This window comes from Lepeophtheirus salmonis, chromosome 8, assembly GCF_016086655.4.
Source record: "Lepeophtheirus salmonis chromosome 8, UVic_Lsal_1.4, whole genome shotgun sequence".
In the NCBI taxonomy this organism is placed as follows: domain Eukaryota; kingdom Metazoa; phylum Arthropoda; class Copepoda; order Siphonostomatoida; family Caligidae; genus Lepeophtheirus; species Lepeophtheirus salmonis.
In genome coordinates, this window is record NC_052138.2 from 4,615,874 (window position 1) to 4,737,769 (window position 121,896).

The 121,896-nt window shown below is 32.9% G+C and overlaps 6 protein-coding genes and 2 non-coding genes across 16 annotated transcripts; 3 read left to right on the plus strand and 5 right to left on the minus strand.

The window, feature by feature from the left end:
* Nucleotides 1-57,599: 57,599 nt before the first annotated feature.
* On the plus strand, nt 57,600-61,692 carry LOC121123481 (hemicentin-1-like). Of its 2 annotated transcripts, XM_071890714.1 has the most exons (3): nt 57,600-57,659; nt 57,765-58,195; nt 58,265-61,692. In XM_071890714.1, exons 2-3 carry the CDS (start codon nt 58,192-58,194, stop codon nt 60,748-60,750), a joined length of 2,490 nt encoding a protein of 829 aa, XP_071746815.1. In that variant the 5' UTR covers nt 57,600-57,659; nt 57,765-58,191; the 3' UTR covers nt 60,751-61,692. The 2 variants fall into 2 exon arrangements, with proteins under 2 accessions (XP_071746815.1, XP_040574536.1); XM_040718602.2 differs by having other exon boundaries at nt 57,602-58,195.
* On the plus strand, nt 58,265-63,560 carry LOC121123482 (matrix-remodeling-associated protein 5). Its single transcript, XM_040718603.2, has 2 exons — nt 58,265-62,238; nt 62,298-63,560. The coding sequence occupies exons 1-2, from the start codon at nt 61,032-61,034 to the stop codon at nt 63,311-63,313; spliced, it is 2,223 nt and encodes a 740-aa protein (XP_040574537.1). The 5' UTR covers nt 58,265-61,031; the 3' UTR covers nt 63,314-63,560.
* Nucleotides 63,561-70,512: 6,952 nt separating this feature from the next.
* DhpD (guanine deaminase) lies at nt 70,513-75,941 on the minus strand. Of its 2 annotated transcripts, none has more exons than XM_040718882.2 (5): nt 73,829-74,203; nt 73,540-73,769; nt 72,956-73,482; nt 72,545-72,890; nt 70,513-70,983 (listed from the first exon to the last, which is right to left on the minus strand). In XM_040718882.2, the coding sequence occupies exons 1-4, from the start codon at nt 74,094-74,096 to the stop codon at nt 72,560-72,562; spliced, it is 1,356 nt and encodes a 451-aa protein (XP_040574816.1). In that variant the 5' UTR covers nt 74,097-74,203; the 3' UTR covers nt 70,513-70,983; nt 72,545-72,559. The 2 variants fall into 2 exon arrangements, with proteins under 2 accessions (XP_040574816.1, XP_040574817.1); XM_040718883.2 differs by lacking the exon at nt 70,513-70,983 and adding an exon at nt 75,804-75,941 and having other exon boundaries at nt 72,456-72,890; nt 73,829-74,102.
* Nucleotides 72,244-72,330, minus strand: TRNASTOP-UCA (transfer RNA opal suppressor (anticodon UCA)). The gene has a single exon. It is a non-coding gene; the product is annotated as a tRNA-Sec (tRNA).
* Nucleotides 75,942-78,589: 2,648 nt separating the features above from the next.
* Nucleotides 78,590-83,026, minus strand: LOC121123750 (TBC1 domain family member 17). The gene is made up of 5 exons (XM_040718881.2): nt 82,667-83,026; nt 81,431-81,729; nt 81,138-81,347; nt 80,717-81,077; nt 78,590-80,654 (listed from the first exon to the last, which is right to left on the minus strand). Exons 1-5 carry the CDS (start codon nt 82,784-82,786, stop codon nt 79,560-79,562), a joined length of 2,085 nt encoding a protein of 694 aa, XP_040574815.1. The 5' UTR covers nt 82,787-83,026; the 3' UTR covers nt 78,590-79,559.
* Nucleotides 83,027-93,402: 10,376 nt separating this feature from the next.
* Nucleotides 93,403-95,966, minus strand: LOC121123155 (PHD finger protein 7). Of its 4 annotated transcripts, none has more exons than XM_040718274.2 (3): nt 95,601-95,966; nt 94,358-95,538; nt 93,403-93,725 (listed from the first exon to the last, which is right to left on the minus strand). In XM_040718274.2, exons 1-3 carry the CDS (start codon nt 95,908-95,910, stop codon nt 93,711-93,713), a joined length of 1,506 nt encoding a protein of 501 aa, XP_040574208.1. In that variant the 5' UTR covers nt 95,911-95,966; the 3' UTR covers nt 93,403-93,710. The 4 variants fall into 4 exon arrangements, with proteins under 4 accessions (XP_040574208.1, XP_040574207.1, XP_071746553.1 ...); XM_040718273.2 differs by having other exon boundaries at nt 93,403-93,984; nt 95,601-95,958; XM_071890452.1 differs by having other exon boundaries at nt 93,403-94,075; nt 95,601-95,958.
* Nucleotides 95,967-100,839: 4,873 nt separating this feature from the next.
* Nucleotides 100,840-104,872, plus strand: LOC121122752 (uncharacterized). 3 transcript variants are annotated; one of them, XR_011781601.1, is made up of 3 exons: nt 100,840-101,486; nt 102,298-103,055; nt 104,100-104,872. It is a non-coding gene; the product is annotated as an uncharacterized protein (transcript). The 3 variants fall into 3 exon arrangements; XR_011781602.1 differs by having other exon boundaries at nt 102,298-103,038; XR_011781603.1 differs by having other exon boundaries at nt 101,229-101,486; nt 102,298-102,971.
* Nucleotides 104,873-109,056: 4,184 nt separating this feature from the next.
* On the minus strand, nt 109,057-118,940 carry LOC121122678 (transcriptional activator protein Pur-alpha). Of its 2 annotated transcripts, XM_040717707.2 has the most exons (6): nt 118,733-118,893; nt 118,582-118,638; nt 115,190-115,438; nt 114,168-114,286; nt 113,882-114,091; nt 109,057-110,728 (listed from the first exon to the last, which is right to left on the minus strand). In XM_040717707.2, exons 1-6 carry the CDS (start codon nt 118,770-118,772, stop codon nt 110,543-110,545), a joined length of 861 nt encoding a protein of 286 aa, XP_040573641.1. In that variant the 5' UTR covers nt 118,773-118,893; the 3' UTR covers nt 109,057-110,542. The 2 variants fall into 2 exon arrangements, with proteins under 2 accessions (XP_040573641.1, XP_040573642.1); XM_040717708.2 differs by lacking the exon at nt 118,582-118,638 and having other exon boundaries at nt 118,733-118,940.
* Between the last annotated feature and the right edge of the window lie 2,956 nt (nt 118,941-121,896).

The following is a 121,896-nucleotide window of genomic DNA, read 5'->3' on the forward strand; positions in this document are numbered from 1 at the left end:
CATTCCAGAGCTGCAACATGAGGATCAAATAGCTGTATACGGCTCTGGAGCTGCGGTTTGCCAATCCCTAAACTAGAAGACACTGCAGCAAAAAATATTATCTTTTCCTGAGAGATGAACTATTTATTATCTTGTCACTGTAAATTTAAGTCTACAAAACAAATGAATATGCTTTAAAAGTGCATACAACGGCTCATATTAATATGTACATATGTAGATGATTAATAATATTCATAGATTGATTAAAAATACAGACATTTATATATAATTAACAAACGAGTTTAATTAAATCAATCTGAATTATTGTACCGGGCGTTCGGAAAGTCTTTGACCAACTACATATATGAAGACAATTTAATAGGTTTTGTAAAGTTCAAATCAATTTTCGTAGCTAACGAAAAAGTGATTTAAAATTGCTATATGTTAATTATAATTAACAAAATGGAAGCAAAAAGATTAGAGATTGCCACTTTGGTCTGCGCTGTCCATAGAAACTCGGACATTATTAAGAAGCTGAAAGTTAACCGGCACAGAGTGAACAAGGTCAGAAAGCTTGTGGATGATGAACCGTTAGGGATCGGCCTAGAAGTAGTATACCAATAAAAGTAACCTCAGAAGCTGCTAAGCATGTAATAGAGGTCAATCCAACAATGAGCATGTCAGAGTTTGCCAAGAAAATGAAGGTGAGCAAGTCTAGAGTCTCCAAAGCTGTCCAATGAGCTGGAGGGAGATCTCTGTAGTATGTTAAAAGGCCTCTGATAACTTCATAAAAATGGATGTCAGAGATAAAACGCAAAAAGAGGGGGAAAATGACCTTAAACACAATGGTGATAGGACTGATCATCATTTACAGTAATGAAAAGATCTCGTGGACCTCGATCATCAATAAAAAAAATATGATAGGGTTGTTTGGATTGACAATATCCCTACCAGCCTTTGGAATTATCCAAGAAGAAACTTCCGCCTCAGTAATTATGCTTAGCCTCAACAGATGACATAATGTTGCCTATTTGGTTTTCAAGAGGCTACCGGCTAACAGAAACTGACTACTTTAAGATCTTGAAGAGCCAAGTCTTGCCATAGATCCACATGACCTTTAAGAAGTCTGGGAAGAAGTCATGGGTATTCCAACAAGATGTAAAGACTTATGGCTTCCCCAGTTCCCTTATCTAGATCCTTTGGACTTTTCAATATTCTAACATATTAAGTCCAACGCCTGAGGAGTCCCCCACAGTAATATCACCAATCTCAAAGCCTCTGTGAAGTCTCATTGGAGTAGGATGTCCAGGACTTACTTTGCTAAAGTATGTACTGTCTTCCAACCTCGTCTGTAGGTTACAATTGAAGATGGTGGAAGTCAAATTCATAAGTAATAATTTTCAACATGTGTAAATAAAAAAGTATTTTTTGAATTTCGCTAATCAACCTCTTTCTGATCTGTGGTGCATGGTTGTTTGTAGCACATTCAAAGTAGGCTAAAGCTTTTTCGAACACCTGGTACATACATAAACTCTTCTAATTTAATTAAGCAACGTTTGTCTTCTATTTGCACGGACGTATTACACTCCTGGGTATTTACTAATGTTGAGATTCGGTCCAGGACCGAATCTTTTTTTCGGTTCGGTCTTAAGGTACAGACTGTGTACCAATTTTTTTTTTGTCCCACTTTATATACCAATTTTGATTTGGTCTCACTTAATGGACCGATTTTTTTCCAGTTTCAATTTATGTACCGATATTTTTGGTCTCATATATTATAAAATACCTTCTTTTTTTTCTAGATCAACTGTGATTACACGACAAGTTCTAGAACAAATACTGTATACAATGATAGATAGTAGGATCATAATAAATCCAAGCTATCTCTGTTTAAACTTCGTATGATGTCATTGTACTTAAAAAAACATATGATGTCATGTTATAAACAATTTATCTGTAAAATCGGTAAAGACTTAATAAAATCTCGAAGTCCGAGCGTGGATATCATATTAAAAAAGGAAATGAAATGCGGTACGTTTTGCAAAAAATCTTGCTATTCTTCGTCAAAAAAGTCTATAAACATTAACAGGAATTTAACTTAAGAAGCATCCAGGGAGTAAAAAAACTATAGGTATGTAATCCGAACAGTCATTTTTGCTCATAAAAAGTAGGATCTTACTCTACCAAAAACTTAGCAAGGTAGCGCACTAGAGACAAAAATACTCCTTGGCTCATTACCCCATTTTATTATTTTTTACTTGAGAAGAGAACATCTAAGTATTGAGTAACTACCTGTTAGTGTCCTGAGGAAAAGCGGAGAGTCAACTCTGAGGATTGATTGCGCTTTTATCTTCTATATTTTTATATCAAAGTTTGCATGTTCGTCGACGTCTAATAACTCCAGGCAATATGTCAGTACTTATATTAGTTTAGTCAAATATTGAAAACATCATTCTCAAGTACCTTTTCATTGCTATTGTTAATGTTTTTTATCACGGATTGAGTCCTTAAATCAGCAATGAATTAATCAATAAGATATTTTTTTTGTTTTGTTTTATAGTATGACGATATGGAACGTATGTACGCAGCCTTTCGGTTTCTGAAAACACATCACTAATATGCTTTTATTATGTATAATTTTATTTATTTTCTCCCATTAAATGATTGATTGAATTATGATCAATGATCCATAAAATATGTCCTTCCCGTTTGTACAAATAAAATAAACCGAAAATGAACATGGTAATCCTGACAATTAGAAGAAAGTTTGGGAGAAGAGAAGCTTAGTTGTATTGACGTCTCATTAGAACAGCTGCAAGCAGCCGTGAGAGGATGGGCATGAACACAAATCCCACTCCTTATATAAAAAGGACAATTACTTCGATGTTGATTCCCAATTCTACTCCGAGCCAACAAGGACTTACATAAGGTTACATAAGGAGATACATAAGGTTGTAAATTAAAAGCCTATGCAAAGAATTGGATTCCTGACAATACGTCATGAATGCTACGGAGAAAAGACGCTTAGTCGTCATGACGTTATAATTAGATCAGCTGGAGAGGAAGGAAATAAAAACACAAATCCCTGTCGGTCTATAACATTGATATATAGCATGGAATTACTCCGATGTCCATCTTCAATTTTATTCTGATTCCAACAAGGGCATTTTAATCCGTAGCATTTTGGGCAAGTTTGAAAAAAGAAAAACATGCAAATTAAAATGGTAACTCTGAAAAATTTGAAGAATGTTTTAAAAGAGAGTAGGCATATAACGTTTTATTAGATACAGTAAGCCCTAAGAGGAAGGAAATAAAAACAAAAATCCCAGACCGTATGTAGCAATGATATATAGGCTTGAATTACTCAAATTTGGATTTTCAATTCTACTCCGAGTCCAGAAAGAACTTACTCTTATCACCTGTGATTTTAAACGGCAGCATTTGTTTTTGCAGTTTTGGACGAGAGCAGCTTAGCTGTCATGACGTTTTAGTATATCAGCTACAAGCAGCTGCAACAAGGAGGAGAAGGATATAAGAAAGGACAGTTCTATTCTGAGTCTAATTATAATTCTGCAAAAATGTTCAGAGTTACTCAATCTTTCAATCATGTTTTGAATATAATTGAATGATGTAGAAAAGGAAGTTCACTCCTCAGGAATGAAATAAATAATAACAGCAGCATAGGAAATGAAAAATCACTCTTTTTATATTGCCAACTAAAAGAAATAGTGAGGTCTCAAATCCAACCCATTTGTATCACTCCTTGCTACTCTGGAGCGAACCATTATTGTTACTCAACGCTTTTCATGAGCTCCTGCGCGAGTTATGACTAATATGTTATGTACTCAATAATCAAATAATATTAATAATTGGACACATGGGTGCTCAGATTTCCTACTAAAAAAAGCCACTACTACATTCTGTTGCAAATGAATTCTCTCTTCAAGAATGAAATAGTGATAAAACGGGGGCATCCGTAGAATTATATATATGTATATATTTTTTGGGAGGGGAGACTTGGTTTTTGGAATTTTTTTAAAAGAAAATTTGAATAATTCAATTTTTTGGAAAAAAAATTATATTTCTGATATTAAATTTTTGAAATAAAAATTTAAATATTAAACTATTAGAAAAATTTCCAAAAAATATTAATTTTTTGGAAAAAAATTTAAGTAATCCACAGACATTCTCAAAGAATTAAATTTAAAATATTAATTTTTTTAGAAAAAAAATTAAAAAATATGCATCTATTTTTAAAAAAAAATCACAAAAATCTACGGGTATTTTTGGAAAAAAATTAAAAAATATGCATTTATTCTATAAAAAAAAACCACACAAAAACCTACAGGTTTTTTTTTGAAAATTCATTTGAAAAATTATATTTCGAATATAAATTTTAAAAAAAAAAGCGTTATTTTTTTTGGGAAAAAATTTCAAAAATCCATATCTTTTCTCAGAAAAAATTCAAAAATTTACAGCTTTTCAAAAACAATTAAATTTTTTGGAAAAAAGTTTCATTTTTTGGAATTTTTTTTTCTAAAACCACAATTGTTCATAGAAAATTTAATTTTTCGGGAAAAAGTTTCAAAAATCCATATCCCTTCTAAAAAAAATTATGTTTTTGAAAAAAAAATGATAAGTTTAACAAAATTTCAAATATTAAATTTTTTGAAAAAATTTAGTAAAAAACAAAATTCCTTCATTTGAGAGGGGCTACAACCCCTCCAGCCCACCCTTTGTGGACGCCCTGTAATCACAACATAATAATATGCGTGTTTTCAAACAACAACAACCAAAATCGCACGCTTGAAATTGCTTAGGAGTTACAATCCTAGACACACTTATGTATGTACATTTATCATGCACACATTCGAATGCATCTAATTGAAAAGAGGAAAAGGGAAGCAATTATATTATAGAAAGTATGAATATGAATTGCAACGGCTTGTCATATGATATCATCAACAAATGGACTCTTTCCAAAATACACAGTCCATACTAACTACTTAAATATTGTAATGTATATATATATATATATGTATAGTTTATGTACTTTCGCTTCCAGTTAGAGAAGGGAAACGAGTTTCATTTGGGTGTTTGACCCCTAACTTAATGACCTTGTTAATAGGATATATTATATACTTACAAATCCTCGTTATGAACTTCTTCATTATTTTTATTTTTTTTGCATCTGAAAAAAAGAAGAAAAGCTCGTGAATTTAACTTGCTTGTTAAGACTAGAGATAGGACGGGTCTTGAACCGGGATCCGAAGTACCCGGGAACTCAATATTTAAACCTGTATTAACCGAAAAGATCCCAACGAGCTAAGTTTATACAATCTTTTACTGATCATAAAGACGATCCGAGGGATTTGCCCGATTATAAAAAGCTGATAGTTTGATTAATGTCCCTAGGTACTTTCGGCTGAGGAGATTTAGATTTGAAGATTAATTATCGGTATACCAGATGGTCCATTGAAATCTGAATACTTACTCATTCATATTTCGATATATTAAAGCATAAATAATTAGTTACAAAGTAAAAACAACAAACTGAGATCTCTTGCTTAGGTACAAGTAGAGAAAATGACACTTGAACGTGATCGACGAATTTGTATTAGGCCACTTTTGACACCGGCAATGAATAAAACAAACATTCTCCTCCATTGCAAGACTCTTTTGAATGAGTCTTTTGAGTTCTATTGAACTCTTTTTGGAAACTTTTATCCCCCCTCCCCTCCCTACCGTCTGATTCCAACCCCCTCGACTACACCTTTTGTGTGTATGTCGAGAGGAAGGTCTGCAATGCCCATCATCTAAGCACCAAGGACCTCAAAGCCACTGTCACCCAACACTGGGACGTCATGACAGAGCACTATATTCACAGCGGATCCCAAGCCTTCCGCAGGGGCTGCGCGAAAGCCACCATTGCTCCTAAAGGTGGCTACATTAATGTTAGATAGAGCTCAGTCACACATCTATTTATGGTATTAATTTTGTTCAAATTCAATTTGTTAGTCAATATCTTGTTGAATTTTAAAATTCAAAGTGTTCAGATTTCAATGGAACACTCGGTACAACCTGCAAAAAATTGTTTGTAATTTATTATAGTTCTGTTAGTTTCCACGACTCAAATAGCCTCCGAACTCTTTAGTAGTATTCAAGGAGTACTATAAGTCCCATATTAAGAATAAAATAAAACCCAACTTAATATACTTTTTGCATAATTATACCGGAGTTTGCGTAATAAAATACCCACCCGGGACAACGTAACTTCTTCATTTTCAATTTATCAGATAATATTGCTCAATGATCATAATGTTTGCAATATTTTTATTGCAAATAACTTTACTTTCTATAAATGATAAAAGGTAGCAAATAGATTTATGTACTGGGCATTTTTCCTATGATTCACTGGGCCCTTACCCGGTACATACCGGATATGGACCATATGTTTGAAAGCAAATTTCTTAATTTAATCAATTATATCTAATTTATTGATGATTTTCTAATTTAAAAAAAATTGTGGAAATCATGCATAAAGTCATATGGAATGATTTGAACACTTTCTAAAAAAAGAAGTATTTGATATCACTTTTTATTTCTTGAACCTTGAATAAATAAAAAGTTTTATAGGCTTTACAAAAAAGGATCGTCACAAATCATTTCCCCTCTAATAAATAAATAGATATCTGTATCTATCCTTACTTGACCAGCATTTATGACTAAGGGACTTTTAGTTCAACAAGATTAATAGTAGAAGGAAATTGAATACTCAAAAATTACGTCATAAGCTTAACACAATAACTCATTCAAAATACATTGACCTTCAGGATATTATTTTTATAATTAGATGAATCTATTAGGGAGAAGCCTTTGAATTATTCAACTATATTTATTTTTTTAGTTGGAGAAAAAAAGAGTAATGACTTGGGTAAATATGGGTACTCAAATTACTCATCAATAATGTGAAACTTCAGCCACACACACACACAAAGGATTATGAATATTAAATACGGAGTAGGGATTTTAAATCCTGAACAAGTGTAGACCTCAATATCTTAACAACCCTAAAATCTTTGTTTTATGAAAGTATTGTTATCAAATGTAACAGAAAAAATACATATTTAATGAATTTAATATAAATACGCCGAGGAGGTTGGAACAACATAACTCAATGAATAACTCGCTCGAGAAAGATTATTCTCTTGAACTCAATGTTTGTGTTATATGATTTAGGGGGGGGGGATGAATTATTGCTATAAAGAGGTAGATTTATAAATAACATTAGTGTATTTAATATAAAAAAAACACATAATTACTGTTTTTCCTTTTCTAATAACTAAACTGTGTTTTTTCTTCACAAAGATCCCTTCTTTAGTTATTACTTTCTACTAGTAATGGGACAATTTCAAAAAAAATCCCAATGCCGATTCCAATGCGATTCTAGTAAAAATTACCGATACTGTTTCCAATTTGGTAATGTTTTAAATAATTATTAAAAAATAACATTTTGCTATAAATTTCAAAGAATTTCAATTGATAAAATAAATTGCCTTCCTTTGTTTAGTATAAATATTATTTACATTAAATAAAGGAAGGTTTTTCCTCTGCGCGGTAAGCCTTTTCTAAGGCGAATTTTCCCAGAGTAAGTAATCCCATGGCTAACTTTCCAAAGGCAAATTTTGCAAAGGTGAGGTTTCTGAGATCCCTTTAGAAAACTTATTCCCCTAAAATAACAATATCGGTACAAATTGAACACAAACTATACGTGTTTAGAACACTTTTGTTCACGTTTAGTTTGTGTTCAATTTGCTTCTTCTCAGTTTTGGAGCATTTTTTATGATAAATTATTTTATTACAATATTTAGATAATTATAAGACTCAAATAACAAATTAACATGGTCGTTTTTTGTATCTTGACAGCTATATTAAATGATTTTTTTTAATGGCTTAGAAAAGTAATAAATAATAACACATACGAATTGTAATCGCAAATTAAACAATTTTTTCCACAATGTCGATTCCAGAAACAACACCCGATTCTCCCATTCCGATTAATCGTCCCATCACTATTAAGGATTAAGATTAAAAGTGGATTATCAATTTATTGTACGCCAAAGGAATTTATTTAAAGCATGAATAATTAGGATAAATTTAAGTTATTAAAATCCCGTTATAATGAAATATCTTCTTTTAAATGAAACAAAATTTACCTCTATCGATATCTGAATTTCTGAAAAAGGTCACTGGAAGCACTGTACATAGTGCTCCCTGATATATATCCTGTAATGAATATCGTGCGTATAATGAACATGTTAAAAAGAAAGAAAACAAAAATCATCACGGTAATCCTAACAATTTGAAGAATGTTTGGATGAGATCATCTACATTCATTTGTGGGAAGAGAGGAGGTGCCAATGCCGATGCCAGAAAACAACAAATGATTCTCCCATTCCCGATTCCGATTAATCGTCCAAGCACTACTTTCCACTTAGATATTCTCTCTTCAAGAGTTAAATGATAACAACTTAATATTTTTTTTTAAATCATAACCCAGTTACAACTGCAAAAAATACCGCACGTGTTCTTATTCATATTTTATACAACTCTAAGGATGACTAGTAAAAAAAATGTATGTATCCAATTAACTGATCATTTGCATTTTGTAAATGAATATTATTCCCAAATGTGTTTTTTTTATTGCTCTATAAAAATATATAATAATCAGCGTCTTATAATAAAAAATAGAGGAGGGACAACTTATGCTCCTGTGAACGAGGGGTTATCCATATGATTGAGATTTCTTTGTTGAATATTGGCCATAATGTTTATGGGTTAACGAATAATCAGTATTATAATTTGAAGGTATTTCTTTTTTTTATGTCTTTAAAATAATAAACCTTTTTTTGAACATGTAGTATTTCACTCAAAATTTTACTTTCGAGCACGTCGTTACTTTATTGTATCACGCAACCCTTCTTCCGAAAATAAATAGGAAAAACAAAGGATTTAAATTTGTTGGTAATCGATCCTTCCAACTATGGAATTATTGTTTAGTTATATTTGGGAATCGTACAGAGCTTAATTCTCATTCAATCAATCAATTTTCAGGGGCGTCCGTAGGGCAGGAAGGTATCTTTATCCCCCAATTAAGGAATTTTTGTTTTTTTATAGAATTTTTTTTGAATAAACTGTGGATTTTTATAATTTCTTAAGAAAAAATTTATATTTGAAATTTCATTTTGCAAATTTTTTTCGAAAAATATTAATATTTGAAATTTTTTTCTGAAAAAATTAAAAAAAAAAAATAAAAAATATACTTTTATTGTATCACACAATATCTCATGTGAAAAGAAAAAGGAAGCGTTGAGAAGTGTTCAATGCTAATAGAGCCAATTTTACATTCTACCAATTAGAGTACAGCACGTTGTTACCTATATTATATCATGCAATCGGTCATAGGAAATGAAACACGAAAAAGGTCTAAAATCAGTTATTAGTTAGTCCATTCTTACCAACTATAGAATTAATATTTAATAACTGTTAGGAAATGTTCACAGCTTAACAAAGGCTAATTATTGTTCCACCAATCAACGTTGTTCAAAATACTTACTAGGAGAAAAGAAACAGAAAAATGAACAGCTTACAACCAAATACAGTGCACGTTTTTTTGTTAAAGTGGTAACGCTGGTCGCGGTAAAAATTTAATTTTCTGTAAATAACTATATATTTTTGAATTTTTCGGATTGATAATTGTAGGGAATTTCAAAAAAATTTTAAAAAGTCCCTAAAGATTTTTTTTAATTTAGTGTGAATAGTTAAGTGTTAGCTAAAAATTTCCAGAAAATTAAATTTTTCATGAATAGTGTTGAATTTTTGAAAAAATTTTAAATTTAACTTTTGAAATTTTGCTTGTGAATAGTTATGGATTTTGGAAATATTTTCCAAAAAATTTAATTTTTTGTCAATATTGTGGATTTTTTATTTTTTGGGGATTCAATTTGATAAATTAAATATCAAATTGTATATTTAAAGTCTAATTTTTTTTTGACTTTTTTTTCAAACACCCACCCTAAAATAAAATCCTTTGAACGCCCCTGATAACAAAATGGTATTTTTAATTATTATTTAAAATATTAAGGAATCCACATCCATAACTTTTACTTGAATCGAATCATAATTAATGGACTACTATTACAATATACTCGACGCCCCGTAGTGGACAAATGACGTGTTGCCTCGACCATTAACTTGTACAAATAGTATTCAAGTTGCCATCGTCTAACTACATACTTTGTATCAAAGCTATAGTTCACATAAGTTCACATTTAGTGACATAAGACACAAATAACGTTATTTTAGCTTGTGTTCGCAATTTCAAATTTATAATTATAGTAACTTTGTTTGTTATTAGTGTCTCAACATTTATCACATCTGTTTCATCTGAAGCGAGCACAAGAGAAAATTATATACATTACATAATATTTACATAGTCATTCATTCATATGACATCATTTTTCATACATACAAGGATCAATCATAATGAAAATATCTTTATGGTGACTTTTTATGTACAAAAATGGCCCCTAGGCCTTCCACTATTCAATCAAAATTGCAATCAATGAGAGGAAGTGGAATATCTGTGAAGAATTCAAATGATTTTCTTATCATACTGGCATGAACACACCATCTTAAACATAGCCAATTAAAAAGATTTTATTTATATGTTAGGATTCCAAATTAAAATGATTTACTATAAACTTAATCATATTATAGGTAAATTTCTATTGTAGAATCTTCTTGTATCCCAATTTTATTGTTGATTTATGTCCATTTGATGTAAAATTAATCAAAGCTCCAACCCCTTACTACACTCAAAGATTTTAAATGGTCACGGTAAGAGGTCTTATTTCTTAATTATGGATCTCTTTTTGTACGCACGTATTTTACATATTCTCTTAATCTTTTTAGAACTGCAAAAATTGTTGTGGCAGAAAAGAAAGCAAAAAATTGAGATAGAAAGGATCTGCGTGCAGAAGGCTCAAGAAATATTTTAAGACAGACAGATTTTCTGCTCTGGCTTTAAAAAAATTATTCATGAAGGAAATTTTATAATTAAACCGGTAGATGTATTAGACTACTTTTATTCCCAATTACAAAACATTGTTGACACAAAAAGAGGCCACTTTCAGAAAAAAAAAGAGGCAACTTCCACTGATCTATGGAATTACATCTTCTTCAAAGATATTTTTTCTAACTTTATAGGAAATTATTATAAGGATGATTAAGGCTATGGTCCGGATGGAGTCTCTGGAAAAGTCTTGTCGAATTTCAGCGAATGCTTTGAAAATTGGGCATTCTAATGGTAACTTTGGACGACTACCCAAATCACCGAAGAATTACATTGATTTTGAAAAAATGATATGGGTCAAACTATAGCCATTGGAGACCAAATACCGTTCTCAGTTAATCCTATGGGATTCTCTCTGGAGTATTAGCTAAAGAAATTGAACCAATTCTCAACCAAAAAGTTGGGATTGAACAAAAAGGATTTTTAAAGCATAGAAAGGTTTCCAATGTTTTGCATCATATTCAAGCTGTAATTGACACAGTGGAAAGAAGGAAGAAGCAAGAACAAGTGTATACATCTGCAAAACTTTTGACACTATTTCACATAGGCAAATTCATAGATGTGTCAAAAGTTTTTTCCAAAACGTGTTTTTACACCTTACGTGCCTTGTTATACAACGGCACTTCAACAATCTCATTGGATGGACTATAAAGTCAGCTAATCATCTTAGAAAAGAGATATCGTGAGGGTTACTCCGGGGTTCCACTGTTTTTTATAGCTGCAATCGGAATATTCGTTTTAAGTATTACAAAGAGGTAGAGAGCCTTTGGGATATTCTTTGAGGGATCTCAACATATTTGTATGCCGTGATATAACTTTAACCGAAGAGGCAAATTCTGAGTCCCACCTAATTGCAAGAGTACAAGTCCGACTGAATTATTTTTGGAAGTTTCAAGGAAAAGCAGGATTGGCTGTGAATAAAAGTAAGACCTCATTTTACCTTTGGGCTCCTGGAAGCCTGAAGAGGATCTTAAAGTTAGAAACTGTTGAGTTCAAGAAATGGTGGAAATCTCGGATATAAAATAGAATATTCATGAGGTATTCAAGGGTATTCATGAAGATAATTGGAATGAAATTCTGACCTCCGTCCACAAAAGAACTTATTTTTGGAAAAGATTCAACCTTCAAAACAGAGTTGACTTTTACAAGACTTTGGTAATACATTAAATTTTATATGAGACTACAGCAAATCCACAACTTGACGAAAAAGCTATTTTATAAGAAGACAAATGGTTTAAAGGTTTGTTTTTATAAGAATTATATTAAAGCCATGAAAAGGCCTAAATTATGGTGGTGGAGTAGCCAAGTATCTCGTATTGTCTCAAAAATTTTGTGGATCTTTCAAGAAATTCAGAAGTAGAATAGAGAAGAACTATAACGAAACGAGAACTGTGCATTTGGCATATGATGGGCACCAATCTGACAAACAAAATTACTTCTTTAATCTCTCCAGTTTGGGGCTCATCTATGATAATATTGTGGATACTCACTCTCAAACCTTTAAGGATTTAAAGGACCCCTCAATTTTAGAAGAACATGCAATCAGACGAGATATTAAAACAGTTCATAATTTAAATTCAGAAGAATTGCTTAATGATGGTAGAATAAGATTTCTACTTATTAATTCTTTGAAGTATGATTTAATGTCGTACCCGTGACACGTTAAGATGGTTCCCCTAATCTTTGATGCAGCCTTGAATGGACTCTGGGAGCTGCATAGTAAGCGTTTGGGTCTTCCTATGAGTTGGAAAAGAAAAATAGTGTCTTCTCTGAAGAGGATAAATGATGTTAAAAAGTTTATCGTACAGTTATAAATCTCCACAGATTTGATTGATTAAATCTAGGCCCAGCAAGGACTATGGAAAACTATATAATAACACACTTCATGCGTTTGTGGACTACCCTACCATCTATATCCTTAAATATTTTGTATCCATAAATCTATAAGGGTTAACGAATCGGGAAGAAAAATAAGTAAAAGGTCTTGCTCCTTTTTTGAATTTCAAAGAAGAAAAATGAAACTTTTGCCCTAACAAGTCCCTGGACTTTGCAGTTCTTAATTGTAAAACCCTCATCGCAAGGCGACTAACTACCTATCAGCCTATTCGGGAAAATGAGGAGAGAAGTATTCTCTGGGCAGCTTCCACCCGTTATGTCTCTATAGGAAAGAAAAATCCTAAATCAGTATGTGAGTCCCGGAATTTTGTAAGAGAAGAAATTCGGTATATCATCTTCACAGAATTATAAAAATATTTTAAAAAGGGTGTTAAGAAATTTTAACAAATATTTATCATGATTGTATATTTACTGGGTTTTTGTTTTGTTTTTGTAAATTGATTTCTAGAATATTAGTTGAAATTAAGTATAAACTATAATGTTTATTTATTCCACTGTTTATTCCAATGTGTTACGCAATTGCTCCGGTAAATTTATATATATATATAATATATAAACCAAATAAAGAATGTTGAAAAATAGCTATTATTTCACTGGCTAAAAATTGAAAAATTCAATAATTCAATTTGAACCCACGCCCCTCCCCCCTTTTGTCGTTGATCATTTGAGATTTAAAGTTACAATGGAATGAGCTTTTATTTTTATTGATTGTAAATTGGATTCGAGGCTTAAGAACTTATAACTCGAATTGTACATGGGATTGATTGTTTTTCAGTCTTTATATATTTTAGTGGCATCATCTAGGACCGAGCTTGATAAGTTTTTAAAACTGACGTGCAGCACTGAACTGAAATAACCGAGGAAGCACCAAGAAAGAAATGGATGGAACTGAGGTATTCTGTCTTAAATAAGTACCGACACATCACTACACCTACATAGATGAAATTGAAACTGTCCCTAACTTGAGCCTCACAAATTAGTGAATTTGTGTCAGTTCTTGGCTTTGCTTCCTTTTTTGGTTAAATTCTTCACTCTATGAGCTTAATGAATTCAATAGAAAAAATGTATTTTACACTGGTGAGAAACGAATGATTATAATCTTGCATTTTTTGAAAACGTTGACTCAGCACAATATTCAACCTCCTTCAAAATAAATTTATAAAATGAGGTGCTCTGTAAAATAAATATCGCAGTAGTTTTTAAATAAATATTTATTGAATGCAAAGAATTCAAAAGAGATCTTTAAGAAGGAACTGATATATTGATAGAAGTCCATAAAATATTTCCTGATAGATCCCAAAAAGTTTAATAAAATAAAAGGACAACACTCGTCTAAATACTTTCATTCAATTCGTGTTTATAACATTGCACAAATCTTTTGCAAAGGTCATTCCAAATCAATGTCATATTTTTACAACTTGTTAACTAAATTGAATGGAAACACATATAAATAACGTAATTTATAGGCTCGTAAAATTCATATAAAACATCTCAAAACTGGCAAAAGTTTTATTGTTTTTTCTCAGAAATCATTTTTGTCGTATTTTTGAATACAACTTGAGGAAGAACCATACTAATATCATATATCTACATAATATGTGCAATTTGCTTAGACATAATAAATTATGCAGTAAATCCAAAAGTATGTTCTCTTATGATGAATTAACCCTTTCATTTCAAATATGTTTCATACGTCAATTCTAATGTATATTCACTTCATAATAATCTCTTACAAATTATCATGCACCAATGAAAACTTAATGAGCAAACCATCCATAAATTTGAATATTAATATGTCTATGTTCGTGCCTATAACATTTTTCATAAGGCAATATGAATTAACCTTACAGGCCACTCCGTCTGAAATGCTACACTTTTTTAAATGGTGCGCCTTTGCCCTATTTGTTATATTTCGATGTTTAACCATAATAACTTATTGTCAGAAATTGTCTAAAAAAACTACAAACAAAAATAAGTAAAGTCAACCGAGAAATAATAGCTTCATAATCAAAAATATGAAGCAAGGCAGAGGTGCAATTCTGGAGCTATCTGCGCGTGGAAAATAACCATCTACTGTTTACCGGGTTAAAGCTAACGGCAGACCAAAAGCTTCCACAAAGTTGATTGAGGTAGTTAAAGGCAACATTGTAAGCAGAGGAGACCGTCAAATGCCTTACTCGTGAATTTGACCGCATCCAGACCACCATGTGCCACTTGTTGAAACAATATTTAAACCTTAATGCCTACAAAAGAACTTTTCGTTGGAATTTGAAGCCTTTGGATTGAGTAAAGCATCTGATCCGGTACAAAATCATCCTCCATATGCTTGAAAAGCTTGACTCCGTGCCTCCCCACAGCCCTACTGTTCCAAACTGGACTTTAGTATTTTAGGGTACTTCAAGAGGAAGGTATCAGTAGTCTGATACACAATAAAGGACCAACTGAAGGCCACAATCATCACTACTTGAGCCAACTTAGAGACGACCTTTGTAAAAAAACTATTGTGCAAAGTTCTGCACCAGGCCGGAACCGGTCATTAAATTCATAATCAATAATTGCAAAGTCTATGTGGACATTAGAAATGATAAGGTCTCAAAGATGCCAAGGAACGATAGGAGAATGGTGACAGGGTTGAAGTCCCCTCCTGCACTTCCATAACGACTGTGGTTTGGCTCCAGGAGTACTGCTGTGACAGGGTGTCCAAATGATATGTGACCTCCTAGCTCCCCAACGTGAATCTGAGGGATTATTTTGTCTGGAGTTACCTTCATTCAAAGGTCAACAGAGATAATTTATCTCCCTCCCCCAAAGAAGTCCCTGATCGACTTCCTCGTCTTGGAATGCAATAAATTAGATCGGGCTTTAGTTTCCAGGGCCTTCACGCAGTTCATTACCCAAATAGAGGGCGTTACTGAGGCTAACGGAGGCTATATTGACTGTGATATATTCTCAATAGTTTCACAGTTTCTGTTTTTTGAATATATTTTAAAAGATGAGCATTTTATGTTGATTTAAAGTAGATTGAACAAAATCGCGGGATTTGGTTGTTATACCCTGTATATTAATAAAACAAATTGTACATGTCATTTTTCATCTAAGAAATAACAATGTAGTTATATTAATAAGAGCTTGCAGGAGTGTAGGTTAATTCATATTTTACACAATCAAAAGGTGAGTTGAGGCCTCCTTTTTTAACAAAGCTCATATTAAAAAGAAAACCAAAGGAAAGTGCATATGAATGTAAAAAAAAAGTGTATGTGACTTGAGATGAGTCTTAGCAACGAGTGGGTGTAGCTGAAGCTCAGCTTAGCAACGCTATAATCCGTAGGTATTTATTTAGTTACTTTATATATACCGGATCTTGTATGGAAATAAGGACACTTTTCGATTAAAATTTCAATAACAAATAGGTAAAAATACAGCTTTAGTACCTTTAATTTTCTTTTCACACTCCTTGAGAACAAGTAATTATCAATGATGTCGCCCTCGATGTGGCGTCTAAAGGTCAGATATTCGATATTGAAAAACCCCAGTATATTTTTGAGCGTGATCACCCTGACAATTTGAAGAATATTTTGGTTGAGAGCAGCTTAGCTGTCATGACGTTTAATTAAATCAACTGCTAGTAGGTATTAAAGGAAGGAAATACTCACAAATCCCACACCGTATATAACAATGACATAGGCAGGAATTACAGTAATGTCGATCTTCAATTCTGCTCTGATTCAACTAGGATTTACCCTTATAACTCCAGAACAAATCCTCAGAGTTACTTTTCGTTTTTCAAACACTAATAATGATCATTTTCAAAGTTATTGTTCAAGAATAATGATAACAGATTTGATAAATGAAAAAATCATGTAAGGTAGTGAGTACAAAAAGAAACGGATCTTCAAATTTCATATTTATTTAACCCTTACTCAGGGTTGACACCCGTTGCAAATATTTCCTTACTCATGCCCTCCCAGTGCTCATTTATGAGACCTTCATAGTGCTGATGTTCGAGTAGTTAATGATGCAGGTACTCAACGTGCGGCCTGAACTTAAAGTAAAATTGGTTCAAGTCAGTACTATAGGGGATCACATCGACTTGGTCCAAAAGTACTTTCTCCATAACCTCCAATGATGGCTTGGCGTCTGAGAGTTTCTTCTTCCTTCCCACTACTAGCAAGCCGCTGCTTCACGAGGTAGACTGTGTTCCCAGACACCTTAATCTTGTAAGAAATCTATGTGGAAGTCTTTCCCGCCCAGAGAAGTGCAGACATCCAAACATATCTTTATGATATCATTTTTTCCGGGAGAGTGTCGTGTGATACAATAAAACAAACATATCATTTGCAGGTTTAGGTGCAATTGGTTCACACAGCCTCGAGTTTTAAGAGTTAAGAGTCCAGAGTACTAATTTCTATGCAACATCCGATATATACAGCTAAATATTTCATAGCTAACTTGAGGCTAGGCCTTGTTTTCAAATTATTGGATGAATTAATATTCTCTAGAATTTAATCCGTAGTTTAGAACCTTTATTTAATTGGCATTGACCCCAATATGGCTCCTTTCAAATAAAGCCTGTCAATTTCTTATTCTTTCATTGTTCGATCAATTTTTGCTACTTAAAGCGCAATTAGTGTTAATGCGAATAATTTGCTCAGAAAAATTGAGAATAATTCCCCACGAAATACTTATGTGAGCCACATTCAACTTAGCTTGCTTTTGTGTTGACATGTACTACAGTGTTTTCCAATCAGAGGTGTTATTTTGAATGCCCACTATTTCGGTAGATGTGATTTTTGAAGCTCTAATTTGTTTACATTTTACAGGTAAAAACTACGCCATTAATAAACACTGAACGATACACACTTCAACAACAAATTAAAGTTATTAAAATGCACTATAAAAATGGAGAAAACCTGTTTGAGACAGTTCATAAAAGTAAAGCATTTTTGGATTATCGTACAGTGCCTTGTCGGACTGCAATATAAGATCTAGTGTGGAAAAGCCTCTCCAACCTCAATGTGAAACTGTTTGTTGTGGTTTATGGTCCGGTGGGATCATTGGACCTTACTTTTTCGAAAATGAGGCTGGAGCAACAGTTACGGTGAATGGATTGCGCTATCGAGAGAGGATTAATGGTGTTTTATGGCCAGAATGGGATGGTATTGATCTCTACAACGTTTACTTTCAAAAAAGATGGCGCTATGTGGCACACAAGCAACGAAACCATCGTTCTTTTACAGAAAGAGTTTCCAGACCGTGTTATCTCTCGAAGAGGTGATCGCAATTGTCCACTGAGATCTTGTGATTTAAGACCTTGCAACTTCTTCCTGTGGGGCCACGTGAAAGATAAGGTCTACGGCAAGAGCCAAGCGCAATCTAAGACCTCAAAGATGTAATTGGTGAAGCTATTGAGGGCATACAACAGCCACTTTGCGATTTGGTGATGGAAAATATCATAAAAAGGATACGGTCCTGTAAGAATAGCTGTGGCGGCCATTTGGCTGATATTGTTTCCCCTTATTTATGGCATACCTTTATCTTTACATTGAAATAAACATTCGATCATTTATCTCAAAAGAACACTTCTTATTGGAAAACCCTTTACACTAGGAATTTGTAAATGGCAACGATTTTTTTATTGGTCGAATACTTTTTGTACAAGTTCTTTAGTAAAAGAAGAAAAAACCTTGTTTGTGGTTCACTCTGTCATAATTCATAATATCAAACCCATAAACAAATCCTTCTAGAACTCCATAATGCAACGGTGATTCATCAAAACATTTTTAAGTAATAACAATAACAGTTTTTTTGAACTCACTTCAAAATATTAAATTGCAAAACATATCCTGTATTGTGTTATTTTTTGCAAATATGCATAAAGTGATTTTAACTCAAAAGAGACAAACATTTTACAAATCATATATTCATTTAATACCAACACCTCGATCGTAAATCTTTTTTAGATAACATTTTTTTCTTGGAATTTAGTAACCTGAAACAGTGGCGTCACTAGTCTCTTTTAGAAGGGTGGGGGAGGGGGTTGAGCCCTCTAAAATTCTCTGAAGACCTGCAAAAAACATGTATTTTAAACTTTGACAGTTTTTGACAGACTGTCATACAAATAAATAGATGATGATCTTTTGTAATGTGCAAAGGGCATTAAAAACTAAAACGACTGCCTAAATGATGTAGTTACTAATTACGTCATTTATGCTGTTAATAGCTGCTCAGACCGTCAACTATAAGAAGAACATATTTCTAGAACATATTTAATACAACTCTGACAATTTACATACATAAAAGTGTATCATCGTGGAAGGACTTCCGCATATTTTCTTGAGTCACGACGTATGTACATTCAAGGCTGTCTTTCTTGAGCACAGGAACAAGTTATTTTTAAGGATGGGATTACAGGAAAGTACGAGGAGAAGGCGGGAATAAATTAAGATACTTTTTAATAACAGCTGCCTGTTATATGATTTTGGAGGGAGAAAATGAATTACTGCCTTAAGGAGGAGAACCTTGTACATTTAAAATAACTTTACAGCAGGGAAAATATCTTAATTATATGCAAATTCATATATGTTTATTTTAAGAGGCATTATTTAAAGAATTTAGAACAAGGATAGCCCAGAATGCTTACTTTTGAGGGTGAGTTAACACCCTGACGATCTATTAATAGTGATGTAATTTGTCTTTAGTTTTTAAGTGACCCATTATTTGGGAATTGCTAATCTGCAAAAATGTATTTTCTATTCATTCAACTATTGTCATTATTATTTAACACTTGAGTAGTAAAATACCTTAGTCTTTATATTCAAAACCTGATTGAATATTCGTGTGTGCACATAAAAGACGGAAAGTAACCTTGACGATTTGTTGCGGAGTTAGAATTATAAGTCCTTGTTGGACATCCTCTTACCAATGACATCGTATATTTCCTTCTCTCCCTCCTCCCTTGTCACAGCTGATTGTAGCTGATCTAATGAAACGTCATGACAGCTAAACTTCTCTCCTCCAAACATTGTTCCAATTTTCAGGCCGCCCATGTTGATTTTCCCTTTCTTTTTTCTTTAACTTGCCCAAATGTACACCATTTCATCACTACCTATTAAATAATTAACAAAAAAGAAGAAAAAGAACTCGCAACAACCGTTTTTCCTTTTCTTATTCGTAAGGTAGTTTTTTGTTACAAACATGACAACTCTACTAATTAGGAATGCAGTCCTAGAGTTGTAAATATACAATGCATCATGTATGTAACATCAGTTCAAAAATCAATAATTTATATTATTGTTGCATCATGGAAGTATTTTACGACTTTCCATATGATATAAATTTTACATTTTTCTGAGTAACGTCATTTTGACCTTCAAATTGTGGGTGGGTGTTTTTTTATCGATTGAGATATGTGACGAAATCAAGAGTATATATTTGATATACGAACAGTAGTACCCAACATTATTCGAAGTTATTAGGCGTCGACAAACGGACAAACTTTGATTTATTAAGTTATGAGATGACTCCTCAAGAAATCCTCAGTCTTACTTTCCATTTTCTACTTAGATGTTCTCTCTTCAAGAATGAATAATAAAACCTTGAGAATTTTTGTTTAATATGATTTAATGAGCCACAGAGTACTTTAGTCTCTAGAGTGCTCAGAGCTGAGAGTAGCTATGAGATTATGGAAATAAACACTACCCCACTACATATCTAGCAATAATACAGGTAAAAATTACTCTCATTTTGATCCTCAATTCTGATTCTGATCGTCAGGAAACATTTACATCTACTCCAGGATTTTCAAACAATAGTGAATACTTTACTCAAGGATGTTCTCTCTACCACAATAACGACAACAGCTTTGGAAAGTTAAATAATGTTGTTGACATTCTAACTACAAAAAGTATCATTCTCATCAAATGTTCAATTTTTATAATCCTGGTATTCTCGGGTGTTCCGTAATCAAGGTTTTATTGTTAAGGGGCCTAATTGAAGTCATTAGGGATAATATAGGCCCAATAGTAAGAACAAATGATAAATGATTTGGGGATGAGGAACACTCTATCCTGTAGGGATGTTAGCCCATCCGGCTCCAGTTTGGACTTTTTTATAGAACCTTTCTTCTTCTCCAACGTTTTGGATATGCTGACGGCGTCGATCATGTTCAAGTGCCCTTTTCTCGACTTGTACTTAAGCGAGAAAGTTCAGGTTTGTCAAGGTTAATAGAAATACAAGATTAGACCATCATGTAATCGGGCTTGATAAAATTTTCAATCTGAGGTATTGTACGGAGTGCTGGGCAACACAGGCAGATTTTGACAAAACATCTAACCATTTATAGTCTATGACGTCAATATTACTAAAATTTTCAATTTAATGTATCGTACCTACTGCAGGGCAAGAAAAACAGATTTTGAAAAAACACGCAAATACTCATCTACTATGACGTCAATATTAAAAGCGTGGTGAAAATCAAACATTAGTTGTACACGCGTTACCTTGTATTTCTATTAACCTTGAGGTTTGTTTTGTTTTGTAACTATTTACTTATGTTTTAATATATCAAAATATGAATTTATTTCAATCGCTCAACATTCATTAATTATTGAATTAATAAGTGTTCATATTTCAATGGACTACCCGGTAGCTAGTCTCTTCTCAAGAACGAAAGTATAATGATAACAGATTGAATAAGTAAAACATTGTTCAATTTGCCTACAACAAAACTTTACGCAAAAAAATGCTTAGGATTTACAAATATATACTCCCCTTTTCTTTTCTTTTTTAATATGACACGCTGAGTTATAGCTACACAGGCTTATTGTTAAAAATGAGTTCTTCTCATAGAATAAATCAAACAGGCAGACAAACTTTTAAGATTACTCCCCCAACAATTTATTTACTAATGATAGTCCCTAGGGTTGCCCTGAGTAATTAGACCCGGACTAACATTCATTCTTTAAGATATTATTATAGAAAATAACACCACAAGAAATCCTAGGTTTTATTCTTCATTTTTCATGATCACACTCATGCCTACTCACTCAATACTTACATGTTCTTTCCTCAAGAATTAAAGAATAATAATAACAGCCTCAGATGTTTTTTAATATGATGTGATGAGCCAGGACCTACTTTAGTATCTAAAGTGCTCTCTGGCTGTTTGTTAACTACACACCCTCGTTGGTAAATCTACCCCAGAGTTATATAAAATATATCCATAAAGGAACTACACCATTTGATATCTAACTTAAGACTGAATATATTTCCTATCTCAAAGTAAATAGTATACGAGTAATAAACCCTGTCCATTTGCGTGAAGATTTGGGGTTGCTATGTATATTTTTCATGAGCATAAACACTCGTGGTTGCACTTTACACTTAGATGTAATCTCCTAAAGAATGAAAGTATAATGATAGCAGAAAGTAAGAATAAAATTGTTGAACTTGCCAACTACAACAACAAAACACTCAGGATAAACAATGTTTAAAATATACAAGCATAAATATATGCACTCCCCTTTTCTTTTCCTTGTTAATATAACACAGTGAGCTTTAGCTATACACGCTCCTTACTAAAGCTTATCTAAAGACTCCTTTATTATTTAATAAATGTGACTTATTTTCTTTTTTAGTATGACGCACTGAGCTTTAATTAACTACACACGCTCGTTCTTAAAAATGAGCCCTTCACAGACAATTAATCAAACAGACCATTCAACTTTTGTTTTATAAATATGATATGTATGCTTACATATTATTAAACATTTGTTTCTCAGAATCATGGACCAACCCATTATTATTATTAATAATGATGATGAGGCTCTTTTGCGTATACACTCGTTATACTTCCTTCAAAATACATTCCTATATGTTATGTGATTATATATATTTAACGAATAGTCTAATTGGACAATTAGCTTTGAAGGGATTTTTTCTGTGTCTAAAGACGTACATAAATAATACATATAAATATGTCAACCCACGGCTGTTAAGTGAGGTATTTAACAGAGCTGTAGTATTTGAGTCCGGAAATGGACTTGACTTGGTGCTTGGAATAATATGTACTCAGAATTGCAGTCATTTTGCCTTAGAAAAAGTAATTAACTGTCCTCTTTTCCACAGAAATGTCCTCTTTTTGAAACTTGTATATATACAGTGTCGTACCTATAAATCCGTCAGATATTTAGTGACCTTAAAAGACTACAAAGTCGAGTTGTATCATATTGTTTGACAAAAAGTATACAGCGTGCGAGGTAAAATTGTGTACTTGACTTTAAATCAATCTAGATAACTTTAGGGTGAATATTAAAAAAAAAAATAGGGTGCATTATTGAACATTTCGGCTAACACACAATGCTAAAAAACTTTCAAAAATCAACAATCGATATGTTCTGCGTCCGAGTAAGTGTCGAGGAGAGCATGATGGTCCTAGAGTACTCCTGGAGTCTTGTTTACCAGATTAAAAGTATAGTAGCTTCAGGTCAGAGCCCTGAGAGGTCACCTAGCAGCGGTAAAAGACGAAAAATGTGGGGCATTGAGGATGTGTACTAGACGTGACTAGAAGTCCGGACAAGTAGATGAAGCAGCATGCCAAGGCTCTCAATGTCAGTGACTGGACTATGAGGATCCATATGAAGGATTTGCAAAAGGCCTATAATGTACGACGACATCTTACCGAAATTGGGATGACCTCAAAGCCTCCTTCGAGCATCAGGCCAGCCATGTCTGAGGGCTTAATCAAGAAATGCTGAGGCGCCTTTAGGCCCATGTTGGAGGCAATGGAAGAAGCTCAACAAAAACAGAAAGATATATACATAAAGAATTATGTGATAAAGTCTAAATGTTGTACTCCTTTCCATTCTTGCAAAAGTTTAGATTATTTTTTCGTCACCTAAAAGTTAGGCTGTCCATACATAATATGTCGTTAATGTATTTATTTAATATGGGCACCCTCTGCTGTGATTACGGGCTAAAGGTAGTAGCAAAATGCTTTGAAGGTCTTTTCCATCTCAGCCGGGTTCACCTTAGACTATTCATTCTTTATTTTCTCATGTTTCCGGCTGGCTACAGTAATGTGAAGAACTTTAGAAACCTCCCTCTCCAACTTTCCCTATGAGTAAAAGTCCAAAAGATTACAATCAGGAGAGTTGGGGCCAGCTCTTAGGGTCATAAATTGCTAGAACATTGGCCGTCAGAAATTATTATGTTGACTTGACTTTATCGGCCCGTAAAACCACGGCTGTTAAGTTAGGTATTTAAAAAGAGCTTTACTGCTTGAGTACGGCCATGGATTAGACTTCGTCTCAGAACTATGTACATTAACTCATAATTCCAGTCATTTAGCCTAAGATAGGGTGATTAACAGTCAATTTTTACACGAACATCACCTCTTTTTGCAAACAATTTGGGGACTTTTTTATATATTCATGAAATGCTATGTTTTATGAAAGACAAACGGCGCATTTTAAGAATCATTTTAACTAGAAACTCTAATTTAAATTAAAGTTGTAAAAAAAATAAAAACTCTTCTCAAACTTGTACATAAATATCAATTTACTCAAAAATGTACAATTTTTGTTTTTTTTTGTTTTTATCTTTAAAATCGAACAATCTAGACATTAAACAGCTTTTAAAAGATGTGGGAACGATTTTAACCGAAAAAAGTTACGTTTTCACGAGCGTGCTCCTATATAAAGTAAACAAATACATTGGGATTTTCTTCTATTCTTGATTTTTGTTCCAGATTGTTTTTGTGATGACACATGACATACATTGCTTGTGAATCCAGGTTATAATAAAGACGTGTTGAAGAGGATACTTTACACACTTGTTAGCTCTTTTAATCCTCATAAAAGAAAGTGAGATATTATGTTATAGTTATTATGAATAACACAAAGAGAAGAATCGATCCTCTTCTTGAATTACGCCTAAGGTTCAATATAGTCTGAAAGAAGAGAAGAAGGGATTGTTGCAATTCTCTTCTTCTTCTCCTTCTTGGCTTCTCTCTTCTCTGTACATGGGGATGATAATATATTATTAACCTTTGTTGTTCCCCTGGAATTCAATCCTTTTTGCATAAATTCATGACGGTAAAATTTATTATTAGATAATCATAAATACGGGGTTGTGGAAAAGTTTTGAGACAATTTTTAAAACTTAATAACTCAGCATACTAGGTGGTGCATTGAAATCTGAACACTTACTCATTCAATAGTTAATGAGGGTTGAGTTATATAAATTAATTCATATTCTGATGTATTAAAGCATAAACAATTAGTTAACAAACAAAAACAGTCCCTGAGCTCTTTAGCTTTCGTACAAGTCGAGACAATGGCAATTGAACGTGATCGATGAATCTCCATTCGCGCACTTCAAGCCATTGTGTGTCTCCAGGAAGACCACCTACGCCGTCAGCAAGTCGGAAACGTTGAAGAGGAAGAAGGGCTCGGTTAAAAAGGCCAAACTGAACCTGGATGAGTTAAAGAAAACAACAGACAATCCCCTGAACTCCCTGGTGGACCATGCAATAGAACTCGAGGTTTCACACCAGAATGTCCAGAGAGCTATCAAAAATGTGGGTGGAATGATCCATGTGAGGGCGAGGGACACCAGCAATGAGAGAAACATAACCCCTCCGTTGCAAGACTCTTTTAAGTTATTTTTAACTCCTTTGTGGTACCCTCAGTCCTAGAGACCTACTGCCAAAATTATCCGTAGGTATGTTAAATTTTATGTTAATTCTAATCCGAGTGCAACATGGACTTACACTTACGACTACCCAACAAATCCTCAGAGTTACTCTTTGTCCTTCAAACAACATCTTAAAAAAGTATATTTTTAACCCTAGGCCATGGACTTTAGTCACTTAAGGTCCCCCGTATCAAGGCACATCAAAAAAGTTTGTGGTATCTCTCTACGATCCCAAAAAGTACAACTACTGACAGTAGATATGGGGAAAAAATGAACCATCAGTTCAGTTCTAGTTCACTTTCGTGAACTCCCCAAACACTAGATCTGAATCTCTTGGAAAATAATACCATGTGGCGAGTAGAGTCCTAGGCCTGCAGAATCAGACACCCAAATGTTGAGTTCATAAAGAACTCTGTTAATGAGAAATAGTGTTGTATCGGTCCGTATTTAGGCCTGAAGACAGGGACTTTCGCGGTGGGGGGCTGGAGAGGCGGTAGCCAAAATTCATTAATTGGGGGGGGCATAAAAGGGATTTTGGGTTTTTACTAGAAAAAATTTCAAAAATTAATATTTAAAATTTAATTTAATTTTTCAAACTTTTTTCGAAAAAATATAATTTTTGTTGAATCCCTATGACTTAAACTTGTAAAGTTCGTTCTTTGATGACGTAACTCAACTTTATTGTTGTTGTTGTTTTTTTTTATCAGTTCTAGTACTGACAGTCTGAAGGACTGATGGTTTTAAAGAGGGGGCCTAAGACTGGAATGACACAACACTAATGAGGAGGGGTCTGCCATTCGAGAAACCTACGTCAAAGGTACCTGCACCGAACTCCGGCCGGCCTGGACGCCGTTATTGCTTCCTACGGTGGTCCATTTCAAGATGAATTATCCAGACTATCATTCTTATAAATAATCTTAATAAAATTATTTTGGATATTAAATGTCTTCAAAATTATACATTAAAAATCAATTAATTAATTATACATTTGTTTAATTTGTTGTATAATCGTCTTTAAACTTCTGCACGATAATGCATATTACACTTTTTTTCTCAATAGTAAAGTCTATCCCTCAAATCAAATACCTCCAGATTTAACTACAGCCTTCAACCAGGCTCTGAACCCGAAAACTGCCGTGAGAATGGAAGCCTGCAAAGAGTCAACAGTGTTATGTGCACGTTTATTGGACTCTTTCTCGACGACGCTCCACACAGTGTAGTCGGAGAGGTTCAGATCTGGGAAACTAGGTTCAGATCTGGGAAACTAGGAGGCCACATTTCCTTTGCCAAAAACATAAAGGTAATTAAATGTTTTGTTTTTTTTGTTATGTTTTTCATAATAAATCTGGTTCCAAGTACCCGATTTGGACAACCTAAACTCATTTAAAATTTTAGCATGACACCGAATCTGCTAACATCAATTTAAGCTCTATAGCATAATTACTAGGGTTGGGTTTGGGTCTGAAAATCCTAGACCGGTTTAAGACCTTTATGATTTTTAGTGAAGCGAATTAATTTGGTACATTAAAGAAATTCGATCTGGACCAGTTACTGAGAAAAATTCACTCTGAACCAGTATACAATTCGGTTTAGACCGATTCCATAGATGAATTATAATTGATGATGTCAGTTGGCTTTCAAAATGATGTACATGGACGTACAATCACGGTGTATGAAATTAAATGAATTGCATAAATCATATTTATACAACTCATCACTCTTGACGGGGGAGGCAATCAGTCCATAGATTGAGGCCCAAAAGAAACGGTTCACAATTTGAAAACGATTAAATTTTAATATACTGTCTGATATTGTAGTATATCTCGAAAAAAATCACTTAAGAGTTAAGACCAAACCGAAAAAATTTGAGTCCTGGACAGAGTTTCAATACTAATAATTAGCTTGTGCGTACACCTTGCACGGAGGTATTCAATAATGGTTCAGTTTCGTTCGTATTCGTAGGACATCTTGCCAAGATATTAAGGTCTAAACTTGTTCCTGACTTATAATTTTTAATCCTCAACCTGTATATTTGAGTAGGTATTTGTTGATGATGAATCATCAAATGCAATTTCTCTCTTTCTTTCTTTTCTATTCACATGAACGATTATAGTTTAAGGACATGCTCAATAACTTCTTGCCAAGTTTTCATTTTGTTTGTTAGTGTTTTTTTTTGTATGTTCTTTCATTGCATTCAAATGAAAGGTAGAACTGACGTACGTGACTCATGATGACAAAAGGTAGGGAGGAAAACGCTCCATTTACTCTCTGGTATACCAGGGAATGTTTATAAATTAAGGTTAACAACTAATAATAAATATTAATAACAAAACAAAGACATAAGGACTTTCTTGGCTCCGGATAGGATAAGCTAAGGATTTATAACATTCTAAGTAACATTTCTTCACGTCTAAAAAAATTGAAATCCAAGTATCTATTCCCTTTGTCACAAACCTAGTTTATATACGAGTTTATTTCGACTGGACAGAGCTTGTAAATCAAAGCAATTGATCACATAATCAGGGGCGTCCGCAGATTTATATTAGAAGGGGGGAGGAGATTTTGTTTCCGGGATTTTTTTGGGAAAAATGTAAATAATTATATATAAAAGAAACATTTAAAATATTTTTTTTTTCAAAAATCCATAGCTATTCTCAAAAAGTTAAATTTTTTGGAAAAAAATTTATTCAAATTAAATTTCACATATATAAATCTCTAACTTTTCCCGTATTCCGTGTGACAAACAAACGTACAGTTGCAAAAACATAAATTCCATTGCGGCTTGTAGCGGCTCTAGCGTCCCGTTGCCAACTCTCGACCAGATTGTATATAAAAAAAAACGCATGTCGGGGGACTTTTATCTCAAAGTATTACTATATCTAGTCCTACATAAATTTGTAGTGATCAAGGTTAATAGAAATACAAGGTTAGACCATCATGTAATCGGGCTTGCTAGAATTTTCAATCTGACTGCTGGGCAAGACAGGCAGATTTTGACAAAACAAGTAACCATTTATAGTATATGACGTCACTATAAATAAAATTTTCAATTTAATCTACCGCACCGACTGTTGGGCAAGAAAAACAGATTTTGGCAAAACACGCAACCCCTCTTCTACTATGACGTCAATATTAAATGCGTGGTGGAAGTCAAACATCAGTCGTAAACGTGTCATGACGTTTTATTAAATCAGTTGCAACTTGCCGTGAGAGAAAGGAAAAAAACGCAAATCCCACTCCGTATACAAACAGAACATATAGACTCGAATTACCTGGAGTCCATCAAGGAGTTATACTAATAACTAGTGATTCAAATTATGTGTATTTTGGAATTAGTAATTTGAATGTTGATTTTTTTTTCTTTTCCTCAACTGTTGTCATTAATATTCAACTCCCAATCCTACTACATTCAGTTATATTGAGAACCTGATTGTACATTCCTTCTCCCCCTCCACCCTTGTCACAGTTGATTTTAGCTGATGTAATGAAACTCAATGACTGCTAAGCTTCTCTCCTCTAAAAGATTCTTCAAATTGTCATGGTTATGATTTAAAAAAAAATTTTAAATGCCCAAAGTACACCCGATTTTTATCACTACTCAAGAGTGATGGAAAGTAATGCCGAGGAGTTAAAATTATAAGTTCTGTTTGGATTTATAGTAGAATACATGGATCGACATTGGAGTAACCCTTTCCATTATTTAATTCCTTCTCCTACTCCTCCCTTCTCACAGCTGATTGTAGCTGATCTAATGTAACGTCATAACAGCTAAGCTAATCTCCTCCAAAACAATTCTCAATTTGATAAGGTTGTCATGTTGATTTTTTTTAAATGCATAAATACACACGATTTTAATCCCTACTTATATCAGGTGGTACACTCAAATCTGAACATTTACTAATTCAATAATTAATGAAGGTTTGAGTGATTTAAATTAATTCAAGTTTTGTTATAATAACGCATAACCAAATAGTTACAAAACAAAAAAAATCTGAGCTCTCTAGCTTACGTACAAATCGAGAAAATGACACTTGAACGTGATCGATGAATTTCCATTCGTGCACTTCAAGCAGTTGGGTGTCTCCAGGAAGACCGCCTACGCCGTCAGCAAGTCTGAAACGTTGAAGAGGAAGAAGGACTCTGTTAAACAGGCTAAACTGGACTCGGAGGAGTTAAAGAAAACAGCCAAGGCTAATCTCCACAAGTCTATAAAAGCCCAAGCAAGATATCTCAGGGTTTCACAGCAGACTGACCAGAGAGGAAAGAGTTGGAAAGAGCCTTGTGAAGGTGGAAAGGCCACTTTGACAGCAGCAATGAAAGAATTTGAATTTGAGTATTTCCAACCCTTCCTTCAGCCCTGTTGCTAACCCCGTTGACTAATCCTTTTGGGTGCTTATCGAGAGGAATGCTAGCAAGTCCATCATCCAACCACCGAGGCCCTGAAATGAAATCTATTCTCAGCTAACACTAGGACACTATGACAGATAACTATATCCGCAACGGGTGCCATGCCTTCTCCTGTCACCTGGAAGCCATCATTGCCGCTAAGGGGGGTTACATTAATGATTAAAAGAGTTCAGACATATATAGCATTAGTTTTGTTGAAATTTTATTTTTAATTAATAAATTAAATCTTGTTGAAGTTTAAAATTCAAAGTGTTCAGACTTTAATAGACCATTCGGTATAGGAAGGATGTAAATGCAAAACTTATGAATGACGTCAAAAAATATTCGAGGTGGTAGTGTCCATAGAATAATATATTATATATATGTACTTGAAGGATTTATGAATGACAACATTGAATAGGGGCCCACTTAATTATTATGGCCGCCTTTTTACCACCCACGTTATTATTTTTTCAAGCAACGCTATGAATACGAGCCTACTCATTTAAAAACACGATGCTTAAGAGGAGTCCTTTTTGATTTATTCCCTGTCATATTGTGTCCTCCTAGTTCACACAGAAAGGCACTCAAATTCCATTATTCTTTTTGGATACCTGTATAACTACTGCAAAACATTTGATTTTCGTGACAAGAGATCAAAATAATATTAATTTATTTTATGCATTCCTTCTTCCATTTTGCAGGCTCCATATCAGTGTAGATAAACTTTATATCTTCAAATAAATTCATAGATTAAACGAAATATTCCTACCTTCCTACAAGTGTAACCCTGACAATTTGAATGAAGCTTTGAAGGAGAGCAGCTTCAACGGAATTACGTTGCATTAGATGAACTACAGGCATCTATGACGAAGGTAAAAAAGGAAATAAACAAGGAACTAGGCCATAATTACTCCAATGTCGATCCTCAATTCTACTCTGAGTCCAAGAGAAACTTACAATCATAACTTTCGCAACAAATCCTCAGGTTTACTTTGGGTATTTTATGTGCCCACAAAAATATTCAATCAGGTTTTGTTTATATTAATTATAACTTGTATGGTGTAGAAACAGAATTTTACTCCTCACAAATGAAATATATAAAGGATAACAGCTTCGGAAGAGAAAAAATACACTTCAAATTTTGCCATAAAAAAACGGGCGAGCTAAAAAATGCTACCGATGATTGTCATTGGTCATGAATATATACAGGGTTGATCTTATCTAGTGATACACTTAATTCAAATTTCAATAAATCGGAAATTTATTTGACGATTTTTATTAAAGATTGGATTAAAGTAAGGTTTTGTGACTCAAGATTCCTTACGTCAAGCTTCGACTCAATTATAAATAAAACAGACGAGAACGAGTAAAAGAGAGCAACAAAGAAATGAAATTTTGAAGCTTCTCTCACGCGGCATGTCCCTCATGGACATTTCCAAGGAGTTCGGATGCACCTGTACCACTGTTTATCGTGCCAGGGACTTATTTCCCGCCACCGTGGTCTTGGGTGTTGTGGCCAGCATGGGCCAAGTCTGACCTTCCCACTCAATGCAGATGATTAAATCGAACTTCTGGAAAAGAAAGTCTTACCTCGGGCCAAAAAAAACTAGAGACAAAACTACTTTTTTTCACTCAAGACGAACACCTTGGACTACTCTATATGGACAAGTCTGGAGGAGGAAAGGGTGTGTACTACTCCTCACATAAGTGTATAGTCTCTTTAGCCTTCCAACAAGGAGTGAACCAAGCTGGAGTTTGACTACATAGTCAAACCCTACAAGTGATTTAGGCCTCGTATTGAGACAATTATATGCATAAAAGTTGTGCCAAGTACTATTTTCAGATGATGTTGGTAAAAAAATGTCCTCACAGAACCTCTTGTTTAAATTTTACTCTTGAAAAATTGAAAATAATATAATGTGTAACACTAGATAAGATCAACCCTCTACATAAATATATGACACAGGGATATTTGGATTCACAGGAACGGGGTTTAGGGTGTGTAATCCCTAAATATATAGGGGTAATTGTTGCAAAAACGTTATGACGAACTAAGCTTCTCCCCCTCAATACATTCTTCAAATTTTCAAGGTAACCATGTTCATTTTCGGTTTCTTTTTTTAACTTACCTAAAAAAACTAAAGATTAGCATCTTTGCTCACCTGCTTTAAATCATACAAGGGTCAACTGATGAAAATAAATTGAAACCCCGGGGATAGGACAATATACAGCATCTTTGTTTGTTTCGACTAGTTGTGGATCTTACTTGTATTTTTCATAGGCTATAACTCTTTCAAAAACTATGGCATGTAAAATAAAATAATTCTTTGTATACTCAGATCTATTTAAAGGGGAAATTGATTAATTATATCAATTTAGGAGTGTCTTTGTATGCTGTAAATCAACGCTGAAAGGAGAAGCTATGTACAATGTATATGATGTTTGAAATGGAATGGATTTCCTAATAAATGACTTGATTGATCGATTGGTTCATATCCTGATCAATGCATTTTCTAAATTCCGTAGAAGGGCTCTCTGTCTATGAATGTTATTTCCTGATTTATTGAAAGGGAAATTATGAAATAGTAGTTTATTGAAATATTGACTTTTAATGTTTGTACAAAAAAAAAGGATTATCATGTGACCAAATCATTCATCGATACACATTTCAACAAAGCTGGGAAGAGTAACATTTTTATTTATTCTGTTCCTCTATTAAGGAATTCCGGCAAATAGTGTTAACTTCAGCTCAGCATCCGGTACGGTATGGGATTTTATCAATTGTGCCGGTACACTGTTTCAATTAGCAGCCAGCGAGTTGTATACATCATAGTCAACTCTAGCTTTTTGTTTTCATGGTTGCAAACATAAAGAAGAAAAAAAAGGAGAGATTAAGAAATGAAATAAAATTGGAGGGAAAATTCGTACTTTGTAAGGGGACTTGCTCTTTATAATCATTAAGCAGTTCAGGGGTGTCAGTAGGATTTTTTTTTCTTTAGGGGAGGCTTGATTTTGGAATTTTTTTGGAAAAAAATTCCAAAAATCCAGTTGTTTACTAAAAGTTAAATTTTTTGCTTTGGTGCATAATTTGCCTAAATGACCTATTTTTAAGGAAATAAATATTTCCAAAAAAAAAAATTACCCCTTTTTTGTGTAAATTTTTTTTATGCTGAACAACAAAATTTCTAGAAAAAAGCAAAAATTCCTCCATTTGGAAGAGGCTACAGTCATTCCAGCACACACCCTGTGGACCCCCCTGCAATTGTTCAATAACAGAGTTGTCAGATACCTTGAAACAAGGACAGGTGTTCATTTATCATTCTCTCTATCTTGTCACCATTATGGACGAACCCATTTTATCTACTGTGGTCCTCTTTCGATTGTTGATTGTGTCGTCCAGTGTGCCGGTCAAAAAGCAAGTCGCTCTCACTCTGCCCTTCTTTTCCTTTCTTTTTTTTTTTTTTCTTTCTTCTTAGAATGACGACCAGTGTGCTTGGAAAAAAGCAAATGCCGCCAAGGCGGCTTATAGTATTCTGTTGGAACCACGGCAAAGCCCCAATCTTGGAAGACAATGCTCCGCCATAAGAGTTTGTGGTTTTGGTTCTGGACCTCCGTATCATTTTTCAGATAGTGATGCCGTATGGCGTATATCTCCCCTTCCGTAGTATTTTTCTCTAATCCGATGTAAAAGTATTAGAAGTGTTAGTTTGTACTAATATCGGACACTTTTCTTCCAAGTTTGTAAAAAAAAACCTTCCTTTCGTTCTCTTTAAAGAAGGTAAAAGAGACCATTCTTTAACCTCATTCCATGAAGGAGCTCTCAACACTACAAGAATCCAAAGTCTTATTCTGAAACTTTGAGATATGAAACTAATAAAGATCTAAAGAGCACAATTTAATAGATAAAATACAATATTTATAGATTTGATATGGACTTAAGTTCACTTTAGTCCATACTCTACCATTATTTTCAGATGGATCCGTATCATATTTAGGTTCTGTATCGAATCGGTGGTGCGCTTTTGATACGGAACCACCCGGATCTTCATTTCAACAAACATAATATATTGAGTATATTTTGGATTTGAATGTATCGGAGAGAGACTCTCCTATGTATTTGGGATTTTAATGTAAATTGAGAACGGGGATTATTTACAATGCCTAAGGACTATAGGCCTTGAATTTTCTTATTTAAATAGGTAATACATATATATTTTGTGACTCAAAAATATATGAGGAAGTTAAGTTCTTCAATGACGATACGATTTTATGTATGTACATTGTCAAAGGTGTATAAAATATGTCCTATAATATGGGAGCGGTATTTTCTAGTTGGGAATCTGAACAGGGTTTCGTACGTCTTGAGTCCCAGTCTCCACCTCTGAATATTGCTAACAGACTTACCAGACAAACAAACAGTGTTCTAAATTTTGATTGATTGAATTTGAGTTAGCTTTTCTCAACCTGTGAACAATATCAACCAATTATTATCGAATATGTATTCGATTGTTAGGAAGAATTTGATTCTTGAAGAGAGTACATCAGAGTATAAAGTAATAACTAGTGCGATTGCATATGAATAATGATGAAAATCTAGCGTAGAATGGGAATGTTAAAAAAAAAAATCCACATGGTAACCATGACAATTTAAAGAATGTTTTGGAGGAGCGAAAGAATAATGTTCATCAAGTTTCATTAGATCAGCTGAAATTAGCTGGGACAAGGGGGGAAGGAGAAAATGATATAAACAGGGACATTTGCTAGATGTTGATCCCCAATTCCGAAAAAACAGGCCAGCTACAAAAATGCACAGGATTTTCATCACTGCCCATGAAAAACAGAGAGTAATAATGAGGATTTAATTGAGAGTTATAAGCAGTGATGCTTATTGGTAGCATTTTGGGCATGTTTAAAAAAGAAACCGAAAAGGAATGTTTTTATCCTGACCAAGGAATACTAGAGATGTTGTCGTCATCAATGAGTTTCTTAATTTGAGTCAAATCCAGTTTCAATATCAATATTAGTAATAAGACCCGTATTCTTTTTCGGGTCAATGATTTGTAGCACACTTATGAAATAATTGGATTTGATTGAAACATTGCTTTTAGAAAATATTCCAATTCCCCCGTTTCCAGGAAGTATTCTGACAGATGTAAATATCAATATTAATATCACATATTAACTGCTTGTAATGCGTGATTTGTTGCAACGAATGTTTCTTCTGTTAGACCTCTTGATCCACCACTTTTTCCCATTCTTCTAAAAATACTGTAAATTATCTTAGGAATCCCATGGCTTTTATATTTAACTTTGAAATAGGATTACTAAGTGTATCCTTCCTGTTCTGTTCAAAGTGTGTCGTCTGTATACTAAGGATATTCCAATGATTTATCACAAATTCAATTAACATTGAGCTCAGGTTTAGCATCAGAATAAAATTTTAGTGCACCAATGGTGTGACTTTGATTTTCTCAATCGTTGAATCTTGAAAGGTATATGTTGGGACAAACAAGATAATCCTTTCTCTGGAAATAATATTACATATTTTTAAAGTTGTGCACTGCATCGATCACGAGGAAAACACTTTTTCATTAGTCGTATTGATGAGTAATTGTCAAGTGAGTTCTGGAGCTTCTGTCCACATAGATATTGCCATTTGCCTATAATTTTAGAATCCTTCAGTGGAAATGGATAAAAACTCACATTAGAGTCCTTTTACTGTTACTGTAGCCTTGTTTGGAGACCGTGGCATAGCACTTGAGTTCCATAATTAAATATAAGTTAATCCAAATCTCTTGAGCACAACCATCAAGACCACGTTTTAAAAATATACTAGGACATCTTTTGCTCAAAAAAGAGCGCTGTCTATTCTTACTTTAATTTCCAGATAACTCTACTATTCTTTCTGTTGACCATTTGAAGAATGCTTTGGAGGAGAGTAGCTTAGCTGTCATGACGTCATGACGAATGTAAAAGTAAAAATTCAAAGGGGCTTTATTTGAACTTTTCCAATCTGAACCTAAATAATCAATCATTCCAAGTGGCATTCGATTTTTTTGGTTAAGATAGTACATGGGGAGGGGGTCACCCCCCCCTGTCGCTATGTCTCTGACTGTAGCAACTCCCCTGGATCTCCCTGACCTATTTAAGAATAGAGATAGGATTTGTCTTGGATCGATCCTTATAGAAAGTACAAGAGTATGGTGAAGATAAACTTTAATTATCCAAGATACAGGATCCAAAGAGGCTTTGGGTACTCAAACTTTTACGGATCCTAAATAAGATCCAAGGAATTTTTCGGATATAAAGGTTTATAGTATTGCTTAATATTTAATCCTTGTTTTAATTATATAATTGTTTTTATTTCGAATGTAGTATCTCTATTTATCTTGATTGGTGATTGGAGCAACATTTATGATAGCATTTATGTAGTAGAAAAGGAAGTGTACTCCTCGGAAATTAAATAATAATGATAACAGCTGAAGAAAAGAAAAGACACTATTCAGTTTGCGTACTCCAAAAGAACGGGAGAGCCAAAAAAAATTCAACCGATTAACATCACTCATTAATACTCCCAAGCAAAGACTCTTTGTTACTTTCCATCTTTCATGAGCAGCCGCACTAGTTACTACTTTATATTTAGATGTTCTGTCTACAAGAATTAAATAATAATGACAAAGGGTTTGGAAAAAATTCACTGGTACAAAAAATGAGTAATTCATTGTTTCAAGGCCTGTAATCAGCTAAAAAGTAGCTTTAATCCGAATCCTATTTTATTTAGGTCCAAACTTGGGTAACATGCCAATAAAATTCAAAACAAGTAATTGTCTTATTGGTTTCAGATTTGACCCGAAATTTACTAAAATACTTGTGTCTAAATATTCTAACCTTCCCAAATTCGGGATAATGAGAATTTGTCCTATTTTCTATTACAAGGAGTAGGCCTAAGTACAAAGTGACTCACTTTTTTTCAGTTTATAAAATCGTTTGAATTTTTTTCACAGTCTCTTTAGTTTTTTTTTTTTTTTTATTACACTAAATTGAAAGGGATAAACTATATTACCCTTTCAAATTAAGTTATATAAACTATATAGTTGTTGCGTCCATACTATTATGAAATAATAAAGCGTTTTTGTCCATCGAATTAGATCTCTCATTTAAAAAACGTAGCACGTTCATAATTTTCCATATTATACTTACTTCTTAATTACGGTATTTTGTGTTCATTATATATATATTGTTATATGTATTTATGAAGGTATATGGTCACAAAGCGTATCTGTTAATGTTTTCTTGTTTTTGTTTTTTTTAACTTTTTTAATCTACGTAGGACTATTTAATAGATGGAAGAGATAATTTGAGTCCCTTTGTTTTTTCAAGAAATAGATCGATGTATATATGTACAACTACTTGTATGCGCCAGCCCGTTCCACGGACGCATTTGGACAGAAAATGGTGGTGGTCAAATAATTTAAACATTCAAATAAATAATGGCATTCATAAATTATGTTTGTATATTTTAATCAAATGTTAAAGTACCTAATTTATTCCAGAACAATAATTAAAAAACCCAAGAACGGAAAAAAAAAAAATTGGGTAGCCTCCTGGGTTTGATTAAAAAAATGGTTATATTCGTCAGAATCACTCCTAAACAGGTATTGTGTACGGCAACACTCCATCAGTTACGCATGCTTGGAAGACAACTCAACAAATTGCAAAGATGTCAAATAATCAGTAACAATAAACAATCAACAGATAGCTACGTAACCATCCTTTCAGTATGTAGCTAAACCAAATTTATGATTCATAATTTTTTGTTGATGCATTTTTTTTTTATAACAAAAAAAAGTTTATTATAAAAACCTTTGTAAATCAAACCCTGTTCAACCCCATCTCAATAAACTAACCTACTCCTAACATGCTTAAAGTGAAGATCGGTTAATACATGCAAAACAACTTTAACATTACTTTACCTCCAAATGAATTAGTATCCTGCGTAATATCCAATCCTTCAATAGAATGATTATGGCCCCTAGGTACTTCAAAATATTACTTATACAATGTCACTATTTGTCTTTATTGAACAGATTAATTGAACATATTAAATTATCATAAGTGTCACTTCTTATTTTTAATAGTAGATAGAGCTTAAAGAAAACAAAAACTATTGCTAGGCAGCAAAAACGGAGGAGGAAGATAAATATGTTTCTTTCGCAAGGAGGATATTTGCTATGAATTCTCTTTTTCGCCTTGTTGAATTTCAAATTCCTTAACTATTATAACAAAAGTTAATTTTCTTGAAAAAAAATTCAATATTCCACAGCTCTTCAAAGTTATAATTTTGGAAAAAAAATCAATATTCCACAGCTCTTCAAACTTATAATTTTGGAAAAAAATTCAAAAGTTAAATTTCTAACATTTAATTTATTGAAATTTAATTTTAAATATTGAATTTCTTAAAAAAAATAAAAATACACATTTATACACAAACAATTAAATTTTTTGTAAAAAATTTCTAAAATTAATTTTGAAACATTAAACTTTTTCGAAAAAAACAAGCAAATATTATACTTAATATTAAAAAAATCAAAAATTCACAGTATTAACAAAAAATAAAAATAAATTGGAACAAAATTACAAAAATCCACAGCTATTCAGAAAAAAAAAAACTCTGGAAAAATTTCATAAATTCACAGGAATTCACGAAAAGTTACAATTTTTGAAAAAAAATTCAAAATGTTTCATTTTGAAAATTAAATTTCCAACATAAAATTTTTGAAAAAAAATTCAAATATTATATTAAAAATCCAAAAATTCCTTCATTTGGAGAAGGCAAACCCTGAAAAATTGGGCCCCAAAATTGTTTTTATCAATAATGCAGACGTCATGTGAAAAAGCTCAATCTAAACAAAGGTATTTTCTTTCTTTGTAGAGAGATTTGACCTACATTATGTATATATTTCTTGGAAGGTTTTGTGCTTGATTAAATATAATACATCTTGGATCAAAATCATTTCACATTGAGCAATCGATTTTTGCTTGTAGAGTTGCCAGGCGGATTTTAACAACATAGGTAGGTAACAAAATATTAAATATATGGATTTGGAATGAAGGAGCCTGCTTTATTTAATACGAACAGTATTTGCAATCATTTTGGCAAGGTGTCTATTTGAAGATTTTTGATATTACTATCAAATTATATTTTATTGAATATTGTCTTTATGGCTCAAGTTATATTCATTTTAATGTTGATGATATAGCATCATTTACCTTCATGGAATAAAAAAGTAGGATTTAAAAAAAAGAAAAAGGAAGAATGAATAAAGGAAATGGGATTTAATTGTGATCGGACAATTCCAAAAAAAAAAATAATAATGCCAATTCCGATGTGATAGTTAAAAATACGATTTTGCAATAAGGATTATATTTTAGGGGGGGGGTGCTTGGTTTTAGATTTTTTTTTAAATTTAAAAATTATATTTTAAATTTCAAATATTACATTTTTTGAAAAAAAATTTCAAATATACAATTTGATGAGTAAATTTTTTTCAAAATCAACAAATATTCACAAAAAATTAAATTTTTTGGAAAAAAAAGTTCAAAAATCTATAGCTATTTACATAAAATTATATTTTCTGTAGAAAAATTTCCTAAATCCAAAGTTTTTTACAAAAAATAAAAAAAATTAAATATTAGTAAAAATTTCAAAATCCACAGCTGTTCTCTAAAAAATAAAATTTTTCGGAGGTAAATTTCAAAAATACATAATTATTCACAGAAAATTTAATTTGTTGGAAAAAAATGTCGAAAAATTATATTTTTTTGGAAAAAAGTTCAAAAATCTATAGCTATTTACATAAAATTATATTTTCTGTAGAAAAATTTCCTAAATCCAAAGTTTTTTACAAAAATAAAAAAATTAAATATTAGTAAAAATTAGTAAAAATTTCAAAATCCACAGCTGTTCTCTAAAAAATAAAATTTTTCGGAGGTAAATTTCAAAAATACATAATTATTCACAGAAAATTTAATTTGTTGGAAAAAAATGTCGAAAAAATTATATTTTTTAGAAAAAAAATTGAGAAATTAAATAAATTTCAAATATTTAAATTTTTGAAAAAAAAATGAGAAATTAAATAAAATTTCAAATATTTAAATTTTTGAAAAAAAATTGAATATTATATTTTCTAGTAAAAAGCAAAAATTCCTTTTCGGGGTGGGGATATTTTTTTTTTTTCATAACTTAGAAAAGTAATAAATAAATAAATAAGAATCGGAATTGCAAATTGAACATTATTTTTCAGATGCTCATCCAAATTCTGATAAGCAATGGCCTCAGTTGCGTAATGGAGGGCCAACAACTACAAGGGATAGTACGGGCTAGATCTATGCTGTTTTTTGAGTAGTTTTGCAGATAAGTGCCCGACCCCTAGATTGAATGAATGACTACCTTATACATGGTTTGACAACATAACTTCCTTTTTTCAAAAGGCCATAAAACAAGTTTTATAAATCAGGATAGTTTCATTTTTCGTGTCACAATGATAGTGGACATTTAAAGTTTTGTTTTATATAGTTTTGAAAATCGTATCAGATAACTGACGTCCCACATTGTCCATAAACTAAACTTTGGTATTTTAATAGACGATGCTTTTTCCCCTATTTTGTTTCTCATAAAATATAATTTCATTGAAAGGTTTTAGATGGATCTTATACAAAAATATGCAAAAACATTAATGGGGAACTTATCTTATTTCATAACTATGGATGATTAGTTTAATTAAGTAATTGGCAATTTTCCATAGATCATAAAAATGTCGGGTCCTAATTAGCCGCTTTATCCAAATTGCACTATAATATACATATCATATATAAGTAACATTATCTTTCAGTGTGTTGTATTATTCTGCCGCAAGATGGCGCCACTCACTGCCACTTTGTAATCAAACTAATATAAGTAAACAACATTAATGGTCTCTGTATCTTTATTTAGAATTGGTTCTCAAACTCTAACGATCAATCCTTTTAGGAATAGGTCAAAGCCGTGAATAATTAAAAGGGACATTTGTGGTTTTCAGAATGTTTTTGTTTTTTTATTAACATCTGCAATAATGGTTTATTTATAGAAAACTCAATTGAACTCTTGATGTGTAGAGTAGTAAATTTTAGGTGAAATATCAGTTTTTAATATTACACAGACTGTTTTTCTGGGAATGTTTGGTATTAGAATATATAGGTGGATTATTTTAAATCCGGAACCAGCTTAGACCTCAATATCTTGGTAATCCTGAGATCTATGTATATGAAAGTATGCTCATCGGATTTAGCCCACAAAACTGTAAAAGATAAAATATAAAATTCTGGAGATGTCCTCTGAATACGAACACTGTATGGCCGTTATTGTGTGCCTCCGTCCCGTGTGCACACCCAGGGAGATAAGTGAGTTTACAGAGCTGCCCAAATGACCTGTTTTCGATGTAATTAAGTCTTTCCAGGAGTTTTTATAGGTCAGAAACACCACAAAGGAGGGATCAGGTAACTTTTATTAGCATTACTCTAAGATAGCTTGTTGCAAAATTAATTTACCCCAAACTAGTCGCATGATGTTTATTTGTTTATTTCATTTACTACAAGGAAGTAAAAGTCCTTCTTTTTAGCGTGGAAATAACATCCACTCCCATTATCCCAATTTTTTCTATAATTCTCAATTTGAGGTAATTTATCTCTGTTTACCGACCACTGCCATAAATGGTAAGCTCATGATCATTTTGAGTTTTAAAAAAAAACATACGCCAGACTTCCTGAAGGAAAAGGAAATGTGCCCTCACAGCTACGGGGATCTGAAACCATTGGACTAAACTGTGTTGGAAAGAGAGTTCAATAACCGTACACATAACATTGTTGACTCCTTGTGACCTTCCATTCTCGAGAGAGTGGCCAGCATGGAGAAGGAGTTCTCATTAAGGCCTGTGTCAGGTTCAGGCCAGGTTAGAGACTGTGGTTGACGCAGGAGATACTTGGTTTAAAATAGATGTTTTTTTATTATTTTAAAGCTATAGTTAATGAAATTAAATTATTCATAATGAAATCCATCTCTCTTGATAACTTCGGACACACGGTACACAAAACTTTGGCAGTCCCTGGCGACCTCATGCAGATCCAGCTTTACCATTGTACTGGTACTTGCTTTGCACTTTTAATTTACATTCCTTGGATAGATGGAGTAGACCCAAGAAGAAATTAAACATTCCAGCACTGGCCCATAAGACCAAAAAAGTGCAGGATGTCATGGTCATAAAATGTTCTCACTTATGGAGCCTGAATTTTTGTCCTGCATCAAGTGCCGAACTGAACCCAATGTGATTTCTATCTCTGGAAAAGGGTCGAGCATGAAGCCTTTCCCAAGTATCATTCATCTGTGGAGGCCCTTAAGAACTCAACTACGCGTACAATGGTAAAGCTTGATCCGCTCGAGGTCGCCCTGGCCTGACAAAACTACCGGTGTTGTGTCACCGAGGTTATCTTTTGAGGTGGATCTCATTATAAAAAATTGAAATTCAGTAAATGTAGCATTGAAATAATAAAACATCATGGTTCTACACCATATATTTTTTTCGTACTAAGCCTTTAAAAACTTTATCATGTAAAAGCAAAAGATTTGTGAATGCCTGAATTAATTTTGGGAACATAATTGTAGTATATATTCTCCTTGAATCTTACGGATTAAAAATCTCCGCCCAGTATGAAAGTTATAATTTTGATGGAGAATACCTTTGGATGTAAAGTCATTAATGATGATTTTTTAATGGCAACAGCAATGGGAAGATCAATACTATTATAGCAAAAGCCCAGTATGTATTATACACGATGAGAATACAAGGACAAATAGACACATTTAAAGAATTTTAAATATAGGTAAAACAATATCTATATTCATGTTTTATTCAGCTTTTAACGTTATTTCTTTGAGATTAGTTTCGAGATTATTTTGCAACGAATATGTTTATGCATTAACTTTGAAGTTTTTATGATGTTTGTTCTTTTTAAATGCATGTCCACGAGTCTCCATTTTATCGTATAATGATGTTCTAATGTAAGAGGTCTGATAAAAAAAGAAACCATTATTTTCTCATTTTGAATTCAATCCTGATTCGACTCTCAAATATATTTCATTACTTTCGTTCACCTTTCCACAAAGTTTTCATTGTGTATTTGTTTTTAGCAGATAAAAAAGTTATACGTCTTTTGGATAGCTCTTCGATTTTTACAAAACTTTTAAAATTTGACATTTTTGACAGAATGTAAAACAAAAAAATATTTTTGAGATGACCTTTATTATACATATAAAATACATATTATTGGATGACCTTTATTAAATAAAAACCCCTTTGCCTGCCTCCACGTACCACAATTTGATAACCAATACTAGAGGTGTATGAAATATGTACTAGAAAGCGGGAGCAACTTTTTGTAGATACAACTTTAGTACATTTTGAATTGTGTTAACTTTTATTTTATAATACCCGAATACCTAGAGCTGTAAGAATTATGTCTCAGAAGGCGGGAGAAGACATTTTTTTTTTAAATCTATTGTGGACATGAATTCAAGCCAAAAAAGTAATTTATCTATAATCCCAGAATTCAAAACAGATCTCAGTTTGTCTCTCAGTCATCTAAATTCTGAAATATCTGGGATTATAGTAATTCGAGACTCTTATCGTTTAGAGTCATTTTTACCCTTAAAACAATCCCAAATTAAAAGTAGGATTAACGTCTGGAGGCGGGCATCGAGATTTACGGAGGCTGCATTGATGATGAAGGTGATGCCGCTCTACGAAAGATTTTCAGAAATTTTCTGCAGAAAATTACACAAATAAGCCGAAATATAATTAAATTAAATCAAATCAAATAACGACAATATGAAACGACAAAGGTCAATGGACTACGCGCTTGGGAGAAATTATTTTCTTAAGCTCAATGTGCGTAGGTTCGCGCCGCGATCGAAAGAAATATACATTATGTATATGTACTTCAAAGACGATTCCTAAGTCAGATGGAGTAACTGCAGTAAATACTATAATGTTTACTTGTACCTAATCCGTGCATCTCCATTTGATCAATTAAAGGAACATTAAAAAAATCAAAAAAGGGTGAGAGATGCAATTATTTCATTAGACCCGATATTACTTTTATTTTCGTATAGCGGCAAACCATATTGAATAGAGTACTGAAAAAATAGGGACTGATTCACATAACATTGGAGACTTGTCGTGATTGTTCTTTCTTACTCAACCCTTTTAACATAAATATACATACATATATGGTGAAAATCTCTAGGAAGTCTGCAATTAAAGAACTCAATAGAGGGTGCTCAAAATAATAATAATAGTCATAGAAATACATAATTGATTGATGTGTTCTTTAGCCTAGATAGATTGTCGTCCATACTGTAATGGTACCATAACACAATAGGATGCCATGTTTTTTTTTGTTCGTGTATCTATACACTCAAGTGTCATTCTCTATATACACAATATACAATATGTACTCAATAGTTCCTTTGGTTCTGACCGTTATCTCCCCTTTTCTATTGTACATATACTCATAGACACCCTTACTTCTGTTCGTCATATTATGGGTTTAAATAGAATAGGGATTCTCAATCTTTTTTTAGTGGTGTACCACTTGTAAAATATTTTTTTAACCCAAGTACTCCCTTACCAGTGCAAAGTATTTTTAGTTTCAGTGACAGGGGTGTCCACAGGATTATATTTTAAAAGGGGGCTTGGTTTTTGATTTTTTTTTGGAAAAAAAAAAATCCAAAAATTATTATTTTTTTTTGAAAAATTTAAATTCAAAAAATTTCCAAAATTCATATCTATTCACAAAAAATTAATCTTTTTAGAAAAAGAAATCAATTATAAAATTATTTTGAAAAAAAATCTAAATATTAAATTTTTTGGAGAAAAATTTCAAATTTTAATTTTTTTTTGGAAAAAAAATTAAAAATCCAAAGCTATTCATATAAAGTTAAATGAAATTTCAAATATTAGGTTTTTAAAAAAACCGAAATATTACATTTTCTAAGGGAAAACAAAAATTCCTTAATTTGTTGGGCTACAGCCCTCCGGACGCCCCTCAGTTATGTATCACTTGTAAATTATTCTTTTTATTATTAGCATATGCACTAGTTATTACTCAGCTGTCATGAAGTTACATTAGATTAGCTCCGAGCAGCAAAGAGATGAAAGAACTAAACATAAATCCCACTCCGTATATAGCAACAACATATAGGCAGGAATTACTCCGATATCCATCCTCAATTCTACTCCGGATCTAGCAAGGACATACACTTATAACTAATTAACAAAAACTCATTGTTCCTTCCGGAGCAAGTGCACTAGGTATTACTTTATGCTTAGATGTTCCCTCTTCAAGAATGAAATGATAATGATAACAGCTTTGAAAAATAAAAAAAACCTGCTAAGATTGTCAACTATAAAAAGTTGCTCACACTTTCTAGGATATATTTTATGTACTTCTTATTATATATCTATAAGAATTTAGATAATTTATTAGTATTTAGAATTGTACAAAATATGTCCTGCTTGTTTGTAAAAATAGAAGAAATCGAAAATGAACATGGTAATCCTGACAATTTGAAGAATATTCCGGAATAGAGGAGCCTAGCTGGGATGACGTTTTATTAGATTAGCTACGAGCAGCCGTGAGATTGAGGAAAGACAAATAAATCCCACTCCGTAAATAGCAATAATTATTTGGATGTCGACCCTCAATTCTACTCCAAGTCGAACAAGGACTTACACTTATATCTCCACAACCAATCCTCAGTTAGTCTTTATCTTTCACGTAACGACGAGTGATTATTGTATAGTTATGACTCTCTCCCCAAGAAATATGAATAAATAAGACTGCTACATAAAAAAATATTTTCAGGTAATGATTACAAAAAGAGCGGGATTTTCAAATTTTTTTTTTTTTTTTTTTTAACATTTGCTAAAGGCTGAGCAACCGTTACGGATAGTCTCCTTCCTCATGTCCTCATTGACGAAGCTCTTCTGAGCGGCAATCTGAAGGTGGAGGATGATGCAGTCCCTTGACTTCACGTGCGGTCAGAATATAAATTCAAGCAGTTTAAAGTCATATCGACTTTGGCCATAAGTTTTTTTTCTGACTCCCACTGCCGGCTTTGCGTCCGAGAGCTTACTCTTCATTCTAACTGCATACAACTCGTAGCTTGACGAGGTAGGCTCTTGGAGCTGGTTAGAAATATCGGTGGGAGTTATGCCTTCCCGGATTAGTGCTGAGATCTTGATGAAAACGTCTCTTTCTGACCTCATTTAGAAGGACGTGGTATGCAGTTCACACAATCTTAAGTTATAACTGTTCACAGAAGTGTGCTAATTTCCATGCAACACCCGGTACAACTACAGAGCATAGAAATGAGGATCATTCTTTGATCTTTAGAGTTTGAATCTCTTAACATAATATTGTCAAATCATTGTTCATACGGATGGGAAGAAGAAAGAACGTTTTTGTGAAAATGGGATGATTGAAATAGCCATAGATTAAATAATATATAGTAGGTCGGACTCTCCTTATATAATGACTATACGAGCCATCCGTCCAACTCGTCCACAATATACATTATGATTAGAAGAGATGCTAATCGTAAGCAATTTTTGGCTCGGCCTTTTTTTTTCAATATAGTATATAGTCAAAGAAAATTGCCCCCCGGAGAAAATTCCCAGTATACAATGGCCTTGGATAAAGCATTAAGGCCCCCTTCAAATACTTCAAAATGAACCTCGGCAAGATCACCTAGCAGGTTAAAAACCACTGCTGCTAATTTACAAATCATATAGGTCTTTACACATTCTCCAAAATATACCCCTGGCCCATAGGTTGATTTAGAATACGGCCCTGAGTTTATTTTGGAGTATTAGGAATATGCTTATATGCTTTTTGAAGCAGCAGCTGTAGTTTTTAAACTGTTTGGTATCTTTGCCATAGCTTAAAGCAACCCATGGACTTTCAATGACAGCTCCAACCTCAATTTTGTCAAATTTCACAAAAAAACTCACATCAACTCACTTAAACATCTCTTACATAACAACGGTGCGTCTAAAATGGCGGAATGTTAAGTGAGTAACTGTCAACAGATACTAAATAGATATGACTAGCATTGATTTACGAGTGCAGTCATCTTCACGTTGAGTTCAGAAACTTTTCAACCCAACCTCGTATAAGATATATTAAAAATAGGGTATAAGTGTCCTCCCCCCAAAAAAAAAGATGGGAGAGCAAACGACGCCCCTGGTAAAGATATGGATTAGAATAATAGAATAGAGGGTATTAGAAACAAAGAATGAAGGTTGAAGGAAAGAGACAGAAAAAAGTAGAGATACATAGAAAGTGGAAGGGGAAAGGAGGTTTTAAGCCTCTTAACGACCTCGGAGGCCCAAAAAAATATCATAAGAGCATGCTTGGTTCTTTTATACGTCTACATCATAAAGTTCAGGCTGATTTGTTCGACATTTTTTGGATTCAATTTGTGATAACACCGAAAAAAGACTTATAAGCATGGTTCTAGAAAAATAACTTATTAGAAAATTGCTACCGTAGAAAATTGACATGGGGAAAATTTTCTATGATTTACTAACAAAATCAGAATATCTTGACCTTGGTCAAAGTATTTATTTTAAGTACTTGAAACCCTACCCTGGCAAAAACGCTTAGTAGTTTAAACCCACCGCCACTGCTTCACAAAGCATGTAGGGAGGAGCATCTGCAGGGGGAGGGCTTGAGGGGTTATGGCTCCCTCCCTAAATTAAGAATTTTTGCTTTTTACTAGAAAATTTAATATATGAAATTTAATTTAATTCTTCAAATTTCTTTCCAAAAAAAATCAATTTTCTTTAAAAGCTTTGGAGTTTTGAAATTTTTCTTCAAAAATTTTAATATTTACAATTGAAATATAAGTTAAGAAATTTTTCTCCAAAAAATTAAATTTTCAGTAAAAAACTGTGAAGTTTTAAAAATTGTCTCTAAAAAATTTAATATTTAACTTTCTGTAAATAGCTGTAAATTTTTGAAAAATTTTATATAAAAAGTTTTATATTGGAAATTTAAATTTAGGAAAAAAAATTCCTAAGAATGTAATTTTTTGTGAAGAGCCGTGGAATTTTGAAATTTTTTACAAAAAAATACTTTGCTTGTGTATAGCTGTGGTTTTTGATTTTTTTTTCGAAAAAATTCTATATTTGAAATTTAAATTTTGAAATTATTTTTCATTTCTTTTCTTCTGGTTTTTTGATTTCTTTTCAAAAAACTTCCAACCCACCAACCCCTCCCCAAAAAATATATAAATATAATCGTACGGACACCCCATCCAAATACTACAAAATATACCACCGGGTCATGGGTTGATTAATACCACGCCCCTAACGACGCCACAGGAAAAGAGGTTGATAGATGCATAAGGTTCAATAAAGGAATCAACGTGTTAAGGAATTCATTAAAAAGAGACTCCAAATAGCTGAGGGCAAGTGAGGTTTGTAAATATAGTTTTATAATACGTATTTAAAAGTTTGTAAAAAGTGTCAAGAGCAGGGATCGTTAGTTACTACTAAGTTATTATCAGCCATTCCTCTTTATGTGCATGTCTTCGGACTTTAATATATTATAATAGTATGTACGATAAAGCAATGGAATTGAAAAATAACATTATTAATGACCCAGTTATTGTAGAGCTCACATTCAAACTTACACATGTACAATGTACATAGAGTATTAATATGATAAGTTTGTGGCGAAGGACACAAATTAATTAATTCAATACATGATTCATTCTTATTTAGAGAATCAATGGAAGGGGTATTGTACATCTTATGATATTTTATAGAGTGACTCTGACTCCCCTCTCAAAATAATAGCCATTATTATATGACACAAAAAGACCTTCAAATATCCTTGTGGCTGTTGACCTCTTTCATATTCATAGCAAATATGTACACAAAGATGTTATTTGAACACTTTGTACAATGCCGTACACACATAGATTCCATGTCTTCGTTAACTAGGGCAACAAATAATTATCATCAACTCAACCCCACACACAACAATATATGTATTTTTATATATTATACTAATCATCATGGTGGAGCACCCGAATTATCTTTTACTAACGAAAACAGCTTCTTAACAAATATTTCGTTGGCATACAGGATTGGGGAGCCAAAGGTGGACTCGAGAGGGTGCTTTATAAATACTTCAACATTTTTGTAAACTCCAACAATAAAAAAATATAACAATTTTAGCAAAACATATAAATAAGGCCTTTCCAAACTTGGTCACTCAATAAGGCCACCATCAGCATCAATCACAGTCTTTAAAAGTCACCGGAAGGCCTTACATAAGTTGATGACATCTCTTTGACTCTTTACCTCTCGAGCCTCCTGACCTCTATCAGAAGGTAGTGTGGGGCACTTGTGTAAGAGGTTACTCCTCACAGGCCTCCTGAAGTTCTTAGCAGCCACGGAGGAGTCGTTGGCGAGGCGAGTCATCGATTTGGTGGGGTCCTCTTTGAGAGGAAATCCGAACCTCTCTTAAAACTGTTATCTCCACTTCCTCCAGTTCTGGAGAGTTCTTTTCTAACGTTCAACATCTTGACCACCTTGCAAATCAGGCTCCCGGAGCACTTCACAATGTCTATAATCATCGCCACCTCAACTTAGCATAAATGAGATGCGCTGCCTTTTTGTTTTTACTCACTCATGATGACGAAATGCTTATTATAGTTTGTTTATTCGCAAAGGATGATCAAAACAGAAAGTCAAAAAATAATCACTAAATATTCCTATATGAATAAAAACATTAATTAACAGTCCACGTTTGGCGAGCTGTACCCATGCAATGGCTATGAACGAGCATGTTTGCACAGCGTTTTTACAGCTATATTCTAGTTTATTTGTACTTGTGTTGTTCCATATACTCAGTGATGCATCAAATATGTCCTGCTGGAATGTAAAAATAAAAGAAACCGAAAAGAACATGGTAATCCTGACAATTTGAAGAATGTTGTTTGAGGACAGCAGCTCATCTGTCATGTAATTTTATTGGATCAGCTACATGCAGCTATGAGATGGGGGGGCACCCTCCGTAGATATCAAGGACATTTGGACTGTAGTTACTCTGATGACAAAGCCTCAATTCTACTCTGAGTCCCAGAAGGATCTTCACTTATAACTAGTAATACAAATTGTTAGTATTTTGGGCATGATAAAAAAAAAGAAACCAAAAATCAACATGGTAACCCTGACAATTTGACGAATGTTTTAGAGGAGAACAGCTTAGCTGTTATTATATTTCGTTAGATCACCTACAATCAGTTGTGACGAGGGAAAGAAGGAAATAAACAAAGTCCAACAAGGACTTACAATTATAACTCAAGAACAAATCCTCAGATTTTGATCATTTTTTTAAATAATCTTAGTCTTTTATGCTCACACACACAAGTAACTACTTTATACGTAGATGGTTCCTCCTCATGAATTAAAATATAGCGATTAGAGCTTTAGAAAATAAAATATCCCGTTCGGTAGTAATTACAAAAAGTCTCTCCCTGTTTCTTGGACATATTTTATACAACTCTAGGTATACGGTTCCTATAGTGCCACTATGTCATAGAAATATCGGTCTGCTGGACCCCTAAATTTCTGTACTAACTCAATTCCAAAAACAAAAATGTCCCTTATTAAAAAAAAACAAGAATGAAATAAATAGCTATCAAAACTCTTTTGTTTTTATAGCTATTTATTTCATTTCAACAAAGATCTGAAGGGATTTATGAATAAATATCAATATTTTTAATTAATATTTGTCAACTAACTTTCGGCTTTAAAAAAGTCCCCTCGCTTTTGCTCAGTTTAAACTAGTGATAGGACGATGATTAACCGGAAATGGAGAATTGGGTGTTTTTTCTAAAATCGGAAACGGCATTGGAAAATAATGTTTAATTAGCAATTCCGATTCTTATTTATTATCAGTATTAAACTATTTATTACTTTTCTAATAGCTTCCCTCCCCCCCCCATATGAAGGAAATTTTACTTTTTACTGGAAAATTTAATATTTGAAGTATTTTATTACGACTTCACTGCCTGGATATCAATGATTACGTTTAGAGTATTTTTAATATCAAATTGTGATGTTACGTCATTTATGTTCAGTTTTAAAGTGTTTCATTGATTATTTATTGTCTAATATGTTCATATCAGTTTGTTTGAAATATATATTTTTTTGATAAAAAAAAAAATTGAACTTAATTTAATTTTTCTAATTTTTTTTACAAAACTTTTGTTTTCTCTGAATAACTAAGTATTTCTGAAATTTTTCTCCAAAAAATCTAAAATTTGAATTGTTTTTTTTTCAAAAATTATAAGCTTTTTTTGTGAATAGCTGATAATTTTGGTAACTTTTCTAAAAAAACATTAATTTTATGTGAATAACTGTTCATTTTGGAAATTTTTTGTAGAAAAATTTCAAAGATACATAGTTTTTCTATCAAAAAAATATTTATTTCAAACAAAATAATATGAAAATATTACATACAGTTGTGGATTTTTTTTACACAAAAAAAATAATTTTTTGTGAACAGTTGTGAATTTTTTTCGAAAAAAAAATAATTTTTTGAGAAAAGCTATGGATTTCCTAATTTTTTTCGAAAAAAAAATTAATTTTTGTATTCCGTTAAAAAAAACAACAAGAAACAAAGAAACCCCCAAAAAATATATATTTAATCCAGTGGACGACGACCTGAATAGCAAAATTGTATTTTTTAACTATTATTTAAAGAATCGGAATCAGATTTTTTTTTTTTTTTTTTAATCATCCTATCACTAGTTTAAGACACTGTATTTATTTTATCTCCATGTAAATAATCTATTACATTGCTACTGGATTGCTAATTTGATAGGAAAGGATTTTGAGTCAAATGATATCATGTAGAATGGAATCACATAATATGTAATGTGTATACTATTATTGTTATTATGTCACATGTTTGTGATGATGTCATAATAAATTGAAAATAATTTATCTCTATTTAGTCATTAAATGACGAATTATTTTGTAAAATATGGTTCTTATGAGTATGGTTCTATCAATTCTCATAATTGTAATCGACCATCATAAACAGGAAATGTGACAAAGATTAGAAGATGCCAAAATAAACATTTTTATGAGCATACAAACATATATTATTAGGCGACTTCCTGTTTTTATCATGATTATATATTTGAGTCTTATGTATTTAGGGGTTTTGGCCATATAAAGAAACACATGGATAATATATTGTATCAGGGATGGGCAACTGGCGGTCCTCGTCCTCAGTGAGTGCGGCCCACAAGTAGAGTAATAATAATTTATAATAATTAAACAAACATAAGAAAAAAACCTTTGTAATTATACTGTTTGCGATAGAGGGAAACATATGCAAACAATAGCGGGGCCAGGGCTACCTTTCGCATTAGAGAAGAAAAAAGTCAAACGGCATGGCTACTAGCTGTGGCAAGAAGAGAAAACTTGACAGAAAAAATAGCACTTTTCAGCCAAATTTGGAAGAAGAGTACCTCTTCACCAATTTCAAAAGAAAGCCAATGTGTTTTGTTTGCCTGGAGACATTATTAACCCTAATTGATTACTTTTCGTTCTCACTCAGTCCAGTCCGCAAATGGATCAATAATAATTTGTAATAATTAAAAAAGGAAAAAAACTTGTAATTATATTGTTGAGCGATAGAGGGCCCCATGCACAAACAATAGCGGGGCCCTGGCTACCTTTTACATTAGAAAAGAAAAAAGTCAAGAGTGTTGGTAACTAGTAGCGGCAAAAAGAGAAAACTTGACTGATAAAATTGCACTTTTCGGCCAAAAGGGAAAGAAGATTACCTCTTCGCCAATTTCAAAGGGAAACCAATATTTCTAATTGAGAATCATTTGTAGCGTTTGTCATATCCATTTATTTGAAATGCTTGGTCTTGTAGCCCTCCCATGATAGTGCAAAAAAAATATGGTCCTCTTTATAATGGAAGTTGACCCATCCCTGTAATATATGATTGATAAATATTATCAAGTAATTTCAGCCATTTTAAAATATAAGAAATAGTCTAGCAACGTCACAGTTTGGATCCCAAATAGCCAACTCTCTTCAGGGACTATCTACAAACTACGTACACACGTATTAATAGGTATTGTTACTCTATGTGTTTTATGAACACACATGAATGTTCAAACACGTTTTGAATATAATTGAATGTAGTATGAAAGTTTAGTGAGAGCAGATAAAGAAAAGAAAATTCATTCTTTCCAAAAAAAAACGGGCCAGCTAAAAAATACACAAGATTTACATCACTACCTATACATTATATTTAAAAAAGGGATGTCTGTAAAAAAAAACTGAGCTTAACGATTAGAAAAGGACAAACGCTTGATGCATGTCCTCTTTCTTCTATTTTGTTCATCATTTGATCAGTCATGGGGGTGTTAATATCTCCCTCTGAAAGAAGAATTATTGCCTATCTTCGGTGTAAATTGTTAAAAAAACAGATAATGAAATAAATATATATGAATTTAAATATAACTATAATATTTTCCCTTCACTAATACAATTTTAAATGTAGAAGGTTCTCCTCTTTATAGGAATAATTCATTTCCTACTCCCAAAATCATATACAAGGCAGCTGATATTAACAAGTTTCTTAATTCAGGTATACCATATGTCTCACTCTTACCTACTCTTGCGACCTTTTTTTTTATTACAAACAACTCAACTCTACTTATAATAAATACTCACGGCTGAACAAAGTGTGGATTGGATTTCACAGAATCAAAAGAACACTTATAAAGGGAAAGGAGTAGAAACCCCACCGACTGCTGAGAACCAAATACAGTGTAATTTTTTATGTTAGGGAGGTAAACCCGTGTTCAAGATACAACAAAGGTAATGACATGCAATATTATCAATTATCATTCAGGGTGTTGTATTATTTTGCCGTAAGAAGACGCCACTCTCTGTTTACAAACGATTATAAGTAAGCAACGCTCATGCCCTATTCTAGTGAAATTAGGTACTTTAAATGAAAGGGGATTAAAGAAGTATGTGCCAAATGCGAATATTGAGTGTTTGGGACATTGCGTACATATATAGCTCATTACCATATATGAAAATAATATGATAATCGTAGAGGGAGCAGTGGAATGGTTGTTTTATTTTCTAAAGCTGATTATATTATTCATGAAGAGAGAACATATATTAATGAACGGGGGTGTTTGCAGGATTTTATTTTTAAGGGGCTTATTTAGAAAACATAAATAAAAAAATTGTACTTCCTGATTTGTTATTGAATTTTTTCCTACACAGCGATAATTTTGGGAGGCTAACGACAAAGCTTTCTGGATCGCAGACGTCCCTGATAAAATAATTAATAGCCCATCAAAGTAGAAAAAGGACACAAAAGAGTTACAAGTGTAAGACCTTCTTAGACTCGAAGTAGTTGAATTGAGGATCAACATCAGAGTAATTCCTGTCTATGGGGACTGTTAGATAACCAAGAATAGTTACTAGGGCGCCCTCTATCCAATTAAAACTTGAGAGGATCACAACTTTTAAACGTTGAAAGAAAGTCGAAATTCTGTTTAAAAATTTAAATATCTCTGTGGCATTATTTTTTTATATAAACTTTACTTTGAGATTAGACTTTTCACATTTCATAATGCTTTGAGTCAGAATTATTAATTACAGTTAAAAATCTGAATGAGTAATGTTATGATACTTGTGCCCTGCATCTGGAGATAAGTATTGTCGGAAAATAGTCAACATTTTTAATTGCCAGATACAGAGTAGGGTTTGTTTTTATTTCCATCATCTCATAACTGCTCCCAGCTAATTCAATGAAACGTCATACATCTTAACTACTCTTCTCCCAAATATTTTTTAAATTGTCAAGGTAACCCGCCTTAAGTCCTTGTCGGACTCGGAGTATAATTGAGGATCGACATCGCAGTAATTATTTCCTATATCTTTGCTACATACGGAGTGGTGTATGTTTATGCTTCCAGCGTATATAATGAAATTTCATGACAGCTAAACTGCTCTCTTACAAACATTCTTCAAATTGCGAGGGTGATTTTCGGTTTCAATGCTGCTTTAATGCATATATTTTGTTGGTGGCGGTGTAATCTGTATCTATATTCTTTATTTTGATTGGTTTAATTCGAATTAGCTCTGGTTAATCGCCCAACCCCTCCAAAACTTGTCCAAATATTTGGTAATACATGTGGAAGAATCAATAGCTGTGGCACAACCAAAACAAAACAGAACCCAAGCATCACCAATACTGCCTCAGACGTTGTGTTGAGTGACTCAGGGTGCTTTTACATTTAGTGTTATTGTGAAAAATCATATTTAGACAGTTATATAAAATTTTTACTATGACTGTGTTTAATATATTATTCACATTCGTCTCAAAAACAATGTGAACGACCCCATAGCATTGGTCAAGTACCACAAGTTGGGAACCACTGATATAACTATTTATAGAAAGTTACATTTAATTTTGGCCGTTTTCTTTTTTTAGATATATGGACTCTACATAGTACTGTATGAGTCTCTCGTTCATCATTCACTTTGAATTATTACTCATTTATTCATCCTAATTCCTTCAACATGACGTCTCTACACAAAAGGCCATTAATTAATTAATGGATGCAGGAATGACTCGGCTCATTTATTTATATGTGTCATATGAGCAAAAGATATCATACTATTCTTTAATATATCATCACACTACATACATGCAGACAATGTAGAACTTTCGCTAAGCTTCAGCTCCCGTTTGTGATGAAATTTGTGTGTATTTTGGGCATGTGAAAAAAAGAAAGAAACGGAAAATCAACATGGATACCCTAACAATTCGAAGAATGCTTTGGGTGAGAGCAGCTTAGCTGTCATGACGTTCTATTAGATCAGCTACGTTCAGCTGTGACTAGGAAGGAGTGAAAGTAATAAAAAAGGGCATTAGCATGAATTAGCCGGAAGTCGATCGGGCAAAACCATCAAGATTACTCTCCGCCTTTTATGAGCACACACGAACGTTCTATCAGGTTCTGAATATAATTGAAAGTAGTAGGAAAGGAAGTTCCCTACTCAGGAGTAGTTGAATAATAATGTCAACACCTGGGGGAAAGGCAATCCATTCTTCAGATTAGAGATTCCAAAATAATGGGCAAGCTAAAAAATACACCAGATTTTCAATACTACATATATATAGGGACTGTTTAACGTCCGGCATTTAGCAACCGAGTTTGTTAACAATTACAAGCATTTTTCATTAATATTAAGTAAAATAGTTAACTATGAGCTCTCAATATGCTATCTAAAATTTTAAAAAACTTAAACTTGACTGTCTATCAATAATTTATCCCTCTATTGCTTAGTTTTATAATATATCTAACCCTAATATGTATTCAAAAGATGTTATTACATCGTTATAGAATCTTACTTTGATAGAGTAGATAAAATTTAACTATTACTATGGAAAGAAACATATTTGTCTTTAAATATAGAATTTTTTTCGTCCCTACTCGATCAAAAAATAAAAGTAATAACAGTAAAAATATGGCTATTTTAAGGGATTTTAAGTGGATATTACTTTGATTATAATCAGTTATCAGGGTTTATCATTAGCATCAAGTATCATTCAATCAGTTTTTTTATTCACAAAGCCATTTTTTTAGAGTTTTATCAGGATTTATTGGGAACTTGTTCATTTGTTGTAGTAAAAATGTCAACTTTAGGGCCCTAAAATGGCCTCTCCTTATGTTACAATGCAATTTATGACGTCAATGAAAGTTTTTTTATATTTAAAATATACAATCTTACAACTATGTTGATTTAAATATTAAAATTACTCCACATGTAGCTGTATATAAGTGGTGCTTGCTGCCTTAGTTGTACTGTAGTGAGCATTACCCCCAGCTTTGAAGAGAGACGCGCCACTGGGTTGTTGAAACGTATTCACACACAAAATACTTGTATGTAATACATACTAAGAATTGTCCGGGAATGACTCATCTTTTTCAACAGGCATAAAATAGTATATGAAACCCAAGGAAAGAAGAGAAAATCTTTAGATAATAATTATTGTAATAGAGTTAATTTGATAGAATGACTTGGTTTGTGTATTATTTGCAATGAAGTGAGTAAATGCAGCTAGTGCATTGCTTTTTTACTATGTAAGTCCTTGACAGTATTGATTGGCATAGGTCCAATGTGTTAAAGGGTTACTATCTGCATACCTAAAATCCAATAGACACTTTTGATTATTTAGCATAAATTATACTTGGCTTTTAAGAGAGATAAAACGAGTTTTATGTACTATAATAATAAGATAAGTTTGTGTAGCAAGAGCAAAGTATGTTAAGAACTCTGCAGTTGATCCTGGGCTTGTGAGTTGGTGCCTATACTATATATTATGATGATGGGTAAAAGTAAGTCTGAAAAACATATCGTTGAAAATGAACAGACAACTTTTATCCTCTATTTTTTATTATTGTTTTTCTTTAACTCCCTCGTTCATTTTCTTTTTTATGGAGTGCGTGTAAAGGCAAAGATTGAGTCGTCTCGTGAGTACTACTGAGTTATAGTGAGGACTGAGGACTAAAGAGTGAGGAAGGAGCTGAATGGAAGAGCGCGTCCAAAAAGGAGGGAGGTAGACGTAGTTGTAAGCGCTCCGTCATCATCAAACTCACCATCATCTTCTTCATCCAAGCCCACCTTAGTTGCTCAGTCATTGCTGTGTCTTCTGGTTTGCTGCGGTTAGTTTCGTTCGCTCTGCTCTTTCTTCTCACTCTCTCTCTCTCCCCTGGAACATCCCTTCCCTCATCATTCATCAAGAACGAGTTCTAATCATTTCTTCTGTCTGGAGTTCTGGAATGTTTTTCTGAGCCCTGAAGCCTCTCCTTTTCACGAGCATTTGAAAAGGGGAATGAGAAGAAGAGACATCCATTGTCATTAACAGCTATGGGTAGGATCTCTCATTACTAGAGACCAATGTATTTACTTGAGCAACCACCCTTTTATTTCTTCTTTGCAGTAAACAGTAATATTGAGCGAATTCAATGGCACAGTGGACTTCTCCTCATTCTTTTGCCGACCCTGATTTTGGCACACCTATCGCTACTGGGACAAGAAGAAGATCCCCTTGAAAACGGTGCAATTCTTTCCTATTCCGAATCTCTAACCCTAGTGTGTCCTCCCCTCTCGGAGTGGCGCATCAACGGCACAAAGCCTGCCTCCCAAGAGTCAACTCTATCCTTTTCCTCACCCCCTCAATCCACGCTCAAAATCGAATGCCTCTCCTCCAATAAATCTGAAGGGAGTGTTTCTTACTCCTTCCTCTATTTATCACAGCTGAATGAGACATTGGACCCTCCGCCGCCCATCTCCTCCCTTTCTCTCAAACCAAAAACAGTTCTCACATATGAAGAAACTACTTCTCTGACCTGCTCTTTGGACGAGACGCAGGATGAAGGCGTCTCATATTCCTTTGTATGGTTGAAAAATGGAGAAATAGTCAGTGAGTCCTCAGGCTCCACGTTCCTTTTGAGAAATGTGACTCAATCCGCTACCTACGGTTGCCTTCTCAAAGATAAAGACTTGTCCTCTTTGGCCTATGAGGAAACTCATGTACTTGTACCTTCTAAAATAATATCTCCGAAAGAAAATGAACAAACTATCTACCTCTTGCCTGGCAGCTCCTATAAAGAAGTGTGTACTGCAAACACACCTAGTGTAAAGTGGATTCAAAATGGAGAAGCGCTCTCTGTTTCTTCTGAATTCATACTCCAAAATGTTTCTGAGGATACGGATTTGATATGTATTGCAGATAATGAATTAGGGCAAGATGAAAGAAAGATTCATCTCATAGTTGTTTCACCTTCCGTGGGTCCGGAAACACAAAAAATCAATATCTATCAGGATGAATCCAAAGATTTAACTTGTAAAGCTGAAATAGATGAAAGACTGATATCTTCCTCCCTTCTTCATTATAAATGGTATTTGAATGGATCTCTTCTGGAAAATTATGGAAAAGACCATTTTAGAATTGATTCAGCTAGTGATGGCGATATTTCAGGAAACTATACTTGTGTCATTGAAACTCCAGTTGAGGACGTAAAGGTTGAATATAATGTCCTAGTAGTATCCGCACCTGTAATTGATTCTCAATTTTCTAAAACCTTAAAAGTACTCAAGAAAAGTCCTTATCCATCAGTGCAGTGCTCTGCACATGGGGATCCTGAACCTAGGGTTTCTTGGATCTGGAGCGTCGACGATAAGGAAGTCATTGTGAATGAGTCTACGCTTTTAAGTTTAAACACATCATTAGCGATTGACTCTACGATCTTCACATGTCAGGCTGAAAGTGTACATGGACTCACTCAAAGAAATTTCACTCTAAGAGCTTTTGAACCAACTTTTGTCTTACAAAATGATACAACAATAAGTGTAAATGCAAGTGGAAAAGTTATCCTAAAGTGTGAATCCGCTGTAGATCCACGACTTGAGTCTTCATCATCCATTACTTGGCTCAAAGACAATAAGCCTTTACAGCATTTTATAACAAAGGATGATGAAGTTTTGATTCCTTATCTTCATTTAGATCATGGAGGAATGTATTCTTGTTTAACAAGAACTCCTCTTGAAAGTGTTTTAGTAGTTCAAAAATTAGTGGTTCTTGTTGAAACTCCAGTGATTAAACTTCCAGTAAACGTAAAGAGAGTTACTGAAGGCTCTGACGTTAGTATAACTTGCAATGCATCCGGTGTTCCACATCCATCTATTCATTGGAAGAAAGATGCAGACAATATAAAAGTTTCAGATGGTGAAAATTTAATAATAAGACATATTGGAGTGGGGGACACTGGGCATTATTCCTGCCTCGCCGTCAATGAATATGGAAGTAAACAAGAGTCTTTATCAATCGAAGTGTATAATAAGACTACAGTTGCTGTTGATAAAGAGACGCTCATATCTGAGACGAGTGACCTTGTTGTCTTGGAATGCCCAGTCCGATTGGACAAGAGATTAAATATTGTTTCCATAACATGGTATAAGGATGGACTCAATGAGTCCATATCCAATGAAACAAAGTTAGTGATTCGAAATGCTACCAAGGAGGATCAAGGGACCTATATCTGTAGGGTGGAAACCCCCGTAGACGTTGTGAATCAAACACTTCGATTGACTGTTTTAAGTGAGGGTCCTTCTTTTCTATCTACAGAAGAAGATATTAGAACATTGGAGGGAACTAATGTAACTGTGAACTGCCAAGCCAATGGATTGCCCATTCCTAAAATATCATGGACTAACAATGGTGTACAGATATTGAAAGGGGATGATCGGCGTACAGTGAGCCCTCTTGGTGATTTGACAATTCATTATGTGAGTTTGAATGATCAAGGAAATTATACTTGTACTGCAACTAATATATACGGTAGTATTTCCACCCAATCCACCATTGAGGTCATTCTACGCTCCAAAATGGCAACCGATTTTAAAAAAGTAAAAAAATGTGATTAAAAACGTTCGTGAAAACGTTGTATTGGACTGCGATGTAGTATATGATTCACGCTTAGATCGTGAGATTGAACTCCTTTGGAAGAAGGATAATTTACCCATCCGCATCAATAGAAGCAAATATATAGCTGCAGATAATTCTCTCAAAGTTTATAATCTTGATATCTCAGACCAGGGAACTTATGAGTGCCAAGTGAATACACCCTTTGAATCCATAAGCTCTAAGACTGCCTTAATTGTTAGTGGAGAGCCCCCAAAAATAGTTTCCGAGTTTAAAAAAGGTAATGCTCGATGAAGGAGAAGATTTACGCTTGGAGTGTCTTGTCAGAGGTGTTCCTCGTCCTACATTAGTATGGTACTTCCAAGATGCTCCTCTTACCAATGCATATGTTCACGAGATTGCTACTGCATCAAAAGTTTTTAGAGAGTCTCGTGTTATTGTCAAGAACGTAACTAAGGCTAACGATGGTGTATACCAGTGTCGCGCAGATAATGATTACGGAACAGGAGTTGCTAAATTTTCCAGAGTAAATGTTCTTAGACGAACACGTGCAACCATATCAGAGAGTGGAGAGATTTCAATTCATGCTGGTACTAATTTGAAAATTCCTTGTAACATTGAAAAAGACCAAATGAATCAAATTACCAATATTCAATGGGTGAAGCCCTTTAAGGTCGGGGCGAAAGATCGTATTGATTTTGGTGTGGATGGATCTTTAAGTATTCAAGATGTTCAAAAACGTCATTCTGGAGAATATAGGTGTCTTGTCACCACTATCTTGGATAAAGCCAATAGTTCTGTGACTGTTTCTGTGAACGTGAATGCTCCTTTCATTACATCTTTTACGGGTGAAAATCAGATGATTTTCCAAGGAGAAAGTCTTTCACTGTTTTGTAATAGCAATGGTATACCCAAGCCCATCATTTCATGGAATTTTAATAAAACCGATACGAAGATTGATAACAATGCTGAATTCAAAATACTCAATGCAATTGCTTCTGACTCGGGAAGTTATGAATGCGTTGCAAAGAATCAGTATGGAGAGACTCGAAAGATAATATTTGTTAGAGTTATTCAAGTCCCGCCAGTAGATGAAGAAGTAGCTGTAGATGATGGGGAACCGGCAGATTTATATTGTATTAAGCCCAACAACTATGTACATATTCAATGGAGAGATCCTAAAGAACAAAATATATCTGACTATGACTCAGAAACAGGAGTTCTTCACTTTAAATCCGTGAATCAAGAGAACATTGGTGAATATTCCTGCATTATTTCATTAAATAATGGAAGATCTCGAGCTATAAAGAGGCATCTGAGAATAAAGCCTGAAATAATTATGAGTAGAAACAATACTTTGGTTGAGATTACTGAAGGTAAGAACCTTACTTTAGAATGCAACGTTCTTCCTGGAATCGGAGCTAAGCGATTGTGGAAACATAACGAGAATATTATTATCCCTGGTGGGAATCGAGAGGTTTCGAACAGAGGTAAAGGTTAATACTTATCTCAACTCACGCCATTATTTATTTTGATTATTTTATTACAGGGGGTTTACTGACTATAGAAGATATACGCCAGGATGAGGATTCTGGGAAATACGTTTGTATCGCTATAGCAGATTTTGGAAAGGATACGATTGAATACACAGTGCATGTGGATCCGATTCCAGTGTCAAAAAAGGAAGTTTCCTGTACAGAATCTCACTCTAACCCTATTTTTCTGTTTGATGTAATCCGAACTGGAAATGAGAGCGTTCTCATTCGTTGGGAGTTTCCAGACTTGTTCAACACTTCATGTTATGAGGCATTATTTTTGACGTGGTGGACAGACGAAAAGGATAGCCCTTTTTCAGAAGAGTTTTTTTCCTTTTCAACCAGGAAAACTACGCTTACAGGACTGGACGAAAACTTGCATTATTATGTCCAGATTAATTTAAAGGAAAAAACAAGTTCCAAGAGCATATTTGGAGAAACTCGTAGTTTCTACCTAAGGGATTTACCGTTTGAGAGTATTTCCCACTTGGATTCGAATGAGACATCCTCAGACTTTATAGCATTGCTATCTTCCACCTCCATTGTGATTCTGATCTCTATACTCTTTGTTCTACTCATTTTAATTGCAGCTGTATCATTTTTATACTATAAGAACAAACTCGTGTGCTGTGGTCATCACTTTGGGAATGATTCAAAAATTAGAAAAAGGACTAATATCTATAATCCTGACTTTAGAGATTTCCAGCTTATTCAAAGTCCTGCTCGAGGTATAGATGATTTTATGCAAAATCTTGCACCTCAATGGCCAGAACCTGAACCACCAGCTAAATTAGGTGGTGACGAGGATGATGAATCTGCTGCTTTCATCAAAATTCAACAGCCCTCTCAGAACAACATGCAACAATCCAATAACAGTCAAGCTCATCATCATCATCATCACAATCGTCACCCAAGTCAGAATAATTCTATTTCTAGTTCCTGGTCATCTCTTTTTAATATGCCTATTGATCCTGCTACTGTGAGGATGAATGCAAATAATAAATCCAGATTTAGTGGTTTTGTAACTTAATGTTTAGATCAATGATAATTATTGTTCACTTCATACAAATGATTACTTTTTCTTTCTTTTTTGTAACTATTTAATGAGGACATTTGGATTGTCTTTTTTTTGTGATGGAAATCCGCGCGCATAACAATTTTTGTTGAATTAAAAAAATGAGCTTTTTTTTACTACTTACAAAGTTATCTTATATTTTTTGTATTACTTCATAAATAAATACATACAGTTATATAATAAAAATCATTTACAAATTAAATGGCACTTGATTATACTCTTTGGCAAAATTGCAGGAATAGGATTATATTTCAACATATATTAAATCAGTGGTTGAAAGGTTTTGGTGAGATGAATAATATATTATTCAGAATAAGCGTGGATTCATAGCTGTTACAAGTAGTATTGTGTCGGTCCTTATTTGGGACGAAGACTACAGTCCCTAAAACTTATAAATTTCGGCCCTTGATTACGTCACTTATCTTTTTTAATCAGTTCTAGCACTGACAGTACGAAGGACCGATACAACACACGTTATAAGCTTATAAGTTTCATGGAACGAATTTGTCCGGGGATCCATCCCCAGTCATTGGTTTGATTATATTCTGTATCTCCATCCAGAGTTGTAGTATCCCCCTTGAAATTTCGTCTCTTGAACAGCATCCATTTACATGGACCCACGGTTTTGATGGAGCGAGCATTGCGGATGCTTCTTACTCTTTTTCGACTTTTTGTAAACTTTTTTATTTCTTTTCTCATTTTCTGACCCTTGAAGGCAATTAGCGTACATGAAGAGGGATCATTTGAATTTTCGAAATGCTTCATGGCATCGATAAGAGCCCGTTCTTCCAAACTGATTTCCTTGTCCTTCGTAGTGTCTCCCCTTAGTACTCTACATATCTCAATTGTACGAGCTACCTTCGGATGATCATCGAAGAAGAAGACGGGGAAGTTGGAGAGAGAGGATTCATCGATGATGTTTAGTAAGTCTTTGCAAGAGGTGATGGTTGCACTTTGGCCACAATCTATTAAAAAGGTGGATAGCACTAAAAATATAATAACTGGATGTCTATACACACTCATGGTTAGGCCTGGAGTGAGATTTTGCTCTTGGATTTGATTGCCTTTATAACATCCGTTTATAAGTTGATAATGACTAATTGGGATTATCATTCTTCTTAAATGTATGTTGGAAGGGGATTTTCTTTCGTTATGTGGTGTATGCAGAAGTAATTAAGTATTGCTTCAGGCAACAGTTCTTGAGAAACAAGAAAAGTTGTACATATTTGCAAAGATAGAGCGCCCACATTTTATTAAGGCATTTTCAAATGGTTTATAAGCGAAGCTGACGTGTATTTGCGAAATTCCCTGCTTGTTATTCACCCAATTGAAGGAATCCCTCAAAATATAGCAAATGCAATATTTTGAGGGATTCCTTCAAATAAATTGTGAATGCTAGTGTGGGGCAGTGCCTTATGAGTTATGTCTTTGCCTTCCTTGCATCATGTCATTGAAAGAGGAATTAAATAATAAGTTGTTGATAAATGCTTCCGGCTTCTTCAATTAACTCTTCAATTTGTTCCAAATAGTACTCTATATAAGTCAACAACCATCACATAAAGTGAAAGTGCGTCAATAATTTCATTCATTGAATCTCTTGCATCATGTGTTTTATTATTAATCTCAATATACCTTATGTAATTTCCAAGAGAATGAATCATAACTAGAGATACAGTTAAAATACCTAGATTCGTGACTTGATATTATAAGATTTTCGTTTTAAGAAGTACTACCTTACATTGGTAATTTCCATCTGGCATATTATGGTAATGACTTTTATTAATAACAGTGATTTTGTATTAATCATACGGATCCTGGAGATAAATCATATTAAAAAATAACTTTTTCGGGATCAAAAGTGATGTTTAAGTGGCTTATTTTTAGTACATATATATAATTAAATCTTAGGAGCATTATTTATTAAATACATTCTTATTTTTAAAAAAATCATCCCCAGAAATTTAGTTCAAATTTTGAAGAGGGAAAAGCAATGACCTGATTTACTGTTACCTTCCTAGGTACAAATACATAATAATATCTACGGATTCTATTCTTACTCATGACTTATCTATAAACACCATAAGACCAGGTCGCCCATAAATCATATCCGTCTCCCATCCATCACTAAACATCTCGACTTCCCAGACCTCCCTGTACAGCGGTACACAAAAACATTAACCCCATGACGTCTCAACAAATCCCTATTCCTAAATGAAAATGTCAAGGCATGAATTTTGGAGGGAATGTATTAACTTGGGACACTTAACCGTTTCCTGTTAGTAAACTCCCATGAAAAATTAAGTACAGGAATAATCATGCTAGAAAAATAAAATTGATGCTATCAGATTTAATGTTATGCAAGAATGTTAAACTTAGCACATTTGTTTTAATCGGGTAATTGGAACCGGATTTATTCTCGAAAACCCAACATTTTTAAGACCTTTGCAAACTTGTTTTATTGACTTTTGGGGAAAGGAAGTTATGTTGCTGCACCCTGTGCATTAGCAGGGGCGCACCCAGAGGGGGATATAGATCCCCCCCAAAAAAAAAAAAAAATTCAAAAAAATTGGTAAAAAAACTCACTATACAAATTATGAGTACAATACTAAGATAAAAGAGAAAATTATGTTTATTCGACGGTAGGCCATTCATATATATATTATATTAAATTTTAAATCTGTACCCTTGAAATAAAAAAGTAAATATAACATCTATGAATGAAATTGTAACGAGACAAAAACAGGAGTTTTTATCGAAGTTTTCAAGCGTGCCACTCGGATAAATAGTATATCAATTGGAAATTTTGATAAAATTAGAACTATATAAATTTTATATATTGATCCAAAATATTCCCAAATTAATTATTATGAGTATTTAACTTGTGATTTTTCTTTGTATGTCAGGCATTGATTCTCGAGTTCAATTCAGATGACGGTGACGGTGTAGGTAGTAGCGTTGTATCATGCATTGCTGCTCTCGAACACTTTTTCCAGTACATGGATGAAGCATCACACCTATTGGCCAAAATTAAATCATCGGCATTACTTAACACTCGAGAGGTACTTTGTCAAATGACAGATATCACCAAACGTATTTGTTCCAGTTCAAAGCTTTTGTCAAGGCTTACGAGAAAAAACATAGATCTTCACGGCTCACAAGATACTTATAATGAAGAACTAAGACAATCTTTGCAGTTATCAGAATTACCGTCTTTAGATCCTGGTTTACGCTCACGAAAGTTAAGTGATACCCAGCGCCGATATTTGATAGTTAAAAGGCCATATCAGCTAAAACTCAAGAATTCCCCAAGAACAATACAATTTCGACACAAAAATAACAACAATTTTCTGTTCTATGGTACAACGAGTTTCCGATGATAGAGCATAGCATGGATAAAGATGCTGCATATTATTTTGCTTGCTCTCTCTTTCAGCTGCATAATAGCGAAAATGCATGGCTGAGAAATTGTGTATTATCCGGGAGTAAGATGAAAAGTGCTGGGAAGCAAAAGAAGGTCAAATTAAGTGTGCACTTGTCATTTAACGATCATAGAGAAGCCATAGCAAACCCCCCCCCCCAAAAAAAAAAAAAAAATTTCATGAAATTCAAGTCAAAAAAGGCTTAAAATGACCATATTTTCGATAAAACTCCAAATTTTGTGTATATCTCGCACAGTTTTCAGATCAATTATGCCACGTTGATGTGCTGGTTGATAAGTCTCGTCGTAACCTACAGATTTAAGAAGAAGTGGATCAACTTGATAGTACTAAAGTTGTTGAAATTTTGATGGCTCTTGTAAAAACGTTAGCTAGACAGAACATCCTTTGTGTGGAGATGGCCCTAATGAATCTAATGGATACTTCAAATAAATTGTAAATCTTTTATTTCGACATTGTCCAACGATGAAACACTGGTGAGAAAACAGAAACCAGAGAGCGCATTTTGTTTTCTATATGTCATGGTAATCCCAGAACGAGATGATAGACATCCTGAGTACTGAGGTACAAACGACATTAATGCTGCAGGAATGTCCGGAGTATCTGCTGACACAGCACCTGATCTATCTCGTTATGATCAAATGACTGCAAGATACGTGAAAGATATGACACCTTATGAAAGCTTGTTGCCTCTTAAACATACAAAGAGTAAATCTGGGCAAGATTCAGCCAAGGATATTATTTCAGTAATATCGAACAACCAACTGGATACAAACAAGATAGTTTCATAGTCATAAGAGAGATCTGGATATTTTCAAATATCTAATTGACTGATAAGTATTCATCACAAAGTGTATCTCTATTCTGATGGAAACATACACAAGTCTCAAAATTCTTTTATCTAGACACCTGATCGATATGTTCCTTCAGATTTATCTATATAAATGTTTGTATATAGAAATATTATTTGATCTTAACTCATAAATATAGGGCGTCAATGTCTCCTGCCGACTTTTTTAAGTGTATATATTATAGTAGGTATGTGAATCTTATAATAAAATTCCTTAAGTGGATGTTGGAGTGTTTAAAAATAGTTTTTATGGCTATTTTGTGGTATGTACAGTATGTAACACGTAGCACACGTACGTTGTAGACATTAGACATACAAATATATATACGTCTGTTTGGCTAAAAAAAACTCGTTATTTTCCAATTCCGAAGTCAATTCTCAAAAGATATTAAATATATTTGACTATGATTAAAGATGGGATTTTTGTAAGAGCACAAGGAGAAGGCAGGAGGGAGACATATGGTGTCCCTGAATTAAGACGATGTTAAGATCAGCTGGCTGTTATATGATTTTATGGGGCGAAAAGGAATTGTTGCGATGGAGAAGAGAACATTCTACATTTTAAATAACATCATTATATTTAAAAACATATATAATTTACACCAAAGATACGCAATTTTCTTCTTTTAGAGGAAGATGTTAACACGCCCACGACTTATTAAATAATGAACAAAAAAGAAGAAGGAGCACAAGCATTAACCCTTTTTCTTTCTTTAATTTTTAATTCCGGATAATGGGGGTACTAATAATTTAAAATGTATTTTCATTAATAATTACCAAGTAGTTATATGATCTATTCACGTTGTTTCTTTCTTTAATTTTTAAAGGAAGTTTTTTCAATACAAGCATGTCAACTCTACACAAACCAATATAGTATAAGGGGAAAAAAGGATTATAATTTAGTTCAACTCATTAAGAAAAAGGAAAGTACTTGATATAAAATTTAAAAAGATGAAAGTAATTTTAAATGAATTTTAGCAAGGCGCTAAAATGCTCCCTGGTTCATCAAATTATATTATTATTATTTTAAAGCTGTTATATAATTATTTGTTTATTCTTGAGGAGAGAACGTCTATGTATTGAGTGAGTAGCTACGTGTAATTGTCCTCGTGAAAAACGAAAAGTAAAACCAAGGATTTTTTAGGAAGTTATCTTCTATTTTATTAAAACACAATTTGTATTTTACCCACGCCTAACAACTCGGGGTAATACTAATAATTTAAAATGAATTTTCATCAATAATTCACAAGTAGTCTATTCAAGTTGACGATATGACATACTAAATCATGTTATTAATTGTATTATCAATATATATATATAAAAGCACATTCCAACGGATACTCTAATCCCTAATGCAAATAGTTTTCATTTTTTATCGATAGGCTTAGTAATGACGTCATCTCAAAACATATATGTATACTAATAAGTCTTTAATTTAATTAAAAATAATAAGATTGCTTAGTTCTTAAAGGATAACCGAATGCAATATTATTGCAAGTAAAGCATAACTTCCTTTTTTCAAATGGTTACAAAACAAGTATTATTAATCAGAAAAGTTTATTTTGTTTCATAATGATGAGTCACATTGAAAGTTTTATTTTACAGAGTTTTGAAAGTCATATCATATAACTGACGTCCCAAATTGTTCATAAACGGAACATTGATATTTTAATAATTGATTTTTTTTTTTCATTTTCATATTTCACTTTAAATAACTTTACATTTAGGGGTCTTAAATGAATGGTTATTTTATATCAAAAGATACATTATTTAATTGTACAATATCTTATTTTATCACTACGGATGATTAGTTAATTAAATAATTAGATATTGATAATTTTCCAAAGATCTTAAAAATTGTGTTTTTTTCTTAAATAAATCATATTCCAATTCTCCGATTTAAACAAACTACCCCAATTTAAAATTCTTGCAGGACACAAGATTTGACAGCACTACTTGGAGCTTTCAATCACCATTATTTGTGAAGTAAATTGCCTTCAAAAGAATTTAACAAATTTCAAACAGTAAAAATGAGTTGAAAAAATCTTTTTTTCGTAAATACGAAATTGAAGCAATTAACGGGTTTTCTTAAATCGCACAAATAAAAACTCAGAGGCTTAGTTGATTTTTGTTTAAATTGATAAAATAATCTGTCAAACATTTTTTTGGAGATATTCCTTTACGACAGCAAATGCACAACTCCAACACATGATAGCAATTAACTATATTTCCAAGAAAACGTACGCAGGTTTCTTTATCAACCCTTTAAATGCGAGACATACCTTCTGTGTTCATTGGGCCCATATGTGTTCTTCGGTATCTTTTTATGCCTTAGGGAAAAAATATAAAGGCACTTTATGATGTATCTTGCTAGCAAATAATAATAATTCATAATAAAATCAATTACATATATAGAGCATTTTTACTGACGTCATAAATTGCATTATAATTTAAATTGACAAATTTCCAATAAATCTTTATTAAACTCCATCAAATGGCTTTATGAATATATAAAAAAAAAAAGACTTAAAATTGCATTGAATACTACTTGATGCCAATGATAATCCGTCATATTTGAATATAATTGAAGGAATGCGTACTAAAAATCCCTATAAAATATCTAAATTTGTACAATTATTATTATTTTATGATGGATTAGGGGCGAAAAAAGTCGGATGATAAGAGAAAAATATCTTATTTCCATTGTAATAGTTAATTTTTATCTATAATATGGAGATTAACGATGTAATAACATAATTTAATACATTTTAGGGTCAAATTCAGGTATATAGATGTAAATCGTGTGAACTATTTAGCTGCCCGTTTTTTTGGAATGGCTAATCTGAAGAATGAATTTACTTTTCCTCAGCTGTTCCCATTATTATTTAACTCCTGAGTATTTATATTCATTTCCTACTAGTATAAAGTAGTTACTAGTTCGTGTGACTAATAAAATAACAAAAGTAGCAATGAGGGTTTGTTCGATAGTTGTAAGCAGTCCTTGTGGGACTCAGAGTAGAATTGCGGATCGACGTCAGAGTCATCCTTCCCAATATTCTTGTTCACTCCCTTCTCCCCCTCCTCTCTCATCACAGCTGATTGTAGCTGATCTCATGAAACGTCATGACAGCTAAATTGCTCTCCTTCAAGACTTTCTTCAAATTGTCAGGGTGTCCATGTTGATTTTCGCTTTCTTTTTTAACATACTCAAAATACACACGATTTCCATCACTATATATATTTTACACAACTAGGCAATGAAGACATATATTGTGATCGGTGGTAAGGGATTCTTAACAAGCGGGCAAAGTCTGGAATCCGAGTGCATTTTGTACGGCCTGCAAAAATTATATAATGATAAAATTAAAATATATGCACTTAATGTTGGTACAGTTAGCCTAAATTGGATTTTATAGCAAGACTGATATACACTACAGGGGCGTCCGCAGAATTATATATATTGTTTTAAGGGGGAGCTCGGTTTTTAATATTATATTTTGTGGCTCCATAATCAAACACCTTTACGTCAACTAACATGACATTCACGCTAAATTATTAACAAGTAAAATTGATCCAGCGACCGATTTCAGTGTTTCCTGGTTAGATCCTATATTTATATTTTTTAAAGTTTTCTCTGAGATTAATGTGGCGAAAAATTGTACTAAAATCACTCATTAGCACTTAAATCATATAATGCTGATTGCTGTAACCGTGCAAACTTTAAAAAGATAGCTCGTAACTCACGAGTAAATTAGTCATTAGAATAATATCTACAAATAAAAATTATCAAACGTCACAGATTTTGGTCATCCTTATACTATTTACGGTCCAATTAAAATTAAAGGCAATATTTTATTAGTCTGGCCCGCTAGATGATATTTTCATCTCATTTTGGCTAACAGCCAAAAACTGCTGAGAACCCATGGCTTAGTCCCTTTAATTTGTTGGTCTCATTTTGAAAGCCAATAATTCACTATTTTCCTTAATATGAATAAAAAAAAAGATTTAATTGTAATAAAATTTGTTTGTGTAAGCCTCTCCCTAAATGATCAATACCAAAAATGCTGACGTATTTTTAAATAAATTTTTTTTTTTTGGTACTAGAATTTTTTTTTTAAATTACAAAAATTCAAAAATTTTCACTACCGCATAATTTGATAAAATGATGTTTTTTCAGAAAATAAATCCTCTAAATATATTTCTGTTCCCCTAATTAGGCGTAAAATTTTAGTAAAAGGAAAAAATTACTAGATTGGGGGAAGGGGTAAAGCCCCACCCCATGCGGACGCCCCTGTACAAATATTCAACTTATTTGGCGGAGGTAAAAAAGAATGACGTTTTATTTTAAATTTCTACACATAGTTTTTTCATTACAAAAAAAGATATTATTTTCATATAATATGCTCGAAAAAGAAAAAAATTGACAAGTTCAGAGTTAATTTTCGCTTTAACAAAATAAATGAGACGATTTTAAGTTTACTTGATAAAACTTGGGTGCCAACTACTAATTGACGAGTGTTGTTTAAGGCAACATCATTACAAGAAATCTTCGTACAAAAGGTACCATATCAAAACTTTCATATCATCGATAAATATTACGCCTAGAGGGTGGAATCGAACCACTCTGCCGTTAAGCAGCTACAGGTTTGAAGCCTGCACACCGGACCACCGAAGATCATCCAGGCATTCAGTGGTAATAAATTTTAAGTATATATAGAACATTAATACAAAAAAAGTTACTTTGAATGTTTCAATTGATAGTGTCTGGTTTTTCCCTAAAAACATAATATAACTTTAAATCCTTTTAAACTTATTTTTTATGTTTATATTTGCGAGACATTTCAAAAAGTTGAATAATCAGAATACATTTTACATTTTGTTCATTATAATAATATGTACTTTTTTTATTTCATTTCAGATTACATCGCCATCTGTTGTAGATTTTACGCATTTTCCATTTACAAAAACTTGTTTTATATTTCTGTCATCCCCGAGATATATAAATTTATGTACTATCTCCTTTATGGACTCATGACCGAATAATTTGGTAGCTTTATTCACTTTTGAACTCATTTCAATAATGAGAGCGTCAAATTTATAGCCCAGATCAATTACTCCAACTTTGTCTGCGATACAAGCTACTTTGGCAGATCCCCTTGTGGCGAAGTAAAGTGCATCTTCAAAAGTCAAATATTCGTTTGAATATTCCGTAAGCATAAGATTTTTATTGGTTATCATTGCGAACCTATTGGGATATGTTTATCATATAGGGGATAATACATATTTCACATTAGTTTGGATATTTAATACCTCATGGCATTGATTAATGATGGAGAATATCCTCCGCTGCAGTCTGTTCCAAGTCCAATTTTATCAATGCCTTTAGATATAAATTTTTTCACGTCCATGCATCCACTCATTATTGAATTATTAGAATTTGGACAGTGTACAATTCCAGCATTCCTTTCTTTAAACAAAGCAATCTCCGTATCCGTCAAATATGTACCATGTGCCATTATGGTCCTTTCTGTTAAAAGTCCATGACAATCATACGCATCTGCATAGTGTTTAGAGGACTTTTCTAACTCGGCAACCCATTGAATTTCCTGCTTGCATTCAGAGATATGAGATTGTACTCGAACACCTGTTTTTGAAACTATGTCCCCTAATCCAATCAAGAGCTCTTTATCACAGGTTGGAACAAATCGAGGTGTTACAACCGGCTCTACCAGCTCGGATTTACGATTCAAAATCTCATGAACAAAGAGATTTGTTTCATTGAGAGAGTCTTGAGTAGTTTCTTGGTAATTCTCCGGACAATTTCGATTCATGTTTACCTTTAAAAAAAGGTAATTTGGTCATAATGAGTTAGGATTTGAAATTACCCTACTTACTTTCCCGACAAAGGCTCTTTGACCCATTCTTTCTGCCACATCACAGAGTATTTCTGAAGCTTCTCGATGTATTGTAGCGAAGTAGACTGCAGTAGTCGTTCCATAGCTCAAAGTAGTATCAACGACATCGTTGTAAGTTCTTTTTGCAAAATCCACGTCAGAGAATCTTGCCTCCACGGGAAATGTATATTTATTAAGCCATTGAATTAGTGGAAGATCCATACCCAGACCTAATGATAAAGAAAAATGAACACTCGACTTTTAGACCATAATGGTTCAATGATTAAACCATTATTTGGGAACTGTGATGCATGAATATGCGTGTCAATAAATCCCGGTAGAAGGAATTCATTCCTGGAGTCTAATTCAATCACTTTTTCAATACTGTACTTTTCCTTTGCACTTTTTATAGCATCTGAAGTGGCTCTTTGGCACTCAACGATGGATCCAGATCTCGACTCAATAACAAGTAAGTAATTCTCTCTAATTCTCAATTTCCTATCATCAGAGACATCAATTATCGTTCCACGTATTCCATAGTGTTCGTACAAAGTCATATCGAGCTTATAAAGTGATCAAATTTATAAACAATATTAAAATAACTTATATGTTTTTCAGTATTAGATACTTTTTCAAATGATTCATTCAAATACGAGTTTCCTCTCTAACAGGGTGGACATTTTTATTCATTCTGATAATATTTTATGTACATAATACATACGTTAGTAACAATTTGGAGCAGAAGTCAGTTTAGAAATAAATTTTATGATGACATAATATTCTTTAAAATATACACATAGCATTGAGGCCAATATCTCAGACCATTGGCTCAAATTACATTAAGTTGTACTGTCTATGAGACTATATTTATTCCCTCAATTTCCTGGATTTTTCTCACAAGTAGGGTTGGATCGGTCTAAAGAGACTGCAGTCCTATCAGTCCGGTCCTAATCAAATGTATCAGTCCTAGGACCGGTCCTGATCGGTCTTTTATTGTAACTATAATAGCTGAAATGATGTATTTACTATGTCGAAATTTGACAATTCCACATAACCTCTTTAAAGATTGGATAGCTGAAGTTAAAAGTAGGAGCTGTGTGGCTAGAACTTACACGTTCCATCAATTCATTAGGTAACATTGATCATTTTCTTCGTTTTTATATATATATTATTAAATCTTAGCTATGAGTGAATAATAGCTATAAAGATAGCTAGGATCGTAGGTTTAAGAGAACGACGTATTGGACCTTAGGACCGGTAAAAATAATCGTACCGATAAAAAAAAGAATGGGAGGGGGAGACTAATTAGTGATTAGGCAATCAGTCCTTGGACCGATCCAACACTACTCACATGTAATCTTTTTATATTTAGTAAGTTAGTACTTCATAAACTTAGCTTTAAGCCGTATCTATCTATTGTCGTGATTTTAGGAAAAAATGACAAGATTCTTTTAAACCTATTGGCTATGAGTAATTTAATTTTGTATATTTAACATAAATGTATGATGGTTTATTTTTTAGTATGTAGATTATATTTAATTAAAGCCTTCTTTTTAAACTTAGAACTTCAAATATATTTCTTATATACTTCTACTTTGTCGTTTCATTAGTTATTATTCTGAGAATATGGTTCATAATTAATTACAATTTCATGGAGTGTGACGTTTTCAAATCTACTGTTATGGATAAAAAACGACTAAGTCAATTATACGTAGTATATCTTCATTAAACATTTTGGTAATAAATACTTTCGTTATATCCTCAAAAATCATAATAAAGCAGGCATATGATAATCACATCAGTATTTTAAACAATGATACCATAAGTCTTTCTCCACCCCCCTTCTCCTTGCACGCGTTTTTCTCTACAGAATTATCAACTTTGGCTATGACTCATAGCCTATGAGTTATGACCAATGGCAAATTAATATATATTAGGATAAAAAAAATAAACAAACACGACAGTGGTTTGAATGGAAGAAGTGCTAATCACTTAATTCTCTGTTATCAATTGACTCCATCAGTCTTGTCTAATATAAATCATGTATTATATTATAATTGATAACGGATAATTAAGTGATTAGCACTTCTTCCATTTTAACTACTATTGTATTTGTTTATTTTTCTTTTATCTAAATATTTAGCAAGGTTAAATTTCTATTAACCTTGATATATAGGTTATAACTTATAGGTATTATATCACTTATCAGTTTAAAAGAATCTTGCCATTTTTTCCTGTCACCATTGTAGTATATTATGTCTTACCTTATCCTTAGTCGTCCCTAAACTAAGTCGGATTATATTAGTTATATTGTTTAATCCTCTCTCTAGTTATGTTTCCCTTGTCAAGGCAAACATAATATCACAACTGTACGTTTTCTTTTTTGAGAGTCAATGCCACAGTATTGAACCTAACCCTTGGATATTAGTATTAGGTTTCAAGAAGTTGAACGTGTATGCAAGTTGTGTAGAAAACGTTATGTTAATCAGGTGTACATTTCATTGGAGGCTTACAAGAAATCAGTGTATGCATATAAATAATATGCAAGGTTGTGCCCGGTTCAGTGGTTCTTATCAGTCTCGGTTCTTTTTTATATAGGCTCAGTTTGGTAACAGGTACTTAAAACAAGGGGCGTCGATAGAAATTTTGGACCCAGAGAATTATATTAGATACAAACAGGGCCGTAGCTACCTTATACACAGAGTGCACACTGCCCCAAGTTCCAGCAGGGGGCCCAAAAACAGGTATAAAGGGGGCCTCAGTTTAAAATGTATAAGCGTAAGGGGGGCGGGGCATAGTGAAGTTTGGGAAACCCTTGCTTAAGAAATATTATTATTATTATATTATAGCGGACCTGGATCCATAATCTACAATATGCAACTTGTATAAGCAAATTGTACAAGTTGCAACCAGAAAATGAGATGAATAATCTAGAGTACTTGGGACGAGGTTGATGCAATAATTGAATATTCTATGGATGATCGATATATTAATGATGTAACTTTCGACTATTTTAATACAAATTAATGAAATATGTGTATTCTGTGGGACTATGAAGTTCAAATGGCCACAGTTATATTACTCATAAATACATAATAATCATGTAATTTAAATAGATCAAAATGATATGAAAATATCAATTAATTCTGATGATGTAGTTAAATAATCCCTTTTAAGAAAAAGGAATTTAAACTTATTCTAGGTGCTTGACTTGTAGTTATATACACAATATATTAATTTTATTTTACTTATATTAATTAGGCCTGTTCGACACCACGTTAGAAAATCGGATATTTTTTCTGGTAAATGTATTTTATATAGGAAAATAATCCTTACAACTCCTGGAACGTACACGATTATATACAAGGAAGGCAATATAACTAGAAGGGTTACTATTCATCTTTTTTTCCTCTACCCTTCCTGTGTAGTAGGATCAAGTAAAAGAAATATCTCATTGGGATATGATACTTGAAATATCCCTTCTTATTATCAAGGTTTTTTATTAACAATCCCAAAAGCCTGTGTTGTGGGTTAACCGAGGAAGAAAATCCCGCCTCACGTTTCAACTCACCTGCTCCCGGCCAATCCCATTCGAAGAAAAAAGTGGATTCATGCCATCAAAAAAGTTCGGAAAAATTTAGATTATCAAGAAGATTAAAAAAAAGTTATAGTTGTATGCTTGCTTCATTTTTGGCCCGATGATTCCACTTACAAGTCAAAGGATAGGAATTTGAGTGGAAAGACAAAGAAAATCCCAGGTGTGAAAGTGTCGAAGCCTCGGTTAAAAGAAGGTGCTGTTCCTTGCATTTAGCCCAACTTACCCAGTTATCTGTCAGCTCCTTATTGAAAGATGCATTGAATAACTTTGAAAAAAGTCACAGTGGCCGTCCCTTCTGATGAGAAATTGGAATTAGCGAGAGAACAATGCAATTTGGCTTTCGGAGCAAGAAAACGTTCGCCAGGTTTATTAAGTTTAATGGTAGTTCTCAGAAAAACTATTTTTGAGTTTCCCATCTCCCAGAACACTTGAACGATGGATGCAGCCTTTAAAAGTTGGAACTGGATTTCATCCACATACGAAGGCTTACTTGAAGCGTAGAGTGCATTACCTTAATCGTCGAGAGCGTGTAGTGATCCTCCTCGATGAAGTTTATTGTGCTCAAAGAGTAGAGTTTTCTGGACGAAAACTTACCGGTTTGAGGGAAAATAAAGTGACAATGAAAGTGTTCTGTGGTATGATAAGTTCTCTTGGTGGTTCCTTTAATGATATTTGTAATATTCAAGAGAGTCCCACTTTGAAAAGAGAAAAAAAATCAAAGGAACAGTTGATACACTGACCTGTGAACTTGAAACTTGATGGATTTCATATCGTGGTGTCTGGAATGGATCATCATGCTACAAAATCGCAGATATGTCAAAAAAGAGTATTCTTCTAAGGGAGTTTTCTCCTATTCTATCAGTGCAGAACGGGAATTTTCAGAATTTTTGACCCAACTCATCTCTTCAAATCCATCTATAACAATTGGCTGACTGCCGGAGTGTTTCTTTTCCCGTGGTTTTGGTCGAAGGATGTGGGAAAACCAAGTGAATTTTATCAATTTAAGAAACTTATGCAGTTTCAAGGGCGTCTGTAGGATTATATATTTATTTTTTGGAGGGGGGGGGTGAATTTTTGAAAAAAATTTCAAAAATTCATAACTATTCACAAGAAATTAAATTTTTTTCGATATTTATTTACAGAAAATTATTTTTTTTGGAAAAAAAATCACATATTAAAATTTTTTACTCTACAGCATAGCTCGCCCACATGGCCAAAAAAAACTTCTGGTAGAAAGCAGTTTCCTTAATTTGGCGTGGTGAGGGACTACAACCCCTCCAGCTCACCCCCTGCAGACACCCATGAGTATGAATGTTTTCATAGTATTGGTATGATTTAAGTATGAAAAAAAACAAAATCATGACACTGGGAAACTGGTATTAATCGAATACTAAAATACAGCCATTTATGATATGACATGATCAAGATGAAGAGAGTAATTACGACACCGGGGACACTTACAAATTCTTCTTCTTTATTTATTAATTAATTATTTCTTTATATGATAAACAAATGTTCGCTTAATTATATTATATATCTATACGTATGTTATATACTAATAAATAATTATAACTCCATGAATCATAATAACATATTGGGAATAAAATATATATATTTCTTCAAAACAAAAAGGCCAAGGTTTTTTTTTTTTCATTGCAGATCATTAATGTCTTTTGGAATTTAGTAGTAGTAGTAATATAATAATAATAATAATAATAGAAAATTACTTTATATTAATATTTAATTTTAAAAATCAGTAACGAAGGAACAAATAAATAATTGATAAAAATTCCAGGGCTGCCAAAATCCAAGAAAGTTAAAAAGGTTTCTCACTTTTTCATTCCTTAAAAAAATATTTTCACAATTATAAATCACATATTAAAGTGTATAAAATACTGTACTTATCACAATTTCCCTGCATTAATTGATAATGATTGCAACGTACAGAATGAATATAAGTTATTTTAGCAATTTATATAATAATAGCAATAAACAATAATAATCTTTTTACTCCATCAACTTGAGGGAAAGTAACAAAGGAGTTGTTGCTCAAACAAGCATTCATAATACATCTTTAAATGTGTTCCATGAGTCAAATTACATATGGTATATGTGCAACAAATGTATTATAGAACAATATAATACAACTTTTAAATCTATGAAAAAAATGGGCATATGAAATTTAGATAAGTTCTACTTCCTTATCCGCACTCTCTCCTTTGGTAGTTGTCATATTTCCCTATTTGGATTGAATTTGCAATTGATTTAGATACAGGATTACATGGATTCATTCAGCATAATATTCTCTATTGTAGTAGGTTTGGATTTTCGAGTTAAACATCACCCCGAGAAAAAATATAGATACATCTTAATGACTAAACTACGGCGATCATTCAATTACTTCATATCCGAGGTCTCTTAGTCATTCAAACGAACTTCCAAAGACTAAATCATTTTCGTATGATTCTGACAATACTTCTACAGAGCTCGAGTTATCTAAGGAATTTGTTCCGTCAGAACTACGGTGTCTTCTCTTATCTTGAATGAGATTAATATTATTATTGTTGTTGGTACTGCTGTTGCCGTTACTCAATGTTTGGTGTTGATGATCTTCATGAGGATTACTCCTTGATTGAGAAAGAAGCTCCAATTTGTTAATGGAGCTACTATTGTTTTCATGTATAGGAATAGGCTTTGAAGAAGAAGAGGATTTTTTCCCATTTGTTTTTGCTTCTGCAAGAGGAGTAATGGGAGGAAGTCCTAGGATTTCACGTACTTCGTTGCTTACTCCATATTCAGGAGGTGAGCCCTTTATTTTGATGTGAAGAGCCTCTGCCTTTTTTAACACAAAGTCCAAATTTATATTATGCGCCATGTCGTTAATATGCTTGAGGATTTCCGTAAACCCAAAATTGTTTTCTAGGATAGTGCACATCTCACCATCTAAAATGGCAAGACACAAAATCAAGTGAAAATTTTTCCCTGGAAGCCCTGTCCAAAGCACTTCCCAGAGCTTCATTACATCCTTATACTTAAACTCCCTTTTAAACCAAATGAGTAGCCACCTAAAGTAAAAGTACATGTTCCCAGATTCTTTATGTTCCAAATAAGAGTAGAGTTCTGGGTTAATCAGTTTTTGAAGCTTCACAAGTTGAGCAAGTTGGGCTTTCATACCCTTTTGATCAAAATCAAAATTGGATTTCACAATGTCCATAAACCCAACAAAACACCAAAAGGCATCAACCTCATTTTGCATTACGTACAAAATAGGGGACAATAGGTCTGACATTCCCTGCACATATCCCAAGTCAAAATTATACATGACATACGTCATAAGTACATTATTTAAAATTTTGACGTTTTCATTATTGTCTCCTTCGAAGAAATGATGGTCTCGATCCGTGCGACAAATGTCTTTTTCAATTTGAACTTTTCTCTCTCTAAATGCGGCAAAATGTGATTCTTGCTTTGGTGTAATTGACTTCCACTGGGCTTTCATTTGAAAATACTCATTGACCTAGAAAAGAGAACTCCTACTTTAGTGAACATCATCAGTGAGGATTCAAACATCCATCTCACCTTGTCCTTTCTCAAGACTTCTCTTTCCTTATAAGTTGAATTAAAGTCATAATATTTCAATAAAAATTTCCAAACATCCGATCGAATAGAGTGCTCTATACCCCCTTTAAAAATTTTAACTCTTAGTTGGTCAATATCCATAACAGATCCATCATCATTGAAATGCAACTCCCAATCCAACTGACAAAGAGGGTCAGAACGGGAAACTTCTGGCAAATTTACCATCAATTTTGGTCTGGAAGTGATGACCTCAAAGCCTGCATCTACTTCATCCGTCACCTCAAAGTTGGATGTATTCAAAGTTCTTTGAATAATTTCGGCCATTTCTGCTTCAGGTCTAATTTCACTCTCATTTGATGTCCTAAAAGAAGATACTCAATAATTAAATTATTCCAGTTCCAAGCAGGATCAATCCACTCACCGAAACAAAAGACCATCAATTTTACTAAAAGCTGAGATGGTGGTTGCATAAGTGTCCATTTTGATTTCATTCAGGAAGTTCCATACGGGTTTGGCTGTGTCGTTATCAAGAAGGTTGAGCCTTGTAAGAGATTCATCTAAAGCACGAACGGATGGATCCGTTAATATGTAAAGATTTTCATCATATTTTGATTGACGGATGGAAACATATCTATAGAGAAAAATATTAAGTATTTAATTGAATCTTTTGAGCATTTGAAAATTAATTAATGTGTTTTCATTGTTTTTCCTTACTCTTTAAGTGCAAAAATAAAATCTTGGAGGGATGAATCTTTTAAGAAAATAAGAGGCTTGTGGTTTGTTCCGTCTTCTTGAATAAATACAAGACGCTCCTTCTCTAGGGGCTCGATTCTATAGCTTTTTAACTCTGCCACTTCCACTTCTAAATCTCTAGGGGGCGGAATAACTGCCCATTCTTTTGGAAGGGAAGAACCGAGAGAGGGTTCCACAAGAACTCTGGTCTCAGGATCAGGACTTCGTTTCCAAATTATGACAGCTCCGCGACATCTTCGAACCACATCCACAAGTTTAATCTAAAGAACAAGAAGAGAAAAAGGAATTCGTTAGTAATAATTGAATAAAGAGCATTTATATTGACTTCATTTTTGAAGAAGATGGTATTTTAGGGACCAACGTTGATATTTGTACTACTAAAATATACACATCAACTTCATCAAATGGCTTTATGAATAAAAAAGTACTTAAAACTTTGACTAAATACTACTTGATGTCAATGATACCCACTGAGAATGGAGTACTATAATCAAAGTAATATTGATTGAAAATCCATATAAAATCAATTAATAGGGATTTTCCGTACATATTACTTTATTCATATTCAAATATTAATGTTTGTCATTGTTATAGAGTAGTATTCAATGTGCATATAAGACATTTAATCTAAATGTCTAAATTTGTACAATTATTATTTTGTTGATCGATTAGGGACGATAAAAATATGTTTCAATCATTAAATCTACCATTTTGAACGCGTTCTAAGCCTTGAAATGGATTCACACAACTTCAAGTTATATGAGTTAACTTCGAAACACGGTCAAAGTGGTAAATTTAATGATTTAACCCCCAATATCCGTTTTAGTAGGAAATTAGTGTTTAAATCATTAACTTTATCATTTTGACCGCGTTTCGAAGTTAATTTTTATAACTCGAGGTTGTGTGAATCCACTCCAAGGCTTGAATTTGCGTGAGAAACAGTATACTCTTAGTACAATATTACTATTAGGGGCTGATATATAGTAATATATCAGATGAGGGGAGAATATATTCTTGATACACATTAAGGTTGAAGTCTTTTTAATTATCCGTCCCATTTTGACCGCCAATAGTTGACTATTTTCATTAAAAATGATTGAAAATTGGGGATTCATTGTGTATGCATCTCCCAAAATGGCAGACAAGTACAAGAATCCTGATAAGGAATATTAATGATGGAAATGATTACGAGCTCACAGATAGAGTTCCACAACAAAGTACTTCTCCTTCTTGAAGATGATCCATAAGAACAACGTCTTTATCCTGGAAGACCGTAGTCCCTTTCCGACTGGAAAGGGGTAATCCCTCGAAACTCATTGATCTCTTAGTTGAAAATCCACAGGGAAAGGGATTGGAACTGGAAGTCAATCTAACTTGGAACTCCACTCGACTAATTAGTAATTATTATGTTCCTTACAGTCAGTCACAGAAAATCTCAATTTATTGCGTGATGACGACGTTCCTCTAGCTATTTATACAACCAACATACACATAACAAACAACTTCTCTTATTACAAACAGCCTCCATTTGACATTCATTTCACATATTATAACAATAATAATATATTTCTAGTTCTGCAGTTAATAGCTACTACCTAGCTAACTCGCTCCTTTTTTCTCTTTCTTCTTCTAGCTATCTGCACTCCTTCTAGCTAACCTATATTATTTATAATAAAACGTTTTAACGTTCCATTTTGGGGCCTTAACAACCTTTTTTCATTGATATTAAGGAAAAGATGTCAAATTGTGATCATAAATTAAAGGACTTAAAACTTACTGTCCATCAAAAATCTATCCCTCTATTCCCCAATCATATTATATATCTCTAGCCTAAAATGTATTCAAAATATGTTATTACATCGTTATTTCTATATTACAGAAAAAAATTAACTATTTATTAGCATGAGAGAAACATATATATTTTTCTAATAATTATCCCACTTTTCTCTTCTCTAATCGATTAAAAAAGTACAAATCTGGCCATTTTTAGAACATATTACTTTGATTATATTCAAATATAAGTCCTCATCATAGGTATTAAGTAGTGTACAACGCAGGTATTAAGTCTTTTTATTCTTAAAGCTATTTTATGGAGTTTAATCAATATTGATTGGTAATTTGCTCATTTTATGCAGTAATATTAACTCTGAGCCTCCAAAATGGCGTATCCATTAATTATAATTCAATTTAGGATATCAGTACATCAATTATATCAGTACTTGATACCTATTTATTATTAATACTAGGGATGGGAAAATTGTCGAAATCCTCTTGGATATACATTTAAAAACAAGCATATGCTGTTAACCTGCAAGATATCCGTACTCATATTAATCATTCCATTTTTATTTTTTTGTAAATATAAAACTCGTTCAATATATCTTTTGAAAAACTCGACATAGCTTGAATTCGAAATATATATTTCAGTCTTGAGTAATCAAGTATCTAGCTATTTATTTTCGATATCGAGGAATATATAATTATTACTGCGATACTAATTTATAAATAACTATTCAAAATATAGGATACTGATGGCACGAAATTTACAATTATTTTTTATGTATTGTTCATAACAAGGGATAGGAATGGCACCATAGCCTACAAATTATAACAATATTACAAGTAATAACTAGTTTTAGGGGCCCGCGATAGTCTTACAAGTTTATAACTGCACAGGCCAAGGATCACAGGATATTTATATGTTATAAACGTTATTTTTATTTAAGAAACTAATAAATAGTTCGTGATCCTTCGACTGCGTAGTTATAACTGTCAGTTATATATTATTATGTGTTATATTATGTTATTATGTAGGGGGCCAAAAGAATAATGAGTCATTAATAATAACTTCTCTTATTTATGCTATGAACTGGATAGCAAACTCGAACCCGATTTCAGAAACTCCAAGTAAAATATGGTATCATTGCATAACTCGAACTCAAAAATTTTAACTCGAATATAATTTTATTTTTTAAAGGGATATATATGTATCAGATAGAGTTGGATCGGTCCTAGGACTGATCCCCTTATCAGTCTTCTTTTTTCCTTGTAAGTCCGATTTTTTACCATTCAACGGTCCTAAGGACTTATACATCGCCCATCGATCTTTCAATTCTACGGTCCTAGCTATTTTTTTATTTTCTTCCCTAATAGCTAGGATTGAAGAATATAAGGACTTAAAAAATAATTAATGATAGCTAGAACGTATGATAATACGTTATATTTCACACATTTCCTACAGGTATCTTGTCTTTTTTAAAGAGGTAATGTATAATAAGGACCGTCCTAGGACTGACAAATTTTATTAAGACCGATTGATAGGGCTGCAGTCTTTTTAGTTTTTTTGAGATAGATCCAATACTAATCAGAAGTAGTATTTAATTGGTCCTAGGACTAATTTCCCAATCAGTCTTTTTTTCCTGCCTTCTTATCAGGTTTCTTAAAGTTTTAATCTTTTTTACCATTCAACGGTCCTAAGAACCGATTCGTCGGTCCTTGTTATTTTTTTATTTTCTTCACTCCTAGCTAGGATCGAACAACATAAGAAAAAAAAAATAGTAATAAATGTTAGCTAGAACGTATAATAATAAGTTCTGGCCTCATACTTCCTACTTTACGTTTGGTGTATCTTATCTCTTTGTAAAAGGTTATATTAGAGTTGAGTAGTTTGTAATAAAAAAAGACAGCGAGGGGAAGGCGAGAACGAGACATACGGTACACCTGAATTAAGATCCGTGTTAATATTAGATTCCTTTTATATGATTTTGAGTGTAGAAAAAGAATTACTGCTATAATGAGTTATATAACCTTTTACATTCAAAATGTAGAAGGTTAGTGCAGGGTAAAACCGTTATGGATTGGTTCTTGAACTGACAAATTATATTAGGATTTGAGAGGTAGGACTGCAGTCTTTTTAGTTTTTTATACCGATACAACACGAATAAACAGATACGACGTCTATCAAAGGTTATACCATAACGCGTATACGACTGATGTTTGACTTCCACCACAATTTTAATTTTGACGTCATAGTAGATGAGGGGTTACTTGTTCGTCAAAATCTGTTTTTCTTGCCAGCACTCGGTACGATATATAAAATTGAAAATTCTAGGCATAGTGACGTCATAGACTATAAGTGGTTGTGTGTTTTGTCAAAATCTGCCTGTGTTGCCAAGCAGTCGGTACAATACATCAGATTGAAAATTCTAGCAAGCCCGATTACATGATGGTCTAATCTTGTATTTATATTAAACTTTCCTTCATGTAATTTTGTTTTTTATTTACCCTCACGAGGATTTAGACAATTTTAACATCCCTAAATATTACAATACACTCGTACTTCAAATGATCCAATACCCAATTACAATTTCCTTTGACTCATGTATTTCGATTAGAATAAATATGATTCCAAAATAATCCATCACTCTTATGAGTGTGGAAGAGACCTAAATGATTCATATATTTGAAGTATTTTGTTGTTTGGAAAATCCAAGTCTTTAGACTGCGTACTCCCCATTATCCTAACTTTTTAGTTCATAATAGCATTTTTGTGCGTTTATAACTTAAGTATAGAATCACTCTCCATCAAACCTATCTAGAGGTGTGGTTTTTCACCTTTTTATTTCAATTACACAATTTCATAATATCAATAGAAATCCTTCCTGATTGGGGCCTTCAAACTCAAAAATGCAATGATCTTTGTTTTTGCTTCAAATGATAAGTCTTGTAAAAAGAAATGCATTATTTTCCCAAATGATGGCTTTATTAATGCGTATCTCGCGTCGTATAAGCTCGATCGGTGGACTCTGGATGATGTTAGAATTATAAGTTTTTGTACTAAAAGTGTAATGGACAGTTTTGTGATTGTTTCACTTAGGATTGAATGAGCCATCGTCAAAGATGGACTCCAGTAATGTGATTATACGGGATATTTTACAGTTTTTCTTCAAATACGGTGAAAACGCAGCCAGGTGGCTGAAGATGTGAATAGGGCTGTTGTGAACAGCCTCACACGATCAACTTTCGTTTTTGTTCCGGCAATTTTGACGTCAAAGATGCAAAGCCTTCTGTCAAAAATATGCATAAATAATGGAAATCGTCGAGGCCGACTATAAGGAGATTAATATTTATTCAATTAAAAAAAACTAGAATGGGCACTCGGTAGAGGGCAAAACCTCCTCCTCAAATTAAATTGAGTGATTTAGAGTGATGAAAATCTGATGTATTTTTTAGCTGGCCCGTTTTTTTATCGGTGCAATATTTTTAACCATTCAACAGACCTAAGGACCGATAAGTCGGTCCTTTAGTCTTAGCTATCTTTATAGCTATTCTTCACTCATAGCTAGAATATAATAATATAAAAACGAAGGAAATAAATAAATGATAGCTAGAAGATATAATAATACATTCTAGCAACGCCCTTTTTACTTATAACATAAGGTATATTGTCTCTATGCAAGAAGTTATGTTAAACAGCCGATACACTGACCTATATAATAACTGGATGCACAACCTATTGCATGAAAGGAGAAAGAGAGCTCCTCGTTTTTCAGCTCTTGGCGTCTACATAAATACTACGCAAAGGGAATAAAATCCCATGACTGAGTTTTTTTTTTTTTTTGTATTGTTATACATTTTGTGATACCTTAACATCTCAAAATATAATGGGCTCTTACTTAAACCTAAGGTGAGCGGATCCAATCCTACCATTAATAGACCTATAAATATTACTACACATAAGATTATTGTGACCCAGGCCCTCCGGGATTACGCCCCATGTACAAGGTTCGTCAGAAAAAATTCCGACCTACCAAAGATACAAGACATTTTTTCTGAATTTTTATTTTGGAACATAGTCTCCTAGTAACTCTACGCACTTTTCCCAGCGATACTCCCATCTCTACTATCCGTTCAAATAGTACTCGGCATTTTTCTCTGCAAAAAAAAATGTTCAATAGACACTTTTTGTTTTTGGTTCAAATACTTCAAGTTAGATTGATTTAGACGCGTCAAATATAAACACGACCAGCCTTTATATCTCTGCTATTGTTTGAATCTATTAGAAGGTTACTCTTTTTTGACACTTATGGCCCCCTAACTTAATATTAGAAACTAAAAAATATATATATTGTAGATTTCACACTTTCAAAACAAATATTTAATGGCAGGTCGAACTACGATTTTGTCAATTTTATCGAAAGCACCTACAATTTACATATACTCACTTAAACGGCTTTTACATAACAATTATACGACAAAAATGATTGAAACTTTGATGAGTAACTGTCAACAAAGGTTAGATAGCTGTGACTAGCATTTATTTACGAGTGGAGCCATCTTCACGTTGAGGTCAGACACATTTGATATAAGAAATAGTGATGTAGTCGAACTAATGAAATATTGGAGGTGTACATCATAATTCATAAGTATTTTCAGTATATGTTAAGATTTGAATCAAATATAAACGCTGGTATGTTAAAATGAATTTTGTTTGTTTTTGTTAGTGAGCACTCTAAAGATTAAAGTACTCATGACTCAGTTATTCCTTCATTCTTGAGGACTGAATTGATATAAGTATTAAGTAGTTTCATGAGAGTGTGCTCTTAAAAAACGGATAGTAACATTAAGGAGTTATATTTTTTATTATTAAAGCAAAATTTGTTTTTTATCCGACGACCAATTACTCCGGGCAATTCCGTGTACTACAGCTAGTATATAATAAGATAAAAGAAAAATAAATAAACACGACTGCAATTCGAATGGAAAAAGTGCTAATCACTTAATTCTTCATTATCAATTATAATATCATTACCTCGACTTGATGGATTATACCTATTAGGCAAGACTCATGGATTGACGAACAAGCATTATCATGATGTATAGAGAAATCTTCAAGGTCATGAAACCTTCCCATAGAGTTAACCCCAACCATACAGCTAAGGGACTGTTTGATGTACAAAAATAGCAACTAGGGTGCCCTCTATTCATTCAAAACTTAACAAGGTCTCAAATTTTAAACACTAAGAGCAAGTCTAATTTATATCGAAGAATTCAACATACTCGGTGGCATCATTTTGTTGATATATAAACTTTGCTTTGAGCTTGAATTTTTCACCTTTGATAATAATCTTTTCAGTCGTAATTATCCTTTAGAGTCCTATTGAGTTTTACTGCAATACTCCAGCACCGTGCATCTGCAGGCAAGTCTTGCTAGACGTTAAACCATATTTATATTTTTTCTCTTTTCTAAATTTCAAGTCAATTTCAGAATAATCGGTATTGTCCTGAGTTATTAGTTGTCTATAAACTGACAAACTTTGGTTTACTAATATAGAAGATAACTCTCCATCCAAACCTCAGTGTTACCTTCCGTTTTTCATGGACACACTCACATGTAGTTCCTCAATACTCAAGAATGAAAGAATAATCATAACAGCTTGAAAAAAGAAAAAAAACCAATATTCATGTTGCCAACAACAAAAAATTTGAACACTAAAAACGCTTAGGATTTGCAACTAAATATATAGAGGGTCGACGCGATATTTTTGACACTTGATATTATTGCACATGATGACCGTTAGGTAGCAGTACATTACTATAGCATTTTTCCAAAATATTGGGTCAGTTTTTGAGAGCATGTGGTGCTGACAACAATGGAATCCAACGACTTTAACCCCTCCAACCATTGGAAAAGAATATCCGCAGTTATGATGATTCGCGCCGGTTTTAAGGACTGAGACATTGTGAAGGGTTTCTGCATATTGAGGAACACAGTGAAGACCATCAGGGCCATTTGTCATTTTTTTAGCCCACAAGTCCCAGATGTGACTGTCCGAGAACTTCAAAGACTACACCAGCCCCAACATCTGGCCTCCTAACAGCCCCGACTGCAATCCCTGTTACTTCTACATATGGGGTGCAGTTGAGTGGGACACCAATCAAACCTCGTGCAAGACGGTGGCCGAGTTAAAGCAGCGCATCATCGTGATTTTCAGGGTTTCCCAGGGACCAAGTTGAGCACGCCTGAAACAAGTTCAAGGAGGAGAAAGGCATCGGCAATGAAGGTGCTACTTTGAGTAGAATTCGAAGCCAGAAGCCACAACTTTCAAATAGTTATTAATTTTTTGATTTAATAAATTATTAACGATTTTAAGCATTCTTTTCTAAATTTTTTGAAATGTGTCAAAAATATCGCGTCGACTTTGTATGTCCTCCCCTTTTCTTTTCTTGTTTAATATGAGGCTCTGAGCTTTCATCACGGCTTGCTTTTTTAAATGAACAAAGAATTCCTGTATTTTCCTTTCATTAATTTTCATAAACTGACACTTGCATTATTTAAAACAGCAGCTCAACGTATTATACACACAAAAAATGTAGTAAATAGGATTTATATATAAATTAATATTTGTCAAGGGCCTTTGTATAGAATTCGTATCATTTCATACTCAGTCATGGGTAAGATTATCAATTTAGAATATCATAATGATTATTTAATATCTAAATAATAATCAACAGTTGGCTATTAGAAAAATACAGAAGGCAAGTTTCTATGTTTTGTTTTTTCTTGTTTTTTTTTTCCTTTCCCTTTTGTTAGTTGAGGTTGAGAGTGGATAAAAAAGGTAGTCCTCCACACATTCGTTGCTAAACATTATGTAAAGTCCCATGATTGTTTTTTTTTATTGATAATTTTGATTTCTGCCTTTCTAAATGTTTAACATTATATCGATTTTAATTCTATTTTCAAAGTGTTGATTTCCTTATTTCTCGCATCAAACTGGACATTTCTTGAATGTATAAAATAATCCCTTGACAAGATGTTAAAAGAGAGCAACTCGTGGGAAAAAAATGGGATATATCCTGTGAAATCGATAAATAATAGTAAAAAAAATGAAACCGGCTCCTCTCTTTTCATCCTTGATTCTTTACTCAAGTTACTTTTATATTAAAAACAGCTAAATCCTTCAATTAATACTAAAACTCTCACCTCTTTAACACGAATCCTTAGTCCAGAATTAACTTCATATCAATTGAAAATGACGATCCTTTCACTTACACATTCATTCATCGAATTTTTCTAAGCCGCATGCGCTTGACTTTCCTTTTTATTTTATGTAAACTACAAAGTAGCATATGGAAATGACAAGAGGTGCGTACAATATGACTTAAAAAGCGGGAGCGGGTTTTTCTAGTTGTCAATCTGAACGGCGTTTTTATTTTCCAAAGCTATTATCTTTATTATTTTATTCATGAGGAGGGAACATTTAAGTATAAGTAATAACCAGTGTGTGTGCTCATGAAAGACAGAGAGTAACAATGAGGAATTGTAAGTTCCTGTTGGACTCAGAGTCTAATTGAGAATCGACATTGGAGTAATTCCAGCCTAAATGTTCTCGCTGTATACGGGATTTTTTATATATTTCCTTCCTCTCACAGCTGCTTGCAGCTGTTATAATACAACGTCATGATACCTAAGCTGCTCTCTTCCCAAACATTTTTCAAAATGTCAGGATAACCAAATTATTTTTCTTTTATTTTTACATACTGACAGACAAGGATGTGACTTTATCTTTTTTCAGGTTCAAGCAGTTTCGGTTCTTGAACCACTTGAACAGGAACCGCTATAATATTTCTTAAGCCAGGGTTTCCCAAACTTTACTATGCCAAGACCACCCTACGCTTATACATTTTTAGATGATGCCTCCTTTAAACGAAACATATATATGCACTATGTACGTGGAGACTGAAAGCAATCCTCAATTCTCCATCTTCCAGCGCCCCTTCCCCCTCAAATACCAGAGGAAAAATTATAAAGTCACGAAGATATAAATTTCTGACGGCACAGAGATTTTTTCTTCAATATGACACGAGTTGCATATCCACTGAGGTAATAAACAATATCATTGCGGTTTGATGGTAGATTGAAAACCAAAAAACAATCTGACGTTTGAATTTTTGCCCCTCTTTGAACACCATTATCTTTAACAACCTTAGTTTTCGGGGGCTTCATGGAACTTGGGACACAATGAACTCTGCGTATAAGGTACCCGCTGTCCTGTTTTTACCTAATATCTTTTCCTGGGCCCAAATTTTCTAGCGACACCTCTTGTTTTAAGTACCTGTTACCGAACTGACCCTTTATAAAAAAGAACCAAGACCGATAAAGCTGAACCGAGACCGCTAAAATGAAAGAATGGATTTTCTTTTCCTTCGCAGTTGTCATTATTATTCCATTCCTGAGTTGGGGACTTCCTTTCCTAAATAGATTCAATAATATTCAAAACTTGATTGAACTTTCGTGTGTGCTCATAAAAGACGAAGCGTAGCCCTGATAATTTGTTGCGTAGTTATAATTGTAAGTCCTCGTAGGACTCAGAGTAGAATTGAGGATCGACATCGGAGTAACGATGTCGCTCCCCAATTTTACTCTGACTTCGCTGACACTCTTCTCATGCCAAAACGTTCGAAAAAAATTATGGGGCGAGCCAACCATTACGTCAATATCCTCAACAACTTCTGTGATAGTGATTCGACGGGTTTGAAAAACAATTTTCTTAACTGCTTCAACGTTTTCATCTATTGTTAACGTGCTTGGGCGTTCAGAGCGAGGCTCGTCATTGGCATCTTCGAACATATTTTTATACTCAGAATAGTTTCACCGTATGCCACTGTCAACATTTCAAGTGTAAAATTTTATTTTACACAAAATTTGTTGCAAATTCTTTGATCCATATTTTTAAATAGCAAAAAATCGCCGAACATCAAAATACTTCTAACTGTTATACCTCTCACAAACAAACTAAACTTAAACAGTAAATATGAAAAGTCGCCTTACTTTTTGAAAACACCTCGTATAAATATAACATTCAGATTTTATATTTTACAATATGAAATTATAACCATAGAATTAATACCACCTGTTCTTGTGTATGGCTAACTAGCTTGGGTGTACAAATTTGGCCTCAACACAGGCCTGTGAAAATTGGTTGTCCAAGTTTTTTGCCAATAGGGACAAGGGCTTTTACATAAAGGGCATTATAAAGTTGGATTCTCGTTGGAAACAAGTTATAAAACTGAACAGGACATACATGGCTTACATCGGATGATTGTAATACTTCTTATAAAGCCAAAAATAAGAAATTATTTTTTCCCAACCTAACATATGTCAAATTGGTCTAGACCAAATTTTAAATGAATTTTTCCATGAGAACGGTCCAGACCGAACCCCAATACTGGTTCTTATATTATTCAATCCTAGCTACTAGTGAAGAAAGTAAAAATACAGTTAGGACCAACTAATCGCTTCTTAAGACTGTTGGATGGTAAAAAAGATAGGTGCAATAACAAAAGACTGAAGGAGGGGGGTGGGGGGACTGATTAAATAATCATTCCTAGGACCGATCTTACACTAGTTATTAGTCGATATGAGTTAAGTTTATTTTTTAATGCAAAGGGCATTCCTAGTGTTGGATTGGTCGAAAAAAACAACTAAAAAGACTGCAGGGCAATCCTAGGACCTGTCCTTCTTGGTCTTTGATGGAAGTAAAACAGCTGAAATTTCATCATAATTCATAACGTCTTTTAAATAGAAATGATACCTGAAGTTCAAAGTAGGTGTGTGACTAGATCGTATTATTATACACTTTTTTTAGTTCTTATATTCTTCAATCCTAGCTAGGAGTGAAGAAAATAAAAAGATAGCTAGGACCGTAGTGCTGAAAGACCGTTGTATCGATACTTACAACCGTTGAATCGTAAAAAGATCGCATTGATAAAAAAGAAGACTGATTAGGAAATCAGTCGATCCTAGAACTGATCCAACACTAGGCATTCCATTTCATGTGTGCTATGAATTTGCACGGCTGCCACTCATGTCTCAGAATTTGATAACTTTTTGCGTGTATCCTATGTTTATATTGAAAATAAGAAGACAAAAGTTTTATTTAAGTCACCGTATTTCTTTATATATTTACATTTATTTCTTTTGAATTTATATCACTTATTCATCAAAAAAGGGTGAAAGTGTGACATTAGTCCAAGGGCAACTAAACTCTTTAGTAACTGATCAAAAAATTCTAATATACACTATTTAAAAAAAAAAGGTATACGATTCAATATTTTTGATAAATATATATATATAAAAAAAAAAATATTTTACATTCGTAGATTTTTTACAAACTTACATAAATTTACAAATCACATTAAATAGAACAAATCCATTTCAATTTTATGTCCTAGTATATAACTAGTGATGAAAATCCTGTGTACAATGAGCATGTTAAAAAAAAAGAAACCGATAATCAACATGGTAACCCTGACAATTTGAAGAATGTTTTGAGGCGAGAAATAATAATGCTCATGGCGTTTCATTAAATTAGCTCAGAAAAGGGAGGAAGGAGAAAATATTCCAACAATGACATTTTCTAAAATTACTCCGATGTCGATCCCAAATTCTACTATTAGTTCAACAAGGAATTACTATTATAAGTATGCAACAAATCCTCAGGGTTACGTTTCGTCTTTTATGACCACAAACAAATATTTTATCAGTTTTTGAATATAATTGATTGTATTAGGAAAGGAAGTTCATGAGTCAAATAATAATGACAACTGCTAAGGAAAAGAAAATTCATTCTTCAGATTACTAACTCCAAAAAAGAGTTTATAACCCTATAATCAATGTGAAATAAACAGGAAATAATTGAGAAATTAACATAATTATGATTGATCTCAACAAGATCCAAAGAAAATAATAAATAAGAAAAGATTATTTAGAATGATAGAGCAGTGAAAATAAAAGTAAGATTATTTAGAATTAGGAATTTTCGGAATTTTGTAAAAAAAATTACTGATAAACCTTTGATTCGGGTCAATAAAAGGAATCTTTTTGACTTTATTAGAGCTAGGAGATATTTGAATCTTTCTTCTTTTGAGAGCGGGTTGATCGGTTCTTCTTATAGTAGGTTCAAGAGGAGTTGCAGTTGATGGAGAAGACGACTTTCGCTTAAATGGAAAATCGTTGGGATTAGTCTTGGAGGTTTTTCCTCCAACATTTATATTCACATCTTCATTCTCCTCATTTTCATCTAATTTTCGCTTGAGTTTTTTTCGTTTATCTCTTGAGGAATTTGATAATTTGCTAGTCGATGTGGCTTGTTTAGTCATTATTTTGGATAAAATAGGAACAATAAGGCTTGAGAAAGAAGTAGTCTTCCTTGATGAACTAGGCTCTGATCTAGAGTGTTCATTATTTCGATCAAGGTGAAGGAGACAGGTAACTTGTGAAGGAATGTTCTCCTTTTTACTCTTCGACAGCGAAATGCTGTGATTGGAGTCCATTTTTAATGACAAAATGGACTCCTCATTTGAATCACTGACTCGAAAGGATATAGTCTTTAGAAGAGATGCGAGTCTTTTCGATTTATTTTTGGCCTTCCTTTGAACTGGATGGAAGTGATGTACTGGAAGCTTTTTCTCAACATTATGACACAATTCACAAGTCCATTTAGGCAATTCTTTTTTTGAGGCAGATGCAATTAGTTTTCCGCATTTAAAATGCACACCAGATGCACCACAGATACGACAGAGAATGATTTCCCACTCCGAGTAGTCAACGTCATATTTCCGCCCTTGAGGACAAAGACACCTTCCTTTGACGTCACAATGTCCATATCGTTCATCGAGTTCTTCAAAAGCGTGAGGCTCTGTTTCCCAGGAGGCATCTCGTTCAGGAACGTGGACTCCAAAGGACTTCATCTCATCACAAAAAACGTCAGAGTCATTACAAAGGGGACACTTGAAGAAATAGCCCGCAGAGGCTGCATAAGAACTAAGACATTGTTTATGAGCCCATGAGCTACAACATGGAGACCAAAGGGGCTTGGAATGAGTGTCTAGGGGTTGAAGGCAAATAGAGCACTCCTTGGATCCTTTTTCCGCGCCGATCGGGATTTTTTGTTTGGGGTGATGGTTTTTACAGTATGTACTAAAAGTATCTTTGAAGACGAGAAGAACATCTTGTTTGATAGCACAGGGCAAGTGAAAGGATTTGGAGCAATTGGAAATGACACAACCTTCAACAAATAAACAAAAAGTATTTAATTCATTTCATTGATTGAGAAAATAAAATCATTACCAACTGAAGCCGAGGTTTTAAGACAATGGGAACATTTGAGCCGCTTCGCACGCTTCCACTCATTGTATATGTCCGGTAGGAGGAATCCTTCAATCCCGAGATGTTCATCATCCGTTTGACTGAGTCCAGAAGAAAAGAGGAGACAAAAGTAATGAACAAGAAAGGTATCACCGGATCCAAGACTTGCATTCACATGCTCATAGAGAGCGCCCAATTCAGGATTCACTCCATTACGGCAAAACATGCAGCACACATCTCCATCCAGGATTTCGCTCAAGTTCTCTCTAATGAGCCTCCTTCTAACGGACATATTTTCCACCCCAAGTCTTGGAAATAAAATAACATTGAAATATTTTAAACTGAACTGTAAACAATTACAAATCGCCCGCTTTTATCTTTATGTGCTTTTGATTTACGAAACCTTTGGACGCGTGTAGGTAAGCATTTGAAATAGTGATTTGGATGGATCTTTCGTACATAGCATTCAGATATATGGATCCCTATCGTTATGATCCAGTATGTGTCAGAAGACAAACCACTGAGATGATTCGAAGAGGTAGTCAAAGGTGGAGTCGTTGGAGTTGTCGAGGAAAACTGTAGAGCTCAGTACAGTTGGAGCAATCTGAAATTGAAATAGAACGATGGTCTTTGTCTCTTTATAAACCTTCTTTCTTGTCCAAAGAGAGCGAAACTGGCTGCATTAAGTAGTGACCTATAGGACTCGAATCCTCGAAGTTGTATATCTAAGACTAAGAATTCATACTTCCAATGGATCCACGAATTTTTAAGTATATTTTTCCATTATGATACAAATACATTTGTATATGTAACTACGTTTGTAATAAATAATAATGGTATTGAGTTATATTTATTAAAGAATATGAATAATTAAAAAGAGAAAACGTGTACCAAGAAATCAAAAGGTTGAAGAGATAAAACAACAATCCGAGAATAATTATTAATTAAAATAGGTATTTAATTAGTAGGACACCTAAGCATACAAAAATGTAATATTACGTTACGCACTAAAAGATACAATGGAATATACAGGGCAGTGGAAAATAAAGAGTTCTTTCAATTTTGTTTCATTGAAGTGAGTCGACTAAAATACTAATAAGGAATTTGATTCCCTAGGCAAGTTGTCCCGTATAAATTTCTATCACTTTGTTTATCTATTCTTTTCCTATTCAAATATCTTGGTTTACAGAGTATTTGTCATATTCAATACAAGCTCTTTAAAAAGTATTTGGTTCTATTACTATGGGTTGATCCAAGAGATTAACTACGATTAATTTTGCTTAATTAACATTAAAGTGTCTTGAAATTAAACTTTTTCAGGAAAATATTTCCAGTCAATTTTGAGGATTCTTCTGAAGGATTCTATAGTCCAAATCTTGATTGTCTGATCCACCTTAAATCTAAAGGAGTCTCTCATGACGTTTAAACGTTCCTTAGATTTTGATTTAAATCTAACAGATGTATGTATTCTGGGACGAAATAATAGTTATTAGAGACACTGGATTGTCTATTGGAAATGTGATACAGAATATCAAGAATCTCTTCGCCTTTAAGTAATATTTCATTCACCAATTCAGACGCAGAAATTATAGGGATACCGAATGGAGTTGAGAGATGGTCCTAGGATCTCTCTCAAGTCCCCTTTCATATCATCTATCTGAGATGATGCCCATTCAAGATCAGTTTTAAAGACATCAATCTCATCCATATTAAGCAGATCAGATGACAAAAGGTCTTTTAATACTTCATTGTCTTTTATCTCATGAAGAGAGTCGAATGTCATTGATAGATATAATATAATACTACAGTACACTTAAGTCAAGGAACCAAATGAATGACAGAATACCATTTGACTGATAATAATAGGTGCAATAGTCTGTAAAATCGGAATTATTGAATTATCTTTGAGAACGGATAAATCATATTTCTCAGCAGAATAGAAGAGAAAACAAGCGTTACAAAAACTCAACGTAACCTCATATATGTATATCCATCTCAACATAGCCGTAAATCTAGAGGGAGCCATATCTGTTATCTCAATCTAAATATTAATGTCCTCTTTCTTTGTCTCTTTAAAATCTCAAGTGAACATCCGTTCGAACACAGGACTGACTGATGCTAGAAAGAATTTGTGGGAAGAAGTCCTCTCGGAAGACTCTCCAAATTTGTTTCCTCGTACCATAAAGAACACATCAGATAAAAGTCCTGACTCTAGTAGACGTCCATTCCGATTCAAAGACGTGCCTGACGTATTCATATTAAGGTGTAAATGAAATGAGGTTGCAAATTAAACTTAGAATATTATACATTATTATTCACTCTTAGAATGATTTAAGGACATAACATATTATATTAAGTAAATAAATATACAATCATATTTGAGTTCAATTTCTTACAAAGCATAGACTGATATTATTATTAATTATCTTGAATACCACAAAGAACTTCAACGTCAATAGTCCCCTCTGATTACTGATTTTTATCACTGACATAAGACTATGTGAATTTCAAAAGTTTCTTTCAAGTTTATTTTCTCAAGTATATAATGCTAACTTCTAACTATAGTGCTCTCTGAATGCGTAGATGAGAAACTTAATTTTTTCCCTTATATTTATATCGTTGTTGCATTTTGTCGGTCCACTAGCAAAGATGAAAATCATGTATAGAATGGCCATGCTAAAAAAAGAAACCGAAAATCAACATGTAATTGATAACCCTGACAATTTGTAGAATGTTTTGGAGGAGAGAAAGAATAATGCTCATGACGTTTCATTAGATCAGTTATAATCAGCTGTTGCAAGAGAGGAAAGAGAAAAGGATATAAACAAGGAAATTTGTTGGAATTACTCCGATGTCGATCATCAATCCCTACTCTGAGTCCAACAAAGACTTACAAATATAACTCCGCAACAAATTCTCAGGGTTTATTTTATGAGCACATAAGAAACGTTCTTACAGGTTTTGAATATAATTGAATCTATTTAGGAAAGGATGTTCACTACTCAGGAATTAAATAATAATGACAACTACTGAGGAAAATCAAAATTCATTCTTTATAATAACAATTAAAATTAAAGGACCAGCTAAAAAACACAGAGGATTGACATAATCAAAGGTGAAAATCCAGTGTGGAATGGGCATGATAAAAAAAACGGAAATCAACATGGTAACCCTAACAATTTGAAGAATGTATTGAAGGAGAAAAAGAATAATGCACATGACGTTACATTAGATCAATCAGCTTTGACAAGGAAGAAAATATCAAAAAAAGGACATTTGCTAGAATTACTCCGATTTTAATCCCCAATACTACTCTTAGTCCAACAAGGACTTTTATGAACACAAACGGATGTTCAATCAGGTTTTGAATATATTTAGAAAAGGATATTAGCTCCTCAAGAATTAAATAATAATGACCACTACTACGGAGAATAAAATTCGTTCTTTATACTACCAATTACAAATTAACGGGCCAGATAAAAAACACACCGCATTTACATGTATGTAGATCATTTTTCATTCAGTATTTATCAATGATTTATTTAGATTGGCTCATATTAGTGTAAACGGCTTCTCTATTACATGCATTAAACTTACTAAATATATACTCTAAATTCAAATAAAACAAACATATTTTAACGTTTTTGTAATTCACAAATAATTAGTTCTCAATTATGAAAGGGTAATCATTTATTATTTCCATATTTTACAACGATTATTTTTAAAATAAGGAATATTTGTAGCTATATTCATACAAATATAGCCGTTAGTATTTGTTCATATATATATATAGAAAGAGAGTTTTAGTAGTGTTGGATAGACCTAAAAAAATCTAAATAGACTACAGTCTGATCCTATTCAAATTTGTTAGTACTAGGACGAGTCATTACGGGTATCTCATTGTAACTACAATAGATTAAATGACGTAATGGTCTTTCAGATGTTTGACATAACCTCTTTCAAGAAACACGATAGCTGAAGTTTAAAATAAAAGGTGTATAGCTAGAGGTTATTATTATACGTTCTAGCTATCATTTGTTATTTTTTTCGTTTTTATGTTATTCAATCCTAGCTAGGAGTGAGGAATAGCTATAAAGATAGCTAAGACTGAAGGACCGAGATATCGGTCCTTATGAGCGCTGAATTGTTAAAATTTTTTGAAGAGATTAAGTAATCAGTCCTTGGACCAATCTAACACTAAGTTTCAGTATAAATAAATAGCCATTCTTATATTAATCTGAGATTGCCACGTATAAGATTATGAATATTTTATTAGACAATTGAATTATCCATTTATTCACGTAATGAGTAAATTACTTACACAAACGAATCAGAATTTGAGCTATGATTTCAATATAAATAATTGGATATGATTCTTGTTAGAACCACAAATCCGGGGATTTCCTTTGTGATCCCATGTGAATATTTTTATTCTAAACTTATCCTATCAGCAAATTGCGAGTTCTACTAATATATTCACCATGGAATAGATAAACTTTAATTTTTATTTCAAGTAGAATTTCATCATACTTATTCATTAATAGTTGATTCACAAGATACTAATAAGATATATCCAATATATTTTGGTGATTTCAATATGTAACATTTTAATTTATAACAAGATCCAACTCAAAACTTCTTTCATTAATGATATTTATAAAAAAAATGTTGTTTAATATTGAATATATTTTAGCAAATAACGATGACTAATTAGAAACACTTTCAGAACTAGGTTATATGAATTGTTTATCATATGCAATATCAAAAAAGTTAAGGGATTTTCATTATTCCTTAGTAACAATTTAGTAATAATATGTAATTTGTATAATTATGATTCAAATTCGAGCCCAATGAGGTTTATTAAAAAAAAAAAAACTTATTCATTTTCACTCCCCCTCCCGATCCCCTAAAAACAGGCTGTTAAAGTATTAAAAGGAAAGCAACAACTACTTTGGAAATCGAAACTATGTAATGTTATGAGCCATTGTCCATTGAATATATTATTGTTCTTGAGTATCATTGCTCTATCTTTGTTTTAGATATATAATATAAATAATATAATGTTCAAAAACTATGTTCCTGCCTAGGGTATTTCAAAATAATTCTGTAACAAAGAGGCTGTTTGTGAGCGAGCGAGGAATCGTTCTAAGAGACAGTACGTTTTGCTCTGATAAAATGAATCAGTTGTCTTTATGTAATTTGCTGTAGGACTATCTTACATATGACATGAACGATATTGTACAGGAATGGACGTAATAAATTATATTTTGTAATAAACTCGAATCTATTCATTAAATGGCGTAAATCAGCAATACTAAAAAAGATTGTTCCATAATCATTTATAAGAGAATGTTCATTTGAGCTCGGAATATTTATAGTATCGGAAAGTAGCTAGACAAGTATATGGATTTTTGAGGATCGAAATGAGCTAAAATATCCACGCATAACTAAACTTAAGGATACATGAGGTCAGTATAGATACGACCTTGGTCTGTGCTAGCTAAATGGAAGCAGATGCATGGAGGGAAGAGGAGGGGGGGAGAAGAGAAATACTTGGCCTTACGCAGCCATATATTTTTCCTCCTTTTAAAGAGTGAGTGGAACTCTGCCATTAAATAAAAGGAAGAAAAAAAGAAAAAAAGAAAGAAAAAATATCAGTGAGAAGGAATTAATAAAAATATAGTGAAGTAGTCGTGAATTTTCTTGAAAAATAAATAATGATATCTTCTGTAGCTCTAAATAATAAAGTGATCCATTCGTTGTGAACTAAAGATTGATTCTTTACGAAAACTCCAAATCCCAAAACGTGGTGCCAAAAGGTTTTGATAGAAACTCTAAAACGGAGAAGAGGGGATCGTCCCAACGAAGGTACCTGATGACGTCATGGGTCACGTGATTTATTCTCTTATTGAGCTAAATTCTACTTTATTCCCATCTCATAATAATGATCTTTCTCTCTCATTTCTTGAATCCCTCCCGGGTAACCTCTTGTTTCCCGGCCCTCTATAAGCCCTGCTATCAAACTTAGAATAGTTCTGCTATGACATGGAATAGGAATTTATGTGGCCCGTCAACACAATAGCAAGCAGGAAGGATTCTCAAAATTGAGTCTGAATTACATTATTATTCTTCGATGAATCCTTGTCAATTTTTCTTATTAAATTATTATTCTGATTAGCCCTTTGAGTGAGCCGCAATGTCCACTTAAAAGTACCAAAAAGGATCCTCCCAATAAAATTATGAAACATTGAAGTATTTGATTTATATTAGACCATATAAGGTCTTTATTCGAATAAAGGCTCTAAACTATAATTAAAACATTTGGGTTTTTACAATGATAAGCCTCTGATATACCTGTTGTATATATGAAGAAAATAAATAGATTGGATTGTTCTCCCTTTCTTAATTTTCCTAATTATTTAGTATATAATGTAGAGTTCCTTTGTGGAAGGATCCATTCGGATTTCGACGGATCATTTTCTTTCTCTAAGTGCTTTAAATTATTGCAATTCATTGAATGAGTATTTTGTTCCAAGTGAAGTAACTCACGTTTAATCTTTACAAACTGCATTTAGGGGGAATTTGGATTCCCTTGAACATATATTTTTGTTATGTATTGCATATATATATATATATATATAAATAAATATTACTAATTAAAACCCTTATTTCCTTTCAGTTAGGAGAATGAATAACGGAAAACCCGAGTATGAAGGGTGTCCGGAAGAGCAGTTTTACGCTAGATCTATTTTGGAAGATGAAGAAGATTTAGAGGAAACCCTTGAAAAAGAAAGAGAAGCTTCACAACGTAAGCTTTGGCTTCCATTTCAAGCTACAGCCTCTTCTTTAACACATTTATATAGAGAAAGACTTGAAGACTCTTCCTCTTGGGGCTTGTTTCAAACAGCTGCTGGGTCCTTAACTTCTCTTTATCGTGATTCAAACGATGAAATCCGTCGACTGAATGAACTTTCTCGCAGAACGGGTTATCAGCGGTGTCGTAGGGACTTGGTTAATTTATTACTTAGAGGCAAAAGACGGTATTTACGAAGAGATGAGCTCCTTAGCGTTATTGCCTCGTTGGGCAATGGGGGAGTTGCTGTCAATAGCCTTGTTATACCGCTTTTTGAACCCCAGATCAATGCTAATGCCCAAAGAGTAAATCACAAACGACCTCATCCATCCTCTCCGAGTCATGATGTGCACATGGACTCCCCTGTCTGGAAAAAACATAAACAACATTAAATGTATTAATTTCACTTCCCAGTTTCTAAGTTTCGTCTGATAAGATTTTGATAACTTCAACTTCATCTTAAGTTTATTCCTCTTCACTTATTTCACCTGTTTAATTTTGTATGAAACGAAAAAAAGAATATCTTCCTTATTTCCAGCCCCCCTTTTTTTTGACGAAAGTATGTTGGTGAGTGCAATGTAGTAGTAAAGTGGAATTATTGGAATTTACAGACAATATGGTTATTTATTTTTGTCAATTTTTTTAGTGTGCTCTGTTTTTGCAAACTTGGGAATGCCCTATTCACATATCAGATATGAACTTCTCCTAACTTTGACTCTTTTTTTTTTTTTTTTTTTTTTTTTTTTGTAATCCATGTTGGACAAACAAGATCCCGATTGCTTCACTTCATATTTTTTATTTAGTTCCTCTCTAATGTTTACGGTGTTATTCAGTCAGTAGTATTGATTTGCCCCATAGTATCCCTTTACTTTAAATATATCATTTGAAAAATTCTAAAATAAAAACTACTTTTTTCCTTTGGACTACACCCATCCGTAAATTTAATTTGTTCAATTAGGTCTTGAATATGTGAATAATTAAATCCCTTTGCTTCTTTAAAAAAGATAGAACACTTTTATATATATATATAAATAAACTCTTTAAAAAGTTACTTAAAATACCGTTCACTCAAATATTTTTGGAAACTTTATTTTGGACAATCATTTCTTGTCTTTTTTTTTTTTTTTTTTTTTTTATATTACTAATTTCGTTCAACATGGCACTGTAAATATTTTTTAACAACAATTTTTTTTTTGGTTGTCTTTCTCTATGGTTTCCAATATTTTTAGTTTGAATTATTATTATTATTGGCACACGGTGCAATGCTTAAAATATTGTTGGAGAAATGAAGATACTTCGATAAAAATTAATAACCACCTATATAAAAAAGCAAATGTTATTTTTATATGTTCTTCATTTGGAGAAAATAAGAAAGGAAAGGGAATTATTTGAAATAAGGATGTGCTTAATTCGTTTTGACAAGCAGAAGAAAATAAAAAAAGGACTGATCAATATTGAGCTTATAAATTGTGTTTTTGTCATCAATGTATGTTATGACATAATGTTGTTGATGATTAATTCATTAGTGCGTTAATTTTTAATTCTTAAATATGAATTTTTCTCCTATTTAACCTTATGAAATAACTTATATATATATATAACTCTTCCCTTTTTCGTTTCATAATGAGATTCATATTGCATGCGTGCCTATTACTGCCCAAGTATCTTCCATTATCATCATCAATGCTAAACACTTTGCACTCCTTAAAATATAAAAGAAGCCTCAATCATGCTTTTCTAGACGAAACTACTATATCACTCTCTCTCTCAATCAATCACACACACACTAAGAACTTGTATTAGAAAAATGTATAATTTATTAAGATCCCATCCGAATTAATTTACTTTGTCAAACAACCTCTTCCTTGTTTCGCAAAATGAAACAAACCATAATTATGCATATGGATATATTGTTCGTTGAATGACGTGCCCCCTGCCCACATGAAAAACCTTCCAAAAAGAAGTGTATAATTTCCTCTCATTATTTCTTAACCCCCCTCCCCTTTAAAAGCAACAGCTACAACATTGGAATTTTTTTGTTTGGATCATACATTCAGCTTAAACTTTTTTTGTTTCCTAGAATAATAATTTTTGGGGAATGGTAGGATACAATTTCTTATGACTGAAATACAATCTTATTGAAATAAAGAAATCCTTGTCCAATTTCTTTATTTATACCTTTTCATCTCTCCTGTGTTTCATTTATTATAATTAATTAATTAAAACAACAAGGAATCTATGTAGTAGTAATGATGAGATGAAAAAGAAGAAGATATAATCAAAACTATGAAGAACATTTTTTTTCTCTCCTTTTTTTTTCCTGTTAATGTAACTTTATTATTTTTTTATGAGAAAAATGTAACACTCTTTTTTCTTACCAAATAAAAATAGTTTATCAGTATACCGCCTTGTTGCCTTTGCTTAACCTTTTCATTCTTATTCACTCCTATTGGGTTTTGGGTCTAATAGCGTGCTGATAGGGGACAGAACTCATTTTGTCCTAAAGAGATCAGTCTAGCCCATATGTGCCCAAAGTGGTCTATGAAGCATTTTCACTGAAGGAAATGCCATCTTGGGGGCTTAAAGTGATATTTTTATTATATAAAATGGACAAATTTCATGATGAAGCTCCATCAAATGGATTTAAGAATAAAAAAGACTACACTTGCTCCATTAAATACATCTTTATGCATAGGATGAGTGGTAGGGAGGGGCATGGGATATTTCGGAGTCCACTACATTGAGAACTGATCACCAATACCTTTTACATTTGAAATATATCCGCAAGAGCAGTAGCAAAAATATAACGAAGGAATTTTTTTTTTGTTATAAAACAGTTTTCTATTTCAAAAATTATATTTTTTAGTCACCCATAGGATTTGTTTGAAATGACATTTTTTCATGGAATAATTTTTGTCCAATATAAATATTTTAGAAAATATTCCTCTTTTTTCAACTTCAAAATTTTTTAAATGGCACTGTATTTGAAATAAATCAAGTAAAATGTACTAAAAATACCTACGGAATTGCTAAATTTGTACAATTATTTTTTTATATTGTATAAGGATGAGACAAGTAGGGTAATTGGATAAAAATATCTTATTATGTCCAATCTAATAGTTTATCTATTGTCTAAAATATGGAAATATGATTCTAAAACGATTTAATACATTTGAGGATCAGATATATAATAAAACTGGGCAATAGAGATATATATTTTTGATAAGACAGTAAGGTTTATGTCGTTTTATTTGATGGTCTCATTTTGACATGCAATAGTCGACTATTTTCCTTAATATTAATGAAATAAGGGTTTTTATTGTTATAAAAATGGGTTATTTAGGCTCCCAAAATGGACAGTATCAAAATTCTGACATCACGTATAAACAATTTTTGAAGATGTATATTGTTATTAATAGTTAACAAAGAATGTTTTCAGTGACGTCATAAATTGTATCCTAATTGAAGGAAGCTCAAAATTGATATTTTTACTACATAAAATGTACAAATTTTCAATAAATATTGATTAAACTCCATCAAATGACTATGAATATAATAAGACATAACATCTACATTGAATACTGCTGGATGCAATTGATAAACATTGATATTGGAAATAAATCAAAGTAATATGCTACTCGAAATCCCTATGAAAGTCTAAATTCGTACATTTTTTTGGGTCAATCAATTAGAGACGAGAAAAATAGGATAATTAGAAGAAAATATCTGTCTAAATCTATTATAATAGTTGATTTGTTTCTACAATATGGAAACTTGATTGTATAACGATGTAATAACATATTTTTAACCCATAATAGGGTCAGATATATAATAAAACTATGCAATAGGGGGATATACTTTTGATGGACACTAAGGTTTAAGTCTTTTTATTTGTTGGTCACATCTAATAGTTCACTCGTTTCCTTAGTATTAGGGAAATAAATGTTTTCATTCTTACAAAAATTTGATTGTTTCGGCCCCCAAAACGACCGACTTCACAATGCTGACTCAATGCTAGGCACTCCCCCTAGGTGTCGATATAAAGCGGTTGGGGCGACTATAGGAAAATATGAATTTGGTGGTCGATATATTTAGGCGGGTCACAAAATTACAAAAATATTTTGTACATAGCTCTAATAATAAAATTACTATTATGTATAAATATTAATAGCGTTTAAATAAAATGTTTTAAATCCCTATATTACTTGTGATCTAATATGGGGCACCTTTCTTGATCAAATTGATTTGAAGAGGTGAGAATGGGAAGGTGTGCATATTCCCAGTTTCCCAACTTGTACGCATCGAACGTCCAGAATGATGACGTTTTTGTCTACGTTCAAATTTAAATGTCCTATCGTTTATTTTTCTTTTGGGCCATTGCAAGAAAGTTATTGATAGCTTTTTATACTCGATATTTGGTGGAAAGGGATTTTAGCGCAGTTGTTTTTTTTTGTGTATTATCTGCCCAAAGAACATGGCCAGTGTATTATCCAAGATATTGAACGAAGTGAAAGATTCATTGCAAATACCCATCTTTTCAATTTCAAGAAGTTTTCTTAGAAAATTATTTACCTTACATCGAAAGTAATCATCTTAAAAAGATGTATCCTTATCAGTTACCAGTGGTAGTACACACACGACATTGCCCGGAGTAATTAGTGACCGCCTAAAATACAAATTTTTGTTTAATAAAATAGAATATAACTCTCCAACAAATCATTTGCATTACTCTCTGTTTTTCTTGAGCACATTCAAACCTAGTTACTCAATACAATAATACGTATATCTAGTGTTGGAACTGTCCTAGGACTGATAGTAGGTATGTTACAAAAAATTTAAAAATTCAATATTTTTCTTTTAAACCTGTTTTAGATAGACAATCATACAAAAGAAAATATTTGGACCAAAATCCTGTCTCTAGCTTCAATATTAAGGAAGTTATTACCAATTTATCTTCGGAATACCATCGCTTTTTGTTCCTACTGTTTAGTACTTTCATATTGCACAGAAATGAAGATTAAAGGGGATAATATAGGGTTAAAATTTATGTACTTTGCATCAATGGACTGATTGGAAACTTTATAAAATACTAGATATATAAATGAATTAATGTACATTGTACCTTTTATTTGATCCATGACACACCATCTATGATTTTGAAGGTTATCTTGAGATGACGGATTTTCCAGCGAGTGGGACTTTTAAAGAAAACAACAACGTATTGAATTTTTTTTAGACTACGTGAAAGATTCGGAATTTATTTACATCAAATATAAATGTCGTCAAATTGATTTCCCCCATTTAACTATTGAAAATCCAGCATTTCTATGGGGATCCCTAAAACACTTCTAGACTTCCGTACACGCCTACTGCAAGTTTTTTTTCGAACCGTAAAGTTGCATTTGGTAACATATAGGCTAATCAGTCTTTTTTTCACCCTTCCCCGTTTTTATCTTTTCTTTTTATCGGTCCTATCTTTTTTTACCATTCAACTTTACTAAGAACCGATACCTTGGCCCTTCAGTCCTAAGGTCTTAACTATAATTATAGCTAATCCTCACTCATAGTAAGGATTGAATAATATAAAAAAGAAAAAAATAATAAATGGTAGCTAGAACGTATAATCCGAAGTTCTAGCTGCACACATCCTACATTAAACTTCAGCTATCTTGTCCACCGAAAGAGGTCATGTTGAGGAGCTTAAAGGTCATAGATAGTAACTATGCAATTTCAGTTGTTGTAGTTACCATAAAAGATCTATTAGGACCGGTCCTATGACTAACAAATTTGAATAGGATCGTACCGATAGGACTACATTCTTTTTAGTTTTTTTTCGACCGATTCAACACTACATATATCAATTCATATGACGTGCGTGTTCTCTTCTAAAGAATAAAAATAAAATAATAAGAATAAATATGTTGTGATTAATGATGTGCACTTTAGTCTTTAGAGCGCTCACGATTAAAAACAAACAAAATTCATTTAAACATAACAGCGTATAATGTATATATTTAAAACAAATCTTAACATGTACTAAAAAGGCACATGAATTATGATTTATGATTTTCATAGGAGACCAATAACAAAAAACAAACAGAAACAGTGCTCTTGGAATTGGTAGTCTAAAAAAAGAATTTTTCTTTTCCTTAGCAGTTGTCATTATTATTTAATTCCTGTGTAGTGAACATCATCTCCTAAATAGATTCAATTATATTAAAAACTTGGGTGAACATTCGGGTGTGCTCGGAACGTAAACTTGAGGATTTGTTGCGGAGTTATAATTGTAAGTCCTTTTTGGAATCGACACCGGAGTAATTTCAGCAAATGTCCTTCCTTATTTTTTCTCTCCCTTCTTTCTTGTCACAGGTATTTGTATCTGATCTAATGAAACGTCATGAGCATTATTCTTTCTCTCCTCCAAAACATTCTTCAAATTGTCAGGGTTACCATGTTTATTTTCGGTTTCTTTTTTTTAACGTGATCATTGTACACAAGATTTTCATCATTATTTAATAATAATAATGCATTTAATTTGGTGGCATACGGATGATTGTCAAGTCTGGATTTGCCAATGAAAATGAATTTGTTATTTATATACTATTTATTGAAAAAATATTTTTAATCAGAACAAATATATTATTTATTATACGAAAAGAGTTTATATAATACGATGATTTAGCTCAACAGCGTTTGTTAGAAACATATGTATTGTACAGAATGGACTTTTGTGCAATGGAAATGTGGATACATAGAATTTCTTTGTAATAGTCAATTCGCGTACTTTTTGAAAAGACTTAAATAGTTGACACTCTATCAAAGAGTTAATTTATTACGTTATAATTATAAATTTATATAATATCACTCTTAATTTGGGATGGAAAGTTCATCAGATAGTTTGTATCCTTCTGTTTCACATTAATTAAATGTAATGTAATTTATTTAAATATTATTCAGAGTGTTAATAATTAAATCAATTGTGAATGTCGTATACAAATATATGACAAAACTATGAAAAGAATCTGAATACTTTACATAATATAATAGGCGTGTTAAAAATAAATCCATTATTTTTCCAATAGATGGTTTGATTAATGTGTAACTCGCTTAGTATAAGTGCAATAGGTGTATGTATGATGGCGTTAAAAACATAAAATTTCGTAGTAAATACACTATTTTGATAATTTTGTGATTGTTTGACTCAGGTTTGTTTGAGTGGTCATAAAAATTTGAAAACTTTTTTTTGCCGTATAAGCAAAAGAAGAGAAAAAAAAATGATCACAGAAAATTTAAAGTTTTCGCATTTGGATTTTTTGAAAAAAAAGGTCCAAAAAATTTCAAAAATCCACAATTTGGAGATTCGTCAAAACGTTCAAGTGCAATTTTTCAAAAAAGGGCCCTACAAAGACCATATTTTTTCAGTTTTTGTTTAGTAATGAGTAAACCCCGGGCCAGGTGACTGAAAATTTCAAAAATACATACCTATTTAGAAAAAATTTAAGTTCTTGGCAAACAATTTCAAAAATCCACAGCTGTACACAATTTTTTGGAAATAAATTTTTCCCACTATTTTCGCGTCAAATTTTTTATCCTAACCCAAAACATTTCTTGTAAAAAGGAAAAATTCCTGTACAGATACACCTGTATGTGAATGTTTATTCCCACATACTGTATCACGCGGTTTGATTTTGGTTTCGTGAATTATGATAAGTTATCATCTAATTTATGACGTCAGTATAATTTTGATGTCAAAGATGCAAGGGGAGTTATCGAAAATGTGCATAAAATAATGGAAATGGTCTAATCCGACCGCTATGTAAGCACTGTTTTGATTACGAAGGAGATAAAAATTAATCGAAAAAAAAAATCTAATAAAAATTATGGATTTCTGTTTACTACACCTACTCTTAGCAAGAAAAATATATATTTTTTTTAATTGGGTCAAGAGATTGACTTATGGTACATCATCAACAATATTTCTTACATACATAATATATTAATTAATTAACTAACCATAATTACAAACTCAATATTATATATAAAATTTAGATCACTATTACAAATCATATTTTCACTTCTCGGATCCATTAGATTGAGATGAAGTAGTTGGTTCCGGTGGTTCTAGAACAGCAGTTGAGTTTTCCTTTTCTGCATCTACTGTTTCTTTCGTTTTATCCAGATACGCATCAAATACATCTCGAAACGCGGTCCATGACTTCTCAGGTATTGTAATGGAGGTTTGAGAATTTGATTTCACCTAAAAAGGTTAATTTATTGTAAATAACTAAGATCATTAAAATAATAGGTTCTAGGTAATTTTGTCTCGAGGAGATTTTGCCGCATGACATATTCGTCGTATTTATATATATCGAATTTTACTGCGTTATCTCCTCTAGACTAAAAAAAATAAATATTGTACAAAGTGCAAGTGAGTTGACCAACATGTGTTTTTTTATCAAAAATGATGTTTATCACGACAACAGGTTGATTGATTAAAGCTTGTGCTCCTACAGGTAGTATCCCCCATTCTTTTTTATTATTAATTATTTCATTACTATTGTGCTTTTATTTCTTCTTCTCCTAGTTATCAAGCCTTATAGAAACACAAGGTTATGCCATAACGCTTTTCCTACTGATGTTTGATTCCACCACACTTTTTAATAGTGACGTTTAAGAGTATAACTGTTACACCAAGAGTAGCTACCTATCACCTTTCTTGACTCTTAGACTATTGCTGTTATACTCTATGACGTCAAAATCTGTCTGTTTTGCCTAGCAGTCGGTACGATACGACAAATTGAAAATTCTAGCAAGGCCGATTACATGATGGTACAATCAAGGTTAATAGAAATACAAGGTTATGTCATCATGCATCAGTCTTGCATGAATTGTCAATTGAATGTACTGCACGGACTTCTAAGTAACACAGACAGATTTTGACGTCATAGAGTGTAAACCCTGTGTAGGTTGTTAGCCTTCCCTTCTCTAATCTCACTCGATACGTAATGGCTATTTTATGATTTATTCTTTTTGACAAATAAAAAAGTAATAAGTTAGATTTGAGTAGTCTGTAATGAGAAAAAAAGAGAGCAACACATATGGTACACCTGAATTAAGACCCTCGTTAATATCATATGCCTGTTATAAGATTTTCGGGGGAGAAAATGAATTACTGCAATAAAGAGAAGAACCTTCTACATTTAAAATTGTATTAGAGAAGGAAAAATATTTTAATGAGATAATTATTTTATTTACAAAGATAGGTGATAATTCTTCTTTTAGAGAGAAATGCTAACACCTGGACAGCCTATTAATTAATGAACAAAAAAAAAAAAAAAAAAAGCTCAAGCAACAACGGTTTTTTCCTTTCTAATTTTTAAAGGTAGTTCTTTCATTACAAACTATAGTACCCTAAATATTGATCCTGACCCCATTATAACTCAGAATTTTTATCAAATTCATAAAAACACATCTAAATTAGAAAATATAATCCCCTCCGGCTGCGATGACGTCGTGCCAGTGATCCCGGAGCTTCTTGAGTTGGTCGTCTTCGCTCACCCTCTTCATCGTCCGCTGCACGGCAATTGTGGCTTCCTCATGCCCCCCAAACTCGTCCTTCCGGAGAAGATGTTTCAACTTCCAGAACAAGAACCGGTCACAGAAGTGCAGATCTGGGCTGTAGGGGCTCTGTTTGACCGGTTCTAAGTCTTTTCGGATTATAAACTCCCTTGTTTCAGTGGCAGCGTGAGGACGGGTGTTATCCCACATCAGGAGACAATCCTTAAGGTGAATCCTGTGCTGTTTGAGGTTGTTGAAGCGTTTCCCGATCGTCTTCAGGTACTCTATCATGGTTTTCCGATCGTCTGTGGTTCCAGGAGATAGTACCTAGATGGAGACTCGCCTTGGACAAAACTTCCACTATCGAAGTCCTTCCTCCATCTCTTGATAGTAGAGAGGCCAGGGCAGGTGTCAGGGAAGGTACAGATAAGGTTTGTGTGGATCTCGTTGACTGTCTTGTTGAGCTCGTACCGAATCAAGAAGTAGGAGCGAAAATCAGGTGTCTTCATTTGCAGCGGAGAGAGTGGGGATAGATATAAATGATGCGATTGTCAACTACTTATACCACTTGTGTAACATCACTCAACCTCGCCGAGTACAAAAATATGTGATAAGAACGATGCCGTTGGAAATTTTGAGCTATCTTGTTTACTTTTCCAGATAACGAACCTAGCTCATTATTTATGGTACACCTAATATTAAAGAGGCGATGTGTGTAAAGAAAAAACTATGTATTGCGATTAAAAAAGAAAAACCGGTCCATGCGTGTGCTCTTTCTTCTTTTTTATTCATTATTTAAAAAGTCGTGTGTGTGTTAACCTCTCCCTCTAAAAGAAGAATTCTCGCCTATCTTTGGTGTAAATTGATTTAAAAATGCAAAATACATACATCGATATAGTGCTGATATTTTCCCTGCACTAACACTAATTTAAACTTTTAGCTTTTCGTTAAAAAGCTAAAAGTTAGAATACGTTACGTACTATAAAATATTACCTCACTGAATTTGACTTACGAAAGGTTTATAATTTATATACATACCTACGTAATGTATATGTGTGTACACGTTGCAAAGCTTTTAATTTTTTTTTTCAAAAGGTTCTCCTCTTTAGGGTAGTAATTCATTTTCCCCCTCTAAAATCATATCACAGACAGCAAATATTAAAAAAAGGTCATATGAAGGGTCACCATAAGACTCACTCACCCCTTCTTCTTGCACTCTTTCCAAATGTACAGAAATACGATTTCTCGTTGATCCCTCGTTGTTTATATAATACATATATTGCCCATTTTATTATTTCTAGTAAGAAATTTTGGCTATCATATACAAATGTATAACTACGCCTTTAATAAAATATTACTAAACAATTTTATATTACAGTATCGATACAGTACTATGTAGGATATCAATATTATGAAACATATATAAATGTATGCAATTCATTTTAAAAATTGTGGAGAACTAATGATAGTCAGGGAGTAATTTAGAGATATAAGCCAATTGGAATGATTAACTATATTGAGAAACTAGCAGATGATTCCGGGCCTTTAATCTGATTCCTTTTTCATGAAAGGTTGCGCGATAAAATAACAGTAGTGGCATGTGTGTGTGGGGGGTGAAGTTGCATACGTTACTTGGAAAAATGATTAAGTGATGTCATCAGTGGTGCCTCAAAAATGACACTTCGAGAGGGGAAAAGTTATTTACATGTCAAATCTAGTTGTCGTTTCATTTAAAATAAATTGAACTCCTGAAGGGAAACATTTCAGAAATGAATGGATGAAAAAAAAAGTTTGAATGGGCCCAAATTTATTTTGTTTCCTTCAAATATGTTTAGAAGGCGCATAAGCTCACCTCTGATATTTTCATATAAGTCCCACGATTATTTTGACCAATGTCAAAATAAAAGTTCTTATTATCCACTCGCAAGTGGTGACCATCAGTTAAGTCACTTTCGCCAAATTGATCTACGAGATCAGTTAAAGCATCACGAAATTCTACCATGCCTTGGGCGGGAATTGCTATTTGTGATCGATGTCCTCCTCTTGAGATTGTCTGAGATACCTTCATTTAAAAAAAAAAAAAAAAAAAAAAAATGGAGATATTTGAATGAGATTAAATCATTTGATAAAAAACCCACTCTCAGGTAGCGTCCTCTAGCATTTTCTTTGAGATCTAAATAATATCTTCTATTATCCTTCACCATCATTTCGGATTTTAGCTTTCCATTCTCTGGAAGGACTTCTGGATTTGGAGGTCCTAAATGTAAAATAAATAGCTAGTAAATGTAACATACGGGATGAAAAGTCCTGGGCTTCAAGCATAGATTGTAAACATACATTAAGACTTGATTTTACTTTATTTTTATTATGAGTTGGGTTTTAGAAAATATGATCTGGCGGTATGCTAAAAAAATCAACCAAAAATGATATGGTAACTAGTGTTGTACCAGTCATTATTTTGGACTGGAAACGCTGTCCAGTCCGATCCCATGCAGGCCAGCCCCTCTAGTCGGTCCTTAACACGGCGTTACCTAGCTAACAAAAAAATATCCATGTGTTTTGTTGTCAACTGTCGATTTTCTCCTCTCACTGGATATGTCATGGCTATTTTATAAGTTATTATATTTTATGAATAAACGAAGTAGTTAGTTATTCTATTCTTATGCTCCATTTCCAAAAGGACAGGAATACTTGTTGATCCTTCGTCGTATTTTATTTATATAATATATACATTCGCCATTTTATTATTTCTATGAATAATTTTTGAACTAACTTTATAAGTAGATAATAATCATATCAGCTTTGGGAAATTAGAGACACTATTCAACATTAAAAAAGGGTCTAGAAGTTTTAGATTTTTTAAAATGTTTCTTTAATTGGTCATATGGAGTTGCACATTATAGTGTTACTTAATCTGACGATCTAGGAATTGTCTTTGAAATCCATATATATAATGAACGTATATATCCTTCTCTAGGAACGAACAAAACCCGAATCTACGCACATTGAGTTGAAGATAATAGCTTCACTCTAGTGCATGGTTCATTCAGCTACTTCGTTTCATCGTTTTTGATCGTATTATCTAAACTCTCATTACAGTATTAAATAATCCTATTATCCTTCCTCCCCCCAAAAAAAAAAAAAACCTAAGCATCCTTACCTAACTTTGTATAAAATTCTCCAAATTTATACAAGTTGTCTCTAAAATCTGCAGCTGTTGACAGGGCCAAAAATATTTGACTTCGTCTTCCATCTGTTCCAATTTCTGCGATTTTAATGAATTTTCCTCTTTGATTTAGTTTCACGTCCAAGTAAAACCTTTTACTTTGAATTTGAATCATCTTTGAGGCAAGCTCCATTTCCTGGTGTTCCCAAGGGGCAGCTCCAGCCCCTGCTTCCGCTTCATTATCTATTTAAAAATAGTTCATTAGATTTTTCAATTTATATAGTTTAATTCTTAGTTTATTATTAGATAAATACAATTTACAAGAAATAGACCACATTTGTATGACCAAAAGCAATTGACCTTAGAATTTTGCTCGTTAAAGCTAAATATAGTCATTAATTGACTAGTAATTTAATTTGAAAAAAAACAAACATAATGTAGACAGGGGTAAAAATGTGTCTATTTCAATTTTTGGGTCATAACTCTTCACTTTCAAAAATTATAAATTGTTCATTTAAATACTTAAATGAAGCCTGAAAAGTCTCGAAAAATAGATGGTGCTATTCAAAAAAAAAAAAATCACTTCATTTTCAGTCTGTACCAACCTTCAAAAGACAGCTGTCAACATTTCATGACAATCTGTTGTTTAGTTTGTGGGTTATTGGGCCAAGGGATACCCTACTTTTGTTACTTCTAAAATAATGGGTCAAAATACTGTTTATGCTAAGCAATGTCTTGAAAAGTGTTATTGGGACTCGGATCTATAAAGCAAATAATAATTTTCTTTATGTTAAAAACAAGAACAATTTTGAAATAAAATGATTTTTCTTTATTAAGCAAAAAACTTTTCACCCCATGTGTTATGACCTTTCAAACTGTACAAGTTTCATCAAATTAATAGTAGTGATTCTATATTTTTTGACGCAACATTTATAAATATTAACAAAAATAATTGTCATTCAAATGAAAGTTAATGTAACTCATAGGAAATCATTTGACTGAAGTTTTTATATAGGGTCATTCAATACAATAAATAATATTGTTTCAGGAACTATAAGGAAATTATTACTATTTAAATTAGACTACCCAAAAAATCAAGCTTTCTAAATTTGAATGAAATAAGTCATATATGTATATATATATAATGGAAAATTAATTAATCTAAATTTAAAAAAATTGAAAATAATTATTTTCTTTTATAAATTGACTTCTACCTACACAAAAAACATGATTAACTTCAGTATCAAATGAAAATAAGCTATAATTATAGATAATAATACGAAAAAATAAGACATCCAGTGGAGTAACTAACGGAGGGAAGGCACTAGGGAGCCGTGCCTCCCAATATGATGCCTGTGCACGCCAACTGAAATACGGGGTTGTGCTGCAAAACGTGTACTGTTAAATATATGTATATAATGGAAAATAAATGAAATTAAATGTTATTTACATGCTAATACAAGTTTTGAGTCCTTACTCTGTAATTTGTAAATAATAGCAAATTAATTAAATCCATTCAAGCCAATAATTTTGTTATTTTGCAAAAATATATATTGGTAATAAAAACGATCAATCATTTTGTTGTTTATAAATTGATATTCTTCAAAAACGGGCAAAAAGTATGTTGTTCAAAGAGCTGAAATAGTAACGTTACACAAAGAAGGCTATTCTGAGCGCGAAATTGCGGTGAAGATGTTCTGTAGCAAGACAGCCGGCATAAGTATTTTTTTCCCAACAAAAACGTCCATAAGAGATGACGTGTTGATGAAGTTGACCGTGTTATGATTTACCACTACTAACTGCAAAAAAATTCTATCTGATTTGATTAAAAAAGGGTTGTAAAGTAATTGTCAATTCAATGTAAGATTCAATTAAAACAGAAATTCCTGAAATACATTGTTTTTTTGTTAAAAATAAGAAAATATCCCAGACGGTCTTAAACTTTTGCTAATGACTGTATATTTGATATTTTTAAATAACATTTATCCTTCTCTTATTGTCCCTATCAATTTCTAGCTACTTTAAATGCAATTTGCGATGCACTCAAAGAGTTATGAAGAATAATTTGTAGATAGAAGTTGACGATAATTAATTGTCAAAGAGTGCAAATGTAATTCAGACTCAATTTTGAAAAGAAAACATTCCAGCCTGCTTTTGTGTTGACGAGTCACATAATGTTCTGCTGGCCTTACTCTAGCTACTGAAATAATTAGTTATAAATAGATTTATTTGCATATACTTTGCACATGTATATAACGGGATATGAAAAAAAAAAAAAAAAAAAAAAAAAAATGAAACTCGAAATAAGTTACAACGTGACTAAATATTGAAGTCATATTTTCAAATTATGAAATATGAAACATTCTTTTTTTTTTTTAAAGAAAATAACCTCTGAATAGAACTAATACTCATAAATTACACTAATTATATTTCAAAAAGGCGAATATATCCCTACAAAATGATCGTATACATTGAATTCAATTAATTTCCTATCGATAATTCATTAATTGTTATTGGATCAAAGTGCCTTTATAGATGAGATGAGGAAAACTTCAATTAATATGAAGGACCTACGAGGACTTTGATACCTAGTATATCTATATTATCCTATGTATTTCTCCAAAATAAGTATTAGTGTTGTGTGAGACTCGGTCCATGACCGAATTTCTTTCCAGTTCGGTAGGAGATTATTTTTTCTAGAGGGATTTGAACCCATAACTCAGTCCAGACTGCAAGGTTAGACACGGCCTTACCTTGCTAACACAAAAATAATCAGCATATTTTGTTGTCAGCAGCAGTCGATATGTCTACTTCTTTTCTCCTAATCAGAGTACTGAAAGTAGATTGGTTGAATTAGAATCATATCTTGTTAAAGATTTTTGGACTTTTTATGCTTTTTTCCCCCTTCAAATAAGAGGTTACGTCATACAATAAAAGTAACAAGGGAGAGACCGTAGTAGGAAATTGAATCGTTTTGAAATCCCAGACTTATTTTTTAGGTATCAATATATGGTCATATTTTCTCCCCCATTCAGATTTTTGATTTGTACAACTATGACATCGTAGGGAAATGAAATTTTACACAGGTGTTTTTCTTACGATAATGACAACTTTTCTGAAGCAGTCGTAATCGATTTTCGAAAAAAGTTGAAAAACTATCTGCCCTATTGTACACGACAAATTGTACTTTAAATTAGGTTGTGACAGTCCTTATTTAGTACTGAAGACTCCAGTCCCGTTCAGTTCTCTCTCGATCCGGTCCAGTTCAGCCCTAAAAACTTATAATTCCCAAATAAATAAGGACTGAGACAAGACTTCTTTAAATGATTCCTCCTAGTACTTGATTACAATTTGTACAAGTTATAACTTGTACAACCAATACTCACCACTTTCATTTCCTCTATTTCTTTCCCCCTTCAATGAGGAAGAAGAAAGCCCTCTCTCTGTCAAAAGGAGAATCACCATGGAAAAGGAGAGAGTACGTACTTGCAATACTATTTTTCACTATAAAATAAGGTAAAAAAAAACAACACTTACTCCCTGGATCCTCTCCATCCGAACTCACTCGGTCGGACATTCTGCTCTCCTTCACTCACACTCCTTCTCTTCGGATCCAAAGGTCCCACAACCCACCACACCACCACAACTACGGGAACAATAACACTAAGACAAAATGTATTTTACTTCCACCAAGCCTCACACTGAATTTTTTCCCCTTCTCAAATGCACCATCACCGTGCACCATACTTTCTTTTCTCTTAGCATGAGCTTCTTCTCACGCGTTCACGGAAAGAGGGGGTAAACGCTAGTACATACAAACTATGAATTGATGCGTGTTAGTGGTACTAAGAAGCTAAGTACTAATACATACTCTTAAATAAATATTTCCTTAACAAATGACACCCCTAAACACCAGATATAAATTAGCAAACGATGTATAGTTTCATTATAAAACATTCCAATCATGTCAGTGATTGCATCAGTGATACCTGAAGAGGAGATTTTATAAAGTTTTCACTGACGTCATATATATTCAGAGCTGGACGGTCGTATACTATCCCAGAATACCACAAAATATAAGATAAATTTTAGGGTAGAACAGGACTATAGTTTAGAAAATCCTAACTATCAGCTTTTAAATGATCACTACGTTTAGTGATAGCCGAGATGCATCCTCCAAGATATTTGTTAAGAAATTTGACTTTTACCTAAGTGGTACCGTATGTTGAAAGGTCCATTGACAGGAAATCCAAGATAAATAATTTTTGAATATTATTGATGATATGGTGGACGGAGATTATATTGATACAGATTGATACAATTAAATTAAGTTCATTATATTTCGTGAACCTACTGCGTCATGCAGTGTACCTTTCTCAAACAGGTAAAATATGAAAGATTACTCTCTTGTATGATGTACAAATATATACTGACGAGTCAAGAGCTGGGATAGCGTGCATGTGTCAGTATCAACATAATTTTGCATAACTGTAGAATGATAACGCTATGATATATCTGTTGACATTTTAGAATCAGGTAGTCAAAGAGAGGAGGATAATTTTTATTACTTGCATTTTGGGAAGGATGGAAAAGGCCAATCAACAGATGATCATCGATCTTGCCCATGCCCAGGGCAATCCTTATGATTGTGGGCGTTCACTCAAGAACCGTAGCCCATACTGTGACCAGGTATGAAAGAAAATAAAGGGTTGAACGAGGTCTGTTGTCGTCTTCAGCTACAAACCAATACCATGAAGACCAAGGGATTTGAGGGAAGCAGAAGCTCTTCACCTGGCTCAAGTACATGAATGACTTTTGGGAGAGCCAAATGTAAGCCCCATCCTCTCCTGATCTCAAACCTCTTGAGTATGACATCTGGAGTGCCATTGAAAGAAAGGTTGGATGGGTTTCCATCTCATCTGTAAATGCCTTGAACGTTGCTATGAACATGGAGCTGGAGATCACGTCCAAGGACTCTGTACAGAGGTTGTGCTCTGGCTTGAAGAGGAGGTTGGAGCTTTATGTGTAGGCCACTGGTTTCCCATTTTGAGAAATAAGATCTAAAAACGGCCTATGTAAATGGCTAGTGCATTTGCAGTATTTAAGTTATGACATTACTTAGCCAAACAGGCTAGATACAAGCCACCCTTCCCTACCTCAACTGTTTTTCTAACCTAGAGCCAGTGTGGCTGTTGAGCCCTGCATATATTATATCATAATGGAAGGAGACACCATTTTGGGCACATAGTTGATATTTTTACCATATCAAATGAATAAATTTACAATAAATCTTGATGAAACTTTATCAAATGGCTTTAAGAATAAAAAAAAACTTAACACCTGCATTGAATACTACTTGATGTCATTCGTGTTAAATCGGTCCTAGGACTGATTTATGAGTAGGTCTCATTCCTCCCTTTCAGTTTTTTTTTTATTTTTTTTATATTTTCTTACAGTTAAGTAAATCCACATACTCATAAAGAAAGCTTGTTCAGAAATTTGTTTGCTTTTTTATATTAATGAATCTTTTTACAACATGGGCACCAACATATTTGATTCAATACAAATAACAATGTTTTCCTTTCCGCTCAAGTTGTATTAAATTCAAGTGTTAAATCTTTTTTTTCATTTTTATCGTCCATTTTATATACAGAGTGCTCAGATCAAATCGGCGCATTTTTCAAAAATATTTAAATTGTCCCTGAGGCCACATTTTTCTGGGAATTTACTTCAAAATTGGGTTAAATTGTAGATAAAAATGTTGAAAATTAGCTTATTTCATATATCCGCCTCCCGCATCAATCACGCCCTGTATGCTGTCCCAGAAGAAGGAGCGGGCGTTGTCGAAGTAGTTCCTTGACATGTTGGTCATTGTCTTCTATTAAAGGCAATCAGAGAGTCCTTGCAAAAAATTCCAAAAACCAAGCCTCCCCCAAAAAAAAAAAAAAAATATATATATATATATTTCTGGGGACACCCCTGTTATTAATTTATGATATCTATATTAATATTTACAGCTTTTCACTTCATTCCCTCTAATAAGATAATGCCAGGCTATGATAAACAAGTATTCACAAACTGATGCTCAATATGTGCAAGAGTGTCGTATTATTTTTATGTATTTTCTTCATATTTGTGACTCATTTTTTGAATGAGTGTGTACAAGCTGTCCAAGATCTTTATAGATAATAAAGAAAAATATTATGAGAAAAGGAGGTCGTTGTACTTTGAACTCATTTTTACACAAAACACATGTTAACACTAATTCATTATAATTTTCAAAAATAAATTAAATATGTTTGACGACATAAAAACTGTAAGTTTTGAATATCATCTTCACATTTCTGTGTCTTTCCCTCCATCTTCATCAGGGAATGATTGTCATTCCATTACTGACAAGACGTAAATTGTATTCTTTTGGCCCTAGGTTCTTAAACTATTAATGTTTATTACTTTAAAAATATAGAATGGTCGTTATGAGGAAGGATAAGTGATTTTCACTTCGTTATGATCCAGTATGTGGCAGAACAAGAGGTGGTTGGCCGTAGTAAGGCAAACTCCTTAGAGGATTCGGGGAGGCACTCAAAGGTTAAATAATATTGAACAAGCAACCATCTGTTAAATATTACACCTCCTAAAAGGGTTTGGGGAGGCACTCAAAGGTTAGATCATATTTAACAGCCTCCCCACATTTTCTTTTG

Coding starts and splice junctions, on each gene's coding strand:
- LOC121122678 (XM_040717707.2), bottom strand. CDS start 118,772: ATGTCCGACCGAGTGAGTTCGGATGGAGAGGATCCAGGGA. Junction 118,639..118,732: donor GGATGGAGAGGATCCAGGGA/GTAAGTGTTGTT, acceptor TCCTTTTGACAG/AGAGAGGGCTTTCTTCTTCC. Junction 114,092..114,167: donor CTAGAGGACGCTACCTGAGA/GTGGGTTTTTTA, acceptor TTTTAAATGAAG/GTATCTCAGACAATCTCAAG.
- DhpD (XM_040718882.2), bottom strand. CDS start 74,096: ATGACTTTGTACGAACACTATGGAATACGTGGAACGATAATTGATGTC. Junction 73,770..73,828: donor ATCACAGTTCCCAAATAATG/GTTTAATCATTG, acceptor CTTTATCATTAG/GTCTGGGTATGGATCTTCCA. Junction 73,483..73,539: donor AAAGAGCCTTTGTCGGGAAA/GTAAGTAGGGTA, acceptor CTTTTTTTAAAG/GTAAACATGAATCGAAATTG.
- LOC121123482 (XM_040718603.2), top strand. CDS start 61,032: ATGCTCGATGAAGGAGAAGATTTACGCTTGGAGTGTCTTGTCAGAGGT. Junction 62,239..62,297: donor TCGAGAGGTTTCGAACAGAG/GTAAAGGTTAAT, acceptor ATTTTATTACAG/GGGGTTTACTGACTATAGAA.
- LOC121123750 (XM_040718881.2), bottom strand. CDS start 82,786: ATGAGTTTCGAGGGATTACCCCTTTCCAGTCGGAAAGGGACTACGGTC. Junction 81,078..81,137: donor ATTGATGGTCTTTTGTTTCG/GTGAGTGGATTG, acceptor ATCTTCTTTTAG/GACATCAAATGAGAGTGAAA. Junction 80,655..80,716: donor AAGTCTTGAGAAAGGACAAG/GTGAGATGGATG, acceptor TCTCTTTTCTAG/GTCAATGAGTATTTTCAAAT.
- LOC121123155 (XM_040718272.2), bottom strand. CDS start 95,910: ATGTCCGTTAGAAGGAGGCTCATTAGAGAGAACTTGAGCGAAATCCTG. Junction 95,539..95,600: donor TAAAACCTCGGCTTCAGTTG/GTAATGATTTTA, acceptor TATTTGTTGAAG/GTTGTGTCATTTCCAATTGC. Junction 93,985..94,322: donor TTTATTGACCCGAATCAAAG/GTTTATCAGTAA, acceptor TGGTCATAAAAG/ACGAAACGTAACCCTGAGGA.